General features: G+C 34.2%; 6 protein-coding genes and 2 long non-coding RNA genes across 13 annotated transcripts; 4 read left to right on the top strand and 4 right to left on the bottom strand.

Moving 5' to 3' along the window:
* Window positions 1-34154: 34154 nt before the first annotated feature.
* LOC135134993 (uncharacterized) lies at window positions 34155-54374 on the bottom strand. The gene is made up of 3 exons (XM_064063924.1): window positions 54265-54374; window positions 35285-35602; window positions 34155-34810 (listed from the first exon to the last, which is right to left on the bottom strand). Exons 2-3 carry the CDS (start codon window positions 35597-35599, stop codon window positions 34322-34324), a joined length of 804 nt encoding a protein of 267 aa, XP_063919994.1. The 5' UTR covers window positions 35600-35602; window positions 54265-54374; the 3' UTR covers window positions 34155-34321.
* Window positions 37144-42445, top strand: LOC135135264 (uncharacterized). Of its 3 annotated transcripts, XM_064064293.1 has the most exons (7): window positions 37144-37371; window positions 37432-37709; window positions 40410-40515; window positions 40562-41188; window positions 41492-41931; window positions 41987-42038; window positions 42096-42445. In XM_064064293.1, exons 3-7 carry the CDS (start codon window positions 40419-40421, stop codon window positions 42344-42346), a joined length of 1467 nt encoding a protein of 488 aa, XP_063920363.1. In that variant the 5' UTR covers window positions 37144-37371; window positions 37432-37709; window positions 40410-40418; the 3' UTR covers window positions 42347-42445. The 3 variants fall into 3 exon arrangements, with proteins under 3 accessions (XP_063920363.1, XP_063920364.1, XP_063920361.1); XM_064064294.1 differs by lacking the exon at window positions 37432-37709; XM_064064291.1 differs by having other exon boundaries at window positions 37432-40515.
* Window positions 54375-59318: 4944 nt separating the features above from the next.
* On the bottom strand, window positions 59319-59833 carry LOC135135691 (uncharacterized). Its single transcript, XR_010281624.1, has 3 exons — window positions 59603-59833; window positions 59459-59546; window positions 59319-59399 (listed from the first exon to the last, which is right to left on the bottom strand). It is a non-coding gene; the product is annotated as an uncharacterized LOC135135691 (long non-coding RNA).
* Window positions 59834-65766: 5933 nt separating this feature from the next.
* LOC135135428 (serine/threonine-protein kinase PRP4 homolog) lies at window positions 65767-76073 on the top strand. 4 transcript variants are annotated; one of them, XR_010281547.1, is made up of 10 exons: window positions 65767-65948; window positions 66026-67283; window positions 69569-69859; window positions 69909-70141; window positions 70200-70468; window positions 70519-70895; window positions 74948-75167; window positions 75452-75503; window positions 75736-75822; window positions 75874-76072. XR_010281547.1 is itself a non-coding variant. In XM_064064470.1 (7 exons), exons 1-7 carry the CDS (start codon window positions 65938-65940, stop codon window positions 75149-75151), a joined length of 2643 nt encoding a protein of 880 aa, XP_063920540.1. In that variant the 5' UTR covers window positions 65767-65937; the 3' UTR covers window positions 75152-75334. The 4 variants fall into 4 exon arrangements, 2 of the variants coding, with proteins under 2 accessions (XP_063920540.1, XP_063920541.1); XR_010281546.1 differs by having other exon boundaries at window positions 75736-76073; XM_064064470.1 differs by lacking the exons at window positions 75452-75503; window positions 75736-75822; window positions 75874-76072 and having other exon boundaries at window positions 74948-75334.
* Window positions 76074-89797: 13724 nt separating this feature from the next.
* On the bottom strand, window positions 89798-91588 carry LOC135135126 (inositol monophosphatase 1). Its single transcript, XM_064064123.1, has 3 exons — window positions 91258-91588; window positions 90703-91205; window positions 89798-90235 (listed from the first exon to the last, which is right to left on the bottom strand). The coding sequence occupies exons 1-3, from the start codon at window positions 91318-91320 to the stop codon at window positions 89974-89976; spliced, it is 828 nt and encodes a 275-aa protein (XP_063920193.1). The 5' UTR covers window positions 91321-91588; the 3' UTR covers window positions 89798-89973.
* Window positions 91589-94495: 2907 nt separating this feature from the next.
* LOC135135429 (uncharacterized) lies at window positions 94496-100673 on the bottom strand. Its single transcript, XM_064064472.1, has 2 exons — window positions 99436-100673; window positions 94496-94597 (listed from the first exon to the last, which is right to left on the bottom strand). Exon 1 carries the CDS (start codon window positions 100365-100367, stop codon window positions 99570-99572), a length of 798 nt encoding a protein of 265 aa, XP_063920542.1. The 5' UTR covers window positions 100368-100673; the 3' UTR covers window positions 94496-94597; window positions 99436-99569.
* A 1416-nt stretch (window positions 100674-102089) lies between these two features.
* On the top strand, window positions 102090-103132 carry LOC135135132 (uncharacterized). Its single transcript, XR_010281442.1, has 3 exons — window positions 102090-102558; window positions 102607-102996; window positions 103043-103132. It is a non-coding gene; the product is annotated as an uncharacterized LOC135135132 (long non-coding RNA).
* A 7776-nt stretch (window positions 103133-110908) lies between these two features.
* Window positions 110909-111963, top strand: LOC135135430 (glycine cleavage system H protein, mitochondrial-like). Its single transcript, XM_064064473.1, has 5 exons — window positions 110909-111269; window positions 111327-111406; window positions 111489-111552; window positions 111628-111759; window positions 111818-111963. The coding sequence occupies exons 1-5, from the start codon at window positions 111152-111154 to the stop codon at window positions 111913-111915; spliced, it is 492 nt and encodes a 163-aa protein (XP_063920543.1). The 5' UTR covers window positions 110909-111151; the 3' UTR covers window positions 111916-111963.
* The last annotated feature ends 25109 nt before the right edge of the window (window positions 111964-137072 follow it).

Genomic DNA, 137072 nt, shown 5'->3' with positions numbered 1-137072 from the left:
TCAAAGGAATAAAATGCACGTCCCACATGACCCACAATGTTGTTAATTTGTTCAATAAGATTCTACAGTTTAAACTGTAAAACTCGGTTTGAAAATACTCTTTCAACATGGCCGCTGCCAGAACAAAGAATTTACCCGACGTTAAATTATGCCACACTTCATCATGGATTCAAACAAAGAGTTTACATTATGTTAATTGATCCCTTGATCCAAGTGCCTGGCTACTTAAAACCATTAGCTTTGAGAGTTTATATCGTGGACTGTCCTCAGCTTATCCCAAACAAAACACATGATTAGAGAGCGGAAAATATGCAGCAAAATTTTGGGAAATATGATCATATGATATGCACCAAATTTATGGAAATATGCAGTACTTTTCTTAATATATGCAGTTGCATATGCTCCAAAAATTAAAAAAAAAAGCTTAATAAGCGAACTAAATTGATTTACGGATTACAAAAACAGGTTTACCGAGCTTACGTTTTATTAGAAAAAATACATAAATCACATTTTTAAAGATAATATTCTTATACTAAAAAATAAATGTAAACAGAACAAACCAAAAGATAGTAGTAATCGACTATTTAATTTCTATTTTGGTAACAATTTATTTTTAAATATTTTTCGAAATATTCTAACAAAAAGTTATTCTAAAGTATGTATTTGTAAATAGAAAAACTGCGTACCTACTACGTCCACAGATGTAAAAATACTTTTTGAAGAATAAGTTCAGGAAAACGTTTAATCCATAAATTAATTTAAGTTATCTTGGACATATTGACACACCTGTATCGCTTTAAATGCTTTGACCACCAAAAAACATACCATTAATACACTGAAGTAACGAACAAAAATATTGGGAATGAACGTATTTCCAAAAGTAATTAGGGCGCGAATTTCCCTGGAAGAATGGTTTAATACCCAGTGGTTTCTCCAAACTACCATAAAACCCAAACCTTTTCTAGTTATTTGAAGCTCAGGAAAATATTTGCTATACGATTAATGAAATTTCGACTTTCTAGACATAGTCTTCCCAGTTTAAAATGGTTTTTATGATAGGTCCATTGTGTCGAAGTTGGCGATGGGGACAATGAAGTCAATCCCTAGCCATAAATAAGAACGTGGCCGCTTTCTTTGCAAGGCCGTACTTTGTTATTTAACTCATATTGTCCATCGTGGAGTAATAACGAGGTGATAACGTTTAGTATCTTGTCATAAAAACCACTTAAAATTAGGACTACAATAAATGCCGATAGAATGACAATTATTCTTTTTTTCAAATTAGAACAAAAATTGATAAAAATGCAAAATATGCACCCGATACCTGAAATATGCAGCAGAAGGAAAATATATGCAAATATGCAATTTTTTTATAGCTGTATTCATTTTTAATTAGCATGATTCGTTCACATATTAAATATCAAGACTTATATGCAAAAAATAATGGATATGCAAATTTCATAAAATCCGCTCTCTACACATGATAAATAAACAAAACAAAATGTATCAGGCGTTGCGAGAAAAGCTTCTCGAGGATGTAATTTTTCACTTTGCGAGAAAATGCGTCTCAGTGATATAGCTTTCCACGTTGCGAGAAAATATCTCGGTAATGTGATGATACTGATGATGATATGATGATAATAACGATGATAACGCCCTAAAGGGAAAAATTTATAATCCCCCGTGGCTCAGTCCACGATATTATGAATTCTACCGTACTTTCACGGCCCTTTTCCCAGAGTGGGACAACGTTAGATTGATTTAACTGCTGTAAATGAACGATTAGAAATCTTGCGTGAGGAATTGAGAAGTGTTATAATTTAACACTTAAGTATATGCATCCAGAATCCTGATTCATAATTCGGTAAACAAAGAGTGAGTCCTCACTAAGTGAATTTCATGAAATCTCCTAGAAAGTGTTTATCTAAACAAATTCCTGATTGTTAAATTGTGTTAGAACTAGTTAACGATTAAACTCCTAACATAGACTGTGAATTTACAAACAATAAAACAAATTTTCACACGTGTTAGCGTCGGTCGAAAATTCGCCTATTTGGAAAACTGTAGCACCGTCGCCGTTACGATTAATTTTCGTTAAACAAACGCTTTCTCCTTTTTTATTAACTACCAAACCAACTAAACTTAACCTAGCTAACTCACCACGTGCTTACACTCACAACAAACAGACCAAAAGTGAAGCGTCTCACCTTCCTACCAAGCCACCATCTTCTAGCAATCCTCTAACTAAAATTCCAAGCAGAACTATCAAGTACCAGAAAAAGAAGTAAACGTGCACATGGTTGCCTATGTTTAACGAATTTCTCGATTGAATTTTTTTTTTCACATTCGAATTATTCAAATGCGATTTCTCGCCGTTGTTAATTTTTTTCAGCGCGAAATTTTTAATTCAGATTCGGTCACCACACATTATAAAAATAACTTATTAAACTAACTTTTTGTTCAAGCGTAAGCTAAAGAACAATTATTGCAATGAGGTAATTTTGACGAATGTTTAATGTCATGTTTTCTTACCGTTTCGCAACGCATTGAATACGAAAATGTTGGTGTCCAATTTCTGGCTACCTATGTCTAAATACAGAGTGTATCTATTGATAATTTTATTAGAATAACCACTGGACTGATTATTGTAAAGTTTTACGTATATTAAGACGGTAACTAAAATTTGTTCATTCCAGCGAAAAATTTGATGACGCCTTCTTAAAATTTACATTGTGTCATGTTGCTTTATCTATAACTTATTGATAATATATCCACTCCATAGTTTTAAACTTGTAAGTACATACAGAGGTTACCGTAAAAGATAAAATCGTTAAAGTGAAATTTTAGAACTTACAAGCGATCAGCCGATGTAAACTAAAATTTGTCCACTTATTCGTTCCAGAAATTGAATGACGTTGGGTTAACCCAAACATCCTGCCAAAATGAGACATGTGTACAAAATTATAGTCTCAGAAACGCTTGGCGTATTTTGAGAACGCCCTATTGGGAAATGCTAGAGGAAAAATTAGACCTGAAATTATCAAACTCATTATAGCGCTCCAGTTCTGTGAGCCCAAATATGTAGAATTTTTTACATAAGGTGTTTAAAAAAAGTAATGGATAAGTTAACCTTATTGCTTAAATTTTGATACAAAGAAATCTGACTTGACCTGACAATCATCAAGTCACCACTCTGAGTGTAAAGGAAGTGTAATAAAAATTCTTTAGACTGATTTTTAGTTCGTTTCAAGCAAACATTTAATTCGGTATGTTTTGTTGCTGGCCTATACCACAAGTACAGCGAAACGATTTAAAGAAAAATCGATATATCCAGAGGAGTAAGAATCTAGCAGTGGCGTCAGTTTGTCTATAGCAAAAGTACGTCGAGAATGCGTTCAATCCGATTTGATTGTGTTGATGTTTGAATTTTTTGAGGTGGAGCGAGTTTTTACTTAATGATATGGGGAACTTTGGCTTGTGTGGGTGTAAGAAAGAAACGGTAAGTGTTGTCAAAGAAATAATTTTGAAATTTGAAAACTTTGTTTTGAAATTCAGTGCCATATCCATTTCTTTTCAACTTAACTTTTTTCATTTTATACCTCTTGTGTCTTTGAACCATCAAACAAATCTTTGTTTTCTGTGCAATCACCAGTCTGGATTATCTTCATTGAATAAATTTGATAGTTTTCAGCTTTTCTATCGCCGTCCATGACATCTTCGGCTATTTTAATTTTCGAAAACTTCACTGTACACATTTCGCTTTCAAAAAGCATGTGCGGTAAAAAAAACAGAAGAGAGTAAAACAAAATTAGTATATTATTAGCCAAGGTTGCAGAGCCAAGCAAATTAGAACCCGAGACGCGCAGCGTCGAGGGCTCTGAAGCGCGAGGTCTAGAAGTGGCTTTGCAACCGTGGTTAATATACTATTTTTTTCACTAGTAGAAACCATAAGACAATAAACTGAAAAAATAAACGTTCAATTTTTTGACGCAACATGATTTTGTTTTGATTTCTAATCAAACTTATATCTAAATCTTCAACACAAAGAAAACCGTTTATACTTGTCGCTGAGTTAATCATTTTATCTTCTACCGTCTACCAACTACCATCCGTATACTCAAGTAATGTTTGTAGCACACATTTGTTCATTTTTTAAGAAATAATCACATCAAACATTGCGTACATAACCTCAACTTTTCTTTTTGAACCGGTGGTCGCAAAAGTTGAATTTGCTACCTCTAAATGAGTCGACATTTGCAAGCGTCATGGCTGCTAGTGAAAAAAGTAAATATTTGTGTGTTTCTAGAGCCGTGATCCATCTACAAGAAGACTTCCACAAATCGTGCCCTGGTCCCCGTTCTGGACACAAAAATATCGCTTTCGTCTTCATACCGCCTGTAAGAAAGGAGACGTTGAACTGACGTGCAAACATTTATATAATGGAGCCAATCCCAACGCACGTAACTCGGACGGCTTCTTACCGATAGAACTACTTCCATGCGGCGAAAACGGTGACGTCTTACTAGACATCCTTTTCCCGTACACTTTCGACGATGGTTGTTCGGTTTCGTTCCACACCATGACGGTGGCGATGCTCCAAAACTCCTCGTTCTTTCCTCGCCTCATGGAAGTCGCCAAAGAAGTGACTTACGACGACGACAACCTCATTTATTTCCGTAATGAATTCAGGCACGTTGTAAAAAAACACTTTCTTATCTTCTTGGACAAGTTCGAACACGTAGTGAGAGCTGCAATCGACGAGGTGTTTTTATATTGGGGGATAATTCGGCCAGCCGCATGGGACGGCGCTAGCGAATATGCGGAAGTTTTAAGCGCTCTTCTGGCAAGGGGGTGTGCTGAAGAGCTCGTATGCACCAAGAGTCATCTGCCCAGTCCACCTAGGGGTGTTGGGATACCCGATCGTCACTGGGTTTTAGAACCAGAATCAACCGAAAATGCTATCTTGCACTTGATCAAATTGTTCAACTCCACCTTTGATGAAGATGAAATCACAAAGATGATCCTCCAGATGGTGTCTTATGGACTTCGAGTAAGCCTCCATGACCTCAGCTTTGTGTATCATAAATACGGCCACAACGAACTGTTTCGCATTTTGTTACATATGGACGTAAACGATAACGCAAACGTGAAAGATGTGTTGTCCGTGATGGTCTTTCTGCAATTTTACCCACGGCTGGACTTCCAGAACGAGGAATTTAAGAACTGTTTGGAAATGCACGGGGGCAGCCCTCACTGCGATAGCCCAGTAGACACCTACTGGGCCGACGGAATGATGAGAAGACGACTTCAAATGTTCAGTCCAGCTTGGTTCTCCCCATATTTCTCAACAAATTCACTGAATAGTGATGCAAATTCTCTGGATACACTTTTCGATTATTACAACCAAGAGGAACTCAAGGAGTTCTGTTTAAGTGTGTGCAGAAGAAAATACTTTATAGAGAAAGTGAAGAGGCTGCCTCGGGTTCCCTCGTTGGTGGAATTGAGCAGAAATGTGGCGAGGGAATTCATTATGGATGAATTTCGTGTGTCGAGTGCGAGCGAATTTCTCACAGCTGTGAACGCACTCGATATTGGCGAGAAAACGAAAAGTGTATTAACTTTGGAGAGGAAAATATATTAGCGTTAGTGCACAGGCGCGAGCGAGCGAGCGAAGCGAGGTGATAGCTAATAGGTGAAATTGTATGTATGTGCCTCAAACACTACACAAATTGATCTATTGTTTTGTAGTTCTGGAAAGTCTCAAGTCTAAGCCAGGTTTTTAATACTAGTCGACTTTGCAGACCTAAGTAATTGTTGGTTAAATAATGTGCCTAAAACTTTGAAACGTTTAAAGGTTTAGATATTAAAAAGACATTTCAAACATTGGCTTGTTGTTAAATAAAATAGAATTATTAAAATGTGTGTATTGTTACAAAATAAATGCGCATCTCTTAAGGTACGTGTCCACTGGAGAGTAACTTGGCGAGAATTCGCGAGAGTTACTTTCAAGGGCTTGTCGATTTGAGAGGATATTTTGGCAAATTTTGCTCGCCGATAGATGTCGATCAGACAAAGCTCTCAAAACCCTGTCCACTACACAGTTGCACTTGCGAGGAAAATGAACCCTCTTTACTCGAACCGACAAAGAATTTATGATTTTACGAACCTTTTGTTAATTTATTTTTCAAGAAATGCGGTAAAATATTGCAGCTGTGAAAACAGGTAGTAAGAGGACATAAATTATTATGTGTGCTAAGAAATACGCAAATGCACGATGCTATTTCTATTCATGAAAGAGTAATAGTAACATTACGATTTTTTTTGTATCAGGTACATATGTAAAAGTATTATGTAAATCATTGAACAAAATAAGGTGTTCTCCATAAGTTATGTCACGCACATTTTGGGGTTTTTGGACCCTTCTTTTCTGTGTCACAGGTTGTCACATTCATATGATCCCACCCTCTATTATAATGTCATATAATTTTAATGTAGAGTTGATTTTGACTAAATCAACATTGCCATTATTACTCTTATTTAATATTATGTAAAATCTTCTTTCCACATATCTCTTAAAAATGTAAAAAATTGGTCGAAAGTTATTTCGACAGAACTTCCCTCACACCGAAAGAACAATGAAATATATCTAACATTTTCGAGTTGAGTTTTTTCTTTACACAATTTTATGATGACGTCATCAACATTTTTGCAAGGACACGTAAATCAACTTGGATTGGTGCAGTATAATACTAAAAATAACAGTAGATGAATATGAATATGAATGCAGTGATGAATCACAATTCAAAACTCAACATATTTTGCACACGTAGAATTTATTCTGAAAAATTTTGAGATGACGTCATCAAGTTTTTGTTGGGAATAAACAGATATATTTTGATTAATAATTTACCACGCTTACAATAACCTTAAAACGTCTGGAAGATTTCAATGGATTCAGTTTTGCAATTCTTGTGTTATTCAGTAAAATAAATTCACGCATTCATTTTTTTTAATCACCCTGTATAAGCAAATCTAAAAAATATGAACACAATAATAAATTACAAGTATTAGACTGATCATATATATTTTGCACATTTCGGGTGGAATTTATTCGGCAAAATTTTGTACTGACGTTATCAATTTTTTTTAGTTTAGTTTAGTTTAGTTTAGTTTATTACGGAAAACTCCATTTACATTAATATAGAATTGATAAAAAATACATAAAACCACCATTTACAATCTAAATTAATTGAAAATAAATTCAAATTAAACACCAACTCCTAAGTTAACAATTTTTAAATAAAATATAAACAATTTTTCTTCTAAATATGTATAAAGGGTTTGAGAAAATATCTACTGATCTATATCCCGCTAATATATTACCTAATTGCATCATTCGCCTAGCTGCGTTGTTCAAACTCAGATTTGTTTGTGCAACCGAAACTCGAAAAATTTTAGCACCTCTGGTTGTACATATATTCGAAACCGGTGCATAAAATGATAATTTTGATAAAATATCAGGCGAACGTAAATGAAAATTAATAATTGCATGTAAGATGCAACAATCCGACATTGTTCTCCTTATGTGCAAAGGAGGAAGTTTAAACAATTCCATGACCACATCATATTCTCCTGGACGATGTGCAATCCCCATTTTAAATTCCATACATCGTAGAAACTTTTTTTGAATTCTTTCAAAAGTTCAATGTCTGTTTTATAAAATGGATTCCAAACTGATGAGCAATATTCAACCTGAGATCGTACAAGTGAGCAATAAAGTACTCTCAATGAAGTCGTTGATAGCATATGACAATGACGCCACAAAAAACCCCACATATTTAATGCTTTTTTAAATATCATACTATAATGACTCTTGAATGCTAACTTAGAATCGAAAACGACCCCTAGATCCTTAATTTCATCCACGATCTTGAGTGAGACATCATCAATCGCATAAGAGGGAATAAAAACGTTCCGTAGATTACGATTACAAAAAGAAATGGCATAACATTTATTGACATTCAGAAATAACTGATTCTTTAGGCACCATCCATGCAAACTGTTTAAATCGAATTGTAATTTGATTGTGTCCTCAAAGCAGCTGATTTTCTTGAAGATTTTTAAATCATCCGCATAAAGCAGAAAATTAGAAAATTCAAAATTAAATTGCAGGTCATTAATAAAAATAAGAAACAAAACTGGACCGCAATGTGTACCCTGTGGTACACCTGACGGGACTTCGAAACTATTAGATTTAAAATTTCCAATTCTAACTTGCTGCTGTCTCCCCGATAAAAATGATAACAACCAATTCACTGTGTCATGATGAAAGCCAAAGTAATTTAATTTAGAGATTAAAATATTGTGATCTACTCTGTCGAATGCCTTGGCAAAATCGGTGTAAACAGAATGAACCTGAATCCTGGTTTCGAACGCCTCATTAATAAATATAGAATACGAAAGCAAATTTGACAGAGACGATTTACCCTTCATGAAGCCGTGTTGATTACTTGTCAAAACTGAAGAAGACAACCACTGGAGTTGTTTCGACACAATACTATCCAAAATTTTGGGAATAACAGATTGGTTGCATACACCCCTATAATTCTCAACGTTATCCTGTTTTCCATGCTTAAAAATCGGTATCACATAGCTCTTTTTCCATAAGTCCGGAAATATTGCAGTGCGAAGTGAGGCTTCAAATATCATAAACAAAGGAGTTGTTAGAGTAAAAATACATTTTTTTAAAACAACGCTTGGTACTCCATCAGGGCCAATCGAAGCGGATGCTTTTAGATTACTGATAGCCTCAAAAACGTCAACAATTGTAACTTTTAAACCACTATCGAAAACCTCCTGCTGTGGAAAATCACAAATAAAATCTCCATCGGATGGTTTCACATAAACCGAAGAAAAATATTTCGCGAATAAATTCGCAATGTCAGCTCCATTGTCAGCACTTTCCTCTTTCAATGAAACAGAATTAGGAATACCATCAACATTGCGTCGGTCACTAACAAACCTCCAAAAGAATTTAGGATCACGTGAAATGCTCCTGTCAACTTCTGCAATATATGAGGAATACAGTTGTCTATTACGGTCTTTACACGAAGACCTCAAAGTTTTAAAATGTTGATAATCGACCAAACTGTTAGTATTTTTAAACTTTGAGTGAGCCAATCTTTTCTGAAAACACATGGATTTCAACTCTTTGTCAAACCATTTAGGGTAAGATGCCTTATTCTTAATTAATTTCTTTGGAGTAAAAAGCTCAATACCAGTGAAAAGTATCTCATATAACACGTCAACTTTCTCATTTACATTACGATTATTAAACTCGTATCCCCAATCAATCGCCGCAAAAAAATTGTTTAACAAATCATAATCTGCATTAAAAAAGTCATAAATATAGTTTTCTAGAGGTAAGCAAGCCTTGGAACAACAAGTTAACGACCAGGTATAAGGAACATGATGAATACTTACTTTAAATATTGGGTCTAATGCAGAAAGGATTTCCAAATTATTAATGCTTGAAAAAACAAGGTCAAGAAATACACCTCTTTGATTAGGAATGAAATTCACTTGATTCAAATTCAGAAACGAATATGTAGTATTAATAAGATCAAAAATGCTGCGAGACCCCGTACATGATAAAACATGGTTGTCATTTACATTTATATTGGGTATATTGAAATCACCCGCAATAATACAGGGTTAGTCACGAGAGAATTACTTCTGAAAATTATTTTTACGCAACCCAAAATACGAATACCATGTACCATTTGATACTAACTGAATTTAAAATGAAATGCTTAATCCATGATTGCTTTGAGTTTGGCAATCTCATTTTGACAATTGTGGAAAAGGAGGTTACGCGAGTGTCCATGGTGGTACCGCAGTCAGTCGAAAATCTCCTCCGGCGCCGCTAATAAATTTGTCAGTGTGCCTCTTGATCTTTTGCAACCGATTAATCACGAGAAAATTATTTCTAAAAATTCCTTTTACGGCATTTTATTCAAAGGTTACAACACAAACTCAAACAAGTAAGTAAATAATTTAACTACTAATCTGTTGAAAATGTTGGGCATTTTGGGGGGATGCTACGGCTTTTTTGTAAATGGATGGCCGAAGAAGTCCAGAGGTTGCAGATTTGCGCTTCGAAGAGGCTCTAGGTGACGCAGAGATGGCGAATTAACACATGCACATTAGCGGCGAACAACATTGGTAGAGCACTTACGGCTTCAGTATAGCCCAGATTGCTCTGACTGTATGTCGTCGATCCAATGAGGCTCTAGAGGCGAGTCAACGATGAAAAAAAATGTTAAAAATTAATTAACGTCAAAGTGACACTGCCAAAGTCAAAGCAATCATGGATTAGGCATTTCATTTTAAATTTAGATAATATCAAGTAGTACAGGGTATTAGTATTTTGGGTTGCGTAAAAATAATTTTCAGAAGTAATTCTCTCGTGACTAACCCTGTATATTTACAATCAGGAAATTTCGAAAAGAGCTCCTCTATATCTATACAATGCCTTCTATAAATAGTTTCGCTAGAGCTAGGAGGGATATAAACAGCACCCAAAATAAAAATAAAATTATTAATTTGTACCTTTAAATAAATACTCTCCACTATCTGACTACTAAAAACAATCGAAGCATTAATATCCTTTTTCACAGCAATTAATACCCCTCCCCCCCTACTCTTACTGCTAATTCCCAAATCTCTATCCGAACGAAAAACATTAAAATTATGTAAACCCAATTCACTATTACTAACATGAGAGCTTAACCAAGATTCAACAATAATAACAATATCATATACACTAACATTTACACCCTGGCTTAAATCATCAATTTTAGAACTAATCCCACCCGTATTCTGAAAGTAAAAGTTTACTAGTTTTTTGTCTGATGATCAGTAACATTCCTAGTACTAATATGTGCTATATTATCTTTATAATTTAGAGTAATGTTAGATTCCCCTTTAGATTTACGATCCTTAAACTCTTTAATAGTAGCCGCGTTTGATTCTCTTTGTATCTTAGTTAAATCTGCATGAAAATGATTTATCTTGCTGGGATTGTTCTTATTAGATCGCAAAATGCATTTTGCCTCTTCTTTGTTCTCAAATACCAGTTTCAGGGGACGCACAACATTAGGTTTGGGAAAACCCAATCGGAAAATCTTCTTAGCTGTAGGAAAAGTACCCAATGGCTCCAAGATTGAATTAATAAAACTAAGATCCGACTTAACTCTATCCTCAACTTTACTCTCTTTTGATTCGGGGACGTTAAATATCAAAATATTATTACTACGTTCCTTGCGATCATTGAGCTCGCAAACAACATCATTAATGGTGATTAAAGCCACAGCTTTCGGAGCTGAATTGATACAACGATTAAATTCACTCTCTAAATTTTGTACATTGTTTTCAATAACCGATATTCTGTTATTTAACAACTGAAACTTCTCATCTATCATTTTCGAAAAATCAGATCTGAGTTCTGTTTTAAGTTTCTCAAACTGTTTTTCAAATAACTGTTCGATATCCGAAAGAGACACAACTGTATTTAGAGATCCGAAAGACACAGAACATTTACCACATGTCCATGAACTATTCACAGCTGTTTCAGATGGTGTCAGTTCACAGCATTTTAGATGACAAATTTTTTTGCATTTAACGCATTTGACTGATGGCGTTGATGGTGTAACCGCAGTTTCACAGATTATACAGAAAGCTGGCATTGCTGTAAATGAAAAGAATAAGGGGAAAACAGGGACACAACAATTCACACCAATAGGGCCAGTTATGGTGACTAACGAGAGACAAACAGTGCAGACCACGGAAAGGAATGGTAATGAACACAGGGTATAAAACGATTATTATTAAGCTGATATTAAAGTGCGCAGGAAGTGAAAGTAAATCACACTCTAAAGAAAACCCTAAAAAACTTGCTGATAAAATAAAACTTTAGTGCACTACCAAACGTTTTAAAAGGAATTATTATTTAACTATAGCTCATCTCAACACTAAATTTTAACTTCAGGTTCCAGTGCACAAGGGCTTACTGTGGTATAAAACTGAGAATAATTCAAAAAGGATATACACCAGAAAAACACGAAAACTTAGGAGCAATCTAAACGTGATAACTTGCTGAGATAAGACTTGGAGGGGATAAGCAAATATATTTTGATTAAAAATTTATTATGCTTATCATAACTTTAAAACAGCTGTAAGAATCAAAATTAAATTGTGAAATGTTGTTTTATATTTTTTTTTTCCAAAAATCTGGAATCGGCCCAGTACTTTTGGAGATTATCTGTTTAATAAAAATCGGGACGGCAGACAGACGGACAGACAGACAGACGGAAACTGGAGACATTTCTTCGTACTCTAGGGGTCATGAAAGGTCGAGAAAAAGTAAAAGTAGAGAATCGGCTGACGGAAATAACGATGTTTGAAAATTGTAATATTTTATTTTTTTTTTATAAACACTCGGCATATTGGAATTTAATTTAATTGATACCACAGCAAAGCACCTACTTTTGTTTACCTCCCCATAAAATATTATAACACAGATCTTAAAATTAATACGATTGCGATTTTTTTGTGAACCGCTTCATTACAAAAATTTTTTAGAAAATTAGAATTAGGCATTTTATTTAAAAAAGTACGTTGCATATTACGCCTCAAAAACAGAACACTCTGTATAGTTGAAAATAATTTTAGTGTATGCTACGCGATTTCTACAGTCCTTTTTTTCCATATCGTGCAATTAGTTCTGCAGTTTGGTCTTTTGACCATCCAAATTTGGCCATGGCAAAGCTCACCACTCGCGGACAGCACTGTAGGAATTCGAAACGTGTTCGTATTGTGAAAGTACCTCCAGAGAGGCACAGCTTTGGTTTTCAACTAGAGCCCAAGTTCTAGCAAATTTGCTACCCTGCCCACTGCTCGGCTACACTAGCGAAAGAAACGAGCGATTTGTACTCGACCCACAAATAATTTATGATTTTATGAGCCTTTTGTTAATCCTCTTTCAAGAAATTCAACTGAAATGTGAATGCTGGGAAAACAGGTAGCAAAAAGGGTATAGGTAAATTGTTTCCCGGGTTAGGTTGGTAAGAGCGCTTAATATGACCGGCACCTGAAGATTATCATCCCGGCGGGTTATGATTCATCAAAGGACAATTACATGCAATATTGTAGTGTTAAAAACATCTATAAAATTATTGTCCCTAATAATTATACTTTCAGGTGAGGCAGGTATCAATTTATAAAACTACAATACATTTGTAGTACCTAATATGTCATTTATGATTAAAAATCCATTTAAAAACGTTATTAGAATAATAAAAAATAAATTTACTTCGTTGTGCATAGTTTAATCTCGTACTACAACAAATAAATAATAATAATGAAGTATAATCAGAATCACTTATACAAACTATGATGTTTAATTATAAATTAAAAAAGTTAATCTAGTCTACTTTTCACATTACTTGCTTCAGATTTACGATAAATGAACATAATTTAGTCATTTATTTTCATTTTACATTTTTTTTAGTATTTAATAATTTCATTAAAATGTGTTACCTATCTCAAAACGCTGCATTGAAGTCAGGTAAACGATCAGATTTGGCCGAATTGCGTAGTCCTTTTCACGACCATTTGCATAGAATCATAAACGTGTAAAATAAGTCGGCTTTACTCGAGAAATAATTTATGATGAACAGCTTACTCTCGGGGAATACTTCCCCAATTCGAAACTTCTTCGCACTGAGAGTATCTCTCGCAAGTAAACGCAGTTTGGCTTGTCCACTGGAGAGAATATAGCTCGCGGCGAGATCAGCCGATCAGTGTTTCGTCTTTACTCGATTCGACTCGGAGCTCTCCAGGGCTGATTTTGAGGCGATTTCTCGCAAGTGGACACGTACCTTAAGTCTAGATTGACAACTTTCTCGTCTATGACCGTTTATTCGCATTATCGGATTCCACCTGCGCGAGATATGTGGAGGGTGTCCTGCTGGTAAAAGAACCTCAGCCAGTGTCGTGTGTCATGAGGTGAATGGAGTAAAGTTGCGGAATAAAACTTGAAGCAGCTGCCGCAACGCCAATAATAATATTAATGATAATAATAATAAATTTATTTATTTCAACAGGTAAATCACCCAATTACAGAAATAAATTATAAAAACAACAATACAAAATAAACCTAAATTCAAGAAATATAATTCCTAACCTAAAATATCTAAATGACTAATTAAGATGTGATTAAATGAATCAAAACAAATATCACAGTATTTACCAATGGTATTGAAATAGTTACACATAAGTAGTAGTGGTGATCTCTTTAAAGCATTAGAACTACAAAAAGGAGAATAGAATGTAACTGAATGTCTACTTAGTCTAGGTAATAAAAAATATATTATGCCTACCAGATATGCACATTCGCTATTATAATTAAGTAAGTTATACAAGAACTTAATGATGATAATTGTACGTCTGGTGCTTAGTGAACAGCAATTCAATCTACGTAATAACGTTCGATGATCACAACCTTGTGACGGATAGGCACCATCTGTCAAGTAGGAAACAAACTTCAAAAATTTTCTCTGTATCTTTTCCAATTGTTGAATGTGTATAGCATATATAGGATGCCAGATCAACGCACAGCATTCTAGACGAGATCTAACTAGAGAGTTAAACAAAGTGAGTAAAGCGTGTACATTAGAGAATTCACGGCAATTTCCAAAAATAAACCCGTACATTTTATAAGTTTGTGAAATACATTTAGAAATATTATTATTATTATTATTATTTATTATTATGACCCACCACTGACCCGGAAATGACCGGCATTCAGGCAAGACTTCTATCATTACGGGTACTAAGACCAAGTAATGATATGCATTGATTAGATTAACAGAACAACTTTCGAGATTCTAGAATTACAGCATACAAATTAGTCTGCTATTATTCTCTAATCTCACCCCATCCCCAAAAGTCTAGCGTAACTACCGACCATTTATCCGCGCATCACTTGAAAATTGACCTACACTACTCTGACCTACTGGTGCTAACCTAATCTGACTAACATGATCAGACTGTTCAAGAAACTTACGAACAATATGACATGTTCCTAACAAAACAGCTTTTTGAATTTTGATAATTATTGAATCATTCAAATGCAAAGACTTTAAATTCTCAACTAAGCTATTTGGAACTACACCTACATTAGAGATAACTATTATTGAAAACGTTGGGCAGAGGCAGAGCCTATTATGCCCATCCGCCGAAAACAATTTTCCAGCAACTACAATTTATTACTGCTTCTCACATAGGAAGAGTTCCGGTGTCAGATGGGTGTTAAGATGACTGGTACAAATATATACCCAGTTTGTTTTTAAAGGAAGCAGTTGTAGTTGCTTCAACGATTTCTACGGCTAAGCCGTTCCAGATCTGGAAGACTCGGTTGGTCAGAAAATTTTGACGCCATTTAGTTTTATAATTTTCATGGTATAATTTCAACGAGTGTCCCCGGAGACGGGAAATATCCTACAGAACAAAGATGTCGGCAAGGCTGAAACTAAATTTATTGGAGAGGATGTTATAAGTACAAACCAAATCATTGAAGAGACGCCGTTTTTCGAGGGTAGGGAGTTTCAGTGTCGAAAGTCTATCTTCATAAGATTTATTTCTGAGAGATTGGCCGTACTTAGAGAAACGACGCTGGACTTTCTCAATTAATTGCTTATCTTTTACTAGGGCAGGAGACCAGATTACACTCGCGTATTCTACGATAGGACGAATGTACGATACAAAAAGTGTTTTTAACAGAACTTCGTCCGGATTGGTAAACGTCTTTTGCAACAGATAACTTCTGACATTGGCTTTTTTTACAATGTGAACGGTATGCTCCGAAAAAGATAGCTCTTTGTCAAGTATGACACCTAAATCGTTGATCTGCTGAACGGATTCTAAAACATAGTTGTTCAGAGTGTATGCAATGTTGGGGTTGTTTTTACCCAAGCGAAGTACAAAACATTTTTGGAGATTTAGGGGCATTAACCATACGTGCGTCCAAGTATACATAGTATGAAGATCTTGTTGGATGATTCGTGAAGATGAAAAGGAATTACCGTATATCCGACCATCGTCAGCGTAAAAAGCGTGATGTGAGTTGAGTGAAGTTAGCAGGTCAGATATATAAACAAGAAACAATACAGGGCCCAAGACCGACCCTTGCGGCACACCAGACAGTACGTCTTTTTTATTTGAAAAAGCTGAGCCTACTTTTACTTTAAAATTGCGACCACAAAGGAATGCTTTAATCCATTGCAATAGGAGCCCACGAATTCCGCTGTTTTCAAGTTTGTGTATAAGACGACGATGGGGAACTCTATCGAAAGCTTTTGCGAAATCTAAATAAATTATATCAACTGGAATATTTTTTTCTAAAGACAACGTCCATTCATTAAGACATTGAAGCAGGCAAGTGACAGTGGACCTTTTAGGCAAGAAGCCATGTTGATTTAATGTAATAATGTCGTGATCATATAAAAATCGGAGAAGATGTCTCCAAATTATTCGTTCCATAACTTTACAACAGGTTGATGTCAGACTAATGGGTCGATAATTCTCCACCATTGTTTTATCACCTTTTTTGTACACCGGTGTAATATGGGCTTGAAGCCATACTGGTGGAAGTTTTGATGTTTGAAATGAACGCTCCATGATATGTGATAGCGGACGAGCTAGATTACTACTACATCGCCTGAGAACATGTGATGTGATGCCGTCTGGACCAGGCGAACTTTTATCAGGAAGGTTATCAAGTTCCTTCAGAACTATTTCATCAGTGAAATTAATATTTGGTAACGAAGCTTCTGTACGAGGTGCTGGACATGCTGGTAAATTTCCTTTGGGTTCACTAGTAAATACACTCCCAAAGAAATCTGCTAGAAAGTTGGCTGACTCTTGTTCATTTTTTGCAAATAAGTTGTTGCTGCAGATAATAGGGACCGAAACTTTCGACAGAATTTTGTTTCTCATAAATTTGTACACGGCTTTGGGACCGCTCTTCACCACGTTATTCTCAAAACGACTTTTTGCTAATCTCAAGTCACTTTTTAAGATATTGGAAAAATTGCGGTGTAGGTCGTAATCTTCTTGAGCACCCGACATTCTGTATTTATTCCATAGTTTGTTTTTTATTTTTGCACGTTTTATAAAGGTCTGGGTAATCCAGGGTTTTGTACGATTGCACTTGACTTTATATGTAGTCGTATGTCTAGAAACCAGGTCACACAGTACATTCCTAAATATGTTCCACGCTTCGGTACAACAACTTGTGCTATATAGAGAAGTCCAATCGGTATTGGTCAGATCTGAATTTAACCCTTCAAAATTAATTTTGGAGTGCTTGCGAAAATGATGCTTTTGCAACGAAGATGAGTGGTACTGTAAAGTGGTTTCAATTACACAATGATCTGAAATGCCAATGGGAGCACAATGCCTGATCTCCCCTAAGAGATTGAGATCATTTGTTAAGACTAGATCAAGTAAAGATGGTTCTTGTCCAACGCGAAAACGAGTGGGGGCAGCGACAAGTTGTGTTAGGTTTGTTTCATGGAGCATATCAATAAATTGTGCTGTAGAGTCATCGTTGGTCTGCGATTGAACGTTTTGCCAGGAAATATTTGGAAAATTAAAATCGCCAAATATGATTAAGTTGGAACGAAGGTGACATAATCTTTTAATTTCATCGTACAGCAATTCATCATCAACTAGGGGACTTCCAGGCGGTCGGTAAACACATACTAATGAAAAATTTTGAGAGTTGTGACTACAGTCCACACTAACCAATTCAGTATTCCCATATCTTTTGCTGTTACGTATTACAGAAAATTGATTAAATAACGCTTGTTTTAGTAAGATGCAAGCACCTCCCCCTCGCGACGTTCGATCGGTGCGGTATAAAGTGTATTCATTAAGCCCAATCAAGGAATCGGAGATATCAGAAGACAACCATGTTTCCGTTAGTAGAATACAATCAGGTTTATTATCTTCGATATAGAGAGTCATAGAGTCAAGTTTTGCTAGGAGAGAGGCAATGTTAGTGTACATTACTGAAAACTGTATTATTTTGGCAGGGTGGTCTTGAATATATGTGTTACAGCCTAGAGACTCCTGGCCCATATGCTATGCTGAAAGAATTTCAGCTTTGAGCTTATCAAAAGTTGATTTATACACCGGGCAGCAGTGATCCCATACTGCATGATTAGTGTCGACAAGACTGTTGTTTTTTTCGTTTAGACGAACGCAGTTGATACACTTCAAATGTTCTGATGTGCAGTTTCTGAGTTCGTGTTCGCAGCTGCATTTGGGACATGTTACTTTATTTTTACAAACACGAGAAGAGTGACCGAAGTTGTTGCAATTAAAGCATCTATTTGCTTCTAAGCCTTCAAACGCCGAACAGTAATCGTAACCAGCAAACAAGCCACCAGCAGCCATTAATCTGTCATACGAAGTTTTATCAATTTGCAGGAGGGCTTGATATACTTTCGGTTTTTTTTTAGTGGGCCAGAATTTCAGAATTTCGCATATTGACTTAGGGTTAAAGATAGAGCTATTTACCTTTATCATGTGGTCAGCAAGGTCATTCCACTCAGCTTCCTCAAATGCCTGTGAGAAACCAACTAGTTTAACTCGGGGGGGAGACTCCTTTGATTTCTCTTATTACATAAGTTTCCGCGAGTTTTTCTTGGGCTAACAGTTTGAAACGGGAGTTTTGCTCAACTGAAGAACATCCGACAAATATACCTCCGTTTTTTGTGCTCAGAACTTTTTCTAACTGAATATTCGCGTTGAGAGGGTCTATGTTGGATGCAATGTCGGACTTAGTTTTGTTGAAATCTTGTTCTGGATTTTTTGGCTGAATAACTATTGCTGGCTTTGTTTTGTTTTTTAAAATTGCAGAAAAAGAAGGTACAGGTGGTTTACATTCCGGAAGTGTATCCTTTATCTGACGCTCAGCGCTCTCAATTAACTCCGTTTTTAAATTCGAAAATATATCTTTTAGATTGCCGACTAATTCGTCAAATTTTGTTCCGAGAAATTCATTTAGTGAATCCGAGTCAAGACAGAAACACTTTTTGACACATTCCGGACATTTCCAGTTTAGGCCAGGAACAGATTGAAGATGCTCGTGCAGACTTTCCGGAACATCAGCACATTTATAATGATACTGCTTGCCGCATGTGCCGGAACAAGTTAGGTAACACAGTGAAACCAGCCGACCACTTTTGATGGCCGCATGGCACTTTCCACAAATGGGCAGCATGATATTGCTGAAGTATTAGGGAAAAAGAAAACAGAATGTTTGGACTTAAAAGATTTGTTTTTGGTGGGTCAGCGAGCCGCCTACACAAGCGAAGACCGGCTGCTGGCCATAAAAAAAAGAAAAAAAGCAGAAAAGAACCGACAATGCAGTTGATAAGGGGCCGAGAAAGATTAAGAACTTTAAAATTTAACGTAGTAATAAGGAAAGATCTTACCAAGTTTGCAATAGGAATTTGAAAATTTGTCTCTCTGGTTGGTTGCCAAACCTAAAGAGGAATTCAGCAGTTCCCAGGATTTAATTGAGCCTATAAACTCACAAAAACACTAGTAAACCAGAAGCACGATACGAACACTCGCGTACTCAAGTACCGTATATGGTCGGTAAACAGAAAATTTCGATCGAAAGTGACACCCTGATGATCTTTGAAGATTTCCAGACGACTTAAAGATCCACCTTCAATACAATAATTGAAATTAAGAATGGGTTCTTTCTTAGAATATGCAACAATAAAACATTTTGCTTTATTTAAATATAACCGGTTATTTTTGCTCCAAGAAATTAGTCTATTTAAGTCCTCTTGCAACAGTTCACAGTCTCTTAGTGATTTTATTTCAAGAAAAAGTTTCAGGTCATCAGCGAAGAGTAGCTTGTAGCTAAGTATTACGTCAACCACGTCATTGATAAAGATTATGAACAATAATGATCCTAAGTTGGAACCTTGTGGTACACCAGAGCCAGGTGAAAAAGAATTCCAGACAAAATTGCGATGTTTAACAAATAATTCTCTGCCCTGAAGGTAAGATTTCATAAGGCTTAGTAAGGGTTCAATAAAACCAAAACACCGGAGTTTATTTAGTAAGATGTAGTGATCTATCTGATCAAAAGCCCTGCAAAAATCAATGTAGATAACATCTACTTGGTGTTTATGATCGATTGCCTCAGAAACTAATTGACTGAAGGTATAGCTAGGTTAGTATAACAGTAGATCTTTTCTCAATAAAGCCGTGCTGAAAAGGTGATATAAAGCTTTTTATATTGGAATATATTCTTTTGTATAATATGGAGTCAAAACCTTTCGCAAAATTGCAAAGTATACATATGGGTCTGTAATTCTCTACACTCGTCGGATCACCTTTTTTAAAAGTTGCCGTAACGGAAGCCTTTTTGCATATATCTGGGAACATTGATGAAGTTAACATTAAATGAAAAATATAATAAAGCGGTTTAACTAAGATGTATGCACAATCTTTTAATAAAAAGCTAGGTACATTATCAACACCAGAAGTGAACGATGACTTAAACGATTTTAATACCTGAAGACTTTAATCTTCTGAAATTTGTGGATTGCAACAGTTAGACTAGGTAAATCAGGACCAGTGAAACTAAAATTTAAATTTGGATTAGAGACAGTAAAAACGCTATTGAAAAATGTGCCAAAGCCGTTGACGATGTCAACTGGGGTGGATAGTTCAGAGTTTTGATAAAACATAAGACCTGGAATTCTCGAACTCCCTTTCTTATTATGAATGTACGACCAAAATTTCTTCGGATCAGAAGAGATTTCATTTTGAATATTATGCATATAGTTTTTGTAAGCTGTGATTGTTAGAACTTTGCATAGAGACCTGAAATATTTAAACTTATCAAGATAATATTGATATTTATTGCATTTGTACTTTTTATGATAGTAGTTTTTCTGACCAATACAATTAATAAGATTCTGGGTAAACCAAGGTGGGAACTTGCGATTTCTAGTATTATTAAATTTAAAGATAGGTACGAAGGAGTCAAAAGATTTATACAGTAAATCATAAAATAGTGAACATGCATCGTTAATATTTTTGATGCTTTGAAGATTTGACCAGTCAGTAGTTAGAATTGAGTTATACAATTCAATGAAGTTAGCTTTTCTAAAATTATATTGTTTTGAACTTGAATTCATTTAAAAATTACTAATAGATTTAACTTGATGCTGACATTGAATTTCCAACGCAGGATAGTAATCATCTTCTTTAATTAAAGGATTGATTGACTTATCGACAACAAGAGATAAATTGGAAAAAATTAGTTCAAGACTTCGATTTAAGATATTACGGACAGTATTATATTGGAATAAATTAAGAAGACTAGCAAAGTTATTTAATATTACCATATATCTAATAGTACTATATTGCTAACTGGCCTCAAAAGATTCCGAAAACATAACGGCAGAGCAATATATCGGACCTCTCTGTCTCTCTGTGGTACTAAACAGTACTGCGCATGCACTCGTACTTGGTTGATTTGTAGTGGATAGCGTGACTGGATGCGTTTTGACATTTCGTACTTTCGCTTCTATTTTGTGTACATGCGCACAGACCCTCGGTACTCTTATAGACAGAAAACACAACATCTTCTGTCTCTCTCTGTCCGTGAACACCGTTTCTATGTTACTTCTGAAGAGTTAGCAATATAGTACTATTAGATATATGAATATTACTAAGAATCTCTCATTAGTGTTTAACACAAAGGAAGGAACATTAAAGTCACCAATAATGATCAACTGGTTGAAATAAATGCTCTCAACATTACTAAGAAGATCTAAAACCAGGTTGTGCAGGTATATTATACATATAATATGATGTTATTACTCCGCTTTTGACGCTCAAGAACTTCTTGGACTACTTCTTCAAACAATTGTGTGGATGGAGCAGATTGTTGTTGTTGTGTTTGAAGAATTAGAATAGATTTTACGCTGTCGATTTGGTCTTGCAAATCTCGTTTGAGATTATTAATTGATGCAGTAAATTCGACACGAAGATCACTTAGCAGTGATTTAAGATCTCGGAAAGATGACATGTTATGTTCACACGAATTACACACAACCTTAATCAACGTGGACTTGGAATGAGTAATCATAAGCTCTTGCTCAGTTAGCCCATCAGCCACGCAGTGAGGGTGTAGAGAAGTTTGACATGCGTCACATTTTAAATTTGGAGTACTTGCTTTGATATTGTGATTGCAGTTACCGCAATTTCACTTACTTACACTGAACGTTAAAGAAAATGTAAATATAGCAAAATTGCCGAAACTGGTATCATATTTGAAAATAGAAGTCAATTGGTTACCGACCAAAAAAGTCGAAAATTCTAACAAAAGAAGAAATAGAGAGATTTTAAGAAGAGGCACCTGATAATAGATTTCTGTTAGAAAAGGTAGGTAATTCAAATTGATATAAATAGATCGATTGAAATAATTTTGACCCATTTTTCAGGTCATCTTAATAATTGGCCTTTGCGGAGCTTGTAGAAGAGATGAACGGCTCAAAATCACGATCAGTGATATAGAAGATAAAGATTCAATCATCATTATAAGAATTCCCGATTCTAGAAATCATAGTCAGAGAACTTTCATGATTTCACGTCAAGACCATATCAAGATATTGCAAAAATACTGTGATTTACGTCCGGCAGTTGGTACCAGTCAAAGATTTTTTGTGAAATATATCAGGAAAAAATGTGTTATTCAAGTGATTGGCGTCAACAAAATAAAGAATGTACCAAAAGAAATAGTAAGGTATCTCAAATTGCCTCACCCGGAAAATTATACCGGGCACGTTCCTCCACTATCCTGTTAGCTAACTCAGGAGCTAATATTACAACCATTAAACGACATGGGCGGTGGCGCTCTACTACGGTAGCAGAGGCATATACCGCGTGTCTGGAAAATGGCGGATTAACTCTTCAGTACGTTATATACGGGGGTTTCGGGAGTCCCAAAAAAATAATCAAAAATTCTTTATGATGTGGATTACGAAAATTTTATAAAAGTAAAATTGGCAACACTGCACACACCTAATGCGTAAATATACTATTTCCAGCGATAGATTGGAAAATTTTGAATTCACAATCGCCAATCGGAGAATCCAAAATATACTAACATTATACGCTTAAAGCAGTTAAAGAGTTGTAGTTTAAGTTGGCAACCAACGTTCGTTTTCCCGCGCAACGAATTTCCTACGCCTCTATGCCTGCGCCAGTCGGCCGGTTTCGTTTAACCTGTGTTTTGGTCGATCAGCTAATTTAAAATTTTGGTTCAAAAAGTTAAAAAGTGTGTTTTTTGCGTTTAGTGTTTGTGTTTTTTTACTTGTTTTGATTTGTTAAGTATGATATTATAGACCTTTGTGCTGTTTTTGGTATACTGGCTGAAGTTTGGACATTTTAGGTTAAGTTGTTTGTGTCAAAAAACGTTTCATATGGACCCCATGGAAGACATTACGAATAAAATTCATAATTACGCAAGTGACTTGTTGATTTATTCTGTGCAATTATTATATACCATTATATTTTGTAGCCCTCTTCAACCCGGTGCAGTATGACTGTTGTTGACAACATCGTGGCACAGAAAATGATTGCCAATGCGTATTCATTTTTCAAGAAGGAAAATTTTAATTTAAGATGCCCTACAGAGGTTGTTACTTCAATATAAAGTACGTAATGTTATTCGAAATGTATGTTCCAGTATAGATAATATTGTCTGTTGGAAATAAATTGTGTTATTATGAAAAGTAATTTTACGTAGTTCAACATTATTTTCAAATCTCCTTATATTTCAAATAAAGCGCCTTTGGTACTACTTTTTATAGCGGTCTATTTGGTGACTTTTCTGTCAGCTAATCTATCGGTGGAAATACTATACCTCCGGCTTGCTTTCTGGTTTCTTAGTAACGATGGTGACTGAAATCCACCTTCGCTTTATATCAGGCAAACATTGTTGTCAAATGGAATTTTGTCAAATTATTACAAAAACCATATCTTTGCGCATGTTAACTGAAATGGTAATTAGACATGGTCATGGGCGAGAAAAATATTAACTAAAAGTTTTATTACTAGTTATTCTGATAATGAATGAGTTGTTTAGTTGTTAAACGTAGCAAAAGAACCAATTTTAAAATCATTATAACTTGACCAAAATGTGAGAAGGATCTTTTTAGGCGTTTCTAATTTGCAGACCACAGTTTATCTTGCAGACTGAGGGTTAAAAATGTTCCAATCAAGTCAAAACTCGATATTTCTTAATTTGTCAATACGAAGATTATTGACACAAAATTTCAACCCGATCGGAGAAATCGTTAAAAACTACCCCCAAAACAACCTTGCAGACTGGCACTTAAAAATACTCTAATCAAGTTAAATTTTGACATTCGCTAGTTTTTCAATACGAGGATTATTGATGCAAAATTTCAGCCCATTCGGAGAAACCCTCAAAAATCACCCCCAAAACAACCTTGCAGACTGGGGGTTAAAAATGCTCCAATCAAGTTAAAACTCGATATTTGCTTATTTCTCAATACGAAGATTGTTAATACAACATTTCAACCCGTTCGGAGAAACCCTTAACAACCACCCTTAAAACAGATTTGCAGACTGGGGGTTAAAAATGCTCCAATCAAGTTAAAACTCGATATTTGCTTATTTCTCAATACGAAGATTGTTAATACAAAATTTCAACCCGTTCGGAGAAACCGTTAAAAACTACCCCTAAAACAACCTTGCAGACTAGGGCTTAAAAATACTCTAATCAATTCAAAATTTGACATTCGCTAGTTTTTCAATACGGGGGTTATTGATGCAAAATTTCAGCCCATTCGGAGAAACCCTCAAAAATCACCCCTAAAACAACCTTGCAGACTGGGCGTTAAAAATGCTCCAATCTAGTTAAAACTCGATATTTGCTTATTTCTCAATACGAAGATTGTTAATACAAAATTTCAACCTGTTCGGAGAAACCATTAAAAACTACCCTTAAAACAACCTTGCAGACTAGGGGTTAAAAATACTCTAATCAAGTCAAAATTTGACATTAATTTATTTTTTTATTATTTTATTGTTAATTATTAATTAATTTATTAATATTTAAATTTAAAAAATATATAAATTACGAATATAGGAATATTTGTTACAGATACGTGAATTGTGATAATTTGAGTTCATGTTTATCGCTGTTAGATAATTGTTGCTACTATGTAAGAATGCATAAGTTCGGCATTTTTTCGTCCAATCTCTCATTTTTTGTGCGTTTTTACATGTCATTTTTGTTGTTAACTTGGTTCATCAAGTACATACTATATGCTGGTTTTGAGTTCTTTGAGATATAATTAAACTTTCATCATCAGTCAAAAAATACAAAGTTAGTGGTGTCCAGAAGAGAAAATTTAAAATTCAGAGGAAACAAAATCTTAAAGATATTTTAAAGAAAATTAGAGACATTTTTAATTTCCGAGAAACCTAACGTAAACAAAAAAAAGTTTTGAGAGAAGGTTTAAATTAATAATAGGAAGCTCAAACTTAATTTTATTTGAATTTCAAGAAGAACCCAGAGATGTGCTAATTTCTTAATTAATTATTATTAATGGGAAAACAGATAAAGATTCGTTATATTCAATACGACGCAAAATTGTCTTCATATGTAGGTCTTACAGCCTTTGGATGGTGTCCACGTCCATTTCTCTAACTGTCTGGTAAATTGTTCTTCTAAATTAGCTTCCCAGCCGTTGTTGTAAACCTTTCTACTTAGTATTCCCCAAATTTTGTTTTCGATTGTTCGCACTGGGGGACTATGAGGGGATTACCTTTTCTTAGGTACAAAACTTATATTATTGCTTTCTAACCAATCCCTGGACATTCTAGTGTAATGGCAACTTGCTAAATTTGGCCAAAATATTACATCGTCGTTATTATGGTGTTCCCATATATTGTTATGTATTGACCGCGTCACCTTTAGTACGACCAATGAATTGTGCTGAAACGTCGGCCGGAGATATAGCCCATCAAACCAAAATTTTATCTTCAAACTTTGCCTTCGATTTAAATTTTACTTGTAATTTCTTCTATATTGTTTGTATAAAATCCATCGTTACCTTCCATCTCGGAATGGGCAAACGTAAAATATTTTTCATCACCCAGCACAACCACACGACTGTCCAGAAAATGATGAATTCTCAATAGCCGGCAACATCTACGAATTCTCTCGAGCTGCGATGCTGTATGTTTTGAACATTTAGCTCTTTTGCTGTATTTTAAGTTGTTTTTGCCTATTTCTCTAGAAACTGTTATATAAGAACTCTAAACAATCGAGCCAATCTTCTTGTTGATGTTCCAGGCTCTTGTCTTTCTTCTTAATCTTTCTAAACTTATTGTGGTATTGCTACCTCGCAATCTTTAATTGTTCTGTATATAGTTGCGCGTGTAATATATTTGGTCCAAAATATATTCACAATTTCACTTTTAGATACTTGGGTAACTAACTGGTATATGGCTCTTTGCAACTCTATTTTGTATGACATTGTTTAAGCGTTAATTGACATAAATCTATGACATAAATTGTATAAAATGGGAAATAAGAAAGGTTGTTTGGTTACGCTGTTGCAAATGTAACTTGATTCGATTGCACTTTAAGTTAAAAAAAAGATAGGAGTATTTTTCTCAAAACTCTTTCACGTACTAGCGGTGAAAGTGACATAGAATTGGAAAATCTTAGTAAAAGTAAAGACGACTACAGTTAAGACTAATCTAGTTGAGTGCATGTATTTATGGAAATTTTAGTTGTATTGATAAATTAAATTCTTAGATGGAAATAACGATATAGATCTGAAAATTCAAGAAAAAAAAAATAGAATTTGAAAATATACATGATTTTAATCTTTCCAATGGCACTACATACCTTATTTATAAACTGTTGACACATGATGTACAAATTAACAAAAAAAAGAAGACAAATAAACGCAAAATTTAATTTAATTTAACAAAATAACAGAAACAGACCAATTAGGATATTTTCTTAATTAAAATAATAAAGGAGGCTGTTGTTGTAAACAGTGTTTTTCATCATTTTATTATAAGTTTGGCAGTTAATAAACGTTTTCACGCGAAAATAATGCCGTTAACTCTTACAGACATCTCCCAAATTGTCGCTTTGTCTGTTATTTTGTTAAATTAAATTTAATTCTGCGTTTATTTGTCTCCTTTTTTGTTGCTAATTTATACATCATGTGTCAACAGTGAATGATTCTTTAATAAAATAACGATCACTAGTTAAATTAATAATTTCTAAAGTTTGGTTTTGCGACATTTTACAGCGTGGTAGGTTTTTCGCCGGTCAGTGTATATGCATTAAAATACAGTTATAAAAGGTAACAAAACAATATTTTTCATAATTAACAATGCATATTAAGATCATTAGATGATTAATTATTGTAGGAATTAGCTCGGTTTGCGCAAAGGTGGAGATAACACAACGACCGTAGCGACGAATCTTAACCAATACTCAAGTAAATTTACTGCTGCTGCTTTTATATGCTTTCTTATGAAATTATTTTTGTTTTATGCCTAGTATCACGCAAACGCTTTCGAGCACGCCACTGGAACAACCAGTTTCTCGGAGGACCTAAAAGAACCATTTATGACCCTAGTAGAAGGCGCAGTACCAGGCATTTTTTCAAACAATTTTCCCTCCTCTCATTCTACCTCTATGGTGCGCACCTACTTTAGACATAATGTACTGTCTCTTTATATGTGTCTGAAATTTTTCTGCTACTTGTACTTTAAATGAATTTCAACTATCAATCATTTTTATAAGTTGCTTCAAGGTGACTAAAATTTGATATGCTAATTTTTTGTGTAAAGAACCCAGCAAGTGGTAACTTTCGACTCAATTGGAGTATTTTTAAGCTCCCGTATGAAAGATAGCTTTGGGGTACTTGTTAAGAGCAGCTTATAAAAGGCTGTTTTTTTTTGCATTATCACTTCTCGTATAGATAAAAACTAACCACCAAGTTTCGATTTGATAATAATATCTTTAAGGCCCAGTCTTCAAGGTTGTTTTGGGGGTAGCTTTTAACGGTTTCTCAAAACGGGTTGAAATTTTGCATCAACAATCTTCGTATTGAGAAATAAGCAAGTCTCGAGTTTTGACTTTATTGGAGCATTTTTAACCCCCAGTCTGCAAGGTTGTTTTGGGGGTGATTTTTAACGATTTTTCCGAACGGATTGAAATTTTGTATCAACAGTCTTCGTATTGAGAAATAAGCAAATCTCGAGTTTTGACTTGATTGGAGCATTTTTAACCCCCAGTCTGCAAGATTGTTTTGGGGGTGATTTTTAAGGGTTTCTCCGAACGGCTTGAAATTTTGTATCAACAATCTTCGTATTAACAAATAAGCGACTGTCGAGTTTTGACTTGATTGGAGCATTTTTAATCCCCAGTCTGCAAGGTTGTTTTGGGGTGATTTTTGAGCGTTTTTTCGAATACGCTGAAATTTTGTATCAAGAATCTTCGTATTGAGAAATTAAGAAATATCGAGTTTTGACTTGATTGGAGCATTTTTAACCCCCAGTCTGCAAGGTTGTTTTGGGGGTGATTTTTGAGGGTTTTTTAGAATAGGCTGAAATTTTGTATCTATAATCCTCATATTGAGAAACAAGCCAATATCAAATTTTGACTTGATTGGAGCATTTTTAATGCCCAGTCTGCAAGGTTGTTTTGGGGGTGATTTTTGAGCGTTTTTTCGAATAGGCTGAAATTTTGTATCAACAATCTTCGTTTTGCAAAATTAAAAAATATCGAGTTCTGACTTGATTGGAACATTTTTAACCCCCAGTCTGCAAGGTTGTTTTGGGGGTGATTTTTAAGGGTTTCTCCGAACGGCTTGAAATTTTGTATCAACAATCTTTGTATTGAGAAATAAGCGACTGTCGAGTTTTGCTTTGATTGAAGAATTTTTAATCCGCAGTCTGCAAGGTTGTTTTGGGGGTGATTTTTGAGGATTTCTTCGAATAGGCTGAAATTTTTGTACCGATAATTCTCGCATTGAAAAACTAGCGATTGTCAAATTTTGACTTGATTAGAGTATTTTTAAGCCCCAGTCTGCAAGCTTGTTGTGGGGGTAGTTTTTAACGATTTTTCCGAACGGGTTGAAATTTTGTATCAACAATCTTCGTATTGACAAATAAGCAAATCTCGAGTTTTGACTTGATTGGAGCATTTTTAACCCCCAGTCTGCAAGGTTGTTTTGGGGTTGATTTTTAAGGGTTTTTTCGAACGGCTTGAAATTTTGTGCCAACAATCTTCGTATTGAGAAATAAGCACATGTCGAGTTTTGACTTGATTGGAGCATTTTTAATCCCCAGTCTGCAAGGTTATTTTGGGGGTAATTTTTGAGGGTTTCTTCAAATAGGCTGAGATTTCGTATCGATAATCCCCATATTGATAAACTAGCGAATATAAAATTTTGACTTGATTGGAGTATTTTTAAGCCAAAGTCTGCAAGGTTGTTTTGGGGGTGGTTTTTAAGTGTTTCTACGAACGGGTTGAAATTTTGTACCAACAATCTTCGTATTGGGAAATAAGTAAATGTCGAATTTCGACTTGATTGCAGCATTTTTAACCCCCAGTCTGCAAGATAAACTGTGGTCTGCAAATTAGACAGGCCCGATTTTTTTTACTATTTTTCCCAGACTCACCAGTTGATTGTAAAGAGCGTAGCGGAGAGTTAATCTGCCATTTTCCAGACACGCGGTATAGAAGATTCCATACAAAATAAAATTTCGATAGCAAATAAAATGTTACAATCTTCAGCAGAGCTCACGGAAGTTACCAATAATACATTCTGCGGAGTAAACTTGAATACCTAATTAAAGCAGCAGCCTCATTGTACATGCAGAAATAGAAGCAACGATAACTAAAGGGACTGGATCTGGCATCAATTTAACCAACTGCAACATCTGGACTTTCAATTTACATATAGAAAAATAAATGATACATTGTATTAATCATTGTAATAATAATTGAATTGTTAATTGCTTTAATAAAGTAAATAGAATTACCAATAAGTTCTCAAAAAGTTACAAAGTTTTTGACATTTCTTCTACGTTCTAGAACGAAAAAGTGTTTTGCGGTGATGTGACAAAAAAGAATCACTTTGCCCACTAAAAATGTAACGAAAATGTCAACATTTGATGAAAGTTTTCGAAAAATTAAATTTACATTGTTAAAAACGACAGCATTTTTTTGCACTATTAATGCACAAAACATTCGTAAACAATTTTATTCTTTAAACAAAAGAATATGAAAATGAAACAAAGAAAATATAAAAAAAAATACATTACAACATAACACCAACAGTAATACCTTATTTTATAATAAATTCAAAATTTTGCCCATTTGATGCTTCACGGCAAACGTTTACTTTTACAGTAATCTTGCCGTGTACACGTTGGAACTCTGGGGCCACGGCAGCGTAAATTGTATCAATTAACTCATCTTGGTAGTGGATACTGTAGGGTACACCAGGATTCTTTAGATGACAGCATAAAAAGAAATGGTGGGGTTCACGCCACAGGACCTTCTCACTAGATAGTATTATTGCTCCATATGTGGATATTTCTGACGAACTACACTGGCTGAATGTTAGTCTCCTTAATTATATGTATGTAAATATATCCAAAATTCATCGTTTTCAATTGGCTTGCGAGGTTTAACAAAAGAGACTGTCCATGCATTATTGTATACAACGAGAAGCACATCTTTGTGTTCAATTTCTTCTCCAGAAAGCAGGCTTTTATTATTTGTTGACTTTCCTTAGATGTTTGAGTTCAGACTCTGTAGAACGAATGTTTTCTCACGTCAAGCTCATAGAAGGATCCAACGTTGCTACAGGTCCAGCATATGCTTTGCAACAAATTGTACGCTGTGATGATATCGTAAAATCCTCAAAATCATCTAATGCAGTAGAAAATGTTGATTATGTTAGCTCTGCTAAATTTAGGGAACAAAAATAATACCAAAGTGGTAAAAATAATGAAAAATTTTAGTGTGACACTTGCGTTCTTCCATTATCTGCATCAGTCCTCTGTTACGTTTAATTTGCCTTCAAGAACGTGGTAGACTAACTTATCCAAATTAGTTCGTAAGTCTTTTAAAACAGTTAGCAGATATTAATTGCGACAGAAATGTTACAACATTTGGTTGAAGACCATGTATGCCAACAAATGGTAACAATTTTAAAGGCACATTTAATACAAAGTCCCATTTTGGCCTATAACGAACATAACGACAAAATCCGACAAAAAAAAGCAGATTATGTGAAGAAAAATCAGTTCCCAATAAACCCACCACTAAAAAGATTTTAAAATTATAATCAGTGACCTATTTAACATTTTCATGTCTGAGATCCATTTTCGTCTTTTAATGTGTCATTTATTAGTTATTTATGCATCAAGTGAATAAACTGCCGTATTAATTCTGAGACTGTAAGTGATGATGGCATCTTCAGCCGAGAGATTAACAAAGTTTGTTCCAGAAATACATACAAAACTTTCCTCCCAACCTGTTAAATTAACAATAAATTGCAAACGAAAATGATTGCGCGTTATGGATACATTTAAATAAAGTGAGCGGACAGTTATCAAGGAAACGAGTTTGTTGTGTTTCAAAAAGTGGAAAAAGTGAACATTGGAGAAGAGTTTGAAATACCTTTGTGCATTACTGCAAGAGCTAAAGATGTAACGTCCAATTTGCTTCCGGAGAAATCGAAAAATGTGTATAAAAAGACTTACCAACAATTCTTGAAGTCATGTGATTTGAAAGATTTTAAGAATGTTTCTTCTGAAGATGTATTGCTGGTTCATTTTTCTGAAATTTCTGAATCCTATAAAGCTTCATCTCTCTGATCGTACTATTCGAAAATTGAATCAAATTTACTTATTCATAATAATAATAATAGGGACTTCAGTAACTTTTCAAAGTTGACAAGTTATCTGAAAAGAAATGCGGAAGGCTATAGAGCTGCTGGAGCGATGAGGTGTAAAGAACTCTTAAATTTATCAGTAGATCATATTCGAGATGAAGGAACAGTTATAATTATTGTTAACGTCAAAGATACAAAAACCAGGATTAATCAGTCTTTTCATATTGTAAATCCTAAGGACAAATCATCAAGCAAGCAAGCAAGCAAGTATGCATCTCTTAGACCACCACACACCAGCTATAGACGCTTTTTTATTTTTCATAAAACCGGAAGATGTTCAACTCAACCAGTAGGAAAAAATACTTTAAGCAAAATACCATCGATTATTGCAAGCTATTTGAAGCTTCCTGATGCTAAATTATATATTAGGCACTGTATGAGAAGAACATCAGCCACTCTGTTGGCAGACAGTGGTGCTGATTTAACGACTGTAAAGGGTCTAGGTGGTTGGAAATCTAGAAATGTTGCAGAAGGCTACATAGAATTTCAGCTCAAAGTAAAACGCTAATTGCAAAACAGAATTTGACCAATAATAAAATTAATGACAATGAAGCTTCAACTAGCAGACACAAAACTTCAACTAGCAAGACCAGCAAGATTTCAGTCGTTGGCAATAGAAATAATGAATTCTTGATTACTATTATTGTAAATATTAATATTAATAAATAAAAGAATAAAATTTGATATTTCACTTAAATTGTTCTTACTGTATGCCCTAGGGAATAAAGTACCACTTTATTACCAAAAAATGGGGGAATAAAGTACCATTTTATTCCCGGTTGGGAGAAAAATAATAACTGTAAGTTTGCCGTCAGTCAAAAAAATGTTCTGAGGTGACTGTTATGATTCACAGTTCCGCATTAATTCGCTAAATGTTGCATGATTGAATAAAAATAAAGTCTTCGAGCTTTAAAACGATTAAAGAAATTCCAAAAAATATTTTAAACAATAATAATCAATTCTGGCATTTGTCTTTAGAATCGCCTTGGCTATATCGGTAACATTATACTTTTTAACAACCTTTATGAATGAAAACAAAAAGAGATTAAAATCCTACATTAGGACACAAACGTTTCCAATTTAAGTGAATATTTTTCCGTATATTACAAAAAGAGTTTTTGATGCAGTTATCATCAGTTTTTATTATAATAAATTATGCATACGTGTGCAAACGGTCAAATTGTATAGAATAAATACCGAGAGATCGAAAAAGAAATTAGTCGAAGTTGCTCATGCACGACACGGCGTTTGTCGTAGTTTAAATTATTTTATTTAATGTCAAATTGACAGTTTAAAAATAGAATTATGACACCTACTTTTAAAACACATAAAAATGAATCAAAATCACCGTTTTCCAATTTTGTCCCATTTCTGAAGTAAGATTCTAACAAAAACGCTTTAATTTCATTTGATAACATTGCAGATTACTTTTGTCAAAGCCACGTTTAATAAAAAAATATTCTAAGCTAAGACAAACGGCTTTTCGTGCATGGCCAACTTTGACTAATTTCTTTTTCGACCTCTCTGTACATACCTAGACTTTTTTTTAAATAATAAGATTTAATTTTTATACGTGAAGTAATAATTTAAACTTGGCATTATCTAGTGACTCAAAAAGAGTGTTTTGTTTAAAGGTATTGCCATTTCTATTGAAACACCACCTCTTGATTTTGCTTAAAATTTAGCAATTGGTAACAGCTTTCGGTTGATTGACAACGGCTTGTATTTAGAAAATTGTCTGAATATGAAGTATGAAGGTTGCCAAATTTACGATTAACAAGTGGTGTTTCAATAGATACGGCAGAGACTATAGTTATGAATGTAAGTTACTATGTCACACTTACCCAAGAGAAGATTTAGGAAGACAAAACAAATAGGTAATTCATTTTATGGTTTCAATACAAGGTGCAGGGTCAACCTAATTTTTATTAATATCTACTTTCTTGTTTTGACAATCATAATCATAATAATTTAATGTCAATTTTTAATGATTGTCCAATAGCAGTAACAGAAATGAAGTTATATTTTTACTCTAATTTATTTCATTAGATACAGTAATACATTTAGTATAATCAGTTTAAGCAGAATAACAGTAACAAATGCTAAAAATTACATAATAAAAGTGAAATAAAAGTAACAATAAATGGCGACAATAGAAGTTTGTATTTTCTGTTTTAAACATTTTACTATTCTTCTAAAGTTCTTTGTTCACGACGAGATACCAGACTAACTGCTTTAATAGCGGACTGCGCTGCTTCCGTTTGTTCTGTGCTTTCAGCAACAAGTGCTTTGAATCTTGCGGCTCTACGCTCTCTAGCAGCTTGTTTTTCACTCAAAGCAGCCATTTCATCTTCTAAATCAAGAAGTCTATCTCTTGATTGTTTTGCTCTAATAGCAGCAGCACTTTCTCTTTCCTCTGTGGCTTGCAAAGGTCTCCATTTCACAAGATCCCCGCTATCACCTTCATAACTTACTTTTAAAGTACGCCTTTTGATACTAATGTCTTCATCCAATGCTTTACGAGAATTTTCGTCAAGACCAACACTTCTAAGTGCTTTTTCAGATCTTTGCAGGAGACGTTGTGAATTTATATTGTTGACAGTACTCTCAAAGTCTGTGTTTTCGGCAACAGACACAGTTTTATTGGCTCTGATCCTTTTCAAAGCTGTAGCAGTCTACAATAACAAATAATTTTAAGCTTTGCTAAGGCAAATTGGTTAATCACACATACAAACGTAGCAAACGTAGGCACAACATTTTTGTAGTACTTATACCTAATTACAAAAAGTAGTGACGTTGTCTCTACATCTTGTGTACAATTACCCACTAATGCGTTATCATACCAATAATATCAATAAGTAAAAGTGGAAGTTACACAAAGAATTGTACCTTTAATTGGTGTTAGTACTGACTGGGCAAGTACGTCCTTTGAAACTTTTCAAGTATAAAATATCTGTGTTAGCAAAGAGTGGGTAATAAACAGCCGAAACAAAAATCACTTACCTACTACACCATGTATGTGTATATTGCAAACGGCAGTATACATAATACTTAATTATTTATGTCCTTTAATATTTTATTGAAATTGTTAAACACAGACAACAACAACAATAATAGTCAGAATTAAAACCTTAAAACCACAAGCGCACCTCTTCGTTTATATCGTTTTGAATTAAATCTAAAGCACGCTGAGCAATTCGTCCTCCTCGAGAATCAAACAGATTGTTCTCTGCGATGTGTTTTTCTGCACGCCTCCGAGATGTTGCTAAATCTTCATCAGCAAAAGCTTCTTCATGGCGGCTGAGAATGTCCCGGGCAATAGAGGATCTTAAAGGAGACGGAGGCCTTGGAGAATATTTTTTGTCTAAACGATCTAAAGCTGGTCTGTAGTAATTTTGTCCAATATTGTAATTTGCATCATAGATACGAGTGCGTGGTCTACTGAGAACTGTCCTACCAGACATTATCTGAAACATAGAACACATATATTAGTTATAATAATTGTTTAGCAACTTTTTTTCCACAAATTATTACACAGTATGTTTAAATTGTGAATTACTTTTAATTTCGTTTTAGTCTTTTATAAACTTGCAATAAAAATAAATTCACCAGACAAAATAACTGTCATGGAAATCTGGAAATCTGATCCAGTATGTACGTATTTTAATTTAATTTTGAGATTATGAGTCAACATTAAAGTAATGATCGTATGATATCAAAGAACATTTGAAAGATCTAAAAATGTTTAAATACACGATACGCGAATGAATAAAGAATGAGTCATCTCGTAAGGCGATGTACGCTAGCAATCGGGAAGACTTATTAATGAGCCATTTTAAAAATAGTACGCGACCATGCGACATGCGCCAGAAACTATATAGGTAGCGTTTGTATGAAAATAATTTTGTGTATCACTGTTCAGATTTAGGTTTTTATTTGTGTGTAAGTATATATTCCTCAAACGTAACAAATTCAAATTCTTTCGCAGCTTCAACACGCGATTTTTACTTCGCGAGCGTAAACGAAGGATGTGTTGTAATAGGGTTTATGGGGCGAATGGCGACTTTCATATTTTCTCGACGTTTGATGATCTCAAGAGTACAAAAACATGATGTCTCGTTTCCGTCTGACTGTCTGTCAACCTATTTACTTTATATATTTCAATACTCATGAAAATCAGCAGAAGAAATCTTCTGTAGCTACCACTGTAAAAAATGCATGTAAGAATACATTATTTACAAAGTAATTTTACATATTTAGTTTATGTGATCTTACAGTACAGTGTAAATTAACTCAATGATAACAGTAAAATTACATATTCATGTACATTTCTCTCTAAACTGTAAAAATACATTAGCCACAAGAGTATAATTACAATATTAAAAGTACATTTACACATAATACTAATTTTACAAGTTATGCATGTAAAACTGCTCGTTTATCTAGGTGAAAACACATTTTTTATGAACAGAATTTTGGTTTTACCTTGATCATTTCTATTATTTTTACAAATAAAATAATGTACCTAAAGTTTTAGTTCAAGTGCTATGACAACTATTTATTGAAAACATAGAATTTTTTATAAACATCAGGATTGTAATTGTGAGTGTATAGAGTATGTATAATTTTCAAATAATAATTGTTTGTTAATGAGTAAAGTTATCACTTACTTTTCTGTGACTCATAAAATTAAAGTGATGGTAAAAAAACTGAACGCTTAATTGTTTGTAAAATATGAAATAATTTCTATAGAAATTTCAAAATTATAACTAGGTAAAGAAGTAAGCTTTGATTTGCTAATTTTTTTAATTATAAGTTTATATTTTTTGGTTGAAGTTAAGACATAATCAATTTTTTAAATGGATTTGTTTTTGCATTAAATAGATGAAGATGAACAGTAGCGTAAAATTTAAACATTGACAATACATGTAACAAAAAAACGAAAAATAAGAATCCCAATATATTATTGTTTAGCAACAGTTCGAATCGCACGCTTTATAGTGCAATCGCATGCAATTCTCTCACTCTCCCACTGTTTCATTTTCCCTCGCATTTTCCCAATCTACACGTGGTGAGCAGAGCAGTTTTGTTTTGTTGTCGAACTTTTGATTTACCGCTCTATTATGTGGATTGACAGTATTTCTAGTGAGATAGTTCCTACAAGTTTGTGATTTAAATAGGGTGAAGCGGTGGGTTTGTTTTGCTGCGTAATTTCAACGGAGTTGACCGATAACCGGTAAGTACTTAACCTCTTCAAGTTTACATGCAGTTTAAAACGTACAGGTGATTTTTGCAGTTCGTTTGATTCGAAGAAAGTTGAATTTAAATAATGATGAATTACGAGTGTTTGATGTGCCCTTATAAGACGTCGGCATTATTAAGTTACAACGGACATCAATATTTGCATCGTAACGAAAGAGTTTGCAGATTTAGATGTGTGTATGAAGGCTGTATTAATGAATTTGCTAAATACAACAATTTTAAGTCACACATTTTCCGCGCACACTCGCGTCAACAGGCGCGCGTTACAAATCAGCCTCATCCACGTTTTAAATGTAATGAAGAAATGTGCAGGTTTGAATGTATTGCCTTGAAAGACTTGTCATCTCACATGTATGAACATATTAGGTCAGGATGTGTTGTTAAATGTCCCCTCTTGAGTTGTAATAGTGTAGAAACGTTGTATAGAAAAATTCCTCAATTTAAATCTCACATATATCGTAAACATTCTTTGAAATCAAATGATGAACTTGTGATAAACAACGATCATGATAGTTTTCATGACTTCAATGTTCCTGCTGTTAATTTATCAGCTAGCCCATTTCGGGGAGACTGTAGTGAGACGGTTACATACAATAATATTCTGCAAGAAAATAATGAATGTAATTCTTACTTAATGTCATTAGCTTCTTTGTATTTGACACTACAAACGAAACATTTTTTAACAGATATTGGATTACAAACTATGATTGAGTCTCTATTAGATCTTAGTCAAATTTCAGCTGCATCCCTTGCTACAAACCTTTCTCAAATTGGTTTATCTTTACCGGAAAATTTTCTTCAAAATAATAACTTATTTGAAAAATTTCATAAAACAGGCAGTGGCCCCCTTAGAACTTCCTATTCTAGAAAACAGTTCTATAAAAGACATTTTAATTACATTGAGCCACTATGTTTAGAATTTAGGGACAATGACAGTTGGTCAAAAATCTATTACATACCAATTTTAGACACAATAAAATATTTAATGACAAATGATGCTGTTTATAAACATTGGTCACAAGATACAAACGAAATAAACAAAAAGTTGAATATTATTAGCGATATAGTGGACGGAAAAGTTTATCAAAGTAACTATTTTTTCACTGAAAATTCAAAAGCATTACGTCTCATATTGTATCAAGATGCTTTTGAGGTTTGCAACCCTTTGGGCTCTTCAAAAAAAATCCATAAGGTAATTGCCGTGTATATGGTATTAGCTAATATCTCTTCCTATTTGAGGTGTCAGGTTGATCATATACAGCTAGTAGCTTTAGGTTTGGAATCAGATATAATGAAATATGGATTTTCAAATATGTTTAGTGCTATAATTAAAGATATTAAAATTTTAGAAACTGAAGGAATAGTTATTAACACTGATACAAAGGAAACTGTTAAAGGTTCTTTAATTGCGATGACTGGCGATAATCTTGGAAGCCATCACATAGGAGGCTTTACATGTAATTTTTCTACAAGTGAATATTTTTGTCGCTATTGTCACATTACAAAAACCGAATTTGAAAATAACGTGTTAAAAATTTCCACAACTAGATCTAAATATTCCTATGACTTAGATGTTGATTTGACTCATTTAACGAATGAAACTTCCAGAGGAATTAAATTTAACTCAGTCTTAAATGAATTGCAACATTTTCATGTTTGTCAACCTGGTCTACCACCATGTGTAGGACATGACTTATTTGAAGGGGTCGTGCAATATGATCTTATGCTAGCAATTGATTATTTTGTTTCAAAAAAATTTTTTACTTACGAAACTCTCAACTGCCATTTACATGACTTTAAATTTATTAATGAATTCAAATTCGAAAAAATACCCAAAATTAAAAAAGGCGACAAATTACCAGGCAGTGCGAGTGAAAATATGCGGCTTTTGTTTATTCTACCATTAGTTATTTATGACTTAGTTGATAGTTGGGATAGTATGGAGGCTTGTACTTATTTTACGCCAGATATGTAGTCTTGTAATGTCTTTTGAAATTTCAGTGAGCCAGGTGGCATACTTGAAATCATTAATTTTTGAGTATATCAGCTTGCGTCAACAACTATTTTCAAGTATTAATTTAAGGCCAAAGCATCACTTTATGCTTCACTATCCCCATTTGATCATTCAGTATGGTCCATTGCGTCACTTGTGGACGCTTCGTTTCGAATCTAAGCATAGATTTTTCAAAAATATTATACGTCATAGTACGAATTATAAAAATATTTTGCATTCGTTTTCTGAGAAGCAGTACTTGCCTCAAAAAAAATCACATTCAGTGATAAAGTAATAGCCGATAATGTTACTACATACAATTGTAAAGATTATCCAGAACATGTGTCATCTGTTATTAGAGATAATTGTTTATTTGAACACCCTTTTATAACTAATAAAGTATTTTTTAGAGGCATCGAATACAAATACGGAATGTGTATTTGCTATGGTTGTGATGTTCAATATGGACATTTTTCATTATGTGAAATAATGTATATGCTTGTTGATCAAGCATATTCAAATATTTACTTTGTTGGTAAAAAATTAGAAATTGTAGAAAATTTTGATAATGGCGCATTTGTTGTACAAAAAAGGTATGATGATACAGATTGCGCGTGTATTCATTATTCTAAAATAACACCTAAAGAAGCTTTGCTGCAGTTTGTAGCATCATCAGGTGATAAGTCTAAATTTTTTTGTTTTAAAACAAATCCTGCTATCCAGATGTAAAGACATTGTTTCTTTGCTATATTGGCTTATCTCTAGTTCTGTAGAAGTTTAAAAAAATTTACATACATACTTAGATCCAGTGTAAAGTAACGTTATGCGTACAACGTTATTATGAAATAATTTTTATTATAATACATGTTTTTATGATTAAATTTTAACTTCAAAATTTACCTTTATAAATTAAAATAACGTGTAACTGCATATTTCATGTTTGTTATTATATTGTTGTGAATAATAAAAAAAATACATAAGCTACTGTTATTATTCCTAATTTTTGGTCTAAATTTTAGTAAACAAAAATGTTAGCGTTCAAAATTTGGAACGTATCACGAACCAAAAAGGTATTCGTGGCCATTGAAGAAGACGAGCAGATGTTATTAGTACTGGTAGCCAAAGGTAAGGGCAGTTATTCAAATAACTGTGTTTTGAAAATTCATTGTAGCCTCAGAAAAACTACAAATTGATGGAAGCACATTAGTGTTAGAAACAGATGGGACTGTAATAGATGACGAAACAGTATTGAAAATGGTCGAAAAGGAAGTTTTAATTTTGCTGACAAAAGAGGAGTGCTGGGTGTCTGCTGATGTGGCACTGGCAAGTGCAAGTTTTATATCTCAGGCTTCTACTGTAACTATTAGCTCATCCTCATCCTCGTCGCATGAATTGAGTCCGTTTGAAACAGAAGAGAATAAAACGTGGGTTGACTTTGAAATTCCATGGCAATGCTTACCAAAATCAGTAATTCGGGAATGCGAAGAAGGCTTTAAAACAGGAGATTGCCGAAGCAAAGTTATCAACATGATTGTTGATAATGTCCGTGAATTTAGCAAACATGCAGAAATAGATAAATTTCGTGCTATAGCAAAGCAAATTGTAGCAAAGTATCCGAAACAATTTGCGGACGTTGATGACGACGGTATCGTTATAGGAGATGGGAATCATACAATTTTGAAAAGATTGGTAGATCGTAATAATTACTTAAACCGACCTCACAAAAGATCACCGAATGCAACATATGTAACAGATATACCTTTAGGAAAAAGAAGAAAAATGTTGAGCAAAAAAGCAGGTAAATTCTAAATTTATCTATAACTATTGCGAAACTAAGAAACCATGTTTTATATTTAGTACTTTGAACACAGCCACCATTTTACTGTGTTCTGTTTGTTACTTTTCTACATAATTTAACACCAACCAAAAAGATAATTACAAAGAGATTTCCATACTAATTTTCTTCTTTACTGCAATTGATCGTTTCATTTTCAATAAACATTTCTTTTCATCAAATAAGCCATTTGCATTAATTTTTAGAAAGAATAAGCGTAACATTCTGACAAGACGTTTCACCACACATTTATTAATGCTTTTTTAGGTTGTTCCAACTGGCAACCGGAAATCGAAACAAAATCTCCCGAATCACTGGAGGAAAAAAAGAATACACTTAATGCGTTGCACAATGCTTTTCTTAACAACGTCACGTTAGATTTAGAAACTACAACTCTTCTAAATGAGACATACAATATGCAACGTTTATTCCTGAATAAATGTGATGCTCCCACCATAGAAGAAATTGTTACAGAGTGGCCAGTTTTACTTACAACACCAGTTACCTTTTGGCATTTCGAGAAATTAACTTCTAAAAATATAAACGTATTGGAAGAGCAATTTACCCATAAAGCTCCCAAGATATTACAGCTTGGTCAACAAAATAAAATAAAGGTAACATGTGAAAATTCCTACCTGCAATGTCTGGAAGTCATAGCCAAGTATTTTAATGAAGACTTGAAAATTTTGGTTGATGAGCAGGACAAGGTTTATACTTCAGTCATATATATATATATTTTTATATATTTCTCTTTTATTTTAGCGTAATCAAACAGTCACCTGCAACGAACCTTGCATTAGAACTAACCAAGAAGGTAGGTATAAACCTTGTGACAATTTTAAATGTTATATTGTTACTGTTTTAATTCTAGATGACGAAAACAGGTATTTCATTTATATTGAAAAGAAGAAAGTTGCAGAAAGTACTGATTTTATGACTGCCTTCAAACTAGTATTTTCGTTCTACTATAACTTGAATATGTGCTATCCTAAACAAATATCACATACACTACAGTTTGTACAAATGTATTTTTTTAAAATGTACCCAGAAATTGGCACCAAGAGCAAGAAAAAAACTATTACTAAAGTAGTATCTTTAATGAACAAATTGAAAAACATCTAGGATACTATAACATGCATGCGTCTAACTTAGTATCTATATTTGTGAAAATTGGTGGACTCCATATAACTATGTTAGCGTATTGTTCAATTGCAATTATGTTATCCTTTTTTTTTATTCTTCTGTATTTCGTTTTTATTTGTTTTGTTTATGTATATATTTTTATTATACATACATTTATACGTCGTATGTAGTTTCTATTTTGAGTTTCCTAGAACCTATATTAATTTATAAAGTTTCAGAAACAAAACGTAATTATACAGACTGGCTGTGGAAATGTACATATTTCAGATGTAAAAGTACAATCGTATTCTGTAAAAGTACAGGCATGTTCTGTAAAATTACAGTTGCAGATAGTTGCTTTACAAAACGTTTTGTAAAGTTACATTTATGTATAGTATTTTTACATTTATGATCTGTATTTTTACATTCACAAGATGTGCTAGTACACGAGTAATATGTAATATTTTATGAAGACAATGTATTTTTACACAGCACTGGATTTTTACACGGAAAAAAGTTGGTTACAAAGTTGCCTACTATTTTCCGTGTAATTTTACATATATTTTTTTTACAGTGCAAGGTAAGGAATGCCCGTTCTGGCAACTGATAACGGCCGGAATAAGCAACCCTGAATTTAGAAAGATATTTTGAGCCTCTGGTGACGGAATTTCGTTCTGGCATTTCATTCATCAGATCAATTTACTTTTAACTATATTTAAATTTCAACGCCGTTAAAATAACATAAATATCAAAAAATATAATATAGAATGTTCTGGCAATTTTTTTCTTCATAACAACTATTAGTTCATATAAATTGTATTTTTTACCCCCTTTGGGAGTTACGAGCAAGTTTTTCCGGTTGTATCAGTTGCCAGAATGGGCATTCCTTATTCATTAGGCATCTATATACGTAGGAATATATAAGACTATCCAATGACTTTTGTGTGTACTGAAATATATATAATAAATCGGTCGCAGCCAGCGACCTAATGGTATATACAGGCCGACTGTGAAATACATGCAAAAAAAAATGGGGAATAGGTCACAATATGATTATGTCACTGGCAAAAATTCACGGTCCTAAGTGGTAGCAGTGTCTAGAAAAAAATATTTGAAATTAAATGTAAATTGTTATACGCGCCGCTGGTAATGTTTCGTGACCTACATAATTACTGCAATGAATGGCAGGTGGCTCGGTTTAAGAACCAAAAAAGTAATTTTATCAGGCACTTTTTTAATCGCAACGTGAAAAACACGAAAAGGGCCAGTGATTATCGAGCGGTCGTTGAAATCGGTGTATGGTAGAGTTTTCCAATGCAGAGTGTGTGCGCGAACATTTGCATCAGTGGTACAGCATCTCCGAGATCATGGTACCTTCAACCTCAAACTCACGATCGTGGTCGTGATGGGACAGAAAGAAGAAATTGGATTTTCGCAGCTTGTAGTGCATCCTACATTAAAAGAACACGATCACGTCCATACCATGTTGACAAAGTGCACGGTTTGGAGCCCGCTGATTGTCCACGTTGTGTAACTCACTTTTTGTCCGATGGAACTCCACATACTCGTCAACAAGTACGATTTCAAGAGACGGTTTTCGAGAAACGTGTATTGGTTGGATGAAACAATTCGATTGTGGAAGTCAACAGTGTTCAGAAATTATCGAAGAGCTTTAACAAGTGAAAGTGGCAGCCGCTACTCCGGTGTTTTTTTACCTATCAACAAACCTCTTGCAACGCTCTGACGCCTGTATTGCTAGTCAAGGACATTTTCAACATTTCTTGTCAAAAGGTAGTAGCATTCTAAGTTGCTCTTATTTCTGTTCCAATAAACAATGTAAAATCGTTGTGACAAGGACCAACCATCCGTCAGAATCAAAATTACCAAAAAACTTTCACACTGACCTTTAACGATGAATGAGTAAATGAATGAACGAATGATAAGCAGCAAAAAGTCGGTTGTACTTTTCATTGAAACTGAAAGTGTTTAGGTCGTTTTTATTCGAACGTTTTTCCAACAAGGTGGCTCAGTGCCTTCGTATCGAGGGTGGTTCATGGGGGTTTTGCCCCATTCGATTTTTAATTTGTTTTTTCCATATTTCGGCTCTACTAGGGTGGGGGATGCCGTGGTTAAAATATTTGCACATATTTCGCAGTCACCCTGTATTGCATATACCGGGTGTCTGGAAAATGGCGGATTAACTCTCCGCTACGCTCTTAACAATCAACCAATCAACTGGGGAGTCTGGGAAAAATAGTAAAAAAATTCCTTCTCACATTTTGGTGGAGTTATAATGATTTTAAAATTGGTTATTTTGTTACGGTTAACAACTAAACAACACATTCATTATCATAGTAACTAATAATAAAACTTTTAGTTAGTATTTTTCTCGTCCATGACCATGTTTAATTACCATTTCAGTTAGAATGCACAAAGATATGGCTGTGTTGTTTTTGTAATAATTTGATAAAATTCCATTTGACAACAATGTTTGCCTGATATAAAGTGAAGGTGGATTTCAGTCACTATCGTTACTAAGAAACCAGAAAGTAGGCCGGAGGTATTCACGCATTAGATGTGTGCAGTGTTGCCAATTTTACTTTTATAAAATTACGTTTTTTTCATAATCTACATCATAAAGAATTTTTGTATTATTTTTTCGGGGCTCCCGTAACCCCCGTATATAACGTACTGAAGAGTAAATCCGCCATTTTCAGACACGCGGTATACTATTAGGTCGCTTAGGTATATATTGTATATGTATATACTATTAGGAGTTTCGATTACAATACTTCCATCGCTTATGCTTGGGAGGTGAAAAGCAACGTCAACTTGATGACTTTTTCAACTAAACATCCCTTACTATGTACTTAAGTATAAATGGTCAGTGGCGTAACTATCGGTGTTCCATGTGTTCGCCGGAACACGGGCCCGCTACTTCAAGGGGCCCGGTCCGGTCACACCAACATTTTTTTTTTTAGATTTTTTTATATAATTATTGCCCAAATTACATCCTGAAATAAAAAATTCGAAAATGTGCGGTAATCTCAGGATCGATGGTTCATTGCTATTTACGAATTTTTTGCTGCAAAGGGCTGGACTTTTGGCGGCATCTCAATATCATAGACTCAATAAACTCGGGTTTAGCGACCGGCACCATCTGTCGAAAATGCAGCAGCATCTGTTTCTAATAAACCTGTCGCAGTGTCGCAATCCCATTGTGGCAAATCTAACACCCCATGTAGTAAATTGCCAATCTTTATCCGACAAAAGTATGACTAATTTATGATGCAAGACAACAATATACTTAAATTTTGTCCTCAGATCTACAGTGAAACTTCATGCTGTAATAAGACGTGAAAAAAAAATCAGTTTCAGTTGTGTTTTATGAAAACTTTCGTATTTTCAAAACTATTTTAATTTTGTACTTGTGGTGCTTTTTTGGAATAATAAAATATATCTGATGTATGTCACAACTAAAAAAACTAGACTGGGAAGTTATTACAGAATGACAGTTTCACTGAAATTATCACGGCATGTTTCACTTTTCCTACAATACCTCTTTCTGTGGCTTCAGCGGAAAGATATTTTTCGAAATTAAAAATGACAAAAAACTTTTTAAGAAACATAATGGGCCAATGCAGATTATCTTCACTGAATCTCCCAAGTGGAAATCAAATTTCTAGAAGCTTAGATGTGTCAAATTTTGTATCAAATTGTGCCCGTTGGAAAGCAAGAATAAAACAATTTTGAGATTAAAAAAAATGGGCATTTTTATCTATACTTCTATACTTATATTATAAAGTTGAAGAGTTTGTTTGGTTGAACGCTTTAATCTCAGAAACTACTGGTTCGAATTAAAAAAATATTTTTGTATTGGATAGTCCATTTATCGAGGAAGGTTATAGGCTATATAACACCACGCCACGATTAATAGGAGCAGAGCAGCAATGAAAAATATCGGAAAAACGGGAAAATTATTCCTACTTTGATAGCTTCCGTTCCTTACGCTGCTTAAACGGTTAAACCTTTTTATGGTAATGAAATTTGTTCTAAAATAATCTAATATAAAATTCCCCTGCCAGTGTTTGTAACCAAATTCTTCCGAAACGCCTTGACTGATTTTTATGAAATTTTTTGTGTATATTCGGTAGGTCTACTAAACTATTTTTTATACCCCTAAGTGATAAGGGTGGCCCACCAATTTTTTTTTTATTTTTTAAACAACATTTTTAATTTTTATTTTTTTAAGATTTGGCATCAAAAAATACATATAACCCTAAATTTTGACCCTTCTACCACCAATCCCCATTTTTTAATAACGATATGAGTATCTTTGCTTTCATCCACAGATGCGCAATAAGGTTGCAAGATGGCTATTGAATACAGGTTGACTGCGAAATACATGCAAAAAAAAAATGGGGAATAGCTCACAATATGATTATGTCACTGGCAAAAATTCACGGTCCTAAGTGGTAGCAGTGTCTAGAAAAAATTATTTGAAATTAAATGTAAATTGTTATACGCGCCGCTGGTAATGTTTCGTGACCTACATAATTACTGCAATGAATGGGTAGGGGACTCGGAGTAAGAACCAAAAAAGTAACTTTATCAGGCACTTTTTTAATCGCAACGTGAAAAACACGAAAAGGGCCAGTCATTATCGAGCGGTCGTTGAAATCGGTGTATGGTCCAGTTTTCCAATGCAGAGTGTGTCGATATGGTAATTTGCATCAGTGGTACAGCATCTCCGAGATCATGGTACCTTCAACCTCAAACTCACGATCGTGGTCGTGATGGGACAGAAAGAAGAAATTGGATTTTCGCAGCTTATAGTGCATCCTACATTAAAAGTACACGGTCACAACCATACCATGTTGACAAAGTGCACGGTTTGGAGCCCGCTGATTGTCCACGTTTTGTAACTCACTTTTTGTCCGATGGAACTCCACATAGTTGTCAACAAGTACGATTTCAAGAGACGATTTTCGAGAAACGTGTATTGGTTGGATGAAACAATTCGTTTGTGGAAATCAACAGTGTCCAGAAATTATCGAAGAGCTTCAACAAGTGAAAGTGGCAGCCGCTACTCCGGTGTTTTTTTACCTATCAACAAACCTCTTGCGACGCTCTGACGCCTGTATTGCTAGTCAAGGACAACAGTTTCAACATTTCTTGTAAAAAGGTAGTAGCATTCTAAGTTGCTCTTATTTCTGTTCCAATAAACAATGTAAAATCGTTGTGACAAGGACCAAACATCCGTCAGAATCAAAATTACTAAAAAACTTTCACAATGACCTTTAACGATGAATGAGTAAATGAATGAACGAATGATAAGCAGCAAAAAGTCGGTTTTACTTTTAATTGAAACTGAAAGTGTTTAGGTCGTTTTTATTCGAACGTTTTTCCAACTCTGTTTACAAGGTGGCTCAGTGCCTTCGTATCGAGGGTGGTTCATGGGGGTTTTGCCCCATTAGATTTTTAATTTATTTTTTCTATATTTCGGCTCTACTAGGGTGGGGGATGCCGTGGTTAAAATATTTGCACTTATTTCGCAGTCACCCTGTATAATCATTGTCGTACGATAATGTATGTATTTATGTATTTATGTATAATTTAATTTAATTATATTTATATGTATTTATTTTAATTTAATTTTTTATTTAACTACCAAAATATTCACTAGAAATACCAAAACAACGTTTGCCGGGTCGGCTAGTTTCTAATATGTATAATTGTATATATTTTAATTATATGGATTCAGGTAATTATTGTATTTTATTTTTTTAATTCAATGTTTCAGGTAGAATGATTTTAATAAAACGTAAGCCTTAATTGCAATCTACTCATACTTTACTCATTATACTGGTATTTTTAAATATTTTTTTTTCGCTGTTCATTAGGAGCCCCACAGTGTTGTAGAAAGAACACAGGCCCGCAGTTTGATTGTTACGCCACTGTAAGTGGTTCGTAATTCGTATATCACTATACCATTGTAAAACAAAGAAATTTTGCCGTTACCTCTAGAGTACGAAGAAATAGGTCCCCCGTTTCCGTCTGTCTGCCTCTCTATTTGCCGTCTATCCGGATTTTTATTAGACAGATAATCTCCAAACCTACTGGACCGTACTAATTTAAACGTGTACTAATTGACCCGGCAAATGTTGTTTTACCATATAAATTATTTCTAGTGAATATTTTGGTAGTTAAATAAAAAATTTAATTAAAATAAATAAGTAAATTATAATTAAATTGAATTATAAATTATACATAAAAATTTATTGTACGACAAAGATTATATTCAACAGCCATCTTGCAACCCTACTGCGCATCTGTGGATGAAAGTAAAGATACTAATATCGTTATTAAAAAATAGGAGTTGGTGGTAGAAAGGTGAAAATTTAGAGTTATATGTATTTTGTTCTTGTACTATCTTGCTATTATCTAGGTATACTTTTTGGGCAAAAAAATCGAGTATGCTTACTTAATTAATTGGTCATCTCTTTTGTGTTGAAGAGACAAATCAATCAAATGTCAGTTTTTACTTCCCGAGCGTAAGCAAAGGAAGTTTTGTAATCGAGTCCGTCGGCCGACTCTCTACTTTTACGTTTTCTCGATCTTTAATGACCCCTAGAAGACGAAGAAATAGATCTCCCATTTCCGTCTGTCTGTCCGTCTGTCCGTCTGTCCGTCTGTCCGTCTGTCCGTCTGTCCGTCTGTCTGTCTGTCTGCCGTCCCGGATTTTTATTAGACAGATAATCTCCGAAAGTACCGGACCAATTGTTGTGAAATTTTGTACTTATATTAGGAATATCATGTAGATGGTAAAACGCCAACCAAAATTTGTCTAATCATCCCCACCACTAATGCGATGACGTCACTTCAAAATTGTACATAGTAAATGGGTCTTAAATTGTATAAAATAACATAGTCCTACACATGTAGTTTACGACGCCGAATTGAGTTTTTACCCGAAACGTCCAGATTTTTGGAAAAAAATCAAAATTATAAACATTTTGCAATTTAATTTTGAATCTGCCAACCCGAATGTTTTGAAATGTTGCAGATGTTTTAAGGCTATAAAGAGCATCATAAATCTTTAGTCAAAATATATTTGGTTATCCCCTCCAAAAACTTGATGACGTCAGCTCAAAAGTTTGCCGAATAAATCCTATCTAAAATGTACAAAATATGATGCATCTGTACTTGTGATATATCACTCCATTCATATTTTTTGGATTTGCATATACAGGGTGACTCAAAAAAATTAATGAATGCGCAAAATTTATTTTACTGATTTACTCAGGGACTACAAAACCGAATGCTTTGAAATCTTGAAGATGTTTTAAAATTATAAGCATGGTAAATTTTTGATCAAAATGTATTTGGTCGTCCCTCCTAAAAAATTTATAACGTCACCACAAAATTTTGCTGAATAAATCCTATCTAAAATGTACAAAATATGATGAGTTTGTATTGTGATTTATCATTCCATTCAAATTTTTTCGATTTGCATATACAGGGTGACTGAAAAAAATTAATGAATGCGTCAATTTATTTTATTGATTTAATCAGGAATTACAGAATCGAATGCTTTGAAATCTTGGAGATGTTTTAAAGTTACCATAAGCATGGTAAATTTTTTATCAAAATGTATTTGCTCTTCTTTCCTAAAAAATTGATGACGTCACACCAAAATTTTGCTGAATAAATCCTATCTAAAATGTACAAAATATGATGAGTCTGTACTTGTGATTTATCATTCCAATCATATTTCTTGGATTTGCATATACAGGGTGACTCAAAAAAATTTATGAATGCGTGAATTTATTTTATCGATTTAATCAGGAATTACAAAACCGAATGCTTTGAAATCTTGGAGATATTTTAAAGTTATTATAAGCATGGTAAACTTTTGTTCAAAATGTATTTGTTCATCCCTCCTAAAAAAATTGATGACGTCACCCTTAAATTTTGCTAAATAAATGCAAAAAAGATGATGAGTTTGTACTTGTGATTTATCATTCCATTCATATTTTTTAGATTTTCTTAAGAGGTGGCTCAAAAAAATTAATGAAGTCAATTTATTTTATTGATCAAATTAAAGGCAACACTTATTATTAGTATTACATTGGACCAACCCAATTTGGTAGACACAAAATTTTTTAAAGTAAAAACTCGGTTGAAACTTAAGGGTAACACGCTTATTACATCTACTTTAACATTACAGACGTGCATTTGTTTTGTGCGCTGACTAGGTTCCGCGAATGTGGTATAGACATGTTAATAATCAACCAATTGTGAATTCCACCGTCAAAAATTAAAATAAAACCCAATGTTTTATATAATAAGCGGAAGTCGAAGCAATAAAACCGATGGTCGTTTTGTTTACAGTTTCTCTGTTTGACTCTCACGTATGCTGTTACGCTTGTCATCTTAAATTAAGAATGCCTATACATACACGATTTTCAATTCCCTCTCATATTACACGCCGGCGCCGTATACGTGAGTAAATTGTTTCGTTATTTTATTGATTATAACAAATCAATATTCAAAACGACCCAATTCATTTTCCCGAAAATTTGGGAATACAATAATTTTATTCTTAGTATTACACTACATCTATCCCAACTGATGTACGTGTCCTTGCAAAAATGTTGATGACGTCATCGCAATTTTTTTTAAATTCCCACTACAAAAATGTAATGAGAAAAAAAACACAATAGGCATGCAGTCGTCAAGGTTTCCGACAGCGAGGGAAGTACTGTCTAAACTCTTTAGACCATTTTTTTTTTTAATACATATGCATTAGAAATGTACCGACTGTAGGTCTGGCCGACTAACCGACTAGCCGATTGTTCGGCCAGTAAAAACCGACTAGTCGGCCGACTGTTCGGCTTTGTTAAAACCGGTTTATAAATGCCACAGTGTGTTTTTTTTTTCTATTTCTCTGACTACCTTAAAATTTTGTTTTATTTTAATAAAAGGAATAACTGAAGTTCCTTTGTTTTCCAAAAAATGTGTTAAATTTGTTTGGATAATTTTAACATTTATTAATTTTTTTTAGTAACTCAGTACAAAAATAAAGAATAACACAATTTAGGGCCAGTTAATACAATATTTTAACTGAGAGTAAGTTGATCGAGCATTTAACAAGGCCATTAGCGACGTCTAATTGGCATAGAGTCGGTCACATGGTACTTTAATGCGGGGTTAAAAATTAAATCGCTATTAAATATTTAATTGAGGTTCTGTAAACCGGGTTTAATTGTTTTATATACTATTTTAATTTTAATAAAAAAAGCCGACCGATCGGCTGTTTAGCCGACCAATCGCCGATTGCAGCCGACGATGAAAAACGGCCGAATAGTCGGCTTATCCGACCGGTCGGCCACTAGTCAGTACATCCCTAATAATAATACACTTTTTCTCGTTGGTTATCTGCTTAAAGTATGTTTCATATTGTCCGCACGTGTGTGGATCGCTCCATCTTGGAATTTGTTTGGCGCAGGAGCTGCGAAGTAACATTCAAATAACTTTCGACCATTTCTTTATCTTTAACCCCCGACTGAAAAAGAGGGGTGTTATAACCCCATTATCTCTGTGTGTGCCTGTCTGTGGTACCGTGACTCACAAACGGATGAACCGATTTTAATGCGTTTTTTTTGTTGTTTGAAAGCTGGTTGAATCGAAATGGCTCTCAGCTAAGTTTGATGGTAATCATTTAACCCACTTTTAACTTTGAAGCCTTTATCCTTTATCTATTTGTGGATGTGCCTGTTGCACTGTAGCTCTCCAATAGAAGAACCGATTTCAATCGGGAAGGCTCTTGCGAGGGTGGTTTGATAAATAAGTCGGTTCGCATCGTCTTGTAGAGTGAATATCAAGCCATTCTGTCAGTAATTCTTCGTTTAGGAATTAAATGAATACTAGTGTGTCGAGGGTTTTTCATTTAAAAAATTGGTCAATGTTGATTTCGACAGAACTTCCCTCGCACCTGAAGTACAAGTCCGGCAAATCCTGCTTTTTTGAAGAATTATAAAATTAAATGTTGAGATGTTTATTTTGTGATAATCTCTATAAAGTAAAAACCAACGGTAACGGTAACTTACGATAACCTTAAAACGTTTGCAGGATTTGCGAACACTCAGTTTTGCGGTTTCAAAATTAAATGGCAAAATATTGTTATGGATTCATAAACCACATATGCACAAATATAATATTTTATAAAATTTATATAACATTTACTACCGTAAATTTTGGAGATTTGTTGCCCCGTCCCTATCAATAATATGATGACGTTACATTATTGATGGGGACGATGAAACAAATTTTGGTTAGCATTTTACCACCTACACGATATTTCTAACAAACATAAAATTTGACAAAAATCAATCCAGTAGTTGCGAAGATTATTGTTAATAAAAATTGACATAGGCGATAGATACATAGATAACAAATAAACCAGGGACAGAAGAAACAGTGAGGCCACTTTCTTCGTACTCTAGACTTAAGAAATTTCAAGAAAACGTGAAAGTAGCCACTCGCCCGATGACCCTATAACAATCTTCGCTTACGCTCGAGAAGTAAAAATATGTATAATAATAATATTAATAATAATAATAATATTAATCATAATCAAAATCAAGATAGATTCGTAAACCCCAAGTACAGGAATATAATCTTAATTATGCAAGATAATTAGCGGACGTCATCAAATTGTTGGTGGGATAATTAACAAAATTTTCGTTACCGCTAAACCATATCTACATGATATTTCCAACATAGAAGATTTTACAACAATCGGTCTAGTAGTTTGGAATATTATCTGTCTAAAATAATAAAAATCTACTCACACTCTCTAGGAGCCATGATACGTCGAGAAAACATTAAAGTAGCTAGTCGCCCGATATTACAAAACTTCCCGAGCGTAAGCGAAGTCTTTTAAAAATAAATTGCATATAAACTTGTATCTAATTAGAAGGTAAGTCCAAATCTATTAACGAGTAAACTCACAATAACTACATACAGGTTTTCTATTCGATTAATTTACTATTAAATCAGGCACTTATATCTCTATGAGCCCCAAGAAACTGCAAAACTCTAATGGCAAAAATATTATCCAGTTACAGAGTATTCAAGTTACCTAATCATTGTTGGATAGAAAATTTCAATATTTACCGATATTATTTATTCAAATCACTTAAAAAATAACTGCATATGTTTACACCAAACCGGCAGAAATAAAATAACCATCATTAAAGAGAGAGAGAAAGTAATTATAACCATCAATATTTAATAATATCACATTTATCTTTATAAATTCTAAATTCCTGTAATGTGGAAATCAGGCCATTGATAAATTAACAACTGTTGGATCTTTAAACAATAGTAGACGTATTTAATTTGAAAATACAATTTTTCATTGTCAAAGTAACTATTTTCTTTAGTAGGACGCTATCTCCAAAGTTATATTAAACCCAAGGAATTTAACCTTCAGTGCTCTATATTCAAATGCATCGTGAGGAATACAGCAAGACTGAAATGAGCGAAAACCTAAATCGTGGTTTAAAGATAGATGAGAAGGTGGCGGCTTGTTCTAATAATTATTATTAGCAGAACGGCGTGGCCTGGATTGTAAACGTTACATGCTGCTGCAGTTTTTACGTAAACTTGAAAATTTAAGACATAAAAAAATAAATATAAACATATAATACAGTAAAAACATTACTAGTAGTGTAAATTAACAAAAATGTTATTTTAAATAAATGTATATTCAGAAAGTTCCGTATAGATGCTTAGAATTGCATAATGTAAGAAATATTTACTAAAAATATTGAGAGCGATAATATAGGGATATCTAATGAAAATTAAGAGATAATAAGAATTTATAACATGAATAAAAAATGCCAGCTTACCTTTTAGCTGTTTGATAGCAGTTATAAAAACGTCACACACAACAGACGCAAACCCCGTATTAGAATACAGTACAGGAATAACCAGGAGGATACTGACTCTCCCACCAAATGCGTAACACCTACTCATTGACTCATTTTATATTTCTGTATTGTAAATAGTTTTGCAGATATAAATGTAATGCTGTTTGAATACAGATTTAATTTTTATTGTAATTGATCTGGTGGGAACTTATAACTGACAATATGCAAGATTTAATAAACTACTTAAATAATATCAAAATACTTGCAATACTGAGATGCTGTAACAAAATTGGGCCAACTGGGTTGGGAAACACTCTACTTCAAAAATGCAAAAAAAAAAAAAATGATACCAGAAACCGCATCGGTTTATTGTTGCCAAAAATTTGTTGGCAATACCTACAGGTAATAAAAAAATTTGAAAATATTAAAACACATTGTCAAAAGAAAGACCAAGGATAGAATTAGGGATCTCTGGGAAAATATATTTTTTTAAGTAAATTAGCCTAAATGTAAATAAACATAAGTTGCTTCTACAAGTATATATAGACAATTTACATTTGCCTAGTTTTAATAATACAGAGTAATCAACAAATACTGTTTCAGTTTTGCTTGCAATTGGCAGAAATATCACCTCAGCATACTTCCTGTTGTCAAAATTGACATGGTTGACAGCGATATTTTATTTATATTAAAATGTCATAGCCTAAGGATTATTCTTGAGCCCTTAAAACTGACATCGCGAACTTTTTGGATCAGATTCGGCAATAACAGGTCAAGAAAAATTTGTCAGAATTCTATCACCAACTCAAACTGTAGTATTGTTGATCACGTCGTACAAAATACTTTTGCATCTCAAGATTTGTTCCACTTTAATAAAAAAAACTGATCGCAGTTTATTTCGACAGAACTTCCCTCGCGCCTGAAGTACAAGTCCAACATATTCCACTTCTTTGAAAAATTATAAAATTAGATTTTGCGATGTTTGTTTTGTGATAACCTCTAATAAGTAAAAACCAGTGACATAAATAACACCCCCGCAGCCTCTGCGTCGTGGGGGCGCAAGTTGCAAGGGAGTGTGCAAATTACAAAAGTACGGATAATGTAAAGCACATATACCCCGAGATCGAAAAAGAAATTGGTCGAAGTTGGCCATTCACAACAAGCCGTTTTTCATAATCTAATTTTTTTTATTAAATGTTAAATTGACAGTTTAAAATTAGAATTATGACACCTAAGTACTTTTAAAACACATAAAAATGAATCAAAATCACCGTTTGAAAATTTTGTCCCATTTCTGAAGTAAGATTCTAACAAAAAAGCTTTAATTTCGTTTGATAAAATTGCAAATTACTTTTGTCAAGGTGACATTTAATAAAAAAATATTTTAAACTCAGACAAACTGCTTTTCGTGTATGTCCAATTTTGACTAAATTCTGTTTCGATCTCTCGGTATTTAAAGCAGATAACCAACGGGAAAAATGGCCTCTCAGCAGTACTAATAAACTTTAATGACAAGTACTTGGTTACACATCGGAAGAATGTTACGTAGAAATTTGTTTGATTTGAATGAGTTTGTTGCCTCAAAACAGGGCACTAAAGCCACTATCGAACAGAATGTTCGGAATATTATTATTATTAGAATTCTTATTATACAAAGACGTACGTATTCTCACATTTTCGAGAAAATGGGGTGACTCGTTCTTAATTTGATCAATAAAAAAATTATGACGTCATAAACATAGATAATAGACAGTGCGAAAAAAAAACAAACGGTTAAGTTTGGTATTTAACATGCGACCTCCGCTCCGCGTTTCGAGCTGTAACCCACTCACTGGGCCATATTCGGGATGTCCTAAGCTAATGGTAGTTATATTTAAATATTTACCCGGATCAGCTATGCATCTCAAAAAAAAGTTCATTTTGGTCACTGAACGTAATGCTCCACCAAGAGTTTCGTCATTGTCCCCCAGAAAATGTTCCGCTAACCATTCCATATTTGATGCGATAAATCAATATATTTACATAAATTCTCGATCGGATGGATTTTCGCGTCTCAGTTTATATATTTTCGGCGCTCGAACTCCAACGAACTTATTTTAATGATTTGCAGTTGTTAATACCATAGAACCTTTGATTAGCATGACCAAGAGTAGACTGATAAATTTGTAAGTACATACTGATCGCTATAAGTAAATGCTTACAAATGTATTTAGCATTATTTACTTATAATATCATCAGCATAAGCATATACTACTGTTTATTAATATACCAATTATACAGGGTTAGTCACGAGAAAATTATTTCTGAAAATTATTTTTACGCAACCCAAAATACTAACAACCTGTACCACTTGATACTAAATGAATTTAAAATGAAATGCTTAATCCAAGATTGCTTTGACTTTGGCACTTTTGGCAGTGTCATTTTGACAATTCCGGAAAGGAGGTTACGCGAGTGTCCATGGTCGTACCACAGCAAAGATATCAATCAGTAGAGACAGCTCGTGTCGGCGCCTTTGTTCTTTCTGACCCGAATTTTAAGCCGTCATGGGTGGTCGTTGCCTAAACTATTCCTAGATGTCGCCATCCAATTTAAAAAGTATCACTTCATTTACAATTTCAAAAATTGATTCGTGTACGCAATTTATTGCAAACTGTCTAGTTTGCTCAAATCGTATAATCGTGAATCGCAATAAGAAAAAAGAAAAGTCGATATTTAATTTATAAACACGATAATTTGTTACAGTTTTTATTTTATTACTTATACAATTTGACAATTCGCACATTCTTTCCCCGAATACTTGAGGTTTAATTATCATTGTAAAAATAATGTAATAAATTCATCTAAAAAGAAAGAGGTTTATTTAAGAAAAAATAAATAAAATAAAAATTAAATTACAAAAAGGAAAAAAGTTAATGCTGTCAAATTATTTTTTTTCTATTAATTTTTTCACCTTTGGCATTTGTAAATTTAAAGCTAGCATTTACAAATTTTAGTGCATAAAATAATCTCATCCTAGCATACAAAGCAAGCAAATAATCGTATGGAAAGTTTTGGCATGGATGAACAAATGTAGCTTGCTTATATAAATTTAAAAATTTTAACAAAGTAGTTGTTTGTAAAATTATATTTTCAAAATTTTCACTAAAATTTTGCTCTAATTCACAAATGTAAAAAAAGAAATTATCGTTTGGCATATATAATTTATCAAATAACTCGCAATTCTTCGTTTGGTAGGCCCTGAAATGTGAATATATGCTTGTGTAATTACTTTATACAAGAAGAAATATAAAAATAAGAACAGTACCTGTTAAATTGTTTAATAATTTCAAAAATTTTACGAAAAAAACGCATTTTACCAAACAACTTAACCCGTAAGCGTAATATCATATAAAGTAAAATTTTTATTTATTCTCTCCCTCGTGTTTGGAATTCTTGGAAAAGATAGTAAACATAACACACTTTTTGTTTAAAAAGTCGTCGCAAACGAACAACAACGGTGGTTATGAAATAAATAATAAAAATTTATTATATATGATTCCGTTGTTGTGGTAAAATTAAATATAAAAATAATAAGAAACAAACTACACGTAACAAAAAATTATATAAGCAGACCTTCACTCAATAAACAATTTTTTTATTCATCATGTATATATATATATATTTTTTGACCTACACAATCTTGAGTTTTATTTTGAGACGTTGCTTAACCCATAAGCAGTCGCTTAATCCCTATGGACTTCCGGTTTCATGAATTCCTTAATTATTCTTACCTGCGTCGACCCATACCAATTACCTGCACTTTATGCGAGTCGACAAATATGTATTTTTTTTGTAATAATTTTTTTTAAATAAAAATTTTACTTTATATGATATTACGCTTACGGGTTAAGTTGTTAGGTAAAATGCGTTTTTTTCGCAAAATTTTTGAAATTATTAAACAATTTAACAGGTACTGTTCTTATTTTTATATTTCTTCTTGTATAAAGTAATTACACAAGCATATATTCACATTTCAGGGCCTACCAAACGAAGAATTGCGAGTTATTTGGTAAATTATATATGCCAAACGATAATTTCTTTTTTTACATTTGTGAATTAGAGCAAAATTTTAGTGAAAATTTTGAAAATATAATTTTACAAACAACTACTTTGTTAAAATTTTTAAATTTATATAAGCAAGCTACATTTGTTCATCCATGCCAAAACTTTCCATACGATTATTTGCTTGTTTTGTATGCTAGGATGAGATTATTTTATGCACTAAAATTTGTAAATGCTAGCTTTAAATTTACAAATGCCAAAGGTGAAAAAATTAATAGAAAAAAAATAATTTGGCAGCATTAACTTTTTTCCTTTTTGTAATTTAATTTTTATTTTATTTATTTTTTCTTAAATAAACCTCTTTCTTTTTAGATGAATTTATTACATTATTTTTACAATGATAATTAAACCTCAAGTATTCGGGGAAAGAATGTGCGAATTGTCAAATTGTATAAGTAATAAAATAAAAACTGTAACAAATTATCGTGTTTATAAATTAAATATCGACTTTTCTTTTTTCTTATTGCGATTCACGATTATACGATTTGAGCAAACTAGACAGTTTGCAATAAATTGCGTACACGAATCAATTTTTGAAATTGTAAATGAAGTGATACTTTTTAAATTGGGTGGCGACATCTAGGAATAGTTTAGGCAACGACCACCCATGACGGCTTAAAATTCGGGTCAGAAAGAACAAAGGCGCCGACACGAGCTGTCTCTACTGATTGATATCTATGCTGTGGTCGTACCGTAGCCACTCGGAGTAAAGTCACTAAATAGATAAAGTACCGCAATTGGGCGCCATATTGTGTCCGCGCCAAATTCAAAATAAATAAATAAAAATTAACGGACTCGATACTTGCGTACAAAGCGTAAATGTAGATTTTTTTCAAATAAACATTTATTTATGTTTAAGCGTTATTTGTTCAATGCACTTAAATGCTATTGATAAACATAAGGGGTGAGTAAAAAATATAGATGAGAAACCTTGCAATATCAGTTTATTAACAAAATTTCGGCCGCAATAGTTTCCTTCCATCTGCTCGCTTTGCTTCAAATTGTTGTAACTAAAAGTAAATAGCATTTAACATTGTGCAATTACATATTCAAGCTTTAAACAAATTACTTCGCAAACTCTGGAGTTGTCGTTCAAATCGTCCCGGCCTATTAAATTCTCCCACATCTCTCTTCTAGTCTAGCCCTATTACTAACACCTGCAACAATTTAAATTAGTTGAGAAAACTCAATTGAAAACTCAGTTGTAACCTACCTGTTGGAAGACGAAACAATCGGCTTTTATTTCCACACAAAGGAACACAACAACTTGGCATTTTAAAATAAAAGTCATAAAACACAACAAAAAAACACAAACAACTTTACAAAAAACACAAACAACTTTGCAAAAAACACAAACGGCGTTTGACAATTAACATTGACGTTTGTCGGTCGCCATATTGTGTCCGAAATACACGTTCTCTCTCTAACACATTGAAACATTCAATTGCGGTACTTTGGTTATCTAGGGACTTTAACTCGGAGATAGACTACGCTAGCGCCCCTAATAAATTTGTCAGGGCTTGCTTCGAGTACCTCTTGATCTTTTGCAATGATACGGATTAGTTATGAGAGAATTATTTCTAAAAATTACTTTTACGAGATTTTATTTAAAGGATACAACGTAAACTTGAAAGAGTAATTAAGTAATTTAATTACTGCAACAACTGTTGAAAATGTTGGCATGTTGGGGGGATGCTACGGCGTTTTTGTAAATGAGTGCTCGAAGAGGCCCAGAGGCTACAGATTTGTAGTTCGAAGAGGCTCTAGTTGACGCAGAGATGGCGAACTAACACATGCCCATTAGCGGGGAAAAATATTGCTAGAGTACTTACGGCTTCAGAAGAGCCCAGATTGAAAGAAGTACATCGATATTGTAGTTAAAACGTCACAGTAAATGTTGAGAATGTGGACCATTTTGTTAAAGGCACATATTCACTCTCTTTTTAATTTCAAAAATGTTCTGTATCATCCTTTCGTCAATGCTCTGGACCCATTGTTTAATTTCATATTGCAATAAGAACGCCTGATTGCTGAAACAATCTTGTCAAAAATGTTTGTGCATGCTGATCGTGTCATCTCAAATTCACAACAACTTCCTCAGATACTGAAGGGAGAAGAAATCTTCTTAGTTGAGATTGCCGGTTTGAACAAATCTGTTGATTACATCTCCTCTAATGTGAGCCTCTGCCGATGTTTCTTGAATTTGCAAATCAGGATATTAGGTCAGATATCCCTGCTTACAAGCGGTTACAGAATGCACCCACTCTCAGTTAAAAATGTCCCATTGCGGACGAGGCATAATTTCAGCGAAGCGGGATTTTTGAAATCCATGGTCAACTACGCCCTTAGAACCATTTATAAAACCCCTGTATATTATGTTTTTGGCGCCCAAAGTCCAACAAACATGTTTTAATGATGATTTGCAGTTGTTAATACCATAGACTCTTTGATTAGAAGGATAAATTTGTAGTGGCGGCTCGTGACCTTTTGAAATGGGGGAACACAATTTGATTGATGAATTAAATATGACATAAAACAATTCTTATGTTATTAGTGTTATTACCAATTAATAGACGAAATTGTGTGACGGAAATAAATACAAAAATACATTCAAGAAAAATAAAAAACGATTTCTCCACATTCATTTTTGCCTTCGGTCAAAATTTTACGTTCATGGCATTTATAAAAGTTCATTTTAGACAGTTTTAGGCGTTCCTTTAAAAACCGTTGCTTCTTGCAAATCATTTGATAAAGCAGAGTCCAATTCAGCCATAAAATCAATCAGACCTTGAAATATACCTGGATTTTGTGATTCCCTACTTTCATTATGTCCATGTAACGCAAATTCAAACACTCCACAAAATTTTATGCACGACATTATCAATCGGCGTAATATATGGCGATTTTTGTCGACGCTTGCGTTATGTGCCCGAATATTATTAATATAAGCGGTGTGTAGTTGTTTCCGAATGTCTGTATTAACGAAAAGATTATCCAAGAATATTTATCATACGTGTTCGCGCAGATTGAAAACTAAAACCCGCGATAGTAACTCTATCCTGTCGAGCACTGTCGGAACAGGACCCCAGTCCAGGTGAATTAGGCGGCAGCGGTGTAAAGAAAACGTCTAAATCAGCTGTGATTCGGTCTCTGATCCCGGCTTTTATCAGCTTTTCGTCAGAAATAACATATCATATATCTAAGACACATCTTTAGATGTAAGTGGATGTAAGTTTTGATACATTTTATACAAGTGGAGCGAGATAAAAAAATTAGTTTTGATAATTATAACACAAATCTCCGGATACTTTTTTAAATATTGAAAATTACTATTTTGCTATGTCCAGTGTCTTTATAGACGTTGTAATTTTGGGGGGACACGTGCCCTTGTGCCCCCCCGCAGCAGCCGCCCCTGTAAATTTGTAAGTACATACCTACTGATCGCCATAAGTAAACGCTTGCTTTTATTAATATACGCCTAAGAACATATTTCAAATGTTACTGCTTTTGTAGATACAATAAGTAAATGCTTATACAGGGTGACTGCGAAATAAGTGCAAATATTTTAACCACGGCATCCCCCACCCTAGTAGAGCCGAAATATAAAAAAAACAAATTAAAAATCGAATGGGGCAAAACCCCCATGAACCACCCTCGATACGAAGGCACTGAGCCACCTTGTAAACAGAGTTGGAAAAACGTTCGAATAAAAACGACCTAAACACTTTCAGTTTCAATTAAAAGTAAAACCGACTTTTTGCTGCTTATCATTCGTTCATTCATTTACTCATTCATCGTTAAAGGTCAGTGTGAAAGTTTTTTGGTAGTTTTGATTCTGACGGATGTTTGGTCCTTGTCACAACGATTTTACATTGTTTATTGGAACAGAAATAAGAGCCACTTAGAATTCTACTACCTTTTTACAAGAAATGTTGAAAATGTTGTCCTTGACTGGCAATACAGGCCTCAAAGCGTCGCAAGAGGTTTGTTGATAGGTAAAAAAACACCGGAGTAGCGGCTGCCACTTTCACTTGTTGAAGTTCTTCGATAATTTCTGGACACTGTTGATTTCCACAAACGAACTGTTTCATCCGACTGATACACATTTATCGAAAACCGTCTCTTGAAATCGTACTTGTTGACGAGTATGTGGAGTTCCATCGGACAAAAAGTGAGTTACACAACGTGGACAATCAGCGGGCTCCAAACCCTGTACTTTGTCAACATGGTATATGGATGTGGCCGTATTCTTTTAATGTAGGATGCACTACAAGCTTTGAAAATCCAACTTCTTCTTTCTGTCCTATCACGGCCACAATCGTGAATTTGAAGTTGAAGGTACCATGATCTCGGAGTTGCTGTACCACTAATGCAAATGTTCACGCACACCAATTACCATTTCGACACAATCTGCATGGGAAAACTCCACCATAAACCGATTTCACCGAGCGCTCGATGCTAACTGGCCCTTTTCGTGTTTTTCACGTTGCGATTAAAAAAGTGCCTGATAAAGTAACTTTTTTGGTTCTTAATTCGACTCGCTCTGTTCCATTCATTGTAGTAAGTATGTAGGTCACAAAACAGTCCAGCGGCGCGTACAACAATTTACATTTAATTTCAAATAATTTTTTCTAGACACTGCTACTACTTAGGACCGTGAATTTTACCCAGTGACATAATCATATTGTGAGCTATTCCCCATTTTTTTTTTTTGCATGTATTTCGCAGTCACCTTGTATATATTATATACAGATAAAGCAAGTGCTAACAGCGTTAGCATATACGTCAATTTTGTTAATATAAGTATTTCGCATTATCTACTTATAAAATCATCAACATAAGCATATACTACTCTTGATTAATATAATCCATTTTCTATGGAAATCTTAAAAGAATTAAGTTGTGTATCCGTCCAGTATTCTTCGAAGGATGAGCCAAAAGCTTCAGTATGGACCTGGAACCTGGATCTTTTACGAACTGGGCTCTTGCGCCTGAATTTGTGATTTGTGGTTTTGTGAGTCCAACATTGATCGTTGTCAGATCATAAATGGGTGACCTAACGAAATTGTTTTCTCGAAGGACCAGGTCATAATGCATGACCAAAATGATGAGTCACAATAGGTGACCAAAAATGAAGCTATTAATATAGCCTCAATGAAACACAACTTGACTCTATGACGGTTTATTCTCGAATTTGCAAAAATGTGTATACATTTATCATCTATTTTCAGAAGTGAAAAGTGGTGGAACAATGGTTAACTTTGAAATACCAATAAAATTTTACTAGGTACTGTACAAATGCTCGAACTTTACATATCTATAAATCAGTTTGGGTCGGAATTTGCTGTATTAAGCACAGGAGGAGCTAAAAATTTTGTCAGTGTTGGAGTTCTAGCTTTTGCCCAAACTTCTTGTAGGTAACGTTCGCCATTCTGTCTTCCTCGTCTTCTCCTGTCTCCGTATCACCTTCTCTTTCGTCTTCTGTTATTTCTATACCATTTCCTTCTTTGTCTTCTTCTGTGTCCGTATGACCTTTTTCATCTTCACTTTTTTCTTTGTCTTCGCCTTCCTTCGAGCCCAGTTCCGGTTTTCTCGGATTCTGGTTCCCCCTTCTCTGTAAGTTCTTGTAACATCGAATCTGAGACTCGTTTCTTCGAAAAACACCATACTTTGGCCCTTGGGTACGAATTTTCGGTGTTGCTTTTCCTCTAGCTACCGCCTCTAACTTCGTGTTTTTATTTCGGTTCCGACATTCAAAAGACAAAAATTGATCGTTTTTCCCTTAGATCATATAATAAATAGATACCAATACTCAAACTGAAAGCTGTGACTAGACATGAAGCTATCTGTTATCGTTTTCTACGTCAAGAGGAGTAGTATAATGCTATCCTTGTGTGATCACCACATCTTCATCTTTGTTATATGCATTTCATCTGTATATGTCTATTTCACTTCCATCCTTGTACCGCACCAATTTATTATATGATCTAAGGTTTTTCCAGACTTCTGACCTAGATTGCTTAATGTCCGCTCTTCTCGACGTGGCACATTACGTTATTAGTTATTTCCCAATAGCAAAGTTAATAACAACACATCCGTCAGCATTATGCGTTCCACGTTTGTTACCTTGGACTAAGCAAAATTGAGGTAAATATGTTGATCTATCTCCCGAAATTTTAACATTGCACCTCCACCATATATGTCACATCCTGTGACCATTGGGGGTGTTGTAATTAAAACTTTTATGTCCTATTCTAAAATTCACTAACCAATCTAACTACTACGGCGTAAACCAATGAGATGCCCTTATTTACTATATAAACGTAGACACTGTTAAAAATTACAGAATCGGCCCCTTTTATTATTATCTTATTTATTTTTTAAAATTTAGTAAAATGTTGGATTGGATTGTTCAGAAAAGCAAAATAAATTAAATTATTTCATGAGTCTCAAAAATAATTGCTTCATATTACTTACTTATTTAGAAATCAAAGCAAGGAAAAGCTTTAAGAAAATATTGTTTTTCAAAAGCAAATAAAACGTATCAAAAGTAATAAATATTGAACTTTAGAGAGTATTTTTTTCTCAATTTTATAGTAAAATAAAAATTCAGATAAATCAAAAAAACATTTTTTGTAACGATTTTTTTTTGTTTTGCTTAAAATTAAAATATCTCTAATTTTAAATGTAATAATATATTTCACAATAACTTGTTGTTTCGTACGTACTTATTGTAAACTAATAAAGAAGACTCATTTGTCAAGCTAGACAGTACTAAACTAATCTAAATTATTGTTTAAACTGCAATCATTATACTTAAAATTAGGGGTAGTTAATTATAATTAAATTAATACACCTTGAAAAGCATTTAATTTAATCAAAACAATTTTTAGAAAATTTAAAAAATTAATTTAAATAAAAATATGAGTTACTGGAATGGCGTGTATTTTAAATGTTAAATGTATCATATATATTTAGAAACGGAGCAATTGGGCACAATAAAACTTGTTTTTAGATTTTCCCACATTTTAAATTTGGTGCCATCAAATCCACCAATCGAATGTGGTGCTTGCTTTAAAACATCCATTGTCGCCAACTTAAATTTGAATGCGGACAAATATTACAATTTTTTCACTTGTTTGGTACCACTGAATCGGTGGCTTGTTGTCGTGCGAAAGGTCTATAACGACAGAAAACCATAAATAAGTTTAGTTTTTTCGCAGCGAATAGTAATATTATTGTATTACCCATTTCGAGTAGATTTAATGAATAAATTTAGGATCTACGATTTACACAAAATGGTTCAGTTTAAATTTAGCGCCATGTAATAATAAATTTATGAAGAACTCAATAGATGGAGCCAAGTATCAATGTTATAAAAGACAGTAGTGACAGATTGGTTCATGTTTGATCTATCAACACAACATCAGCGGAGGTTTGGAAAACGGTTGTTAAGCGTTGTACGTAGGTTACTTTTTAAACAAATTTTTGCTCCCGAAGATTTCCATGATTGCTACTGTTTACAAGTGCGATTTCTAAGTTAATAAAATGGATGAAGCGTAAGTAGAAACCACATGCAAAAATTTGATCAGATGTGTCATTTGCGTGATAACTCATATATAACCTTATTTTTAAGATCCAAAGGTGAAGTAGAATTGACTACTAAAAGCGGATTGGATAGCCCTGCGAGAAAGAAGCACAAAAAGGAACACAAACATAAACACAAGAAACACATAAGTGAAAAGTCAGATAAAACGAAAAAACACAAAAAACGGAAGAAACATAAACAGAAACAAAGGGATGTGTCAGAAGATAGGGTTTCTTCAAAGAGTGACAAACATGATCGGTATACACCCGAGTTATCACCTAAGTCAACAACTGCAGTATGTAAAAAAAAAGTTAATCATATTATTAATGGTAAATCTTTGTCAGGGACATCAAAAAACAAGGAATTGGTTAAAAGTGACACAGATGAAGTCGCAAACTATGTCATGTCTGGTCTGACAGAATCCCATTCTCTTGAGGTCATATCATCTGAAAGTGAAGATGCTGTGCCAGAAACGGAATGTGATAGTGATGCAATAGATGTTAATGTAATTGAAGCAGATATGGATTTAGAAGAGTTAATGAAACAGAAAGAATTATTGCAAGCCGAAATAGCTAAAGCAGAAATGGAATCTAGTACAAGTCCAAATGTCCCAAAGAAAAATGGGAAAGATCCAAAAATTGTTGATGAAATTATATTATTAGATGACTCAAGTAATGATGGCGACATTATACCACCCAAAAAAGCCAAACGGTCTCCCAGTCGAGAGCGTCGGGTTGTTATTGAAAGGAAAGATCATTACAGTAAGGATGATTTAAAACGGAAACATAGTCAAGAAAGGACATACAGGGAACATGAAAAATTAAACAGGGATAAAATGTATAAAGACTTAGATAGACATGGGAGAGATTGCGATAAGCGGTTGAACAGAGATCGAGAATATCATAGAATCAGCAATCAAGTAATGAGGTCGACAGAACGGCGTTCAAGGGAACGTTCCAAGTCGTACATATTTGACCGTGATAGATCTTACCACGCTAAAGACAGAAAATCCAAGGAACGACGTAGATCTAGAGAGCGAAGATATGAAACAATAAAGGACAAATATCGCTCAGACAGAGATAGAGGACACTGTAGGAATGATCCAAAAGATAGAAAAAACAAAGAATACTATAAAACAAACAGACCTGAAAAACAAGATAAATATAAGGATTCTTTAAGTGAAGGAATGAAGCATGGACTTAGTAGTGACAGTGACATTGATGTAAACATTGATCTTGTTGATGATGAAGAAGATGAACAGAAAATTATAGAAAAAAGAAGAAAGCAAAGGGAAGAATTATTAAAGGTAAGATTTATTTATATCTAATCTGTGTTCCACTTTGAGTTACCAGTGTAGAAAACCTGTAAACAATGCATTTTATGTGGGAGAATTTGCGGCGGTATTATTAGTTGTTATAAAAACCTTACCAGTTTCTGAAGAAATTGGTAGATGAATCTTGTCTCTTCGTAAATGGACTCGTCTGTGAAGGGGCACAAATAATAATAATAATACAATTTATCAAAAAGTTTTTTCATTCTGCATCTATTCGTGTCAAAATTTGATTTTTTTGTATTAAAATTTCATAGTAAGTAAATCAAATTATTTCTTCAAGTTCAAAAACTATTCAAAATTTTGCCCTAGTTTTTAACAGTAATATAACCAAACATTAATACAATACTGATTTTAATAATGTACACTTATTGTATTAGTGTCTTCAAATTTCTTCAAAAAAAATCGTTCTTTGTTGCATAAAAGGTGTATTGAAATTTTCAACATGCGAGGTTTCTTTTTATTTTATTGAAGGTTTTGCAGCCGATTAGCGGAAAAGTTATAGAGTGAGGTTTAAAATAATTTTTTGTAATGAAGAAGTATTTAACATCGGTCTTTGTCTTTGAGGTAAAAATTTTTAAATTCTAGCGATGACTTGGATGCGACGCATTAACTGAGATATGTCGCATTTACGCATTGTTTGATGCACGGTTTGATTTCAGACATATTTGATTGGAAAAAAGACTTCGTATTGATTATCTTCATTTTTTATAAATATTTTAAATGTATATATTGACTACTACATACTTTGTCTCAGATCAATCTCTTTAAAATTCTCAGTAATAAAATATCTCTTACTGAAAATTTTGGAACACGTGTCTTGCAAATAACAAAGAAGAAAGATTTTTTTTAATTTAAAGACATGTTTATGGGTTTTTAAAGTAGATTTAAAATGTGATGTGATAAAAAGTGCAGAAAAATTACATTTTAAAAATGTGAATATTTGAGACAAAATGGACATACAACGAAATTGTAAATAAATAAAAATCGCATTTTAACGGCACAACTCAAGAGTCGGTATGCGAATTTGGAAAGTCCCTGATCATTCCGCAAACATTGGTGTTAAAATGCGATTTTAATTTTTTTAATTTCGTAGGTCGATTTTTTCTTGAATTTTCATGTTTATAAATTTTTAGAATCTGCTTCAAGTTTTGATTGGATTTTTAACGGTAATAATACTATTGGTTCTAGCAATGTAAATGTGACTGTATTCGTATATTTACATTTCTTTAAAAAAATCTTTCGTTACCTACCCAGAATGCGTGCGAAATTTTCGTCCCCCAATTTTCAATTTTTCTGCTCAGAACTTTTTAGTTATTAACATTCGCTGATAAATATTTAATAAAAATTTTAGAATGTTATATTATTTTCAAAAATGTTTTGGTATAAAATATTTGCCAAACTATTAGTTATAGAGATTAATAAAAAAAATAAGTGCACCCTTATTTTCAAAATGACGCCCGAATGACCACACCCCTAGTCCTGAAAACCGCATGGCGAATTAACTGTACTACTAGTAGTTTTTGCTAATTTGTTATTTTACTCGCTAAACACATTTTCATAATCTAGTTGTTACTCAATTGTTGTAAAGAAATTAGTTTCATCATCCTTGGATGAATCGGCTGTTTTTCTTTGTTTCAAATAGCAGCACAATTAAAGTTAAAACCATAAAACGATGTATCTTTAAACAAGTGCAAACTAGTGTCAGGTGTCTAAATCAAAAAAAGTATGTGTGACTAACGAAGTTATCGTTATTGGCAACCATGTATTTGTTTTCGAAGGGAGCAAGAACGTTCATGATTTATACTCGCGTAGGTTTTAAACTTGAAAAAGTGTAAAACAACATTTTGTTAGATAAATTCCTATTAAACAGTTTGATTTGCTGTGTAAGAAATTGTTCTACATTTTACGTATTTTTGATATTTTTTGTTCATATATATAAAAATCCTTCATGAAAAGACAATGTGTGTTGTGACTCAAAATTGAACACACATGTCTAGTATAAATTGTTGCATTTTTTACAGAACTTTTTTCGACAGACTTAATTACCTCGCAGGCTTATCATTTGTTTACAATTTTACATTTAATATTAAAAATATAAAAAAAATACACATACATGTAATGAATACATTCTATATTTGACAAAAATAAATTTCTTAAATGAATTAATAATAAAAATAATAAAATTACTCTCAGTATTCATCGTGATGTTAAGGCTTATAAGTACTGAAAAGTATATTTAACATTTCTTAACTTTGCAGCGGTTAGGAGGTGTTAGCGAAGATTCAAATACAAATACTTCTGTGCCGTCTTCACCAAAAGATAATAATGAAGTTTCAAAGCCTATTCAACGAAGTCAGCCAGAAATCATAGCGGAAAACACACCAGAACATGCAGAAACACAAATTGATGAAGTAGAAGAATCCCATACCCCTCCGTTGTTACCAAACATGAAAATTAAGGCAAACACAAATGAAAAGGAAAAGGATAAGGGTAAAAAGCCAAACTGGGATATGTTTGCTGATCAAGATATATTTAAAGAGGATACAAATGTTAGTTATTAGTTTTTGCATATATTCTTTCTAACAAACCTGTTTTTAGTCACCCAATACTATTGTTACAAAAGGCGCTGGAGCTGAAAATCCGGCATTAACTGATAATTGGGACGATGCAGAAGGTTACTATAGGGTCAGAATAGGAGAAATATTAGATTCACGATATATGGTTTATGGTTATACTGGACAGGGTGTGTTTAGTAATGTAGTTCGAGCAAGAGACCAAGCTAGAGCAAATCTAGATGTTGCTGTAAAAATAATTCGAAATAATGAAATAATGTGAGTAAATAATTTTTTATTTAATTTTTATTTTAATTCAATGTGCGTTTATTTCCAGGCACAAAACCGGCTTAAAAGAATTAGAAATTCTAAAGAAGTTAAATGACGCAGATCCTGAAGATAAATTACACTGTTTACGATTAATTCGACACTTTTTCCATAAACAGCATTTGTGTATGGTTTTTGAACCATTAGCTATGAACCTCAGAGAAGTATTAAAAAAATATGGAAAAGATGTTGGTTTGCACATTAAAGCTGTTAGGAGTTATACACAACAACTCTTGCTAGCCTTAAAATTGTTAAAAAAGACTGGCATTCTTCATGCAGGTAAGAACAAATAATACAGTAAATCCAACTATATAATTACAATATTTCAGATATTAAACCTGACAATATATTAGTCAATGAAAGTAAACTTGTACTGAAATTGTGCGATTTTGGTTCGGCGTCATATATAAATGATAATGAAATTACACCCTATTTGGTGTCTAGATTTTACAGAGCACCTGAAATAATTTTAGGTATTCCCTATGATTATGGAATTGATATGTGGTCAGCGGCTTGTACTATTTATGAATTGTACACAGGCAGAATATTGTTTTCTGGAAAATCGAACAATCAGATGTTGAAGTTTTTCATGGATGTTAAAGGAAAGTTTCCAAATAGGGTCATTCGAAAAGGAGCCTTTCGGGATCAACATTTTGATAATAACTGCAATTTTCTCTATCATGAAATAGATAAAGTTACTGAAAGGGTGAGTCTAAACTCTTTGATTAATATTATTAAATGTTTAATGTCACATCAGCCGCGAATGTTTATTAGGGACAGGGCGGTACAATACTATATAAGTATAACACAATACCTAATCCTTGGTTCATGTTTAATTTACAAACTATAAAGCCCTTAAGTAATGTTTTTTATATGGGAAGTCCCGGAAGAAATTGGGACATATAATCTGAGATGTAATCTGTTTTTGTTGTAATTGTATTATTGAAGTTAATAAAGTTGAGAACTATTGTTATTCACGCGGGCATAACAGAGTATGCAATCTCTGCTCAAGCGTGCAATAATAATAATATATCCTACACAATTTAAGCTGCAATTTTTCACAAATATTCATGGGAAAGTATTATAATAGGGTTTCCGCCTGTCGTTAATTGTTGTGAAATTTTAGATATATTTTAAGAAATGTCGTGCAGATGATAAAACATTAAACAACATTTGTATTATTATTCCCATCATTTCAAAATTTTGCAGAGGAGGTTGTGTTACAATTTTGTAAAATAACAGCCTTCTATACTTGTGATTTATTAATTCCTTATTTTAATGTTCAACATCTAGATTTTTGTAAAAAAAATTAAATTTGATAACATTTTACAATTCAATTTGAAAATTAAACAAATTGGTGTAAGGTTATTTAAACAGAACTTCCTTCGTCCCTGAAATACGGTTCAATAAATCCAGCTACTTCGAAAAATTATAAAATTTGATTGTGCGAAATTTTACTTATTTTATGAGAACTATTGTAAGTTAAAAGATGAGATAGAACTGGCGACCTCTGCATGTTTCGCGTTATCAGTTCCACAACAGTTGTTATTTAAATTGCTTACATACGATGTCTCAAAGAAATTAAGACAACGAAAAAATTAATGAATGACTTGATTAAATCAAAAGCGCCTTATCTCATTTTATTGAATTTTGCTGAAATTTCAGGGAATATAATAGAATAGTGCCGTTATTAGTATTACAATGTATAGTCGGTGGACATTATAATGGTACACGTAAAAGTTTATCAATGTGTAACAAGCTGCTTAATTGTCAATCATCAATCAAAAATTTAATTTGATATAGTTTTTGCCATTTCTATTGAAACACCACTTGTTAATCGTAAATTTGGCAACGTTCATATTCAGACAATTTTGTAACTAAAAGCCGTTGTCAATCAACCGAAAGCTGTTACCAATTGCTAAATTTTAAGCAAAATCAACAGGTGGTGTTTCAATAGAAATGGCAAAGACATTAGTTTTAAGTTTTGCAATAGAAATCTAAAAATGCGTTTAACTGGTTTTCAAAAGACTATAATTTTACAAAGACTAGACGACGGTGTGCATCTAAAAGCTATTGCTGATGAACTGTATGTCGGTGAAAGTGCAGTTTTATTGGCGAAGAGAAAAATTGAACATTTTGGGACCTTAATACGGAAACAAGACAGGACGTTCAAAAATTACAATTGAAGATGAAAATCATCAGCTCACTCCATATTTGCTCTGACGTTTAATTTGCTCAAACAAATTTTTAGTTTATCCTTATTTTCTTTTGACAGATTTGTACCAGTTTTATTCCACCGACTGTACTTATCCACATCGATTGATTTGTTTTTTTACTTATTGTTTACCAGTCCACACCTAGAATTGTATTTTAACTTATAGGGGTTATGATAGCAAAATTAAAATTCGCAGAATCAAATTTTACACTTTATTTAAAAACTGGATGTGTTTGATTGTACTTCAGAGGCGCGGGAGGTTTTGTCCAAGTGCCATCTTAACAATGTCAAATTAAAGGCTTAAATTCATTTAGTAGGTCAGGGGTATCAACTGTAGGGTGACCATATTATTAATTAATAAAACTTCATGTGATTAAAATAAACGGATTGTAAATGCATTAGCCCACATTAAATCCTGCAACTTAAATATTGCGTTATGTGTTTTAAATCAATTTCGATGTCTTTTTATGACATACCATATGATCGAAAAAAAAACGTCGCCTAGTCAGCCATAGAATTAATTTGAAAAATAAAAATTGGTGGCAATACAGTTGTGTTCCATTGAAGTTACCTGTCAGTTTGGCAGTTGTATTATTAGTGTAATAAAAAAATTGTTAAAACAACATATAATTATTATCCAAAGTTATTGCTGAAAGGAAGTCAAGCACGAAAACGGTGATTTCTCATAACCCACAACTAAACGAACAGCTTTGACGGTGTAGATTTTGGTAACACAATGAAAAAAAAAATCGATGCCTGACTAGAGGACTTTTTTTCGATAGATAGTAGTACTGAAATTATTCACGCGAGTAACAGTTGGCATTATTCTGAAAATGTTTAATTGTCATGGGAATAATTGTTGAGACCATTGTTCCTATGGTACAAATCGTTACGTCGTTAGTCAAAACTTCGTCATATTACCGTAATCAACAATGTCTGCTTCAGTTGGTAGCACTTAATTTTATTTGAAATTGGTAGACCTGTTCCCCCCTTATTTTTTGTTGCCAAAACTACCATGATTGATAGGGACATTTAATTTACATCAATAGTTGATTATTTTGGTAGGAGTTTAACTGATATTTCATGTGAGGCACTATAGACTTGTAAAAAAATTAAGTCTGTACGAGTCACATCAAGTCCAAATGAAATACAATATTTTATTTTGAAACGATTAATATTCTTTTGAAACAATTATTTTCTGTCTCCTTGCTTCATTAAAAGAAACGCATTCTATAGTGGACCAAGAGCTATAAGGTTAGATGGCCATCATAAAATCATCCCATTGTGTCGAAGTTAAGTTGTTTACAATAGAAAAGGTTTTAGGATCGTAAATAACGCATCCACTGCAGCTCGACCGGCTGTTGTGGTTTCGTTCAGGGGCGGCTTTCACTAAATATGAAAATCCACTACTCCACTATTTCTTTACTACCTGCAGCCGTTGAGGGTTCCGAAATAACCACTCGCTTTGAAAGCCGGCCCTGTTAAATGTGAGCAAGAAATGTTCAGAAGACGATTTATTGCCAACCGGTAAGCTTAGTGCGAACCACACAAAGGGGGTATTTATTTGCGGTCAACTACTTTTATGATGGTCATATAACCTTATACCTTTTGGACAAGTATATATATTTATACTCCGGCGGAGTCTAAGTATATATTTTATTTATACTCAGACGGAGTATAAGCAGTACTTATACGCCGCTGAAACACGCTGCCATAGAAATGAGACCTAAACCCTGGTAACAACGTCCTATAAGTACATAGCGCATTTGATCAAAAGGAATCAGGTTCACGCTGTACAATGCAGTGGTTATCTGGCACAAGACACAGAAATTTGAAATGACATCGGAATATATTTAATGCTACCAAAGTGTTTAAAAAGATTCACGATAACTTTGTGTAACTCTACTTGAATAAAAATTAGGGGCAGTTTGTTGTTTTGAAAAAAATAATGTGACTATGGAAAATTACAAATTCCGGAGAAAAAAGAGAATAACGTTGAATTTAAAAATAATAATTTTGTTTTCATTATTTGTATGCACTATTCATTTTGTCGTTCCTTGGTATAGAATTCTATCGAAGAAACTGATATCTTTTCTTCCGCAAACTTTGCTTTGTCTTCCTGCTAAAAGTAATTTGGGCCCAGTGGACTTGGGCTGTTTTCAATCTTCCAGCCCAGTTTTAACTTTGGGTGGAAACAATTTTATTTGGTGCACCCATTTCGTGTAGTTCCACCAATCCTTTAGAAGAAGACTTGAAGGTTTTAACCAAGTTTAACAAGAAAGTGGGATGTTTCTTTATCCTTTCACAATTGCGGATAATGATCGTTAAAAACCAAATAAGTAGTTGATGCCCAGGTGGGGGGAGGTTTATTATCGTAGCTTCGGCAATTGACGGCGTGTTTTGCTTTTTTTACACTATTTTACGCAGAATTAAATTGATTACAAACTGCGCGTCAAAAGATAGGGAAAGTGACGCGCAGTTTAGTTGCAATGTAAAATTTAAATTTAAACGTATCATGTTCTAATATAGATTTTTTTTACTAGGAAAAAGTGGTGGTCATGTCAGTTGTAAAGTTAAGCAGAGATCTACAATCTGAACTCGTGGCAGGACAAGCTTTACCACCAGACCAATTGCGTAAAGTAACCCAACTGAAAGATATGTTGGAAAAAGCTTTGACAATTGACCCAGCCAAAAGAATTAGTTTAAACAACGCTTTAACGCATCCATTTATCCAGGACAAGATATGAGGGTTGGTCTAGTGAGGTAAACACATCAGGACAGGCCGAAATTTTTTTAAATCCTTTATAAGTCTGTGTTTTAGACTTGTATTTTATTAAGAATGTAGATTATTAATGATTGAAATATTTGTTGTAAAAAAGTTCACAATGTGGAGTACATATTTATAAAAACAAATAAAAACATTAATATTTTATCGTGATTTTTATGTATAGGCGTGGTTCATGTCAGACATAACTTTCAGAAAACTTGTGGATGGCATGAACCAAGATTTCACAGTAGACTTTATTACACTTCTGTTTTTGTTACAGAATAACGGAGAAATGAATGTGTGGAGTAGGAGATCATGGTGTAAATATTAAGGTATTTCGCGAAAGAATTTTACAAAATTATGTAGTTTAACTGAAAGTATAAAACAGACAAATACATTCTGACTGCTTTGATCTTTAACGTTTTTAAACTGCAAAAACTGTCAGCTGTCAGAATGTATGTATTCAAGCTTTTTCAATAAAAAATAATATAACTGTGTACCTATATTCACCTTGAAATTAAGTGGCACAGACGTCGTGCTAAAAGTTTTTTTTTTCATTTTCAGCATAATGGACTTGAGAAATTGGAACTACGTAATAGAAATCAAAGAGAGGACCTATTTATACAGTAAACTAGAAACACAAGGGTTAAGGTTAAGTGTCTATTTTTCCGTTGTGTTTTAACTAACAGTTTTTCTCTTAAGTTGTAGTTAAAAGTTATTGGCTGGTGTAAGAAAGACAGTCAAGTCCTTTAAAATCAGGTAAGTTAATGATAAGTGAGTTAATTTAAAAAGATGTGAAAAATAGTAATTGTTAATTTATTGCTATAATTGTGTATAAGTAACTACTAAGAGGGCCCCTACTGAACACAACACTTTTTTAAAAGGATTGTACCCTGTTTTTAAAGGTATCTTTAAAAAAGCAAAATCAATAGTTTTTATAATCATTAAAATTAACTATAATTAAAGAAATTTTAGGTAAAAAACAGAATCATTTTATAATAAAGATTTACAAAACAAAATGATTTTGTTCTGAACAAATTATTAATATTTTGAAGAAAAACACACATTTTTAAGATACATATATTAAAAAAGCAAATATTTCAAACCATTTCATGTACATATTTGTACAAAAGAAAGAATATTAATGTAATTAAAATAAAAAAAATACATTACAAAATGAATTAATCTAGTTATTATGATACATATGATATAAGCAATGTTCTGATTCGCTTCAAGCCAATAATCCACTTCAGTGTTACTGCAAAGAAAAAAGCTTAGTTGGCGAGGTACAAAAAACGAAAAGAATGCAGAATTCAAGCGTGGAGACTATTTTTAGATAAATGCTTTTTTATCTATATTCCATAAAATGTCTAAATCCAACTTCAGACTCTATTCTTTGCGCGTTGTTTTCGAAAATTAGTATTTCTTCTTTGTAAATGGTCGGCCGGTAGCGATGCAATTCATTTGTCGTATTAGTTTCTCTAATAATAATTATAGATTGGGCTTCGGTGATTGTTGTTTGAGCCCAAATTAGAGGTACACCTTGTCCGAAATTAATACGTGACCTGCTAAATGCGACAGTTTTATAGTTTTGTTATGCTTCTTAACACGTTTGCGGTATGCTTGAAACCGACGAAAATCGTCAATTAGCTGTTTTAAATCCCTCTTATCTAAAATAAAATTCTAAATATTGTTTTTCATCATTGTTTTACACGTACCAAGACTGCAGTTCTGCAAAACAAAACACAAGAAGGCGACAGTCGCAGAGCAACCGAACGCTTCAAATAAAACAAGCGAAGCGTATTAATCCGACTATTGGTCGATTGATTTTTAATTAGTTTCAAAACTACATATAACAAGCCAGTCTGTGTAATAAAATTTTCAGTTGTTCCAATATACTTAAATTCGGACAGTGAACGAAAGTACTAAAATCAAATGAATCAGCTTCTATTAACGTATATGAAAATTCATATTCGTACAAAATCGCTTTGTTATGCTTGTTTTTAAAAAAGTACAATATGCCATTTCTATATCGAAAAACACCATTTGCATCAGCTGAAACATTAGGAAATAGTTCGTTAATAATTCCGCGTTTGGCTTTCATAGTACATTCATGCAATTCAATGTAATAATAATTATCACAGTCGAACAATTTTAGAAAAATTTTTTGTTACAAGTATTCTGAAAATGTATTCTGAAAGGTTATTTTGTCCTGAATAACTATCTAATAAGACATTATGCCTACGTTGTCAAAAAAAAATTTTTTTGGAGATTGTTCATGGATAGTTGCAGTTAAATGTGTGCTATTGCATAATGGGAATAAATATCTAGTACTGACGACTGCATACTCCATACAAACTGCAGAAACATGAGAATATTCAACACTTGTTAATCTGTATTAACGACAAAAAGTTGAGTGCAATTTGATAGGTTTAAAAATTGTAGCTTTAGTAACTGGCTTCTAATCTGGACATACCACACATATGTGCTTCTTATGTAAGTGAAATACAAGAGAGAAAGCATTTCAACATCTGAAAACAATATTTCCTAAGCTTTCTGCTGCTAACATAATCTAAGGTAAAAACTAAAATATAGTGAATTTCAGTTTTCATATTATGTACGTTTTCTGTATTTAGGAATTTTCATTGGGCCTGAAATTCGAATGAAGGATTAAATGTTCTACGCCCATTTGAATGATACGGAAAAATTTACTTGGGAATCAATTAGCTTAGTGATCAGTGAATTTTTAGGAAACAAACGTTCCACAAATTATGTCTCATTTAAATTTCTTTGCTGATAGTCTTTTTCATCGAGAAGTCAAGAAAGACGAAGAAAGATTTAAGAGAAAGACCCAAGTATCCATTCTTTCCGAATACATGAGGCTTTTATAAAGAGTTAGATCCTTCTACATATGTATTCTAGGCAGGTTAAATATTTGTAGACGTGATTGAAATTTCTGTCTACAGAAATCTGTGGAACATTTTTTTAGTGCTTCTTACGCGTTTTTCTATGTAAAATTAAAATTCGTTTCATTTTTACTTACCGAGCGTAAGCAAAGGAAGTATTGTAATCGAGTCCGTCGGCCGACTCTCTACTTTTACGTTTTCTCGATCTTTCATGACCCCTAGAAGACGAAGAAATAGGTCTCCCATTTCCGTCTGTCCGGGACGGCGGATTTCTATTAGACAGATAATCTCCGAAAGTACTGGACCGATTGTTGTGAAATTTTGTACTTATATTTGGAATATCATGTAGATGGTAAAACGCTAACCAAAATTTGTCTAATCATCCCCACCACTAATGCGATGACGTCACTTCAAAATTGTACATAGTAAATGGGTTTTAAATTGTATAAAATAACATAGTCCTACACATGTAGTTTACGACTCCGAATTGAGTTTTTACCCGAAACGTCCAGATTTTTGGAAAAAAAAATCAAAATTATAAAACAACATTTTGCAATTTAATTTTGAATCTGCTAACCCGAATGTTTTGAAATGTTGCAGATGTTTTAAAGCTATAAAGAGCATCATAAATCTTTAGTCAAAATATATTTGGTTATCCCCTCCAAAAATTTGATGACGTCAGCTCAAAAGTTTGCCAAATAAATCCTATCTAAAATGTACAAAATATGATGAGTCTGTACTTGTGATTTATCACTCAATTCATATTTTTTGGATTTGCATATACAGGGTGACTCAAACAATTAATAAATGCGTAAATGTATTTTACTGATTTACTCAGGAACTACAAAACCGAATCCTTTGAAATCTTGAAGATGTTTTAAAGTTGTCATAAGCATGGTAAGTTTTTGATCAAAATGTATTTGCTCATCCCCCCTAAAAAATTTATGACGTCACCACAAAATTTTGCTGAATAAATCCTGTCTAAAATGTACAAAATATGAGGAGTCTCTTCTTGTGATTTATCACTCCATTCATATTTTTTGGATTTGCATATACAGGTGACCCAAAAAAATTAATGAATGCTTAATTGTATTTTATTGATTTAATCAGGAACTACAGAACCGAAGGTTTTGAAATCTTGCAAATGTTTTAAGGTTATAAAGAGCATAATAAATTTTTAGTCAAAACATATTTGGTTATCTTCTCCAAAAAAACTCATGACGTCAGCTCAAAAGTTTGCCGAATAAATCCTATCTAGAATATACAAAATATGAGTCTGTACTTGTAATTTATCATTCCATTCGTATTTTTTGAATTTGCATATACCGGGTGACTCAAAAAAAAAAATGAATGCGTAAATTTATTTTATTGGTTTACTCAGGAACTACAAAACCGAATGCTTTGAAATCTACTGCGAAAAAAAACATAATAGACATGCAGTCGTCACGTTTCCGATAGCGAGGGAAGTACTGTCTAAACTCTTTAGACCAATTTTTTCTAATCGTTCACCGGACGACAATAAAAATTTGAATAACTTTTTTTTGACGATATGGGTATATTATCTCTTTTAAGAGTTGCTAAAAGCGAATATAAATCTGGTGCAGGAAAGTTGACATTTCCATTATGTGGATTATGTAAATTAAATAAGAATATATGTGATCTTACCGAAAATAAAGAATTATGAGAGGAATATTGTGTACAAATGAAGTACAGAAAGCTGTAGAAAAAGGTTATAAAATAGGAGTAATAAATATACGACGTTTGACATTTTGAAAATAGTTCGAGTTAGGTATTTTTTAAAGGATATGTAAAAATATTTATGAAAATAAAGTTAGAGACAAGTGAATGAAGAAATAATTTTGACTCAAGTGGAAAAATGGGTATCGAAAAGCTGTAAAAGATAATGTAGGTGTAGAATTGGGTAAAATATAAAATAGTCCTGGAAAGAGAGCTGAAGCAAAAATATGCTTAAATTCCGTAGGGGGTAAATTTTGTCAGAGATAAAATATGGGGGCAATAGAATATGTTACAGAAGTTAAGAAATTTTATTAGATGGTAGACTTGATGCTACAAATATATATACATATATAAATGAAATTAATGAAAATATCTTACAAACTGATTATTATAAGTCTAAAGGTTGCTACGTAGAAAATGATTTCAATACCAATATATTCATAGTTATTTTTACACCTGCAGATGCAAGACTAAGATTATATGAAATGTTAGGCATATTACGAGAAAGTGTAGTATATTATGATACAGATAGCATTGAATATACAGGGTGTCCCAGAATTCGCGCCATTCCCGTGAATGACATGTTCCCTGTCCCGAACTGTGCCGTAATTCGCAAAAAGAATTGTCCAGGCTTTAACCGTGTGAGAACTGGAAGGCGATTAAGTTGACCAATAGAGAGGCTGCTTTTATATCCGAACGTTTCTATGTTCAAAGTTACCTATGCCAAGAACAAAAAATCGGGTAATACTAAAGTTGAATGAATTTTTTCCGAATCCCCCTCCGTCAACAAAGAAAACAGAAGTATGGTTATAAATTTAATCATTTTGACAATTGTTTGTCATAAACTGTCACGAAGTTCATCACTGATCTGAAGAGACGCTTCTGCGCCAAAGATGACTGATTAATGTACACAGAGAGGTCAAGGTTTAGTTTGAGGCAAGTAGCATGGAACAGAAGTTATTTCTGCTGCCATTCTAGTTAAATTGTGTTTAACTGGGCTGTACATGTCATAAGAGAAGCTGTTTCATTTCATCGTAGGCAAATAATACATTTATTACTATTCTACATAGAGTAGCTACCGAAAAGCAGGTATTAGAAGTCATTTTCTTAGAGCCCCGTGAATAATCGTCGGCACCCAGACCAACAAGTGTTTCACCGATTGTTACATCGAGCAAGAGAAGATGGATCTTTTCAACCTAGTCGGAAAGGCCGTGCTGGGGCTCCACGGAATGTACGTGTGGGTGCTGAAGAGCAAGTGTTAGAAAACATGGAAGCGGATCCTAGGAGAAGTGTCCTCTATGTAGCGCAAATGAGTGGATGCTCAAGATCGACCACTCATCGTATCCTTCAAGAGAGAATACTGCATCCTTACCATTACACGAAAGTGCAGCATCTGCGACCAACCGACTACCCGCGACGAGTACATTTTGCTCAATGATTTTTGCAACAAAATGAACTAAATCCTGATTTTTCACGGCGCATTCTTTTCACCGACGAATGTTCATTTTCCCGAGAAGGAATGTTTAATGCACACAGTTGGCACTTCTGGGCACACGAAAATCCACATCTCACTAGGGTGAGAGCGTATCAGGAGCGATTTACTATTAATCTATGGGCTGGAATCATTGGTACTACTGTGGTAAAAATTTTAATGCATCTGATAAAATCACTAAACTCCGTTCCTGTTTTTTAGGTGGGGCCGTTTGTGTTACCTGATCGCCTTAATGGGGAGGCATATGCTAATTTTCTACGACTAGAGCTTCCGGCGTTGTTGGAAGACGTTCCTTTGAATGTACGGCGGAATATGTGGTTTCAGCACAACGGCGCTCCTCCACATAATTCGATACTTGCACGGCGAACATTGAAAAGAGTCTATCTATCTATGTTAAATAATATACAACACAACATAATGCGACGAGCTAGAACTGGCATTGAAGTTAATGGTGATCATTTTGAGCACATTGTTTAATAACGTTACGGTACAACGATTCCGGCCCATAGATTAATAGTATTGCTCTTGATATGCACTCACGTTAGCCAAATGTGGATTTTCGTTTGCCCAGAAGTGCCAATTGTGCGCATTAAATATTCACATGCTGGTCAAGGAGCCGATGATTGGGGAAAAGACCTGTATATTCGCACACAGCAGTGGCTGCATAGCGTTTACATTCTCCATAAATTAACATCATTTCCAAATATTCTTTATACTAGTATGAATAAGACATCAGTGACTTAGTGGTATTGGTACTGATTTGTTTATAGTTTGTATTGTTCTTAAAAAAAAATGCAACTACACGATTTTTGTTATAATTTTTATTCGTATCTTTTCACTCTCTAGAAAGTACTCGCAACTTTAAAGAAACTGTTTTAAATCTTCATGTGCAACATCAATATTATTCTTGAATAAGTCTCAGTTTTCAGTATCTCCCCCACATGATTGACACCACAGCAGATACCTATGATCTTAATACACCAGAGAACTGGAGTCTCGTCTCTTTTTTCGTTGCTTAGATTAGGTATCAGCAACAAAGCTGTTCAGTAAAAATTGATACTGTTTATTGAAAATCATAAGCACCGATTAATCGAAAGCGATATTTATGTTTTAGTACACTAAATAACGTTCTTTGAATGGACATGTGGTACTCTTTTTTAGAAATAACGATAAACTTAATATCAGGGATATGATGCAGAGTAAATTCTGAAAATGTACTAATTTTCGTTAAAAATAACAACACATTATTCACGGGGCTCGAAGAAAATGACTTCTAATACCTGCTCTTCGGTATCTACACTATGTAGAACAGTAATAAATGTATTATTTGCCTACAATGAAATGAAACAGCTTCTCTTATGACATGTACAGCCCAGTTAAACACAATTTAACTAGAATGGCAGCAGAAATAACTTCTGTCCCATGCTACTTGCCTCAAACTAAACCTTGACGTCTCTGTGTACATTAATCAGTCATCTTTGGCGTAGAAGCGTCTCTTCAGGTCAGTGATGAACTTCGTGACAGTTTATGACAAACAATTGTCAAAATGATTAAATTTATAACCACACTTCTGTTTCCTTTTGTTGACGGAGGGGGATTCGGAAAAAATTCATTCAACTTTAGTATTACCCGATTTTTTGTTCTTGGCATAGGTAACTTTGAACATAGAAACGTTCGGATATAAAAGCAGCCTCTCTATTGCTCAACTTAAGCGCCTTCCAGTTCTCACACGGTTAAAGCCTGGACAATTCTTTTTGCGAATAACGGCAGAGTTCGGGACAGGGAACATGTCATTCACGGGAATGGCGCGAATTCTGGGACACCCTGTATAGATGATGGTAAAACACTGTTAAAACATGATGTCTGTTGAGAGATTGGGCCAATGAATTAGGTAAGGACTTATGGATTGCTGACTGGGTATCAACAGGTCCAAAGAGTTACTGTTATAAGATTAATACAGGTAAAGTTGTTTGTAAAATAAAAGGATTTACATTAAACTATGAAACGTTCAATAAGATTAATTCCGATGGTATAAATATTTTAGAAAACAAAGACTGTAAAATCAGTACACAATATCATCGAATTGCCAGAGGTACTAAAACTAAAGAACTTAAAAGTAAAATAGAAACCAAAGAATTTGGTTTTGTTTATGACAAGAGAATTATTCTAGAAAACTTTGATACAATACCGTTTGGATATTAATCCTTTTCGTTGTTAATTAATCATGAATCAATTGGAAACTATAATAAATTAATAATCCTTTTTTATTGGTACTAGGTAATGAATAATTTATTATATTATGTAAATGGAAAACTTTATATCTCTAAAATAAATGATCAAGTTTTTGAAATTAGTCTTGATTAAGAAGAATTTAAGTTATTAAAAAAGTTACAATTATTTTAATGACAAACTTACCTCCTAAAGAACAAAAAATATCACAAAAACGACATTAATGAGGACTTCAATATAATTTTCAAAATAACAATTTTATTTTTTGTATTTCTCAAAGACACTATACAGTTTATTAGATTTTTTTGTATGGAATTGGTCCCTTGGCACCGGAAATGTATCCCATAAAAAGCCCAAAATTCTGAACTCACATGCCTCCAAACTACCATTGGGTATTACCAATATACTTTCAGACGTGAATATAGAATGTACTGATTCACATACCTTGTTGTACAAGTTTGGAAATACTTTCTTAAAATCACTTTGAGATGATACTGTTGGTAAATCTGATCACGTGGTGTTGAAGGTAGAAGTGCAAATCTGTTTTGAAAGACGAAGGAGAATTACCTCTACTTGTAAGGTTATTACGAACTATGAGCTGGTTAACAGAGCTCTAATCAACACTGCCTGGTCGACAATTCTTGTGGAACCATCTGTTGAAGACAACTGGACTAAATTTAAGGAACAACTTAATTGTGTGGTGACCAAACACACAGTTTCGGTAGTTAGAAAACAGTCTTGAAATAAACCATGGATGAACAAACAGATTCTCAAACTTAGTAGAAAAAAAGGGCGTTGTGGCGATGTTTCAAGCGCTCTGGTAGTGAGAGTGATTACAAGGCACACAAAGTGTTTTCAAACAAAGTTTTTGCTGCTATAAGAGATGCCAGATACAACTATGAGAAGCGCATTTTCTGCTCTCAAAGACGTGAAATGTTCTTATAAATACGTGCGGTCTTCTCTATTTGGGCCCGTAAAGACCCCTCACCTAAGAGACGCTAGTGGACATGTCACCGAGGATATTCAGTTAGTCGCTGATTTGTTTGCAGGCACGTTTGTTAAAGCTTTTAGAGTGGACACAAATTCTAATCTTCCTACTGTACAAACACCCCCTAATTACACAGCTATTGCTTCCTTTGAATTCTTCGAGGTGGCACTAGCTAAAAAGATATCTAAACTGCGTACAACCAAATCTCCTGGACCAGATAACATTACTGTGGGTCTTCTCAAAAATCCCAATGTTTGTGCCAACCGTTAAAAATTCTGATGGAGCAGTCATTTGAGTTGGGGACTCCTCCTCTTGAAGGGAGGTCCGCGGTGGTGAAAGGCATATATAAAAAAGGTGATAAGTTTGTTGCTGCCAATTATACACCTGTCGGTTTAACGTCTCAAGTAGTTAAAATCGCAGAATCCATTGTTTATGATGCGTTGATAGAGTTCATGATGAACTGTAATATAATTCCTACAGAGTAACACGGATTTGTGCCCGGTAGGTCCGTCACTACAAATTTATTCTGCAGTCTTGAGGACTGAACCAAGACGCTTGATTCCGGAGAATCGACTGATGTTCTGTATTTGGACTCCTCGAAGGCCTTCGATCGAGTGCCTTTGCGACATCATCTACTTAAGCTCAACCATTTTGGCGTCCGTGGAAACCTTCTTCGCTGGATAGAGGCTTTTCTTTCAAATCGGTTGTTCAGTGTTAAAGTGGGTGACGTGCTTAGTATGCAGAAGAAAGTGTTGAGTGGAGTTCCTCAGGCATCAGTACTTGGGCCGGTTTTTTTTGTGATTTATACCTCCGACATTAAATATTCTCTGAAGTCGCCTTTTGTAATGTATGCGGATGACCTAAAGATCTATAGCAAGAGCTGCAATTTTACTGTTCTGCAAAATGATTTAGATGTAGTTGCCAAGTGGTTGTGTACATGGTTGCTGCCTATTAACTCCGCAAAATGCGTCGTGCTCTATACGTAAGGTACGAGACAAAAAATTATCACGGGGCAGAATTTTTGCCTAAATGTATTAAAAGAAAGTGAAGATACCTGGTTGATAAAGCAATCCTATTTTTAATTAATTTAATAAAACATTTTTACAGAAAACACAAAACTGAACGAAATTTATTGAAAATAAGTAATTTTGTTAACAGACTTATTGTGACAAATTATTATCACGCTTAAAAGGGAAATAACTAACTAACTAAATGAAAACGAATTTAATACCCTATGTATTTTCCACCTGCTTCTATGAGATTATAGACGCGTTGCTTCATAGAATTGACCAAATGGATAAAGTAATTGATGTCCAAATTCTCCCAAGTCGTCAAGATACCATCTTTCAATTCATTAACTGTTGCGTACTGCTTTCCAAGAGAACCCCATACATTCTCAATAGGTTTGAGATCCGGGCTTTCAGCAGGCCATAGTAGCAAAGCTATATTTTGTCGTTGAAACCACGTTTTCGATGAATTAAACACATGAATCTACGCATAATCTTGCTGAAAAATCACTTTGCTGTCTTGAAATAGGTTCAAATGTGGTTTGAGGTGCACTTCCAACACATCTTGGCAATTCAAAGAGTCCATTCGATTTGAAATAAATGCTAAGTTAGTATTTCGCAAGCTACTAAAGCCACTCCAGACCATAGTATTGCCACCTCCTTGGACTCGTTTCGACAAGTATTTAGGTTCTTCCGTAAATCGTGCCAATAATTTCTAAAACCATCAAGACCATCAATATTAAATTTCTTTTTATTTGAAAAAACAGTCTGGAACCATTCTTCATTTTTCGTCTGAATTTCTCTGGTCCAATCACGACGTTTTTGAATATGCTCTTTTGTTAACATTGGTTATTTCTTATATTTGGCATATTTAACATTTTTGTCAGTAGCCAGTACTCGCAAAACTGTTCTTTTGTGAACAGGAAGTCCTAGGATCGTCTTTATCCTTTGGAACGACATGTTATCCTTTGTAGCCAGAGTCACAATGGATCTTTTGGCACGTGCAGTGAGTTTTTCTTTTCTTCCACAATTTTGTCGTCCATTTTTATTGTATTTCTTCCTTACAAACTTGGAGATTGTGGTCCTATCTCTTTAAATTTTTCTTCCTATTTTCGCAAAAGTCAAACCTTGGTCATAGTATGCCTCAATCTGTCCTTTTTCACGTTTTGTTAGATCGTTTTCTTTGCCCATGACGAAAGACAATTATTGTAGCTCGGTCAAATATATTTCGACACTTTAACAGTTGTAACAAACAATTATGTATCGTACAAATAAACAACAATTACGCATACTATGTTTTTCTATTTAATTTTTATGCAAAAAGTGATGCGTGATAATTTTTTGTCTCAAAATTTCTTGACACAATTGAGTTTTCACAGATCAGAAATTATTTGATGCAAAAATATCACTGAAAAAAGCATTTTTGTATGCTAAATTAACTTCTACTGGGTGATTTATTTAATCAAAGGACTACATAATAAAAAATTCTTAAAAAATTGCACCGTGATAATTTTTTGTCTCGTACCTTAGTAGCCGAAATCCAAAGCATGATTATCATGTGAATGGCACGCAACTGTCCAAGGTTGACTCTTACTGCGATCTGGGTGTAATGGTGTCATTCTCTCTCTTATGGTCTGATGACATAGCTGAAGTGGTTAAGAAGGCGAATAGAATTATATTTCTTATTAGTCGGACGTTTAGGGTTATTACAATATCGATGTTCCTCAATCTATATAAAACGTTAGTTCGACCTGTTCTTGAATTTGCCAATGGTGTGTAGACACCGTCTCTGAAAGGGGATATTCCATTATTGGCGTACAGCGTCGTGTCACTCGTTTGCCGTTTGGGCGACTTCGCCCCTCGTAGGAGGGGAGACTGGCCCTAATGCACCTACCTTCCTTGGTTGACAGAAGGGTAAGGGGGGGATATGATTGCAACATTCCAGGCGCTTATTAACAACGACTCAATCATTCGATCCTTTTTTAAGCTAGACATGCGTGGTTGAACGAGGGTTCATTCCTTTAAATTGGTCAAAGGTAACTTTAAATCGACAACTAGGCATATATATATAACAGGGTGTTTGGTAAGTGGAATTCTTTACCAACGGAGGTGTGTGTTGAGTGACTCGGTTTTAAGTTTCAAATGTAGCTACGATCAGTACATCAAAGTGTAGGTGTTAAGGTTGCGCGGGCATAACAAGCATACACCTCTGCCTGATCGCAATTTCATGATAATAATAATAATAATGATCCCCATTGTTTTCAGCAAACGCCACAAACCGTCTGTTTCTAAGTTGTAAATTAAGCAGTTGCGATCGAAGAAATCTATGAAATCTATCAGACTTGATTTTGCAAGTTTCTCCCAATTTGCGTTAGGCTAAAAGATAACAATGACAATTTATTTTAAATTAATTCCCAACAATCAAAAATCATATTTTCATATTTCACCTGAAGTGTTTGATTTTGAAATTGTTCTTTTAGTAGCTCTTTCGACTTTTTGTAGCTCTCTATCATGTAAAAATTTCAACCCTCTCTTCCTGCGTAAATTTGGACAAAATCATCAATTCTGATCTACCTTATTCGTATCACACAAGATTTTGTCAGAACAAGAACAGCTAACACTCAGCTGAAATGATTTGACAGCCACAAATCATGCAATTTGGGTAGACAGCGACGGAAGTGTAAAACTGAATTTTCGGAACTGGAGATGGCGTCATTCGACTGATGTGAAAAAAAGGGAGTAATTAGTTTTATAAATATTTCTCCGTAATGATGACAACAAATTTCTGAAGAGATTTTTTTCTTAGGTAAAACACATAAACCTTCATTAATAAATTTTCGGCGTAACGTTGATATTAAAATGCTACGAACAGAAAAATATGAAAAAGTAAAGGATGAAAAGCTTTTGTAGTTTATTCATTAATAGAATTTTAGACGCACAGCATTATTTGCATCTCATCTTTTTGACCCTATTTGGTTTTGCAGTTAAAATAGATATTTATTTTATTAGGAGTTTAAGTGATACTTTATGTGACGGAGTATGGACGATTAAACGCCGAGCAATAGCGAGGCGAATTAAGTCCATACGAGTCACATAAAGTCACTTAAACTCCGAATGAAATACAATATTTTATTTTCAAACGATTAATCTTCTTTTGAAATGATTATTTCCCATCTTGCTTCATTAAGGAATTGCCTTGATTTCACTTACCATGGTTACTATGGTTGACAACCACTATGATTTTCACATATTTATATTCCGGCGGAGTATAAGCAGTACTTATACGCCGCTCAAACACGGTGTCATAGAAATGACACTTAAACCCCGGTAAGACCGTCATATAAGTGTCAGTTATATGACGTTTGAAAATAAAATTAATTTAAGAAGTTCGCATTAAACTTTTTCATACCATAGCTTTGATGTTTTTCTGCTCAAAACTTGTTTATTATTAATGTTACGCCAAAAAGTTTTATTAAATAAAAGTTATAGACAATTGTACCATCTACAACAATTCTCTTAACACATTCTTTGTCATCATGAATCAAAGAACTAATTGCACCCTTCTTCTTTTCAAGATGGCATGGCAGTTGAATGACAGCACCGCCAGTTGTCTCTTTTTTAGCGTCCAATTTACTGGACCAACGAGGGACTGAAGGCTTTGTTTGGCTTCAGTCAGAACTCCTGTTAGTGAAAAGAGTCTATATCACGTAAAGTTAGGGACTGTTGTACAATAGGAGAAACGTTTTGCATTTTAGTTTCACAAAGTTACGTCATACCGGTTGCTATACCGGAAAGGATTATACCGCTCCTCTCACGTTGCCCATATGGAGGTAACGTTTACCAGTCCTGAGGTTTCCATTCCTATTGCAGAATTTGACAGAATGTCTATTATGTAAATGTTAAAGACTTCTTACATGATAGCAAGTGTGTCAATTAGAGTAATGCCAGACTCCATCAAAAAATAAAGATCAGATGTGTTCAGAGCGAAAAAGACGATGAAGAAGAAAAATAAATAGGCGATGGTTTGCCCTCAATAAAGCAGTATTCATTTCTCTACTTCTATGCTGGGCGTTCCTGTAATTCCCTTATTATCTACACACATGCGAAGCAAATTCAAGCAGTATAAATGATTTAAAACATGCTGCATAGTTCCTTGATGAGTGAAGAAAACAATTCTTCCACATATGAGAGTGCCGTAAATCAAATTCTAACGATTCTACAAACAATAAGAAATTTCATAAAATTGTAAAAATAAATTGTTATCTGCTTTGTGTATGTACTAACAGCTGAAAATTTTTAATGGGTTTGCCCAAGTCTAATACAGATTATGCAATAAAAAATGTTCTGCATAATTTATGCCAAGCTAAAGATAGTTTGAATAAAAGTTAAACGGTTACAATAATGTACCTACTTCAAAATAAAGTTAATGACAAATTAAGTTACTTAATCTGTAGGTGTTGGATAATACTGGATTAACTTTTCTGACAACTGTTTGGCCAGTGAATTCGAACTAGCAACCAATATGCGGCGGGATAACCGATCTATTGGACCTCCAGAAGGATCCATAATTACTCCCCCAGCTTCTGTAACCATTAGTTCTCCCGCTGCGATGTCCCATATATGAATTCCAAACTCAAAATATGCATCTGCAGCCCCCATCGCGACCATGGCGATATCAAGTGCCGCAGATCCCAGAGCTCGTATCCTAAAAAAAAAAATTGAATTTAAAAACAATTTCTCTGTCTTACGAGCTTGCGAGCACGCTAAAAAAGTATTGTAATTGTTTATTGGTTTCATTTTATCCAAATTTTACTTGTTTTTAATCTAGCCTTGGAATTAAAAAAAAATTGAACCAAATTGTGGCTTCCTGAGATTGCACTGATTGACGATTTATTATTATTATTATTATGTGGATACAGTAAAATTAACATATAAGGGCTAATTTCACAAATGAGTTCGATGTCTTAATTTACAGTGAGTCTTGTGGTTAAAATTAATAAAATAATCACTGATGGATTTAAACTGCAAGCACTGTATAGTTTTAAATGACACCTCATTCTGCGACAGAACAGTAACAAGGTAGTTTACAATAAAAAAATTATTGACTGTTAAATGGTCTGGTTAAAAAATCATGCAAATGTTGTTAAACTTCCTAAATACAAAATGACTTACCCATGAACTTGGCTCATTAACATGTCCTGGTTTGCTGCGACAACTTTCAATTTCTCTACATCTCTACTTGTGCCATATTCCATTACAATTAAAGCTTTACTCAGGTCGTTTTCACCAGAAACTCGAATTTTCTTCCCATTTAAGTAAGCGCCATGTCCTCGTTTAGCAGTAAATAACTGTTCAATAATAGGATTATAAATTATAGCTACTTCTGGTTTTTTGTTAATAAATAAGGCAATAGATATACATGAATGAGGAAACCGATGAACAAAATTCATTGTACCATCTATTGGATCTATAATCCAAGTGGGATCGTCAGTTAAGTTGCACTTTGTGCCATTAGCCACCGATTCTTCGCCTATAAACAAATGGTCTGGAAATTCTTTGCTGAGATTTCCAATTAATAATTTTTCAACTTGTTGGTCAGTTTCAGTAACTAAGTCAATTTCGCAGGATTTTATTTCAACGGTTTTATTGACGACCGATATTTTTTCGCGAATTAACTGCAGAAAGAAATCATTATGAATGAAATTATATCCAAAATGTTTTGTTTACCTGTCCGGCCTCTTGGGTATACTTCAAAGCCGCTTTGTAGAAGATATCTGCATTAATTGCCATTGCTCCCGTTACATAGATTGTTCAACAGTAACCACACTTCGAGCAGTTTGCCAGTTTGTAGGTTATACGTGGGTTAACCTAGGGAAGTTGTGGTTGATTGTTATGCTAGCTGGTTTATGTGAGTCACAGAATATGAGTGTTCTGTGGTTTATGTCACGGAGCCACATAGATCTCTGTTTATAGATTGATGACAATTATAATATGACGTGACTATACTGACAGCTCAGGCATATACCCAACTGTCATCCTCTCATCCAACCTTCTCCTCCCCTACACGTGTTGAACATGTGAGCACGTTTGGTAAACTCGTGAAATGAACGCAGTGGCGTAGGGCGTAGCAACAATTGACAACAGTCGTAAAAATTGAACTATACAATTGTCCATATAGTTATTTACATTATGAGTGCGGTAGGTGACATTTTACAGGCGAGGTTTTTAATTTTGAAACCGAATCGAGCCCTGTAAAATGCCCTAACGCACAAATAATGTATTCAATTTTTTGTCCGACCTATTTTTATACTTATAACGGCTTATACTAATCTTACAATTTCAAACCCTACGAAATTGTAACTCGGTATCGACTACGCTGCCAGAGATAATCGCTGCTTTAATTAGTAGGTAATTTACACAACCAGTTCGGGTTACCCTGCTTCCCGCGTGAACGCTCCCTTCGGCCGTGCCGCATTGCGTAAATGCGGGAAGCAGTCATCCGAACGTGTTGTGTACAATATTTTTTGCAACGAATAAACCATTAAACTGAACAGATTAACCAGGATTAACTGTGAGTTATTTGTAAACAACGGCGTTGACAGCGCCGTAACACATCAGCACATCACAATGTTGACACTGCCCGACTATTTTAAGGTTACCATGGCAACGGAAAGTTTAAATGCACGTGTGCGGGAAGTTGGTGAATGCGCGAAAGTCATCAAAAAAGGGTATACAACGTGAAGCACTCACCATTTATATTAAAATTACATCTGAATACGCTCTCATTTGGGAATTTTAAAATAGTAATTGGCAGTATTCACGATTTAATTTTAAGCATTGATTCTCTTTTAAAATTATCAGTCAAGTAAATGTCATCGTGTATTCGAAGAGGGAAATGGGATTTTATGCTGATTTTGTATTACGATTTATGTGTTCTGTAACTAGAAATTTCGAAAGTTTATGCTCCGACACTCCTCTCATAATGAAGTATGTACCGTACGATATTCTTGTGATTTCGACCATATTTAACATGTGTTTTTTTTGTGATGGGGAATTTGATTCACGATGTAGTCTTAATTCATTAATTTTGCTTTATTAAATTTGGTCTGCGAGAGCGAAGCGCGGTCCAAGTCCAGAGTGATAATTTTTCTTTCATTCATATGACTGTTTTTTCGCAATAGTGTCACGCGGGGAATGGCGTATAGTTGCGAAATAAAGCTAGAAGCAGCTACCGCAGTCGCCAGCGGATACAGTAGGCATAGTAGACGCTTGCGGGGGCACCGCGGCTTGGTTGCACATAGCTGTTAGTGCGAAGATACTGTCAGAGACTGGGTGTAGAACCATTAGCGCTGTTCGTTCCCAGCCTCTTAAATCGTTGAATTAAATCGTGCTTTTTTTCTTGACTGCCAATAAAAAAAAACAAAAAATCTGCTAACACGACACTTTAATAATGTGTGCATTGCCATCAATTCACTTTAGATACAATGTTGCAAACTACAGAATTGTGTACATTTAACAAGCTGTGTTTGTGATCGAAATTTGTAATCTTGCATTTGAAAAGAACGAGGAAATTTTATAGCTGAAAGAATGCAGCCTTTTGAAAGAACTTATTAAAATTGAAAAATGCGTGGCTCCTCACAATTTAATTCTTTAAATACAGGGTGTTATTGAAAGGTACGTACAACAAAATGGACAGTTCTTCGCGAAGTCTAAGAAGTCGGAAAAACTTATTTTATGTTATCAAAATTATAACGGGAAAATTAACCCTTATCCAATCTCTTTAGACGCTACTGAACGATAAATAGGTAAAATTAATTTATTTTAGTAAATCCTAGCAACTGTAACAATAAAACTTTTGTCAAGACTAAATGTTGCTACGGAAACGAAAGATGATCTTTTTATCAGAGGCGTACAACGAATTTGGACATAAACTTTAATCATTTTTATCTCTAAAAGGAGAACACTTTTACCTGAACTTTTTTTAACTTTTAGCACCTATACTTCGAGACCAATTGCCGATTTTATTTTGTACGTACCTTTCAATAACAGGCTGTATGTACTATTCAAAGTGTCTGCCATGGTCGGTAGTTACTCCTAGTGGCCTGCTGAATCGTGCAATTCATGTGTAGAAAAAATCTCGTCCCGTAGTTGCCGCATCTTGGTTGCAAAATTGGTATAGCTTCTGGATAGCAGATGTATCGACCTACCATGATAATAGCAGTGAGGGACATCCCCTGATAATGGCGTGATTATGATGTGCACGTCCATACCTTTGAAAAGAGCTGATGTTGGTGCGATCATACCGATGGGCGATTGAGACGTGGTCCGAAATCTTCGAAAGTTGACACTATATGCAGTTTTCATTTTCGACAATCCGCTTTGATCGACGGCTAGAAGCAACGCTGCGTTATGGTGACGTTAATGCCTGGTAATGAATTAATTGGAATGCAGCTGGGTGAAATGACTCGTCAGTGATGAAAAGTTGCGCAGTGAAGTACCGACACTTCGTAGCCTGGAATTCGTACCAGCTTGAGTTGGTTTCCTGCCAGATATGCTTCAAAGTCGATCGAGGTTTCCGAAGATAGTAGGAATCTACTAAAACAATTCAACATACTTAGAAATTGACGTAATTCTTTCATTGTGTTCGGCTGCGGGAAGTTGCGAATTGCCTCGAACTTTTCGGAAACTGAGCGGGTACTTATTTACATCGGAAACGAGGTATCCTAAGAACTGTACCTTTGGCTGGTCGAAGACGCATTTTATGGGATTGATGACGACATCGTCATTCCTCAGACGTTGGAACACAATTTCCAGGTGCTGGAGTGTTCTTCAGGCGAGGCAGATGCCATGAGGATGTATGTCGTCGGTATATGTATAACAAAAATCCGACCATGCAGTACCTCGTCGATAAACCTTTGGAATGTTCCCACTGTGTTTTGTAACCCAAACGTCGTAATCCCAGTCTTTGGGACATCTTCTTTTGCAACAGGGATCTGGTTGAATGCTCGAACTAAGTTGATCATTGAGATTGAGAATATTATTTTGCCGTGTAAATCCGAGAGCTACTCTGTAATATTTGAAATACAAGAAAACGCAACGGCCTAGAGGTTTTTGAAATGTTATTTATATTAAAAGTATCATTTCCAACATCAATGCGCTTCTGCAGAAGAATTTTCCACACACGAAAAACTTCCAGCCATTCATTTTGTTAAAGAGATGCCAAATCAATTTCATTTTCTGAAGAAAAACAGTGGTCTCGTAAATACGTTTTTATTTTAAAAAGCAGCGAAAAGTCACACATTGCTAAATCAGGGGAGTGAGATATTCAATAATTTTAGTAATAATGTTTTCGGCCAAAAACTAAATCGGTGTTCTCGTAGCATGTGAGTAGGTATTGCAGTGGAGAAGCATTAAATCTTTAACAGTGAATTCGTGCAACACTTTTGGCAAACATTTCTGGGTGTACAAACTTGCTGTAACAGTCGTATGTTCTTCTGCTTCAATTTTTTTGACGGGTTGGAATATCGAAAACGGATACATATGTCTTCTCATTTGTTGCAATTTTGGAAAAAACATCATGAGGACCTTCGTGTAAAAATTTGAAAATTTTTCTACCAATTCTGACATTACACTTTTTGTTCGTCTATCAAATTATGGGAAACCCGACAGGACAGAAAAGCCTACGTGCTCTAGATACACTTAATAATATGGTTACACAATAGTATATTAAGTATTAAGAACGGTAAGGGGTGTTCACTGGTCGAAGACAAAAGTTTGGAGACGGAGCGAAGCGACGTCTCCAATTTGTGTGAGACCAGTAAACCCCCTTAACGTTCGTGATGCTTATACTATTTTTTGTACGACCATCAAAAGATTTGCGTCTTTTTATCAAATTCATAAATTGAAAGAATTTATATCAAACATCAACAAGGTCTTTTTTTTATTTAAAATTTGTTACTATGGTTTCGATTAATATAAACAATACAATTTTAAAAATCAGTTTCCATTTTGACCGCTGTCGATTTAGATTTGATCTGGTTTGATTTCGAGTTGATTTTCTTTCCGCGACTATTAGTGAGTGATTTATTTGCTTAAAATATCAATCATGAGTGATTCTGAAAGCGAAAATATCGAAGTCGAACAAGCATGGAATTTAAAATTTAAAAAATCTTGAATGCGTGATTACTTACCGTTCAGCTGAACAGTAAGTAATCTGCTTACCGTTCGCCTCTTGGTTGTTAGTCGTAGCAACCCGTAAACTGAACTTACTGCTATGGAAACCTGTACGGTAAATGATCGAAAAAGCAATGGTCGTACAAAAACAGTATTTACACTCTGTTGTCACAACGACATCTCTCCAATAACTGACACTAATCCTTAGCAGGTATAATTATATAGTGTATTTCAGAACTCTGTTCGCCTAAGCCATAAACCGTCCGCAACATTGACAGATTCCAGGGTTTCTCAACCGTCGGTCGGTTGAGAGATGATAATTCTCCAAAACCACTGCCACAATGCAGTGGAGCAAACGATTCGTTTTGTTTTATTAAATGTAATTGTAAATAATAAACAAATAGGTTACCTTTAAAAAAATTGCTACCTCTTGTACACGTAAATGCAGATCTTCTTAAATTAAAATAAATACATAAAAATTTATCGTACGACAATGATTATATTCAATGGCCATCTTGCAACCCTATTGCGCATCTGTGGATGAAAGCAAAGATACTCATATCGTTATTAAAAAATGGGGGTTTGTGGTAGAAGGGTAAAAATTTAGGGTTATATGTATTTTTTGATGCCAAATCTTAAAAAAATAAAAATAAAAAATGTTATCTAAAAAATAAAAAAAGTTTGGTGGGTCACCCTTATCACTTAGGGGTTTAAAAAATAGTTTACTAGACCTACCGAATATACACAAAAAATTTCATAAAAATCAGTCAAGTCGTTTCGGAGGAGACACCAGAATTTTATATTAGATTATTTTAGAAAAAAATTCATTACCATAAAAAAGGTTATACTGAATCGACCTTAAAAGATGACGTATGCTGTCGCGGACTTGTTTTTAGAACTTTTAGAAGGGAACAATTCCATCATACATGATTTTTATGTAACTTTAACCGTTTAATAAGCAGCGTAAGCAACGGAAGCTGTTAAAGGACGAATAATTTTCCCGTTTTTCCGATATTTTTCATTGCTGTTCCGCTTCTATTAATCATAAGGTGATGTTATATAGTCTATAACCTTCCTCGATAAACGGACTTTCCAACACAAAAAGATTTTTTGAATTCAAACCAGTAGTTTCTGAGATTGGCGCGTTCAACCAAACAAACTCTTCAACTTTATAATATAAGTAAGTATAGAAGTATAGAAGTATAGATAAAATGCTCATTTTTTTTTTAATCTCAAAATTGTTTTCTTCTTGCTTTTCAATGGGCACAAGTTGATACAAAATTTGACACATCTAAGCTTCTAGCAATTTGATTTCCATTTGAGAGAAGATTCAATGAAGGTAATCTGCATTGGCTCATTGTTTCTTAAAAAATTTTTAGTCATTTTTAATTTCGAAAAAGATCTTTCCGCTGAAACCACCGAAAGAGGTATTGTAAGAAAAGTGAAACATGCTGTGATAATTTCAGTGACACTAGTACAGGTAGGTCATTCTGTAATAATTTCCCAGTCCAGTTTTTTTTCTACTTAAAAAATTAGTTGTAACATACGTCAGATATATTTTATTATTCCAAAAAAGCACCACAAGTACAAAATTAAAATTGTTTTGAAAATACGAAAATTTTCATAAAACACAACTGAAACTGATTTTTTTTTTCACGTTTTATTACAGCATGAAGTTTCACTGTAGAACTGAGGACAAAATTTAAGTATTTTGTTGTCTTGCATCATAAATTAGTCATACTTTTGTCGGATAAAGATTGGTAATTTACTACATGGGGTATTAAATTTGCTACAATGGGATTGCGACACTGCGACAGGTTTATTACAAAGAGATGCTGCTGCATTTTCGACCGCCGGTGCCGGTCGCTAAAACCCGAGTTTATTGAGTCTATGATCTTGAGATGCCGCCCTTTGCAGCAAAAAATTCGTAAATAGCAATCGACCATCGATCCTGGGATTACCGCACATTTTCGAATTTTTTATTTCAGGATGTAATTTGGGCAATAATATACAAAAATTTAATAAAAAAATGTTCGTGTGACCGGATCGGGCCCCTTGAAGCAGCGGGCCCGTGTTCCGCCGAACACGTGGAACACCGGTAGTTACGCCACTGATGCACTTAAATCTACGACAACTTATGAATATAAATATGTAAAAAGAGAGATAAATGAGTTTTTACATTCATTGATTAGCTAAATACGCCGAGCGCAACATTTGTTCACGAGAAAAACTGACGGTTACAGGACAGTTAAATACATGCGAAAATGAACAGTCAGAATAGCCTATAAATGCAGCTAAACGTTGGGAAATTAGTACCATAAATGCGCTAAAATACAGTGAGACGATTAGAGTATAATAAAATGCGAGGTTTTCAAATACTATAGCAAAATAATCAGAGAACGGAATCATATTTAAACGGCAAAAATTCAACATAAAATAATCGACTGCAAGAAAATTAAATTAAAAAGGTTTCAATTTGGGAACTTCCCAAAAACGCACATAAAATATTCATGTCGCAAGCAAAAGAGTTAAATCGGCAAATTAAGGAAACAGAATAATTATCATAAAAACGAACGGTAATTTATCGAAAAATCCTCCCCAACAATCAAGAACCGACGCAAGGCCAAACGTGCCACCTGCAAACGGGAACATGTGGTAGCACTAAAGATTACTTTGTGTGCCGACGCTAACTGTTCACACCCAACGTAACGAAGAAAACGCATAAATTAAACGCTACACATGTACGATTTGAACTCGAGAACACATGACGAAAAAATGGAAAGCAAGATAAACCAAAAATGACTAAAAGGTAGACTTACACAGCCGCAACATTGAGAATTTTTCTATCTTCCTCCCGGGCTCAGCAAGTTCGGATTTCTTCAAAATTCAGCAAAAATAATAAAAAAATCTCGACGAAAAATTTGGCAGTCTTCGACAGCAACTCGAAACTTCAACTCAAACTGAATTTTTGTCCTGCTGGAAATTCACCCTTATATAGCTTCGTTTTGGACAGGAATAGACCGGTGCTTTTGTGTGGTACTGTGTGCCCTTATATGGTCATGAAAATGCGAAGATGCGTCGACCAATCGGTAAGTCCGCTTCCTTATATGGTAAAAATATGGGAAGCTGATGAAATCCCAGTTCCGGGGATGAAATGGGGATCATTCTAGCGAGGGCTAAGATGAGTGTGCATGCACAGATGCACTGCTGGGTTCTTTGATGTTTTTTATGCGTCTGCGTTTCGTTTGCAGTTGTTTTAGTTTGGATACAATTTCAGATGAAAATAATTGCGATTGGCGATGTTTATGGCGTATTATTCTGTACAAGCTATTTGCAACGTCTAGCAAGCGCAATGTTATTTGCAATTTGCGAATACGCGAATTTTGTTTCTGCATTCGGGGATTGGTGGTTGAGTTTGTTTATCTATTTGAATGGTACTATATACCTATTAGGACATGAGTGTTAATTAATTATTAAGATTTGCAAATTTTCGAGTTATGTTTTCGGGATTTGTTATTCGTCTTTTTAGTTACAATTTTCTCGTGAACGAATTTAGTGACGGCTCGTCACAATACTCCCTAGCAAAAAGTAAAATGCGAGCACCGAAATGTTCGCAGTTTTACTCCTATCTCCCTGATATGACTGGTTTGCGATCTGTCTTATTAGCAAAACTTTCCTATTATTTCTGATTTTGCTGAATATAAAAGTTGTGCCAATATACTTGTTGCTTACCTATTTGTATAGAATGCGCTCTTCTGGAGGTGTCAAGTGTGATGCATTTCTATGGGTCGTTTGGATTTGACGGGCTCCTGGGTTGTTAGTCTCACTCTCTTGGTCCAAGGTTGTGGTGGTGGGCAACTGAATGACTACCGAGGAGTCACGCCTTGATATATGTGCACGTTGGAGTATGTATGAGGGCGAGGAGGCGTTTCGATGGTTTGCCTCTCTGTTGTATTTGTTGGCGATGGGCTCGTCTGGATGCAAGTGATCTGCTCTATGGCTTCATATACTCGGGCTGTCTGGTGTTCGTTGTTGATAGCCTCTCCTCGAAATTTCGTGGCTGGTCTCGGGGTGTCATAACCGGCTGCTGTTCCCTTGTTCGCCATATAGACGGGGTTCTCCTTGTAGTTGGACCGCCATGTTATGTTGGAGGGAGTTCGTGCCAACGAGGTGAAGCCTTCTGGGGAAGTTGAGGGTACTTCCAGAGAGGTTGGTGTTGTGAGCGTGGATTGCGCGTCCCCACTGGATGGATTTTTGTGTTGTGGAGCCCCTCGGTACAGGTTGATCATGCAAAACAACAGTATATTAATGATGATCAGGCCAAACACAATGATTAGAATATCATTGTACTGCTCCAGCTCCTTGAAATTTTGCGTTAATGAGCACCTTGGTTGATATACGAGTGTTTGTGATTGTTCAACAAACGCTCGCATAGAGTCATATTGCTTGAGACTTATCGTTTGGCGTTCTTCGCAGTTCATGGCGAGGAGAACTGACGTCATTGTCGTCGAGATATTGTTTACGGTGTTTGTGTCGTGACTAACCCACCATATGTGTATCGGGTTAGAGTTGTTCCTTGGTTGTTGCCATGTTAAGTTATATAGCATGCCATTGTCTTTAACTGGCCAAATTATGGAAACCCAGTGCTGATTTACAGTAGGCATCGTGTCGTCGAATTTCTAGGGTTTATGCTGAATCTCCTTCTTGTGTCGGACTACCTACGGTCAAACTCTTTTATCTTGCTCTCTTACAATTTTACTCTACTCTTATAATCTAAGGATATTTAACTGGAACCTATGAGATTATATTCTTAATACTAGGCATGCATTATTATCATTGTTTTTTTTAATTTTTTTTTTATTAGTAGTTTCGGTGAACATTTAGAACCAGGTGTGATTTCGGGGTTCTTTTAAATCATCTACCGCTTGCTTAAGATCCACATATGTTATAGTATGAGATTTGGTTAATTCCTTTTTCTCCGATTTCGCGTCAGGTCTTTTATTTACTAGAGGTTTTTCCAATACTTTTGAAAAAGATGGTTCTTCCGGTTTTACAGTAAAGTTTTCCGAGTACGGGTAAGCTAAGTCGGGAGCTGTTGGGAAGTATCCCGGATTGGGGAGGTTATTATCGCTAGGTGTATCGATAGGTGTTCTGTGATTTTTTGCATATTTCGGAAAACCTCTTTCTTGTGTTTACGGTGGAGTAACCGTCTTATTTTTGAATAGCTATCGCGATTATAATTAATCGTAATAGTAATCTTGATTGACTAATTTTAATTTATTGATTTTAGCATCATGGAGATTCTCATCGTTTATTGTAGTGTGGTGACACGAAATTTTCGTTGCTTTGCAATTTTTAATTCATTTAATACGACTAATAACTTCGGGAACACAAATTTCAGATGTACACGTTCAGATGTACAAAGTACCTAATATATTTGTGAACAGTTTAATTTTTTTGCAACTTGGCTCATGTCAGTTCTCTTCGTCAATGTAATTTTTCAACACTCTGGGCTAGCGTTGATACGCAATATGATTTTGGGCTGATCTGCGAAGGCGAGGATATCCATGTTCGGATGCATCGTGCCTTGCGCGCAAGATGTTATGTGTGTGGAAGTCCGCGAGCAACATAACATAACATCGAATTTTGTTTGTATTTAAATGTGTACCACACCGAGTAATAATTTGGGCTCTGCCAGTATTGCCACCCATATTTACTTTAGATACGCTGTTGCGAACTAGAGAATTGTGTACTTACATTTCACAACGAGCTGTATTTATATGATTGAAATTTGTAATCTTGCATTTCAAAAGAACGAGGAAATGTTTGTAGCTAAGAAATAGAGCCCTTTGAAAAAAAAAACTTTATTAAAAATATTCGCTCCATATTTTTGTGTCGTTAATTCAAGGTCACTTTTCCATCTTTGCGGTTCATCACTTCTGTTCCGCCTTATCAAAACACAATTTAGGGTTTCATTTTGTTGAAGATCACAGTTCGTGGTCACAAAGGTAAAAAGGGATTTTGAAACTGTTGGTGAAAAACCAATGAGCGTTGGTGAAAGTGGGAACAAAAGACGGGTTTTACCAGTCAGGTAGGAGAGGGACGGTTCGGATACAAGTTAAATGCAGTATTTTAAATTATGAAATACTGATGTGGGACGTGTCACTGTGAAGTAACTTTGATATTATACCGTGTGAATAATAAAGTTTTAGATGAAGGGAGGCTGCGATAGGTCACGTCGGGCATGATAAATAGAAAGGTAAGTTTTACAAAGGTTAAAGTAAGGAAGGTAAACTTTGACCAGAACTCTGTCTGCCTAGGGCTTCTATTGACTTCCACTAATTTTCTGAGGGTTTAATCACCCACTGTTTTAAACTTGTCTTCTTACCCCGACCTCTCTTAAACTCAAATCCATAAGGTTGTAACCACTCCCTAGTGTAAATTTTTAAAAATTATTCAGTGTAAATCTGTCTTTTAATAACCTGGTGACATATTTGGTGACCTGTCAATATAATGTCAGTTCATTCATGTATTCGCGACACATGATTACGTTCGACTTCACTGCAATTCTTGCACTCCTGCACAGGTTATTTCATAATTATCATTGTAACTTGTCGCAATATTGTAAAAACTGATAAACAATTTTCAATAAAAACAGGATAACCTGAGTCTTCATGGTAATTATAATACAAGAGCAACGATAAATAGAAACGTGTTTTATCTTTCATCTGTAGAAAGAATGCCACCTGCTGTAATTTAGACTTGCAGTCGATACGTTTACGAATTACGATAAAATGAACCCAAAAATATTGTGGTCACGAATGAAATCAAATATTGGGCTGGTAAAAAAACAAGGTGAATTGATTTATTTATTGTTGCTGCTTCATAAAAATTACTTTACAGATGGGGAATAACTGAGATATTCAGAATTTGTTTAAATTATTGTACATAAGTATACGTGATAATTATATGTGTGGCTAACTATGACTCGAAGGATCAGCTCTCTCGACTGAAATGATCAATCTCGCGAGCAACACCAAAATTGTCTATAATGGGTAGATCACCTTAATTAGTTGCAATGGATGACCAATTTTTCATCAAAAAAATGGGACACCAACAAGTCTTTAATGTTATGTTTAATAACTCTAATATTTGGTACTACTTATTATTTACAAAATGTACAAGGGATTTGGTTGAAGGCGATAGGTCTGGCTATGCTCCTCCGTCCTGACGATTTTAGTGGTAATAATGAACAAAATGTAACTTCACAAAATTCAGAGGCTAAAATAATAGGTATGTTGAAAATAATTTGACGGCTTATTTAAACTTACTGTTACAGGAGTGGTTAGAAACATTGGGAACACATAGACCAAATAACCAAAAAGCAATTATTTTTCTGTTGTTAACTTTCTTAAATCTGAATCCCATGGATTTTAATACTCAACGGAAAGTATTTAAACTTGCTGTATATTCTGGATGTTCTTTCGCAAAAATAAACAAATCCTGAAGAGTAAAAAACTCATTTTTTTTGTTTTTGTCAAATATACGGTAGGTTAGATCTTCTTTAAATTCCAAATTTGAATACCACTGCGATTTTTGTTTTGGTTTCCACTTTGCTTCTTGTAACGGTTCTCCAGATTGGTGTTGGGTTATAATCACTGGGCGGAAAAATATCTTACGGATGCAATTCCCCAGTTGAAGCAAGGTGTGTTTTACGGCGAGTAGCGGGGACGCTTTGATCTGGTCCACAAGGTCGTAGCCAGTGCGTCGCTTGGAGTGTTTACAGCTTGTTAAAAAACTACTTTTATATTACTATATTACTTCAAATAAAAATACTCGATGCCCTTTTTAATTTTTCAAACACATGACCACAGATTTGTGATCTTGAAATGTTATATTATGTTGATATAGTCCAAAAGAAAAATATATTTGTAATCAAACTATCGCCGCGACAGCACTGGATCGAGCGTATGAAACACAATTCCGCGCGTTGGTTATAATTTTGTGGGCTTGACATCGAGAACACTATGGAAAGGATAGGAATTAATGATAAGTTTACAGGGAAAGTATGCAGTGCTTGAATTTAATGAGGGACATTTAGTTGTATTGTGTAGGATATAAAGAGTGGGTATAAAACTTGAAAAGACAATGTTGTATTAAAAAGCGAGATATACACTTTCAACTTGAGATAGTTAAAACTAAAAGTCCTTCGACATACCACCATGTTGTAATAACATGAAAAAAGTTCCGAATGTCGATACGTTACTCTCATAGTATAGTACTCTCTTTCCATGGTATAAGAATAACTACATACTGAAAAGATTTTTACAAGCTTGAATTCAAGTTCTCGGGAGGATGCTTGGGGATAAGCAAGTTTCAATTCATTGTGGCAGTTGGCAAGTGCCATTTTCATCTGCTTATTTACCACAATATGCCGTGTCGGTACCATTTTTCAATGGTATGGTTTAATAACAAACTGTGAGATATTTAAATAAAACTCTCTCGTGCGTAATTGTCAAATTTTGACATATGCGCCGCTACCAATCTGTTCATGTGAAAAACACCATTGGCTGTAATGCCAACCTTACAATTTAACGAGTGGTTACAACCTTATGGATTTAACTGTATGAGTAATACTGATGGCAGTAAAATTTTCATTACGATCCATCTCAACAAACCCCCTCCCACTGCAGCAAGTTTACAAGGGTCTTTAGTTAAGCCCTCATAAAAATTGTTGAAAGTCAATAGACGCCTGAATCAGATTCCGCACAAGAGTTCTGGTCAAAGTATAATGTTATTAGAAAGAAATAAGACAACTTACGTGTTTTAATCACAACCTCTCTTTATATTGTAGGAACAACCGTCGCTATTTCTCGTATCACTAACGATATCCACAATATAAAACTTTATACATACGTACATAGGTACGTAAGGGTTAAGTGTTATTTAAAATCATAGAATTAGAGGGGGTAGAATGATAATCACAAACACTATTTGATCCCAAGGAAAGCTATATCTTCTGTTCTTCTAAGATTTCCACTCAAACCGCAGGTTTCCAAACAGAAAACACTATTATAACTCACATTTTCATTGTCAGTGTTGGGGTTAATGTTTACCGGTGAATATGTAGGATTAAAGAAGTTAGATCAATAAATTCCGACAAGACGCAGGAAGAGGATTTGACCCCAAGGGACGCTACATCTTCTATGTTTTTAAGATACCCAGTCTAGAGCGTGTACAACCAGTGCTACGGAAATAACAAGTCCTCTCATGAAACACTTAATACTTACTTTAATTGCTTTAGTTATGTGGTTCACCATGTCTTTAGCACTTGTTAAGTTCTGGTAACATAAATTACACAGTCTAATTTAAAAGTGTTTTCTTTTAGCATACGTATAACCAAAAATGATAATTAAATTTCTATTGAATCGTGTACTTTTTTTAATTTTCCCCGTAATATACTGTTTCCCTAACACTAGTTGCACACTAAACCGGACGTCTAATGGAATTAACATGATGAGACTGTTTGAAAAATTTACCAACCATATCACATGTTTGTAACAAAGTAGGTTTTTGGAATTTGGGACATAATGCTTAGGACATCCGTATGCTTCATGTCCATTGTGAATGAGCACTTGTGCTCATTGTGAACGAATACAAGCATAAAGCACTAAACATAAATTTTTATGCATTAATGCTTAGGACATCCTTAGGTTTTATGCCCATTGTGAATGAGCACTTAGGTAGCTTGTGTTAACAGCATGTATAAATACCCACCTTTATCAACCAGTACCTACTGTCTTTGCCATTTCTATTGAAACACCACCTGTTGATTTTGCTTAAAATCTAGCAAGTGGTAACAGCTTTCGGTTGATTGACAACGGCTTTTAGTTAGAAAATTGTCTGAGTATGTACGTTGCCAAATTTACGCTTAACAAGTGGTGTTTCAATAGAAATGGCAAAGACTATAGAACTATTTTGTTTCATTATGTCATAGCAAACAACGAACCGCTACTGTTTTTAATCTCAACAATTTTGTAATCGTTTGTTTTAACACTTTGATTATGGGAAATTATATACATTTTGTTACGTCTTCCATAAATAAAATGTAAATATGCATTAAAATGATTTATGACTGGGGATTATTGCATTCATAACGTCAACTCAACGTTGTTTTATTTTATCACAACATTTTTAATGATGCGGCATATTTAAAGGCTTTACATTCGTTTGATGCGTAGTCATTTTTGTTAGAAATATGGAATAACATTTTATCGGCAAATGACCAAAAAAAAGGAACTGAAATAATAATTATGTAACCATCATGCGCGTGCAGAATGATATTTCGCGTACGAAAATATAATCTTTTTTGAGGGAAATAATAAACAGATAAATTTCGATTAGCGCTTTACGATGCTTACGATAACTTTAAAACCTGTGTAAGATTTTAAGAGCGTTCGGTTCCTGAGTTAAATTGTAAAATGTTGTTATACGAGTACATTGTTTTCCCGAAAGTCTGGATGCTTAAAAAGCAAGGCAGATTCACAAACCACAAGTTCAGGAGTATATTGTCTTACAAGATTTAAATAGAATTTACTATGTAAAATTTTGATATGACGTCATCAAATTTTGGTTAGCATTTTAATAGCATTTACACGATATTCCTAAAATACATTTACAATTTTATACAAAACAACCCGGTAGTTTCGGAGATTATATGTGTAATAAAAATCGACCCCGACGATAGACAGACGGAAACGCAAAACGTAATTTTTCTCACTCTAGGGGTCATGAAACGTCAAAAATAATATGAAAGCAGCCATTCGTCGGATGGACCTAATGTGACTCGATCTTGAAATGTGTGAGAAACTAACTGAGTTTCTCTTCTGCCTGAAGACGGTACTGTGTACCGAAACACGTGTAGCAGTAACTACGAATATATTATTTAAACTCTGAAAGTTTTTTCATTATTATTAAAATTAATATGGAGTTTAAACACGTATCAGCCTCATCAATACAAACAGGAAATTTACATGTAAAAACAGAAACTTGAAAATATTGGCACCCCTAATTATTTTAGAGCAAAACGGTAAATACAAAAATTGTGGAGAACAAAAAACTGCATCTAAATCTTTTTTTATTTGTTTTGTAACACCTTATGATATTGAAATTAAAAGAAAATTGTTACTTTCCTAAAGGCGTCTTGATATTGATAAATTGCAGCACATTCAGAAAATCGTATCGTCTGACCGTTGAGTAGTCAAAGTATTGCGAATGCAATTGTCTAAACACAAACGAGTTTTTTGCAAAATATTTGTCAATAATACCTCAATAAATCTTTGAAATTTACTTACATTCTACTTTCCGTACTAATGCGGAAAAGTATCTCTTTCCGTATGAGTTGGCGTACTTAAACTAATCTCTTTCGCATCCCAGTAAGCTTATTTACTACAAAATAGTAACCAGTGCAGTATGTCCATCTGTGTGTTAACATTTCAACTTGTCAGTGTGTTTAGGAATGAATTAAATGACAGATCGTTGAAGGAAGTGTGGCAATCAAATTTGAATTAAAATTACGCGCTGAAAAAAAAACAACAGCGCGAAATCGCATTTGAATCATTTGCATTTGAAAAATGTAATCAAGAAAATCGTTAAACCTAGGCAACCAAGTGCAAGTTTAGTTATTTTTTGGTAGTTAGTAGCTCTTGTAGGGAATTTTTGGGTAGTATCTAGTGAGAGGGTTGGGAGTGAAATGTGCTTGCTTTGTAGAGGGGTGACGCGTCACTGCTAAATTAAGTTTGGTTGGTTTGGTAGTTAGAAAAAAGGAAGAAGCCTTTGTTTAACGAAAATTAATCTAATCGATAACAACGCCACAGTTTCCCTAACAAGCGTAGCTAATTCTTGCGGTTTTTTCCAAGCGGAAATGGGCGAATATTTGACCGACGCTAACACTTAGTGTAAATTTGTTTTATTGTTTGTAAATTCACAGTTCATGTTAGGATTTTAATCGTTAACTGGTTCCAATACAATTTAAGTCATGAGATTGTTCAGATAAAGCATTTGCGTGGAGATTTCATGAGATTCACTTAGTCAGGACTCATCGTTTGTTTATCAAGTTATAAATAAGGTTTCTGGATGCTTATACTTAAGTGTTACATTATACACTTCTTAATTCTTCACACAAGATTGCTAATAGTTCATTTACGGCAGTTAAATTTACCTAAAGTTGTACCATTCTGGGAAAGGGACCGTGGAAAGTGCGGTAGAATTCATAATATCGTGGACTGAGGGACGAGGGGATTAAACATTTTCCCCCTTAGGCAGTTATCATCATCACATTACCGAGACACAATTCTCGCGCTGTTGGAAATTACAAGATCGAGATTTATTTCTCGCGACGAGGGATGCATTTTGTGTTTATTTACCATGTGTCTGTTTGGGATAAGCTGGGAACAGTCCAAGATATAAATGTTCAAAGCTGAATGTTTTTAAGTAACCAGTCACTTGGATCAAGGCATCATTTCACATCATGTAAATTATTTGTTTGAATCGTTGATAAAACCTGGCAAATATTAAACTCATGTAATTTTGTTAGCTTTGCAATTTTTCTCTATCTCGCAATTATAGCTTCAGTAATTGTCTTTGCTGTATAATTTAAATTGAACATAAATTTTCATGCTCTGCAGTTCCTAATTTCACGTAAATTTTTTGTCTGCACAAGTTTTACCAAACATCAGATCTTTTTTGTTTTTATAAATCTGCTAGTTATTTCTACCACGTAAATATTTTGTTGATTAATGCTTCCATCATATAAATTGTTTGATGTCCACTCTTAACCTCAGATAAGAACTCTGTGCTGTTTAAAATTTCACGAGAGTGTACGGCGAATTTAAATGTTGTTTATTGCTCTTTTTGAAACTTTAACACTTGTCCGGTTATAGTTTAATATCAGAGTTATAGAAAGTGAACATTTAAAGTGGAATTGAAGGAAATAACACAGAAATACGTAGCAGAAGCGGAGGGCGCGGTTCCTAGTCGAACTGGCCATCTGCACAAAAGACCCAGATCTTGCATAGAAGTCAGGAGAGCGATCTGGATGCCGTGACACTCGCGGCCGGGATTTCCAACCACGAGTTTACGACCGTAACGGCCTGTTAGCGCGGCTTCGTTAGATAAAGGGGTGCTGAGCGGCATGTGCTTGTCGATAGAGTAGAATCATCGTCGTGGTGGGAGAACAGCCATTACCAGGAGCCCCAAACTTCGCTCGCGCAACACCACCTATGGGTAATTTTGCTGTGCTCTAGAATGAAACGGACATAGTTCGATCACTATACTCTTTTAGCGACTCGGGTGCCCCCTCAACTTTTGGAGTCATAAGCATTCACGAGGATGCGTGCGCTCTGGTGCTCCTGTAGCTGTGCGCCCCGCTGCATAGTTTTGTTAAAAATTTTGTTCTCTTGTTGACAGCCATAATTTTAAATTCGCCGCCACACGTCTGTAATAACTTGTGTATTTGCATCTAGTTACTTTACTTCAGATTTTTCTTTGTTTTTATTAAATTTGTGGTATTCAAAATATTTGCATTTATGCAGAACGTTTAATTTGATTTCATTCAAAGTTAGGCAAGTTTTTTGTGTAGCTAAGCACTAAGAGGTTTTCAACCTGCCCAATTTAGTCGCAGCTTTTTTTTGTCAGTGGAAGAGTAAATGATTTTGTGTCCTCTATCTGTTGTGTTTTATTCAGCGGTACTTTTCCAACCTTGGGGTCCACTACCATCTGAACGTATTCCACTACAAAAAAAAAAAAAAAAACAAGCCATTTTGTTCGATGATCACAGCTTGAATTTTTTCAACTTTCGCTGGCTTTAATTTTTTTTTTCACATATCATTTTAAGGCAGGATGTTTGGGTTATCAAAGGAGAATAAATCGCTACGGTTTGTGGATGGTGTTGCGTGCGAATCGTGTGATTGGTGTAATTGGGTATTAAATAACATTGGCATAAATGTAAAAAAATTGGTCGAACCTTGTTTCCACTAACTTCGCTTGCACCTAAAGTTCAATGAAACATATCCAGCATTTTCGCGTTGAGTTTTTACTTTACAGTTTTGTGATGACGTCATCAATATTATATTTCCAAAATTTTCTGGGAACCTGGAGTGAGCAGTTCTTGATTTAATTAAATTTAAAAATAAATTGACTTATTCATTAATTTTTTTGAGCCACCTGTATTGTATAAGCAAATCTAAAAAATCTTAATGCAATGATAAATTACAAGTGTAGACTGATCAGATTTTGTACATTTTAGATAGGATTTATTCATAAAAATTTTGAGATACCGTCATTAATTTGTTGGGGTTGACAGATACGTTTTGATTAAAAAATTAACATTATAATAATTTTAAATCGTCTGCAAGATTTCAAAGTATACAGTTTTGCATTTCTTGATTTAATCAATAAAATAAATTGACTCAGTCATTAATTTTTTTGAGAATTCCCGTATAAGCAAATCTAAAAAATATTAACGCAGTGATAAATCAGTATAGACTCATCATATTTTGCACATTTAAGATTTATTCGGCAAAATTTTGAGGTCATCAATTTTTCAGACGGGAAGAGCAAATACATTTTGATCAAAAATTTACCGTGCTTATGATAATTTTAAAACATCTCCAATATGTCAAAGTATTCAGTTTTGCTCATTCAAAATTAAATTGCATGTTTTATTCTTTTTGATTTTTTTTTTCCAAAAATTTGGACGTTTTGGGTAAAAACTCAGCACTGAGCCATAAACTACATGTGTAGGATTATTATTATGTTATTTTATACAATATTATGTACAATTTTGAGGTAACTTATCACATTATTGATGGGGATGATTAGACAAATTTTGGTTAGCGTTTTACCATCCACATGAGATTCCTAATACAAATACAAAATTTGACAACAGATTGTTCGCCTGTACTTCCGAGGCGAGCAAGTTCTGCCTAAATAATTTTGGACCAATTTTTTTCTATAAAACTTATGCAAAATGACTCGCAATTTATTATTGTAATTATTATGCATACATTAGTATTAACAAGAGACAGTGTGCTTCTTTCGACAATCTAATTAACGCAAAATAAAACTTAATTTGCCGCTTTGCTTACGCCTAACGGTTTTTGTTACATTGGATGCGTTGCTGCTAAATCATTAAGTAGTACGCACACGAAATACGAAATGTATTGAACATTCATTCGGTTGCTGTGGATATATTACATTTATGCTATATATTTTTCGAAGCAAAACAAAGAAATATTTTATCACTGTTGACCTAACCCCAAATTAGCGCGCAAACAAACTAAATCGAAGCCCTATTAGTTACACATAACGTCACAAAAGCTTCCAGTGATATTTCCATTACATTATAACTCCGCTGGGTCACATCCTCGTGTCGACAGATCTGTTTAAAATGGTTATTCAAAGGTTAATGAAATGCGTCACGAATTCTGCCATAAAGCCATCTCTTCGTGTTCCGTATCAACATTTCACGAGCAGGTTAATACATACCACACGTTTAATTTTGGCAGGTGAGTACTGACAGGCATAACCGTTTTTAATTTTAACAAAATACATTTTTGCATTAGAACGGTTGTACACAGACAAACATGAATGGATCGAGGTTGAAGGATCCACCGGTAAAATTGGAATATCACAATATGCTCAGGTAAGCACTTATTTATAGTTATCGAGTCTACCTTGCCACGAGGCCATGTCAATTTCCACTCACGGTTTGTTGCCAATCGTAGGAGGCTCTTGGCGACGTAGTTTACGCACAGCTACCAGATGTCGACACTATCTTACAACAGAAAGGTGGGAAAATCAAATTATAGAGTATCTTGTAGGTACCTACTTTTTAATTAAATGCTTATATTGTTGCACTTTTAGATGAATGTGGTGCATTAGAGAGCGTTAAAGCCGCAAGTGAAATTTATAGTCCAATTTCTGGAAAAGTTGTAGAAAAAAATTTGAATGTTGAAGAAACACCCTCGTTAATAAACGCTTCATGTTATGATAAAGGTAGATACGTCCATTATTCATTCTTGAATGTTAAAATAATACGATTTTTTCTTAATAGGTTGGTTATTCAAGGTAGAATTATCGAATAAGGAAGAACTCAGTAGTTTAATGTCAGAAGAACAATACAAGACATTTGTTAAAACTCAAGACCATTAAACATCAAACTGTGTAAATGCATTTTAATTAAACCAGATTAATATTGAAGTAGTGATGCATTAATTTTATCTTTTGCAATGACAAAAGGACGTCATTTTGTCCTCATATTACTACGTTGCCTATTAATATGTTATGGTAGCAAGTAATCAGGAATTTCGTAAAGGTTATCAATAATTTACATACGACTTTTAGAAAGTATTTGGTTAACTACATAAGATATATGTTTAAACAAACACGACGAGATAATTTCAAAGTCAGTATTTGTTGCATTAAGCATGTTATTCATATTAATAAATTTATTGTTTAGAATACAAAAATGTAATGATATCACAAAACTGTGAGATAAAAGCAACCCCACCACACTTTTGTATGCGTATTATAATAAGTTAGGTTTGCCATCGAAAATATGTTTTTACGTTACTTAATAAAAGTGATCTTTACAAAACAGTATGCATTGTACAGAACATGATATTGTAGATCGGTGTAAAGACAGCAGCGATTGTAGTTCGAATCGTAATTTCATGCAGGGGGCACACATAAAACTATATTGTTGTTAGTTGTTGTGACACTATGAAGCCATGTACGTGAGCTGTCTAGCCTTTGCTACAAAATATAGTTCCAACAAAAAGTCAAATATAAGGAATGTGAGTGTACACGGGCTTATACCATTGATGTAATACGCTCCGTAATACGCTTTTCAGTACTTGTGGCACCATGAAATTTCGTGTGAGCTATCTTTAGATTTTATGATGAATGTTTGAAAACAATTTCAAAATTTAGGGAATGAAGTTGTGCACGGACATTTTATTAAGGGCCTACGTGTTTGTGGCACAATGAAACTCAGTATGAGAGCTTTTTGGAATTTATAATGAATTATGGTTTCAAAAAAAAAAAATGAAAATTTAGGGAATGGGGGTGTACACGGGCTTATATCATCGACGGTACCCCTGTAATACGCTGATCAGTGTCACTATGAAACTCACCATGAGAGCTCTGTGGAATTTATAATGAATTATGGTTTAAAAAAATCAAAATTTAGGGGATATCACTTAGGTCTATAATATGCTTATCTTATCAGTGTTTGTGCCATGGTGAAATTCAGGTGGGGGATCTTTATTATTTATATCGATTGTTTTTTTTTTTGAAAAATCATAAATTTTAACGACCTCACACACTGATCGTGGCACAAACACTGACAGACGTATTACAGAGGTGCCGTCTATGGTATAAGGCTGTGCACACCCTCATTCCTTATATTTGCCTTTTTGTTGGGACTATATTTTATAAACTACGCACGGTGAGAGATTGAGTGACAGAAAAGTCACTAACTCCACGCAAAAAAGTGTACCATTCGCGCGAAATTGAAATTTCAAAATAAATTTAATCTGGTTTCAAGAAAAAAACGGGATAAGATGAGCAAATCAGGTTCTCGTAGATCAAGGAAAAGCAATGGGAATATGAGGTTCATGTCACTGTCATTTGTCCCGTTTTTTTTTAAACCAGCTGTACGTTTTACATTATTCGAGAATTTTCGTAGTGAGTTCCGTTTAGGCGCTATAACTTTATGGTACGAAAATGAATTCCTGGCTTTGAGTTTCATTTATTAATATAAAAAATATTAAATCTACAGAGTAATTAGTTTATCTGTTCACTCCTGAATCACAGTATAGATATCAATAGTATGGACAACTCGTGTCGGCGCCTTTGATCTTTCTGATCCGAATTTTAAGCCTTCTCGGTGGTCGTTGTCCAAAATATTTCTAGATGTCGTCACCCAATTTAAAAAGGATCACAAATAGTCCAGTCAAATTAGCGATCAACCTCGGAATGAGAGATAATAAGCTGAATTTTCGTATATACCTTCATTTTAGCGTTCTAAACGTTGTCTCAAAAGTCTCATAAAATCTCGTGTCTGCGTCGTAAGTTATTCAAGGTCAAAGGTGAAGAAAAACAGTTTTTTGCAATTATCTCGGTTTCTATTGCTCCAATGATGTTAACATCTATTATCGTAATTGTAGAGCACAAAATTTGGGACAAATTTTATTTGAAACATTTTTTCATGCGCTCAATCGTTTTTGAGATAGAGGGCAGTGAGCGCGCAGCGCTCATCCATACGTACTGTAATGCAATCAACCGTGAATATCTGTGAATACTACCTTTAATTTTGAATAATTTGTATTATTTATCAGTTAATACATTGCATTTAATAACATTTTACATATTTTCAATACATTCATTTAATGATAATGATACTTACCTACTTTGTGGAATTAAAAACTCTTTAAATGAAATACTTATTGAATGTATATCTTAATTTATTGAAAGTAGATTTTAAGTAGAAAAATAACTAAGTACTTTATCTTTCAAATGTGTAAGTTTTTATATATTAGATAATATATTATACTTGTTATATTATTATATATCTAAAAGTTATATTAATTTTTTCAAAGTAAAAATTTAAGGAAGTAAAACGAGTTAATGTATTTTAATTTTATCTTTGTTCAGTACCTGTACATTTCTTACGATTGAAATTGAATTCCAGTGAAAATCTAGAAATCTTTAATAATTTAAAGAACAAAAGTATTAATTTTCTTCTTCTTCACCGTCATCTTCTGGACGTTCGGGAATTTCTGTTTCATCGTCATCATCTTCGGTGCCCTGAATCGTTGTTTCCAGACCTTCCAGTTATAATCATGATAGAAAAATAAGTATTTATAACCTTACACATTTTAAAGATATAAATAAATTGAGATATACAATAAATATTTCATTAAATGCGTTTTTAATTAATAATTACACAAAGTAGGTAAATATTATTCAATGAATATGTTGAAAATATGTAAAATGTTTAAATACAATGTATTAATTGATAAATAATACAAATTTTTCAAAATTCAAGGTAGTATTCATAGATATTCACGGTTGATTGCATTACAGTACGTATGGATGAGCGCTGCGCGCTCACTGCCCTCTATCTCAAAAACGATTGAGCGCATGAAAAAATGTTTCAAATAAAATTTGTCCCAAATTTTGTGCTCTACAATTATGATAATAAATGTTAACATCACTGGAGCAATAGAAACCGAGATAATCGCAAAAAACTGTTTTTCTTCATCTTTGACCTTGAATAACTTACGACGCAGACACGAGATTTTATGAGACTTTTGACACAACTTTTAAAACGCCAAAATTAAGGTATATACAAAAATTCAGCTTATTATCTCTCATTCCGAGATTGATCCCTTTTTTATCCTAAAATGACTGGACTAAAACGCTTCATTTTAAAATTGATTCGTGTATACAATTTACTACACTTTGTGCAAATGAATTTTTGGAAAAGACTTAAAAATAGTGTAATAACAATAACATTTTGTAACTAGTTGATCTTAGAAACCACACAGTCTATTATAATAAATAATAATTAATTAAGCGCCCTATAACAGAGACGCCGTGTTGAAATTTAGATGTGGCCCGTTTCTCTGATTACGATTTTACGTTTCATTAATTTCTTTTTCATGATGGCTGTAAATGGTTGTTAAATTCAACGTTATTAGAAAACGCTAATATATGTTGTGATAACCCAAACTTCCCGCCTTAAAATTTGACCTTGAAACAGTTTGAAAGGCCCGCGAAAAATTCAAAAATTCAAAGTTTGGCCTTGGCTGTGATCGTCTAACAAATGAGAACCTACGTTGTGTGTTTTTTTTTTTTTTTTGTTTTTGAAAAGTGGCGGGAAGAAGTTCTTTCATACAAGTGCATACACTGTCGAGAGCGCAAGAAATAATTAACAGAAATTGTTTTGGAGGGGGGGAAACGGCACCACCCTCACAGGGGGAAAGACGCTTCGAAGATTTACTCCTCAGCGCAAAAACCCCCTTTGGTTTTTATTCCCGGACGACATATATATTACATTTCAAACACCTTAAGATATGGGAAAGAAAAACACTCGCGAATTGACAGACATACACACACGAAAAACGAACAAACGGAAATTCTGTACATCTGTTTGGAATCAATGCAAATATTTGAATATCACAAATTTAGTAAAACAAAGCAAAAGCTGAATCAAGTAACTGGATGCAAGTACACAAGTTATTACAGGCGTGTGGCGGCCGATCTCCTTTCCTTTTTTTTTTGTTACGGCAGTTAACAGGAGCACAAGAAAAGTACCCCTGGAGCGTTGTAGCATAAGCGGAGTCTGAGCTACCGGTCTGGAACTGTTCTCCCCCCGCGACGATGATTCTATCTATCGCAAAGCCTACCCCACACGCATATCCCATGACGAACTTTGCCCTGCGGAACTAGGCCATTACGGTCGTCCAACCCGCAAAGATCTCGACTATTGGGCCAAATCGAGAAATTCACAACGTCGGCGGCCGCCCCCTGAATCTATCCAAACCTGTGGACTTGTACAGGTGGCGCGATAAATCTCGCCAGCTCGACTAGGAACCAAACCTCGCTTCTGCCACGTTTTCTGTGTCATTTAACCTCAATTCCATTTTAAAACATTCAATCTCTTATAACTCTGATGTTAACAACAACTGAACAAGTGTTAAAGTTTCAAAGAGCAATAAACAACATTTAAATTCGCCATACAATCTTGTGAGATCTTAAACAACAAATAATTCTTATGTGGGATTAAAGTTGGACATCAAATAATTTATATGATAGAAAACATTCATCAACAAAGTATTTACAAAACAAAACTTAGCAAGGATTTATGAGACGAAAGATCTGGTGTGAAATAAACTTGTACAAATAGAAATGTTATGTGAGGTTAGAACTGTAGAACATGGAATTTACGTTCAATTAAATTTATACAACAAATAAAATTACTGAGGTTAAAATTGTGAGATTAAAGAAATATTGTATGATGTGAAAATTTGCAGAGTTAACAAAATTTACATGAGATTAATTTTTGCCACACTTTATCAACGGTTCAAACAAAGAGTTTACATTATGCCAAATTATATCATGATCTAAATGATTGGTTACTTCAAAAATAATTTACTTTGAGAAGTTAAAATACTACGAACTGGTTACCCCAACAAAACACATAATAAACAAATACAAAAATATCCAATCATCGCTCCGAGGGAAAAAGCGTCTCGGTGATGTAAATATCCAAAATCGTTGCGAGGAAAAAGCGTCTCGGTAATGTAAATTTTCTGTAGCGTTGGGGGCATGCCTTAATTAATTAATCAATCTGGCGTTGCGAAACATGCCCCGATGAATTAATCGTGATAATGATAATAACCACCTGAGGGGAGAAAATATCATAACCCCCCGCCAGTCCGCAGTATAATGAACTTGTTTAACTGCCGTAAATGAACTATTAGCAATCTTGTGTGAAGAATTTAGAAGTGTTATAATGTAACACTTACGTATATGCATCCAGAGACCTATTCGTAATTAAACACAAGGTGTTTTTCCTGACTAAGTGAATTTCATGAAATCTTCTAGCAAATGGTTAATTTAAATAATCCTGATTGTTAAATTGTGTTTGCACTAGCTGACTATTAAGAAAAACTAGCTTGATTGGTGAATTTACAAACAAAGAAACAGATTCACAACACGTGTTCGCGTCCGACCGGAAGTCTGCAATTTTCGATTAAAAGGGCACAAGAATTTACCGCGCGGGTTGGGGACAACTGTATCATTATGAAAAATACGTTTGATCGTCGTTAAACAAAGGCTTCCTCCCGTTTTATTAACTACCAAACCAACTAATTTAAGCCTAGCTCTTACCACGTGGTTACACTTACACGAAACACACCAGAATGACACATTCTACCGCCATGCCGCTTTTCTACCAACCCTCTAACTGAAATTACCCTAGCGCTACGTGCTGCCATCTAACCCAAAGATCATGCAAACTAACTCCTAAGCGCTACGTGCATTAGACCATCCATGCATATTTGGTTGCCTATGTTTAAGGATTTCCTTTTTGTGATTGAACTCTTTTTTTTTTTTCAAATTAAAATTATTCAAATGTGATTTCGCGCCGTTGTCAATTAATTTCAGCGCGAAAACTTTGATTTAAATTCGGTCACCACAATGTACATTTAATTTTTTTACAAAAAAATTAAACAGTAAACAAGGGTCCTATGAAAACGTGAACAACGGTTTCTAAAATGTCTCTGTGAAAATTACACTTAACTGCAATAATTACACCAGAAGATTAGCCTTAAATCATCAAAACCAATGCAACTAAACTGCCAAATTTCAAATATTTCACATTAAAGTCACTAGATAACCAAAGTCACTGCCTAAATTAAGGAAAATTTCCAACTGCACAATCCCAATAATTCCCCTTGTGTCCTCAATACTACTTCTACCTACCTACCAACCCCCCCCCACATTAAATGATTTTGTCGATTTTGTGAGAATACCTACACCTTAATAATAAATAAATAATAGCAAAACGCAAATATATTATAAAGATATAAACAAAAATCTAAAACAGGCATTATACCGACACTATTAATACATACATATATCACTATTTAAAGGTACATCACAAAAGTTTGTGTGTTGTCTTCCCAAAACAGAAGACTAAAATAATTAATTAAGCCACAATCGAACAAAATGTTCTGAAATTTATTATTATAATTCTTATTTTGTCATTATTACTTTACATTTTTACTTCCCGAGCGTAAGCAAAGGAAGTATTGTAATCGAGTCCGTCGGCCGACTCTCTGCTTTTACGTTTTCTCGATCTTTCATGACCCCTAGAAGACGAAGAAATAGGTCTCCCATTTCCGTCTGTCTGTCCGTCCGTCTGTCCGTCCGTCTGTCCGTCCGTCTGTCCGTCCGTCTGTCCGTCTGCCGTCCCGGATTTTTATTAGACAGATAATCTCCGAAAGTACTGGACCGATTGTTGTGAAATTTTGTACTTATATTAGGAATATCATGTAGATGGTAAAACGCTAACCAAAATTTGTCTAATCATCCCCACCACTAATGCGATGACGTCACTTCAAAATTGTACATAGTAAATAGGTCTTAAATTGTATAAAATAACATAGTCCTACACATGTAGTTTACGACTCCGAATTCAGTTTTTACCCGAAACGTCCAGATTTTTGGAAAAAAAAATCAAAATTATAAAACAACATTTTGCAATTTAATTTTGAATCTGCTAACCCGAATGTTTTGAAATGTTGCAGATGTTTTAAGGCTCTAAAGAGCATCATAAATCTTTAGTCAAAATATATTTGGTTATCCCCTCCAAAAACTTGATGACGTCAGCTCAAAAGTTTGCCAAATAAATCCTATCTAAAATGTACAAAATATGATGCGTCTGTGCTTGTGATATATCACTCCATTCATATTTTTTGGATTTGCATATACAGGGTGACTCAAAAAAATTAATGAATGCGCAAAATTTATTTTACTGATTTACTCATTAACTACAAAACCGAATGCTTCGAAATCTTGAAGATGTTTTAAAGTTATCATAAGCATGGTAAATTTTTTATCAAAATGTATTTGGTCGTCCCTCCTAAAAAATTTATGACGTCACCACAAAATTTTGCCGAATAAATCCTATCTAAAATGTACAAAATATGGTGAGTCTCTTCTTGTGATTTATCATTCCATTCAAATTTTTTCGATTTGTATATACAGGGTGACTGAAAAAATTAATGAATGCGTCAATTTATTTTATTGATTTAATCAGGAATTACATAATCGAATGCTTTGAAATCTTGGAGATGTTTTAAAGTTACCATAAGCATGGTAATTTTTTTTATCAAAATGTATTTGCTCTTCCCCCCTAAAAAAATCGATGACGTCACCCTAAAATTTGGTGAATAAATCCTATCTAAAATGTGAAAAATATGATGAGTCTGTACTTGTGATTTATCACTCCGTTCATATTTTTTCGATTTGCATATATAGGGTGACTGAAAAAAATTATTGAATGCGTCAATTGATTTTATTGATTTAATCAGGATTTACAGAACCGAATGCTTTGAAATCTTGGAGATGTTTTAAAGTTATTATAAGCATGGTAAATTTTTTATCAAAATGTATTTGCTCATCCCCCCTAAAAAATTGATGACGTCACCCCAAAAGTTTGCTGAATAAATCCTATCTAAAATGTACAAAATATGATGAGTCTGTACTTGTGGTTTATCATTCCATTCATATTTTTGGATTTGCATATACAGGCTGACTCAAAAAAATTAATGAATGCGTGAATTTATTTGATCGATTTAATCAGGAATTACAAAACCGAATGCTTTGAAATCTTGGAGATATTTTAAAGTTATTATAAGCATGGTAAACTTTTGTTCAAAATGTATTTGTTCATCCCTTCTAAAAAAATTGGTGACGTCACCCTTAAATTTTGCTAAATAAATCCTATCTAAAATGCAGAAAATATGATGAGTTTGTGCTTGTGATTTATCATTCCATTCATATTTTTTAGATTTTCTTAAAGGGTGGCTCAAAAAAAATTAATGAAGTCAATTTATTTTATTGATCAAATTAAAGGCACCACTTATTATTAGTATTACATTGGACCAACCCAATTTGGTAGACACAAAATTTTTTAAAGTTAAAACTCGGTTGAAACATAGCTGACTAGGTTCCGCGAATGTGGTATAGACATGTTTTAAATCAACCAATTGTGAATTCCACCGTCAAAAATTAAAATAAAATCCAATGTTTTATATAATAAGCGGAAGTCGACGCAATAAAACCGATTGTCGTTTTGTTTACAGTTTCTCTGTTTGACTCTCACGTATGCTGTTACGCCTGTCATCTTAAATTAAGAATGTTTATACATACACGATTTTCAGTTGCCTCTGATATGTATACGTGAGTAAATTGTTTCGTTATTTTATTGGTTATTACAAATCAATATTCAAAACGACCCAATTCATTTTCCCGAAAATTTGAGAATATAATAATTTTATTCTTAGTATTACACTACATCTATCCCAACTGATATACGTGTCCTTGCAAAAATGTTGATGACGTCATCGCAATTTTTTTTTTAATTCCCACTACAAAAATGTAATGAGAAAAAAAACACAACAGGCATGCAGTCGTCAAGTTTCCGACAGCGAGGGAAGTACTGTCTAAACTCTTTAGACCAATTTTTCATAATTACTTGCGTATTCTCATATTTTTGAGAAAATGGGGTGACACGTTCTTAATTGGATCAATAAAAAATTTGTGATGACGCCAATAACGTAAATAATACTTGTCATAGCACAAAAGAAAATTAGTCACAGCGCATTACCAATGCAAGAAAAAACCAAAGTGATAACAGCTGTGAAGGCAGTACGACTCCGCAATTACGACTGATAAATTTTTGTTGTGCACTTTTTCGAAATCACTGAGACAAGTATTATTGTTAAGCAGGTACGTGACAGAGCGAAAATAGCACATCTGGCGTTTCTTGAGGTCCCAACTTGACAAACAAAATCATAAAAATTCCTCGATTCTTTTCGGTGAAGGGATGAACCGGCGTCAGTAGTGGTAGCTTACGCTCGGGAAGTAAAAATATTAATAATGTGAAAAAATTGCTGCACAAATTGCAATTTCCAGCTGTACAAATGCATTTTTGAACTGCACAAAATGTGTAGAAGTGCACATTAATTTAGGCCCTGACCAAAGTACCGCAGTTCAATGTCCCAATGTGTAAGAAAGAGAAGTACAAGTACCTTGCGTTGCGCGCCTTCATACGGTCACAAGACAAACGACCACCTAGGAAAACGGGTCAGTAAAAATAGCGAGTTGTCTGTACTGATTGATGTCTATACTGTGCCTGAATACTTCCGTGTAGGCAACACATCATACAGATCATAAGGAACTTTGATCAATCTATTAATCTTTTTAAATTAACAATCATATGTAGTTTGGTGAATGCAACAACACAAAAATTCCACTATGTCATAATGACAACAAAGACGTCAAGCAACTAATAATGCCAAAATTTAAAGAAAATAGAACCTAATTTATTCGATCCTTAAACGAATATAAATACAATAAATAATAGGTATCCTATAATATACTTCAATAATTCGCAAAGAGAATTGTCCAGGCTTTAATCATGTAAGAATTGGAAGACGGTTAAGTTAACCAATAGGGATGCTGCTTTCACATGCATTCTTTATGTTTAAAGTAACCTATGCCAAGAGAAAAAATACCGCAATTATGAAGTTGAATTAATTTTTTCGAATTCCCCTCCGTCAAGAAAGGACAACATGTGCTTTATCAATTGTTGCATCGAGCAAGACAAGATGGATCTTTTCAGCCTATTCGCAAAGGCCGTGTTAGTGCTCCACGCAGTGCACGGAGTGTAGACGCTGAAGAACAAGTGCTGGAAACCATGTTAGAGGATCCTAGAAGAAGTGTTTTTGTTTTCTGTGTGGCGCAAAATTCACCACTCATCGTATCCTTAAAGACAGAAGACTGCATCATTACCATTACACCAGAGTGCTGGGACCAGCAAACTACTCGCGACGAGCGCGTTTTACTAGTGATGTCCCGGGTAGAGGTGGGACGGGTAGTAACTATTCGTTACAAAGTATTCGGTACACGATGAGACCCGAACTACCGAGTATCGAAGTTGAAAAGTAATCGTTACTATTCATCAATGATTACTGCTCATTTCGTGATTTCGAGTATGCATTCTGGATTCAAATACTAAGGAATCAAGAACCGATTGCCGAAATACCGAGAACTACCGACCTACTAAACCTATAAATCAAATACTCTTACTTTTAGGTACTAACACTTCGCTTTCAAGTTGAGTTGAATGTTGAATATAGAAAAAGTTAAAAATAATGCGGCATTTTGTTAGTTCGGGCCTTCGGGCCTAACTCTTGATTACTCTCTAATAAAAATTTAATGAAGTAACTAAAGTTACTAAATAATAAGAAATTTATAAAGTAAGTTTTTTTGTTTTTGTTTTTTTTTATTCTATGTAATATTATTTGATTTATTTTTATATTTTTTTACGATTTAAATATATTTTTTGTATTATCCCAGAAATTATTAGATATTTTCATACCGCAATAAAACCAAACCAAAGCGAGTTTCACTGAGTAATCAATACCCGAAGTAACGATTATAAATAACGATTACTTTTTTAAAAAGTAACGAATACGTACGAGTACACCAAAGTAACGATAGTTCCCATCTCTTTACTCAATGGTTGCCACAGCAAAATGACCTGGAACCTAATTTTTCACGGCGCGACGCATTTTTTTCACTGACGAATGTTTATTTTCCAGAGAAGGAAGCGATTTACGATTAATCTCTGGGGCTGGAATTGTCGCACTGCTGTGGTAAAAATTTGAATGCGTCTGATAAAATTATTCATTAAACTCAGTTTATTTTTGTTTAGGTGGGCCCTTTAGTGCTTCCTAACCATGACTTACCACTTATACAGGGAACCTATAGGTAGGTTCGAGGAACTGGAAGACAGAGTGCACGGGGCCTATACTAACAGTGACCTCTAAAATGTTGAACATTGCACAAAATTTCCTAATTCGACGCGTTAGGACTTGCGTTGAAGTTAATGGTGGTCATTTCGAGCACATTCTTTAATACTTATGTAATGTTAGTATGTTTAGGTTTAGTGTGTTAGTAAGTTAAAGCAATGAGTGAAACAGATGTAAAGATTGTTACATATCAAGTTCGTTGTGTGTTTTATGATCCATCCGTCTTTCTTGTTTAATTTGTAATATTGTTAAATAAAAAATACAACTGACTATTTTCGTCATATTTTTAATTCGAATATTTTCAGTTTCTAAAACGTCACTAGTAATTTAAATAAAAAGTTTTAGATCTTATATCAATATTATACTTAAATATATAATTTCATCCTTGTTAACTTCCTGTAAGCTGTAAGCGGAATTTGCAGGTCTTAAAAGGCGACAAACCAATAAGTTTTAATAATTAACCCCACTTATTAAGACACATATCTCAGATGCCGAGGGTGCATTTTGAAGGGCAGTTAGTCAGTTGTTAATCAGAGTCCGTGAGAATCAGTGTAAAGTAGCGGGGAAGGCCTAGTTGTGTTGTGATGGTCTGACAGGGCCGGAGTCGGGTTGAGTGATAAGAGCAAAGAGTTGGGTGTTAAGGTGTTGATAAGAGAAGGTGGCAAGTTAGGGAGAACCTAGCCACGAGAGAAGTGTTGACGCGTAAAATCTCCGGCAGATACCATGGTATGTACCTGAGCACTGAGGGCGTACTCAGGTGGGGCGCCTTTGGTTCATGACACAGGAGGTTGGCGAAAGCCGTGAAAGGGGTGTCCTAGCTGTTGACCGACCGGTGGTGGCAACCGAATGCAACAGAGAATACGTTTACTGGTTTAGATTGGGAGATTAACCCGGTTTTTGAAGGAAACATAGTGACGTATGAAGGTGGAGGTGTCCTCTTCATTTTGGCCATGACAGTGCTCCTTCTGAGGAACAATAACTAACTCGACAACATCACCAGAAGATCGTCCGCCGAAGACGACGCCGTGGGTTGGAACCGCTGATCGACAAGGAGTGGGCTAGGGGGTTGAGACCTCCTGGTAAGTGACCCCATTCTTAACCATTAGCGATAAGTAAGTCAGGTGTGTCTGTTTTCATATTTGTGATTGGGCCATTGTCACGGGGCGGGTCCTGTATTTGAGCGTTACATGTAAGGGTGAGTGAATCTGTAGTTTGCAATTGGCTGTAGCCGTTTGACCATTATTGATAATGAATATTTGTTGATAATTTGTACTAAAGCTGCTATCTGGCCAGAAATCGTCTTACATACCTCTTCAATAAATACCTCGTCAACACACAGTGGCGTAACAATCAAACTGCGGGCCTGTGTTCTACAACACTATCAGGCACCCAATTGCACAGCGAAAGTAAAGATTATTTAAAAATACGAGTATAATGAGTAAAATACGAGTATATTGCAATTAGGGTTACGTTTTATTAAAATCATTCTACCTGAAACACTGAATTAAAAAACAAAATGCAATAACTACCTAAATAAATACATATAATAAATATCCAAAATATATATTAGAAACAAAAATATCTATTTTTTGAATAGTATTGTAGTCGAGTCCGTCGACCGACTCCTTACTTTTACGTTTTCTCGACCTTTCATGATCCCTACTGTACAAAAAAATAGATTTCCCGTTTCTGTCTTGTCTGTCTGTCTGTCCGTCTGTTCGTCTGTCCGTCTGTCTGCCGTCACGGATTTTTGTTAGACAAATAATCTCCGAAAGTACTGGGACGATTGTTACCAAATAGGACCCATAATGGCTAACATTTTGCTCATGTCTGTTAATGGCTTGATTTAATTGTATTCAGTCATCAAATCCTGTGGCCATGATGTCTTAACTCGACCAAATAACCAACAAGGATGACAATAACATTTATTCAAAATTTTCCTTTCCTCAACTTCTTCTCGTTCTTTACGCTTTTGTGCACCAGATTTATGCTTATTCTGTAATAATTTCGCGATCTATTTTTTTGTACTTAAAAAATTAGTTGTAATTTGATTATTTCAAAAAAGCACCATAAATACAAAATTAAAGTAGTTTTGAAAATACGGAAGTTTTCATAAAACTATTTAAATAACATAAATTTAATTTTTTTCACGTCTTACAGCATAAAGTTTCACTGAAGAACTGCGGACAAAATTTAAGTATCTTGAACATTGGGCTTGTTGTCTTGCATCATAAATTAGTCATATTTTTGTCAGCTAAAGATTGGTAATTTACTAAATGGCTTGTTAGATTTGCCACAATGGGATTGCGATCCGAGTTTATTGAGTCTATGATATTGAGATGCCACCAGACGTCCAACCCTTTGCTTGCAGACTTTACATCAGCAAAAAAATCGTAAATAGTAATGAACGATCGATCCTGGAATCACCGCACATTTTCGAATATATATTTCGGGATGTAATTTGCGCAATAATATAAAAAAATCCAATAAAAAAAATGTTCGTGTGACGGGACCGGGCCCCTTGAAGAAACGGGCCCGTGTTCCGGCGAACACCGGTAGTTACGCCACTGTCAGCACACCAAAGAAGTGGAGTAAGCACCGACTTAGATTAATCAAGAGCGATATTTGTGTTCTAGAATAGTTAATAATAACGTTCTTTGATCGGACATTATGTACATTTCTTTAGCAATAATTATGTATTAACGAAGTATATTATCAAGGATATGGCACATAGTAAATTCTGAAAATGTAATACGCGGATCCTTGTTATACAGGCTCCCGGAACGGTCGAATGACTTTGTTATTTGAAAAGCTTTTTTTCTGAAATTTGCTATGGATATATAAAATATAAATAAATAAATTAAAAACTACTTTCAGAAATTATCAACATGTTTATTTTTAGGAACTGATAGAAAAAAATAGAAAAAAAAAACAAAAAGACACCTATTATTGTAAAATCATGCATAATTCATTGAGACATTTTGTTGATCGAATACATCACTGCCAAACTGTAAACGGAGAACATTTTGAACATTTATTGTAGTCACAATCATAGTTTATTATATATTTTTTAGTATTTTCAATTATGACGTGATTTTACAATATTAGGTGTCTTTTGTGATTTGTTTTTCTACTTTTTGTACCAGTAGAAATAAACATGTTGATAATTTCAGTTCAGGTTTCAGTACATGAATTTCAACTATTTCTTGAAGCCCAAGTAGAATAGACATCCAAGAAAATAGTAAGATCTTAATTTCTGGTGACATTCCGGATTTTACTTTGGGTAAAATAAACCAATTCACTCTATCTCTAAATAATTTCCAATCTTTCCTTAATTTTGATCAGCATTATAATGTGCAAAATAAGTATCACCATATTCTAGACTTAGTTTTCTCTAAAATCCAGTGTAAGGTAGAGGGGTCTGATTTCAATTTCGTCGATGATGATGTTCACCATCCTTCTGTTTTTATAGTTATAAAATCTGTAACTGCCCTTGATCAATCTTTCCCTATGAATAATCCAGGACAATATGACTTTAGAAAGGCAAACTTTCCAGTTCTTTATGACATGCTTTACTCTTGCAACTGGGACTTCCTAGATACTGATGGTAGGGTTGATGAAATTTGTTCTCTTTTTTATGCCAAACTCCATGCAATTTTTGATCTTACTGTTCGTAGATTTAAAATCAAATTCAATAATAATTGTCGACAATATCCTCCCTGGTTTAATTAGGAAATAAGAAATGCCATACGCACTAAATACTCGTTGCACAAACTGTATAAGAAATATAAAACTGCTCATCATTCTCATTTATTTAAATTCTATCGTTCCAAGTGTAAAGTGCTTATGCAAAATGCTTGTAGAATGTACATGCGCAAAATTGAAAATAATGTTTCAATAGATTCTAAGTCATTTTGGGTGTTTCTTCATAACAAAAAAGGAAGCACACGTATTCCTGGCTTAATACGCTATGATGACAGAGAACTATCATGTCCACAAGCCATAGTTAACGCTTTTGCACATCATTTTAGTAATGTTTATATAGAGTCCGATTGTTTAGCTCCTTTCTGCACTATGAACGAAACAGCAGCTCAGATTTCAGTTGCTATCACTTTACTGCCTGAAAAAGATATTTTTTTTTGCATTAAAAAACTGTAAAAACACCTTTTTTACATCTGATCCTGATGGCATTCCTAGCTTTCTACTCAAGGACTCTATTATATCTTTGTGTTGTGATTTCTTTGCTTAGAATATTCAAAGACTGTCAGATACCAGAACTTTGGAAAAAATCCTGCATTTATCCCATATTTAAGTCTGGAGATAGAGCTGATGTAAAAAATTACAGGTTCATAAGTTTATTAAATATGTAATTTTGTGAAGACATTTGAATCAGTAATGTATAAGCTAATTTATTCATCTGTGAAATCTTTTATAACACCATGCCGACATGGTTTTCCCAGTACGTATCTCAGTTAATTGATAGTAGAAGTCAAGTGGACGAGGCGAGTATATGTATATGGACTTACTTACTTCAACTATTCAGGTCGTACCTTAGTAGTAGTAGGTACAATATCGCATCGTTCGGTAGATGTAACTAGATTTGGTAACTTTTTTTTAAGCTGTGTAACTGCGGACATAATTGTTCTAGTACATGATGTATAACTGGAATATCAGAAAGTAGGTAGGAAAACGTGACATGTACCTAAGTATTTAAGTAAATGTCAAATATCGAAAACGTGATGGTTTTGTGGTAATCTGCTGAATCTATTTTTGAATCAAGGAGAAAATTGCATCTCTCTAAAAAGCCCAAAGGGCAACCCGCATGTAAAATTGTGAATCTTTTCCCTTCACTAGTTATTTTACGAGGACAAGCTTTGATGTCATCATCATGGATCCACAATTTTACCATGGATCCGTTTTGGTATATTCATGTCTTATTCAAGAAAATGAAAAGTAAATCTTCATCACTATCATGCAATTGGAGATACCGTCTTAGAAATTTGAAAAACTTCGCCTTCGGAAATCTAAATTTATACGTGTATTACGTACAATTATTCTCAAATCTGAGTGTTTTCCCTCTTACAAAACAATAACGATTATACAAAACTTAAAAACTAATTGTAGAGCGGAACCAACAAAGCATGTAGGCATATAAATCTGCGCAGTCGTCTTTCAGATTCTGATTATAATATTAACGGCACCGGCGCCGTTGTATCGGTATTATTTTAAAATTTGAAAAACACCAGCGAACTTTATGGAAAATATTTCTGCCGCCAGTTTAACTGTTTCCGTTTTACCCAAGCATTTTTCTCTGTAATTTTTTGAAAACCACGAGATATTTCTTGTTTCTTTTCCTTTTAGAATGGGCTTTCTCGTGACTACTATTGTGGAAATTGTTTCCAGGCTGCATTTAAGGATTTTCTTGAAACGAAACGTGTTGAAATTAGAAAAAAAATTAGAAAAACTTTGCGTTTTTTCCACACAATTCAGATTTGACATTTGAATTAGAAAATTAGACAGTTGATGCCAATCTTTAAATTCTAGTAATCTTAAGATTGCTACTTAACCACAAAAAATTTCTATCAGCTACATCTACCGAACGTTAATGCTTATTATTTGCCGACATCTGCAGTTCCTCAGGGATCTAATTTGGGATCACTTTTGTTTTTACTGTTTATTAACGACACTGTTGAAAATATGTGTATATATCTTCTGAAAAGTTGTTATTTGCAGATGATCTGAAATTGTTTTTGGAAATTAACACTATTGATGATTGTAGGATTCTTCAGACCAACATTAATACTGTCGTTGAATGATGCAACACCAATCCTTTGTCACTAAATAAAAATAAATGTTTTGTAATTTCGTATACGAAAAAACAGGAACCTATTATCTTCAATTATACAACGTGTTTCAAAATGATTTTCTAGTCGCCTATGATTGCAGATTTTCATTAAGGGAAAGATAGGAGTTGTAGCGATGTCAAAGCTAACTAGATGAAACTCATTTAGAAACACCCTTTAGTATCGATGCAGTTACCCTAAATCCTGGAGCAAAGTATAAAGACCTTGGAATCGCCTTTGACAGTAGGCTAATGTTTAATAATCATATGACAAAAATTGTGTCAAAAGCTTACAGGATGTATGGTTTCATTTACAGAAACTGTAATGATTTACTCAATATCTCTATCCTTTGCAATCTGTATTACTCAGATCTCAACTTGAATACGGAGTACCAATATGGTTTCTCCTAGATAAAATCCGTTTCATTGTACCTCGACAGTTTTTGACCTTTTCCTCATTTGGAAATAATTTCGGAGGCTTCCATGGTCGGAATCAATACATGATCGTTTTCCGGGTTGGAACCGTGTTAATTGAGTTTTTGGGCTCAACGTTTCGCACACTTTCGTAAGTGGCATCTTCAGGAGCAGGGTTAAGAATAAGGCAAAAGAGCACGGTAACTCAGTATGTTAACATGAAGGTGCACAGTATTCTTCAAACTTACTTATAACAACGTCAAACTTGTTGACATTTCCTGACTCGTCCGTCGTCCCATGTGAATGTATTTGTAATGCAACTTGCGAATATTCGCCTTGATTCCCGTATGCAGGTGGCGAGGTACGAATAGGTACAAGTTATACAAATTTACTGGTTAAGCAATTTATCCACACAAAAGTGAGCGCTGGTTTACCAGAAATTCCCACTTTACCTTGTTCTTGCCCGGTTGAGTTATGGTGGTCAGAGAGCGGTCGGAGTGTTGTCTTATGTAGCGTAGAGGATGGTGGAAGAGGACGATTTTCTGAATTGTAAGCTCTTATGTTGGGATGTCCCTACCAAGAACATCTCTACTAAGGACATCCCTACCAATGTAGCAAGAAGTAGTGGTAAGGCCAACGCCATCGTTAATTACAAAACTAATGCAGCTGTGCGCATACATATACCGCCCCTCTTGAAGGCACCGCGTTTAAAAAAGGCTTACATAAAAAAAATGATCATAATAAAAAGTGATTAATGATAATATACAGTAAGAATCTCCGAATATAAGGATTATATACATGTGATTGATCAGAAATATTGTTTATAAAATACAATAATGAGTATACGAGATAATGAGTAATAAATAATGACTGTGTTAAATTTTCAAAAATAGCATTAAACAATATTTAAATTCGCCATAAACTCGCGTGAAATTTTAAACGATTTAGAGGATTTTTACCTAATCTTATATCTTACGCTGGAAACATTAATTAACAAAATATTTACATGAAAAAAAGACTAGCAAAAATTTATAAAACAAAAAAACTATCTGGTGTGCAGTAAAACTTGTGTAGATAAAAAGTTACGTGAGGTTAAGAACTGCAAAACATGAAAATTTACACTCAATTTAAATTATACAGCAAAGAAAATTACTGAGGTTAAAATTGCGCGGTAGAAAACATCGCATGAGGTGAAAAATTGCAAAGATAACAAAATTACATGGGGTTAATATTTGCCACACTTTATCAACGATTCAAACAAATAATTTACATGATGTTAAATTATGCCCTGATCCAAGAGACTGGTTACTTAAAACAATTAGCTTTAAGGGTTTATATGGTGGACTGTTTCCAGCTTATCCCAAACAAAACACATGATAAATAAACACAAAATGCATCCTGCGTTGCGAGAAATATGCGTCTCGGTGGTATAATTTCGAACGTTGCGAGAAAATATGTCTCGATGATGTAATGATGAATATAATGATGGTGTGTAAGCGGAAAAATTTAATCCATCCTACCTCAGTCCACGATATTATGAATTCTATCGCACTTTCCACGGTCCTTTTCCCAAAATGGGACAATGTTAGGTTAATTTAACTACCGTAAATGAACTATTAACAATCTTGTGTGAGGAACTAAGAAGTGTTATGTAACACTTAAGTATAAGCATCCGGGAACCTTATTTATACCTTGATAAACAAAGGATGAGTCCTGACTAAGTGAATTTCATGAAATCGCCTAGCAAGTGCTTTATCTGAACAACCTCAGGACCGTTAAATTGTTTTGGAGCTAGTTAACGATTAAAATCCCAACATGAACTGTGAATTTACAAACAATAAAACAAATTTACACCACGTGTTTGCGTCGGTCGAAACTTTGCATATTTTCGTTTGGAAAAACCGCAAGAACTAACTATGCGTGTTGGGGAAACTGTGGAGTCGTCGTCGTTACGATGAATTGTCGTTAAACAAAGGCTTTCTTCCTTTTTCTAACTACCAAGCCAACTAAACTTAACCTAGTTACCTTACCGCGTCCTTTCACTCACAACAAACAAAGTAGCAATGCCACATCACCTACCCTCCAGCAAACACGTCAACTTCATTACCAACCCTCTCACCAGATATCTCCCACAAATTCCCCTAGGAGAGCTACCAAGTACCCAAAAAGAACTAAACGTGCACATGGTTGCCTACGTTTAACGATTTTCTTGATTGAATTTTTTTTCAAATTCAAATTATTCAAATACGATTTCGCGCCGTTGTTTTTTTCCTAGCGTGAAATTTTAATTCAAATTTGGTCACCACAATGGTTTACTTTAATTTTCCTGAAATTGTAGTGCTTTTGTTATTTATTAAAGTCGTAGTGGAAAACTTTAGTTACAAACAATAAGTGTCATTTTTGTCAACATTCTCAAAAGATTTATTTACTGTAAGCTATAGTCCGATACTTGGGATGAAACACAATTCAACAATAATTTGTAATTCAACTGTGTTTTTGTATCTTCATACTTAAATCTGGTGGCTAAAGCTTAAAATTTTGTAAATTAAATACAGAGTACAGACACCGTAGTGTCACTTATTAGTCAAATGAACGTTTAAAATTTGTTATTTTATTGAAATGTGTTATTATTCCATTTTGACATTTAAATGTAGTGGCTAAAGCTTAAAACAAATTAAATGTAAGCTATTTTTGCGAATCCACTTTGTGACTGTTTTGTATTCCACTTTAGTATTACCTATCAAGAGAAGTATTTAATATAACTTGCCCTATTTTTTTTTTTTAAATTACAGAGGGTTTCATAATATAAAAATAAGATTACTAGAATCAAATTTATAGTTTGTCTGAGAAACTGGATTTGTTTAATTGATTATTGTTATTATCCTTCAGGAACAAGGACAGTTCTATCTAAACAACTTGAGACTATTTTTTACTTTCCAAGAGTAAGCTAAGCCAGCATAGTTAAATCGAGTCCATTGGACGAATCACCACTTTTATCTTTATATTTTCTCGACGTTTCATAACCGCGAGAGTACGAAAAAAGTAGTCTCCCGTTTTCAACTGTTTGTCTGTCTGGTTTCTGTATCTGAATATCTAAGTAGATTAACATTATTAATGTATTATTGCAGGTGTAGATATCACTTCTATAACGACATGGAGGTTGGGAATCATCGAAAGTTTGTGAATCCTACATCGAAGAGTCGTTAGAAGAAAGAGTGAAAATTGCTTGCAAGGTATTTTGTAGTTCGGGTAGTAGCAAAGACTCTACTGGCAGCAAGGACCAATCTTCCGGAGGTGGTAGAAACAGTAGTAGCGACGATTCCAATGTAGAGGTCAGCAACCAGGTCAGATGTACAAAGCTGGATTCTGCCTTAGAAAATAGTAGAGACAATGAAGACATTAACAACAAGAATTCATCCAATAATGAAATTTATATTTTAATAATTGTAATTTTGTTTTCAATAAATCCATGTTACGAAAAATAGAGCAGCGTACTTTAAGTAGTATAAAGGATGTTATCATTGACGACGCACTTCATAAAGAACAATGGATTTTATAGTTAAATTAACAATCGAGTTTAAATGAACCTTACAAACGATTTAAAATGTCAATGTTAGAAAATAGTAATTTGTGTATGAAGGCTGTGAAGATTATTTTTGGCCGATTTGAAATTTGTTGGCCGAGGAATAGCGAGGCTCAACAATTCAGAACAGGCCAAAGAAGATTCTTCACGGCTGAGTTGCACATAATGTTTTTTGGACGACAATTATTTTCACTAAGCGCGTTTTATTGCTCACCGCCAGACTGGGTGGGGTGGAGAATTTTGTTCACCTCGAAGAAGTTTTGTTGTAGCGTTTTATTGCTAACTTGTGGACTTTACGTCATAGGCGTATGTCAATTTAGTTTATTTTAAACTCACCTGACATTCCCCTCCACCAACCATTCCATCAATTCGGTCTCATTTGACCGAATGAAAAGGTGCCACTGGTGGCTTTGGAACGGTCCAATAAAACCTACTACCACATGGTGGCGGTCATCTTAAGCTCCCACTAAAGTCACTATCTGTATATCTAGTGACTTTAGCTCGTACAACCTACTACGGTAACAGTTTTTACTTCCTTTTGTCTTGTTAAAGCTCGTTTACTGTCGTCTGAACTAACTCGGTAAATTAGCCTTTACACGCACCCTGCCTGTAAAGCGTTACCACAGGCACCGTGCCTGTAAAACGTTATCATGACAGCACCGGAATCAAACACACATTCGCTGCGTCGGCCTTTTTCTTAATCTCACTAATACTGTGCTAATACTAACGTTAAAATCACCTTCAAACTCTTCATCTTCATCGAATTCCATAATTAACAGAGCTCAGAAACAAAATTAAACTATTTAAATTATTAATCGAATTTACAAATTGACAGTCCCCTTATTTTCAAACAATTCAATTTTCCATAGTTACCGGAGCAAACTATGAAAAATGACTATAATTTCTATGACTGTAATTTCAAGTAAAATTTCTAGAGATGCCAAAGTTGTTCATTTTCAGGATTTTCAGCAAGAGGAAGTAAAACGTTGTACGCGGCTCGCTTGCAACTAGCCTTTACTGGGGCTCACCGGATTACAGGGCTCGCTCCTACGTCGCTCGCCCTGCAAACATTCCGGCTCGCCCGTAAAGGCTAATTTACTAAGCTTGCCATGTAAATAACTATTAAGCGCCCGTTTTATGAAAACTTATGAATGGAGTTAAAACACCGTACTTATACCACCGTGGCCGTGAAGTGACAATTAATAACAAAATGTGACGTTTTACGTCCATCAATGGAGACGTAAAGCCATCTATTTTGTGTTAGTCGCCTAAAAATAGTATATTATACGGGCAATTCTGAATCAAACTTGTTAAATTTAAAGGTTGTTAAATTGCAAATTTCCATAGTAACGAGTTAAATTCGTAAATCTGATTGGCTGTTTATTTTTTAACAACCTTTAAATTTTAACATGTTTGATTCAGAATTGGCCCTTATATCTTATATCATTAGCAGAGAACGGCGAAGCCGTTTTAATCCATAGCCGTACACAGATTTCGCAGCACGCTCAAGGTCTAGCCCTCGCTCGAGATTTTCCTCTGTAAAATGTGTTCTTTTGGGGGTTAATAAGTCTTTCAATTTAGAACATGAACGATACACGTCACAACTGGTTATGTGACCGTAATTAAAAAATGGGAGCAAATTTTCATACGTATTTTGTTCTAATGTTTGGCTCTGTCATGCCGTCGCAAAACTGATGCAAAGTGTTTAAACCGGGAGTGCTCCTAAAAACAGATTCTACTTTCATTTTTAATTTCTTCCCAAATTCAACTGGAAGCCTTTTAAATTGGGTCACAATACTTTGAAATTTTGCAACTTTAAAAGTTCAGAGTGCAAATAAATTATAGTTTTCGATGAATCTTGACACTTTTGTGCAATGTTAAATATTGTATTATAAAAAAATAATATAAAACGCTGCTTCTATTAAAAATGGAATAAAAAAAATCAAAATAAGATTCGTAAAAATGAAAAGTATACTGAAAAACCTCCACACAGATATATATAAATAAAAAGAAACTAAAATGTTAAACACATTTTGGTTACAAATTTGCTATTTTACAAATGAATACTGCGCGATTGCGCCACTTCCAAGCGCTTGATGTGCAAGGAGTACTCGACGCCTATGTACAGGTGCGTATTGCACCTGAAAAACAAGCGATAAGACTGCAATCCAAATGCAGTGTAGTCGGCCGACGAATTGATCGAGACCGTGCCGCGCTGGTCATGTGCATACATGTGGTGGTCCGCAGAGTTCTTAACTCCAAGGTCGCCGCCCTCTGATTATTAGCTTCTAAAGTGTATCTTTTTTTGACGAACAATAATTTCATTTGCGAGGCGAAGCAAAAAAAGACACTTTAAAACCGAATAATACATACTACTACTATTTTTTCTCCAACCGTAATCTCGAAACTATTTCGTTTTTGCTTTTGAATAATTAAAATTAAAACTCGTTGGAAAATAAAATAGCCCATTTCAATGTAGTCATGGAAAATTTTCAAACATTATCCGCCATATTCCAAATTTGCTAATTAAGTTGCAAGTTAAACTAAAAATGGATTGTACCAGACATGGGCGCCGGCAGGATTATTTGCAGGGGGGTGCACCCATATATTATAGGATATAGTATATTTGCTCCATTTTCGAACTGAATCTGGGGATGAAATTTTAAAAAATCATTTAGAGTCAGGAGCAAGAAACTCTTTGTATATATCGCATCAAATTCAAAATGAATTGATTGAAATTTGTTCTGATGTTCTGAAGAGTAAAATAATTGAGGAGGTGAATCAGGCAAACGTTTTTTAGGTGTTGGCTGATGAGACTGCTATCGATTGGATTTCGGTATTTGCGTTGTGATCAAGACTATAAAAATCCAATAATTTGCGAAGAATTTTTAGGATATGTGCCGCTGCAAGAACTGAATGCGGAAGCCATTTCAAAAACTATTACCCACTTCCTAGAAGATTGCAATTTAGATTTAAATTAAAGTGTGTATTTTATACTAAGCCAGGGGGGTGCAAGTGCACCCCCTTGCACCCCCCTGCCGGCGCCCATGGTACCAGAAGATATATTAAAGTGTGCCGAGGTGCCAAAGAAGTTTTGTTAAATCTTCTTCCCCAGAAATCCCGAGAAATTTATAAAAGCGTATATCAACGTTTCATGGAGTGCTGTAAGGAAAAAGCAGTGCAAATATATTCTGAGGATGTTGAAAGTACTAACCAAAGTCTAAATTTAAATTTTGATACCTGAATACTTTTTATTCTAGGAGTAAAAGTAACACTTTAGCTTCTAGGATAAAAAGTGACTTGTTTGTTGCTATGACACCATCTCAGTAAAGAAAACGTTAACCTTAGAGACCCCTGACAGTAAAAAAACGTCGTACAGGATTTGTTGGACTTGTACTTCAGAAACGAAGGAAGTTGCGTCGAAATAAACTTCGACCAATTTTATTTTGATTTAGTTGAAGGTCAGTATTTTAATTTGGGAAATAACCTATACCTTTACCCAGAAAAAAAGCATACGCTTACATTTTAGCTGTACATTATTAAAATAAATTTGACTGTGTCAATTTTCTAAAACTAGAACAAAAATTTTGCAATAGTTTTTGATACTAGTTTATTTTGAAAACGAATTGAAGAATTATTGTAATCTTTAAAACTATGACCCCAGTTTTTTTAATTTTGTATGAAAAATGTAAAATACGAAATGTCGTTTTCATACAGCGTACAAGTGCCAGTCATATGAAATTCCTATCTGTCGTTTATATCGTAATTTCAGCAAATTTATACATATATTTTTTTATCAATTCTAATTTTTCTATTGTTTTATTTTTTATTTTCTATTAGAAGGTAAATGGTGGGA

The sequence above is a fragment of the Zophobas morio genome, unplaced genomic scaffold, assembly GCF_036711695.1.
Source record: "Zophobas morio isolate AGI-343-1 ecotype UQ-CSIRO unplaced genomic scaffold, CSIRO_AGI_Zmor_V1 ptg000024l, whole genome shotgun sequence".
Classification (NCBI taxonomy): Eukaryota; Metazoa; Arthropoda; class Insecta; order Coleoptera; family Tenebrionidae; genus Zophobas; species Zophobas morio.
The sequence above is the reverse complement of the archived record's forward strand: the minus strand, read 5'-3'. Positions and strand labels throughout refer to the sequence as shown.

Bases quoted from the DNA above. Each gene is read 5' to 3' on its own strand.
- LOC135135428 (XM_064064470.1), top strand. The intron at 67,284-69,568 runs GTAAGATTTATT...TTAACTTTGCAG, and splicing joins AAAGGGAAGAATTATTAAAG to CGGTTAGGAGGTGTTAGCGA. The intron at 69,860-69,908 runs GTTAGTTATTAG...ACCTGTTTTTAG, and splicing joins TATTTAAAGAGGATACAAAT to TCACCCAATACTATTGTTAC.
- LOC135134993 (XM_064063924.1), bottom strand. From the start codon at position 35,599: ATGTCTGGTAGGACAGTTCTCAGTAGACCACGCACTCGTATCTATGAT. The intron at 34,811-35,284 runs GTGCGCTTGTGG...TTGTTATTGTAG, and splicing joins AAAACGATATAAACGAAGAG to ACTGCTACAGCTTTGAAAAG.
- LOC135135264 (XM_064064294.1), top strand. From the start codon at position 40,419: ATGTTAGCGTTCAAAATTTGGAACGTATCACGAACCAAAAAGGTATTC. The intron at 41,932-41,986 runs GTTTATACTTCA...CTTTTATTTTAG, and splicing joins TGGTTGATGAGCAGGACAAG to CGTAATCAAACAGTCACCTG. The intron at 42,039-42,095 runs GTAGGTATAAAC...TTTTAATTCTAG, and splicing joins CATTAGAACTAACCAAGAAG to ATGACGAAAACAGGTATTTC.
- LOC135135429 (XM_064064472.1), bottom strand. From the start codon at position 100,367: ATGCCTACTGTAAATCAGCACTGGGTTTCCATAATTTGGCCAGTTAAA.
- LOC135135430 (XM_064064473.1), top strand. From the start codon at position 111,152: ATGGTTATTCAAAGGTTAATGAAATGCGTCACGAATTCTGCCATAAAG. The intron at 111,553-111,627 runs GTGGGAAAATCA...TTGCACTTTTAG, and splicing joins CACTATCTTACAACAGAAAG to ATGAATGTGGTGCATTAGAG. The intron at 111,760-111,817 runs GTAGATACGTCC...TTTTCTTAATAG, and splicing joins CGCTTCATGTTATGATAAAG to GTTGGTTATTCAAGGTAGAA.
- LOC135135126 (XM_064064123.1), bottom strand. From the start codon at position 91,320: ATGGCAATTAATGCAGATATCTTCTACAAAGCGGCTTTGAAGTATACC. The intron at 91,206-91,257 runs GTAAACAAAACA...TTCTTTCTGCAG, and splicing joins ATACCCAAGAGGCCGGACAG to TTAATTCGCGAAAAAATATC. The intron at 90,236-90,702 runs GTAAGTCATTTT...TTTTTTTTTTAG, and splicing joins TTAATGAGCCAAGTTCATGG to GATACGAGCTCTGGGATCTG.